Below are 144179 nucleotides of genomic sequence, written 5' to 3'. Positions count from 1 at the left end.
ATCCCTCCGGATTTATACTTCCCCTGTAGGCGAAGAGATTTATTTCCGTAGCAGGGGTTTCCAATGTGGTGTTTACAGTCCTAAGATCATTCTTACTGGCTTCGTGTACCGACCTGCTTTTAAAATAGTCCTGTCACTGTGCTAGGTGGGCAGAGCGATATTTTTATAAAAAGGCTCGAGGGACTTTTCCCAGCATGAAAGGCTAGTGCTCCATAGGGTAGTGAGTCTGCCCTATGGAGCACTAGCCTTTTCCCTTTAATTTCTACAATAGCTTTTTTAAAGCTATGGAATAAGTATCTGAATCCAAATGGAGGCTATGGCTTCCCTCAGGTTCTGTCTGGATGAGGTCAGTGTCTATGCTGATTTCTCCCCCCTTCCTTCTTTCCTTCCTTTCTCCCCAAAATTTTTCTCCTCTTCCTTCTCCCATTTTCCTTCTTACTTTTTCTTCTGGGTTCTCATCTCTTCTTTTCTCTGCTTTTTTTTTTTTTTTTTTTTTGCTGAGGAAGATTCACCCTGAGCTAACACCTGTGTCAGTCTTCCTCTATTTTGTATGTGGGTGGCTGTTACAGCATGGCTGCTGACGAGTGGTGTAGGTCCATGCCTGGGAACCAAACCCAGGCTGCTGAAGCCAAGCACGCCAAACTAGGCCATGGGGCTAGGCTCTTCTCCCTATTTTTTTTTTTAACAATGTAAATAAATTGCCTTAAAAAAAAGAAAGGTATTTTTATCCATTTTTTCTTTAAAAAAAAAAAGACATGAATTAAACAGTGAAACTATCCCTTAATATACTAATCTACTGGAAGAAAAGAAGCCAAGGCAAATGACAGAAACACAACTTTTTATTTTGTGACTCAGAGAGGACTCTCCTCCCCTTCACTTGATCTGTGGTCAGCGTTAGGCTGCCCCGTGAACGAGATGAGACAGAGCACCAAGAAGTGGAAGGAATAGAAAAGCCACGATGCCCTGGGTGGTCCAAGAGGGGGTACCACCTGGGGCCCATTGGCCATCTCGGTGACCACGGCTGTCTGTTCCCCCAAAGTGGGAGTGCAGCAGAGCAGGAGAAGACCCTGGTTAAGGAGAAACAGTACAAGGGCTCCTCTGGGAGAAATCCTGTGTGCTGGCTGCTGGTGGGATAGGCCTGTCTCCAAACATTCTCTCTCCTATCCTCCCACCCCTGCAATTTGGCCAGAAATGAGGCCTGCAATCCCGCCGTTAGAGTTTCATGAACACACATGAGCCTCCTCCGGGAGTGTGTTAGCCGCTGGTCTGGGAGGCTGAGCTCAGTGACCCAAGGCTCACAGTCTACCTCCCCACTCTTTCCAGGGAAGGGCAGGGGGTGGGAGAGGAAAGGACGCGCTTGGTGTTTTTAGAGTTGGAGCAGGCATGGGAGGGGTCGGTGGGGGGACTCTTGGGGTGGGGAGTCTAAAGCGGGCTTGGCCCCGCTGTGCCTTTCCCAGGGAGTGGAAGGAAAGCACTGTCTTTTTCTCTTTCCTTCCATTCCTGCTGTACAAAGCTGTCTGCTCTCAACATCCATAGTTTGGCTGGTTCGTCTGATTCTGTGACACTGTGGGGGAATGGTATCCGTGTGTGTGTCTTTAAATGTGTATCATTCTTATTCATGAGAATTACCTTACTAATGATATCCAAGTCTCTATGGCAAGATTGGTATTACTTTGGTGTGTCTTTAAATCCCTAGGGATACATGGTCTTGGGCCCGCTTTAGCATACAGGAGTGTGAATTGGATTCTCATGTGTAGGGTGAGTGTCTACTGTGTGCCAAGCACAGTGCCCAGCGTAGGGACTTCAACACTAGACTAGACAGGCAGGGCCTTAGAGCTTAGTCAGAACCCAGTGCTAGCAGCCAGCTCCTTGGCCTCAAACCCAACACTGCGCCCACTTCCTCTTCTGCCCTGAGGCCTCTGTGTATTTTGTAGGGCAAGACCTCCCCCAATAACCCAGGCAGCACCACTAGCACAGCCCTGGGAGGCTGTAGGACAAGGATGTGGGAATCAGGGGGCCTGGCCCTGGGTCCTCTCACTGTGATTTGTCTAAGCAGCCACTTCCCTGGGCCTTTCTGTCTGTAAAAAGCTTCTTCTGTTAAATAAACAAATAAACAAATGAGTGGGCCTGAGTCCATCTGCCCCACTCTCCCCCTTGAGCAGTTTTGAAGTTCAGAGGAACCATATCTTTGCAAACCCATAGGGGAAATAATAATGGCCTGGGAATAATTCATCTAATAAGCTTCTATTTTCTATGAAAAGCACATTGGATGCCTTCCTTGGCATTGAAGCCTTTGTTTCCTCCACCACACCCAGACTCCTTGTGGCACGGAGTTCTTGCACCTTAGAAGAGACCCAGTGTGAGAGAGAGGCACTTCTTCTTGAATCACCAACAGCCGCATTTCATCAAGGATGCCCTCCTACTATCCTTGATCTCTGCCCACGAAAATTTTGGGCAGAGATTGGAACATTGGATTAGGTGTGCCTAATCATGCTCTAGCCTTGATGATGAAGATGATACACACACAAACCCCCAAAGATAAAGATTATTTAATTGGATGAAAACATTTGTGCAGTATTTCTTTTCTGTTTTATTTCAAGGTCCTACAGCCATGGTTAATAGGGCAATTTTTGAAAAGATTTTTATTTGAGTCTGCATCCATGTGAAAGGCTTCATCCCGGCCTGTACTGGTCACTTGGATAGGCTGTGGAGTGGAAATTGGAGGAATGAATTAATAAATTAATATTCAGGGATGACGCTGAAAAGGCATGCCCCCAGGATAACGCCGATTCCAAGGCATGGTTGGGGAATCTGGTAGAGTGAACGATCCGATGAGCAGACAACGGGAGCCAGACTCCCTCCCTACCTCCTCCAGTGGCTCTTCATCATGACTTTACGGTGAGTAAGTTCCCCCTTCTCGAGAGAGTGCATTCTGCCACTGATAGAGCAAGCTGGATCCATCTTTGATTCTCAGCACAGGGCAGGTAGGCTCGGCCCCTCCATGAGGAGCTCCATTTAACAGGTGGAAACCTGAGGCTCACCGAGGTGCGTGGTGGAAGCAATGAGCCTTCTCTGGGTCCGCTGATCTTTTGTTGTTAGCGTAAACTCAAACACCCAGTACTGAAGACAGTTTCCTCTTTGTTTTAGAAGGCCTCATGTGCAGGAGATGGCAAGCCACTTCTTAAACACATGTCCTATAAATGTGTGGAGTGTCCATGGTGCTCCAGCCAGGGTGCTTGGTGCTGGCAAGACAGGGTCAGCCAGCCACCGGGTCTGTCCTGGAGAAGTCACAGTCCAGCCAGGCACACAGATATACGGACCGACAGCCTCTGTGGAAGGGGCTCAGGGGGCTGTGGAGTGGTAGCCACTGCTTTAAGTGGCAGTGAAGGTGGTGGGGTAAGAAGGTGGGCTGGACCAGCAGGTGTCTTCAGTTCCTCCCCAACTCTTCACTTACTGTCATCTGCAGCAAGTTAACCACCCTTCTGCTGGCTTCCTTCCCTCTAAATGAGGATAATGAGAATGTTTGCCTCAGAAGGTTAGGCAAATTCGATAATTTACACAATGCGCCCAGGACAGTACCTCAATGAATGGTAGTTGTCAGTCTTGTTCATTTCCTTTCACCAATCTGTGTGAGCCCTGGAACTGTAGTTGAGTCCCAAGCTAGGAAGTCAGCTCATGCTACCTGACAAGCTGCATCCATCTGCCATTCGTGAGACCATTCAGCAGATCCTCACCTGGTGCCAACTCTGAACTAAACACCGTGCTGGAGGGGATGCAGGGAGGCCTTGCCCTCCCACCCTAAGAGCCTGATGGAGCCATTCTTGACACGTGGGACCCGACTACTCAAGGGAAGCACGAAGCACGAGGCCTACGTGTTGCCCAGTGACAAAGTCCATCCTCCCAGGGAGAGGTAAAAGGAGGTTCCTTCAAACCACAAAGTGACATTTGGATTTCTATGTAATGTGGGGTGGTAACGTCTAGAGAGAGAACACCTTGCTCGGTTTCCACCAGCTTCCAAGTCACAGCAACCAGCAGGGGCCAGCTCTGGCACCCCCATGGAAGGCACATGAAAGGATAGGGGAGCCATGTCCCAAGAATGGAGGTGAGTCTGGGTTTGAGAACAGAGGTTGCTCTTCGCTCATCACTGGCAAGAAGGAAATATAGGTAATTGGTACAATTCCGACGTTGTTCTTCTAAATGAATCCAAATGAAAAATGACAATGGTTTCCAAGTTACTCCTTGGAAATAAATCGTGGGTAAATAGCACCTGCTTAAAGCCTGGAAACCCAGCTTCCTTTGGTTTATGTTTTTAAATGCTTTGACGATGTGGTTTGCTTTTCTCTCCAAGAAAGAAAAAAGAAAAAAGTAAATAAAGTCTGACAACTGAGTGAGATCCACAGTCAAGCTATTCTAAGAGCCCACAGTCACCTAGGGCACGGCAGTTGGCGATGAAGGACAGACATTCAGGACGGACGTGAGATCCATTCCCAAGGCACCAAACCCAACATCAAGACGAAGAAAACATACATTTCATAATGGGGCGGGTGTTGCCATCCTTCTGAGGGAAAATGTAAATGAGGATGTTTTTAAGGATTATTTCTACTTTGTCACCAAACTGAGACATTTGTGCTTGCTCACTGCCAAGTGAGGCTTGTTGCTGCTGTTGTTCTCTTGAAGTGATTAAGGCTCATTCCCTAGCAACAGGCAGCAGGAGAAAGAAAGCTTTGCAAGCAATGTCGCCTAATAAACACAGTGGGAACAGTGTCAACAACAAAGGCGGCTACGGAGGAAGGACATGCGAGGCAGAGCGTGTCGCCTCCCTGGCTTCTTGTCTATGCCCGTGGCTGTAGGCAGGTGGGAAGGAGGTCCTGACCATATGGGAATTCCCTTTGATTTGCTGGAATGGAAGATTTCACATTTTATTTTGCAGGCTAGCGTTGCCATTCTGGATTAGTACCGTCAGAAGTGCTTTAATGCTGTCTTGCAACTCTTTTTTCTTTATTTGTCTTTCTCAAAACCAATCCATAAAGCAAATTTGCTGATCAGCCATCCCTGGGAGCTCTGTGCGCTGGCCCAGAACCTCAGTCTGGTGTTCAAAGGAGCGGGCAGATTGGGGCCTCTCAGAATCTAGAAGCAGAGCTCCTGGGTGCTTTGGGGAGACTGAAACTCCTTCATCCCACACCTCCATGGGGACCAGCTTTCCTGGTATTCATGCACTGGTTTTGGTAACTTCTCCAATGACTGGCACAGCACAGGCAAAGAGAAGAGAGCTCTTAATAAATGAAGCCCAGGTACCTTCCGGTTTATAAAACAAGTCAAAGTTGCTATTTCCCACTAATAAGACAGAGCAGAGCAGGTAGTAGGTGGCATCATTCTCGTCCTCTGCCTGTTCCCCGGGCCCCTATGCTGCTTCCTTTTCTAGCTGCTCTGTCAGAACCCCCGGTGGGGATTTCCTCTGGCCTGGCTCTCCTGGCGTTGAACGGCAACCTACATGGGCAGACTTTATGCTACATTTTTTTATTTTTTTTTTTGACAAAATGATTAACAATGAAAGAGTTGGGTTTGGGGAGAAGCCCTTTTTACAACAAACTATGGGAAGTCATTGATGAGTAGTGCAGTTTTATAAAACTTTTTTTTCTGTAAGCTTTTGAAAACTATGTTGCTAACTGCATGTAACCCCTACATTCATCTCCCGGGGCTGGGACCCCTTGACCTCTGCAGTGTGAATTGAGGTAGAAGGGTCATAAGGAACACGGTGCCTATTTGAATGTGCATTTTTGTCATACAACATCAACGACCATTTCCCTTTCTGTTTGAGAGATCTGTGCGGTCCCAGGCATGAGGTTCTGTGGTTCAGGGGTGCTGTTGGCTGCAGAGTGGTGATTTCACTTGAGTCTGCTACGGCTTGTCTTAAGCTAAATTTGTCTTAGAGCTTAATTTCCATTCCCAACAAATTAGGCAAGATGGAAAGTGACATTTGGAAAAGAGTGAATGAGTGACTAATACATTCACCCAACATCATTCTTGTGAGAGTTAAGTGGTGGTGATTCACTTACTCGTCTCTCGATAAAATATAAAGCATTAATTCTTGACTGCTAAACAAACCGACTAAACTACTGAGCCATGTTTCTGGTAAAGATACCTGAAGGCAGACGTTTATCCAGAGTCTTTCACTGCTCCTTGATATGACTTCTATCGAGACAACTTTAATCATTTGGTGTCACTCTGGGTTTCCCTCGGCATCGACAATTTTGAGTGTTAAGTGAAGGAAAGCCCGTCTTGTCAGAATGTTCCTTCCAAGACATGTCACAGTGAAGTAGTGGGCTGAAGGGTTCAGATTCTTCTCTATTTCAGGAAACACCATGCTTATCAATAACTCGCTCCGTGCTCTGTTCACTGTGGTTTGCTTGCCTCTGTCACCATCCTTGTGTCTCGGTGTGAAAGTGGGCTTATATTCCACTTGTCACCCAGGGCTCCACTTTCTTTGTAGTAGATCTTAGGTAGGGAAGTGAGAGGACATGGAGAGGATTTGCGTTCAGTAAACAAGAGTTAAATCTTTTCAGATTTCTAGGCTGGAAATCAACAAAACAAGATGTGCTCACAGAAGTGGTTACATCCAAACTAAGTATAGACTGGAGATAAATCTGACAACCTCTGACATCTCTAAATGTCAAATCCACCGCACCTCACAGATGACATCGTACCTAATTATCGAACTCCTTTTAAAATATACTTCATGTAAATACATTTTTGTGAAACCACAAGCTGTTTCTCTCAGTTTTGTTTTCAGCTGGCTTTGATAAAGAGATTGGTTGGCATTCTACCCCTAATTAAACAGCTTTCAAGCCAACATCAATGAAAGGTTTTAGGCTCACAAATATACTACACTCTTCAAGGTCTAAAGGTATCCACAGTGCTTTTTAATTGTGCTAACAGACCCTGTCAGAGGAGAATTATTTAACTCTAACCTGAGTTTACAACCAAAATCATCCTGTTTTCGATGGTATAGAGCCAGTGTCTGATCTTTGTCAACTCACCATGTCACCAACACAGTGGCTTGGATTCATAATAACAAGAAACACAATTCATGTTTCTGTGTTCACTTAGATATGTCAGTATTTAATATATTAGAAATTTCTTATACTTGTTACATATTTAATTTTGTGACTAGAAAGCTATTTAATTTTTCTTTGTGAAAAATAGAAAATGAAATGTGAGAGGAGACCCTTGTTTCCAGGGCAAGAATTCTGAGTTTCCAGGCTTCTGTCACCCTTGTCTTGTCTGGCTTATTTTTTTTTTTTCCGCAGTAACAGTTATTTCTAGATTCTGGAAAATTATTACTTGTTTGAAAAAAAAAAAAAACCTTGGTCTTCTAATTTTACAGTTGTACCTGCCCTAACCCTTAAGGCAGATTTCTCTAAGAAAATTGTCGTCAGTTCATACGTGACAGATTGGCTTCAAGTGAAAAGCTATATCCAGTAAGTGGAGGGAAAACTCTATTTTATTTACACTTAGGAATGCCTCTAAATATAACAACGGTATTTTAAAATCTTGGTGTTAACAAATGCATTTTGTGAAAAAAAGGAAGAATAAGTTAGCTAGGTGCATGTGAAATAATTGTGCTGGAAACATTAATTTTTAATATGGAAGAACTCACATTTTGATTTATACACTTGCAAAAAAAGTGGGATTTTTTTTTTTAATGCTCTGAATGTTTCTTCAAAGAAAGCTTTTGTCCTGTGCCACTCTGATCTTAAGAAATTCCCGGGTGACAGATACAATTGAAGGTGAACTTGAATTTGTTCCGTGAGCACGGCCTTTTTAGTTGTGGTAAAAACAGAGTTAAAATGACAACGGTTCTAAAGAAAGTGCTTCAAGACCATGTCATGTTTCACTCTTTCCAGATGACTAAAATCACCATCATTTCCCAAGTCTTACGTCGGGGGAAGGGGATATGTGTGGTTTAAGAGTGACAAGTCTTAGTGAAGGTCAGGCTTTTCTGAATGTGAACGTTCGATTATGCTGGATGAGTGTAAGGGCAGATATTCTATGCTAAAATACTCATACAGAAAATGTCTTAAAGTAACAAATTCAGGTGATTACCATGGTCGTCGTATTCCCTGTCATCTTTAGTTGTAGTGTTCATTCAAGGTTTTTTTGTTTGTTTTTAAATGCTACTGTCTTCCATAAGCCAGACTACTTGCTTTGAAGTATCAGAACAGTGCCATAGTGTTGAAGGAATTGGAGCATAGAAACATAAAGTGTAAATTCTGAATCACGTGTTTTAGGTCTGGTATTAAATAGCATAACACATTGTCTTGAATAGAAGATGTTATTACATTGATATTCAAGTTTACCCTGGGCAATGCCTACCTCTCCCCAAGAATGTTTTAAACTGACCACAGATGAGTCTGTCCTTCTCAATGATTTAAAATTCCTCCTGCTAAGTTTTCTGTCAATCAAAATACATTTTCAGTGTTCTTCCTGAATTTTGTTATTTGTTTTTAGTTCCTTTCACTGTTTATTTGCTGGTCTCTGTTTTAGGAAGAAATCCACTTTCAGAAGAAATGATGACTTCTTATTCTCTGTGGGTTTTTCCTTTCTTTACTACCTAAGATTTTTCAATATGAATAGATTATGAGAATACATGTTTGTGCAAAGAACGTGGGGGAAAAGAATTAACTAATCTTTAAATTGTTTGAAATCAGGGGAATACTGGGCTGAATCTACTGGTGTTTTTCAAACTGTTTCTCAATTTAATTAGCCAAAGCACTGAGTAGTATTTCTTTCTAATATAGATGTTAAAAACAGCTTAGCTTTTCTAAATGTAAATAGTAAGGACTGATGCTCTAAGTATTGCCTGAAAAATCTAGAAATGCCTGCAGGCTGTTGTGAACAATTCTGCCTCTTTATGGAGAGTTGTTTGGGCTTTTTAGAAACTCATTAATTTGATTGTAAGCGCCTGAGTGTTATCAGGAAAAGAAGCTTTAGAAAATGGTTTCAGAATGTGTCATTTTCTCCTTGGTTTAATCTGAGATAGTGTGTGGGCATGCTGGTATTTTAAAAGGCTAAAAATGTTGTACATATTGCTGTGCCTTCAGATATGAGGTAGGATTGCAAACAGAGAAGAGTTTTCTTCAGTCTTCTGTCTGAAATTCTGCTTTTCTTCCAAGTAGTCATTCTTGCATTTTTAGCAAGGATTCTTTCACTCTCTTTTTATTTGCAATTTGTTGTTGTAATTAAGCAAAAACAAATTTTAAAAAGCCCTGTCAGCTTTCTATCGTTTTGATCTTAATATTTAATGTTTCATAAAATAAAACTCCTGTGTTTTCATTTTAACTAGTTTCATTATTTTTTTATGAAATGATTTGCGGTATAAGACTGCCATTTGGTTTCAATATTAATATATAAGATGAACTACGTGGGTGTCATTTATTTTCAGTAGTAAATAACTGCTTAACCGATTATTTTACCTTAGCATAATTCAATCGACTCCTTTAGAATTTTGCTCTGCATGTTCAAACAATATTTGATGTGTACAGTGTATGAAAAATAAAAATTACATGTTGTGTCATTAAAAGCAAGTTTCAAAGTGTCATGGTGGTCAGAATCGGGGAATGTCCTGTAGTTGGTTTCAAAATCCAATCAGTAGGTTAATCATTAATTATTCTTTTTTCCAGGAAAGACTAATTAGGTTGTTTCAGAATTTGAATTTACTAGAGTTCTTTTTTTAAATCTTTTGTGTCTGTGTGTCATTTTAGCCTTATAAAGGGGTTAACTTAGCAAGAATAGGTACCTTTTCTGTTTGTGTTGTGGCTTATTCAATTTCTCATAAACTGTATTTGGTAGCTAAAATGTTGAAAGCAGTTTGGGAACAAAATGTCTGCCTAAACCATGACAAAATTGGCCACAATTTGCCGATTGGGCTGATAACAAAAGCCAGCAACACAAAATAGGTAGAAAAACACTTTGTTCGGTGATGTGAGACCACTGAAGGTCTTTTTGCATGTTATTTTTTTCATTCTGATGTTTATGTTGTGCTGGAAGTGCGTGAAGAGAACTTTTTGCTCACCCATAGGTTTTGATTAACCATTTCATCTAGTGGATTTCTTTTAAAACTTAAGAAGGCAAGCTGCTCACCTGGCATCTGAGACACATTTGAGTTAAAACCCAGCTTTGCACACAAACCCACGTTCCATCCAGTCTCCACGTGGTTGTAAATGTCTCAAAGCTCATAATTTGATCTTTTAAAGCAGCACTTAAATTCCATTTTTTTTCAAGTCTTTAACATTAAATTACATGGCTGTTACTACATTTTTGCAAGTGTAAAACAAAAATTATAGTTTGCAGTTTAAAAAAAACTCTCTACCTGAGCATACAGTTGACAAAAATTTCAACAACTAAAAGTACACATTGGCTCTCATATTATCTTCACAGACTGTAAACAAATATTAATGTTTTACACGAGACAATCCACTTTTTTAAGTGGTGGAACGAGATAACAGCATCCTCTCTCCTCTCTGTTGTTTTGACTCCTCATGTCTTAAGCATGTATGTGATGGTCTAATTTTTTTTGTCTTAAAAATCAGATACTCCAGGGCAATAATTAAATGAGGTGTATATTTCTACTTATATAATCTTTGTTTTCACAAATAAATACAAATAACTCAAACTGAAACTTGATGGCTTTGGTGATAATAAAATAGCAGCCACGGGGAAATTTTCTTCATTTTAATGTTCTTTCACAACCCACATTCAGTTTCGGTAGGAAAATTATTAACCTTTTCAACAGTGTGCTAAAACATGGGTTCATGACAGACTCTGGAGTATGATTTGCAGGTTTTGGTTCTATTTTGAGATTTTGGTGTGCAGAGTTTTTTCTTTTTCTTTCTGTCTTTCTTTCTTTCTTTCTTTTTTTTTTTTTTTTAAGACCAATGGCTTTCTTTGACAGCGATAGTAATGACTTGAAATCCTTTTGTTGATATCTTTCCAGTGTGTACACGTTTATAGTGTTTGGATGTATTTTTTCTGATGGGGATGGAGGATGCCTGCTTCTTACCCTCCTACTGTTTGGTGCTATGAAAGAGGAAATGTTCTTTGGTCTCACTGTTTTTCCTCATGCTAATTCTTGGGTGGACATTGTGAGTCTCGTGCTCTCATTTTTAAAAATACAGTTGAGCCACAGTTCAGAGAGGACAGATGGCCCTGTGTCAGGCATCTGACTTGACTCCTGTCGGCCTCGGGTAGTCTCACATCAGTGTCCATCAAACCGAAGCAAGTTGGGCTGGTTTGGGCTTGAGCTGAAGGTCTGCACAGCCCCTGGCTGGGATGTACGGCCTGTGATGGTGGTGTCTCCCTAGCTGACTGCCCTTAGGGTTGTACTTTTGGAAGGGCGTGGGGGGAAGGTGACCATGATCTGGTAACTCCTGTGTCTTCACCTGAAACACACCAGAGGGCAGAGCGTGGGACAGGAGAGGCGGGCGCGTGGGATGATCTCGGATGGCAGTTTCCATTTTAGGTGTCTTCTTCTCCAAGTCTGGCTGGGACAGCCACACCTGCAGGGAGGGCCCTGAACGGAACGTGGTCCTACCACGCGCACGGCCCTGCGTCTGGCAAGGCTGTGCCTTGTGACTCACAGTCCCCTTCTTTGTTCTGTTCCCACCATTTGTGAGTCCCCACCCTCACCCTGTGCCCCACCCGACCTGTTCCCACCACCCCTACGAAGGGGAAAATGGAACCTGAGGAACGCTCATTTCATCTATAACAAATGTGTGCACTTCCAGTTTTGCCACTTTCAGTGTCGTCGCAGCCTGTGTTCATGTGTTTTTTTTTCTTCTTCTTCTTCTTCTCATACTTCCTGTATGAGGTTAGTTTTTTTAAAATGATAAACAAACTATTTTTTTAGCTTTTTTTCGGCCTGGTCGTATGTGGCCTCCTACCTGTCCGGTTGTGACATTTTGCTGGCACTGCCCCCCGTGCACTGTCAGATGACGGTGTGAGCCGAGCTCTCAAGCAGAGGGGGCTCTGCTCCCACCTCTCCTCCCAGGGTGGCAGTAAGGAGGCTCAGGAGGGGGAAAACATTTTCCGTTCTCTATTTGAGAGAAATGCCCATAGACATCACGGCTCAAGTGTTCTCTTCAGGCAAAGTATCCTGAGAGCAGGGGAGAGGAAGGCCACGGCGAGGGAGTGTGAGGCGGGGCTGGGAGAGGAGTGTGATGGTGAGAGCAGTCAGCGGCACGGGGTTAGTATCCCACAGTGCCCGGCCCCTGCTGTGCAGATGAGCAGCGCCCGGAGGAGGAGGGGAAGGGATGAATCGTGCCCACACGTCTCCTCAGGTCACCCCAAGAAAGACTTGCTGGCGGTCTCAAATGGCTTCTGAGTAGCTCGTTCTTTCCTCCCACAGTGAGGATCTCAGGAGACAGCCATCGGGTGAAGAGCTTGGGTGCAGTTGACTAAACTGGCCAATCTGTAGTCACTCATGGTCACTAAAGACGGAGCGCGTGGCCGCATGTCCCAGAGCATCATCATGAGCGGGTATCACTCACCGCTGGTATTCTCGGGCAGGCGTCCGAATCACCTAGATGCTGGCAAAAACAGACAATCCTGGCCCCACCACCAGAGTTTCCCATTTAGAAGGTCTGGGTGGGGCCTGAGGATTTGCATTTCTAGCAAATGCTCAGGTGACTCCCGAGGCCCACATAGAGAACCACGCTTAGGGCCATGGGTAATTAGAATACGTAAGAGCCCAGGTCTGGCGGAGCCTGTTGGTTGTCTCCATTTTTCCTCTAATGCTAAGGTTTCCTTTATATGTTCTAGCAGAACCTTAGAGGTCCAACGAGCCTTTCAGAAGGCCTCTGCCTCTCTCAGTAACTATATAGCAAGGTTACTGTAATTTTAGCCTTTCACAATGTCAACCAGACTATAGATCTGCAAAAATGTTTTTGAAGTTTAGTTCTTTGAAAAAGTGTGTTTTATCTTATGGATAGAGAAGGTGGCCAAGGAGGGGGGTGGCATGACTAGACCGGGAAATAATCCAGTGAGGGCCAGCCCTTGGGGTGCCCAGCCTTGTCTCTATTTCTACCTTTAGTACAAACGGAGGGAGGTATTTAACAGGTACCTCTCTGTACCAAAAGGTGGGCAACTTCCAGGACCCTCAGAGGGTCGAGGTCTTTGAATCACCTGTGAGCTCCTGTTCATCCCAGAGGGTGGCACAACAACATGATCAGGATGCTGGATTGGAAGGTGGGCACCACCATGTACCGGTGAGTTGTTGGATTCCACTTGCCTCCCAGGTGAGAGACTCGATGCTATAGTGCCAACCTGGGAGGGCCGATGCAATGTGGAAGGGAGAGCGCACATCGGGAGCAGTATGGGGCCTATGGGATGTGCTCAGTAAATGGTGGCTGGGTGTGTTCTCTCTCTGGGACAGGTTCGTACTCTGCTGACAGGGGTGTTGAAGAACACGGAGTCTTTCTGAACCATGTGTAGGTCTGTAATGATGCGTGGAACACTTCGCAAAAACTTGCTTTCAGGGGAGGTCCCCTCAAGGAAAGGTTCTAAGTCTGCTCAGAATTACGTGGCGTTAGCTCTAAAAATGGGACCCCCCTTCAGAAACAAGGGAAGGGGGGTCCCCTCAAGTGTAGGTTCCTCTCTCCCCTACCCTGACAGCTCTAGCGGTACAAAAACCTAATAATTTACACAAGAGACCAGTATCACTTATCCCTACAATTAATCTGTGATAAGCAATGAGCATTTTTTGAGCGTGCCTTCTAGATTTCAACTGAGAAATAAAAACAGTGGAGTCCTGAGAGCTAAATGCCTAGGTGTTGCTGAGCACACCCTATCCTCCTGGACAAAGTCTTAAAAAGTTGGCTTCCAACACCGTCAGAATCCAATGTGAGTCAACGCAAACAGGACATGAGTACCTAGCTCATGATTGTCCCAAGTGTTGACAAAGACTTCGGTGCAGAACAGGTTCAAATGTGTGTTTTGACGTGCGTGGCTGGGGGGTTTAGTTTGGCCTTTCAGCAGTGAGGTATTGGCGGTGCCACGGGTGTTACAGCACATGGAAATTTGCGGTCTTTGCTGCCTATCCTGCCCCAGGACTTACTGCCCTGGAAGGAGAGGCTTGGATTGAAACAAGGGGTAAAACACTCTGACTGGTGAACCATCTCACCTGGGGGTGGGTGTCTGAGCTACTGTTTCTCTCCTCTTCTTCGTTTCCCACGCTATGAACCTTTTCTCTCCCATTAGGAACAGAAAAGGCATGATTTTGGAGCTAGGTCGGGGAGCATCCAGAAGATTGCGGGGGGTTCATTTCAGGTCCCTGATGAGGGGCTTGTATTCATGGTGTGATATGCTGTCCCTCAGATCAGAGGGAAAGTGATATTGTGTACCCGCTGTGGGGAGGCCTAACTGGGGCCCCTTGAATGCTCAAAACCTGCAGGAACAGCACAGCTCAGCCAAGCTGGGAGCAAGAGAAAGGGAGCACCACGTGACCAGGAGCTCCTCTGGGACTGTCCCAACACGGGGCACTGCAGTCTCTACCCTCTCCCAGTGTGCGCTTGCATGTGGGAAGCCGTATGTGTGATGGGCTCTGAATTAGGGGCAAATCTTTTAAAGTTCCCGGATAGACTATCTTGGGTTTCTTCAATGATATCTAGGCAGCGAGGCCAGCGTGGGGTCCCTAGGGATTTGACTCCTCCATGCAAAAGCTCGCAGACAAGCTGGCTCTGGTCTTAGAGTGGAAAGTTGGAATTCAGAATCTAGGGACCAGGTAGGAGAGACCCAGGTCTCAGTCCCAGCAGTGTCCCTTCCAGTGTGACCTTGGGAAGATCACTGACTTCCTCCCTCTATGTGCCTGGAAAAGGAAGGTTGACCAGATGATCTGTAAGGCCCCGCCCATCTCACTCTGTGATTTGGTCAAAGTCCACAGGGCTGGATGTCCCATCCCGAAGCCTGCCTGGGCTGCCGCACTTTGGTTTTTCATCCCACTCAGAAGTGGGGTCACTGGAGAGGAGGACAGGTTCCTAAGCCACCTCTCTACTTCAGTGGTGACACTAAAGGGACCAGGTTTCCCCTTCCACCCAGGCCGGCCACTGATGCATTTCTTAGTTCCTGTTTCTCTTTGCCCACCCAGGAAGGCACTGTGTATGAAATCTTGGGCCCAGATTCCGGATTTTAAGTCACGTTAGAAAATGCTAGCTCATAGGACACAAATCAGGAAGCTGGTTTTCCCAACAGACTCATCTGGCGCTCATTCTCCCAGGATGTCACATGCCACGGATTCAGGTCCGTCATCCCTCAGAAAGCCTGGCCTTTTACTGCCACTAGCAAATTAGGCCCCTGAGAAAAAAATAAAGGCTGTAGGAGTTTGTGTGAATCAGCCTACTCCTATGGACAGGACTTGTGGGGAAAGATACTGAGGAAAAACAATACGGAATTTCAAGAAATAAATACAGACATCACGTGAGCGTAGGGACAGCAGGGACTATTAGTGTAAGAGAAGCTTTGCCTCTGTGGCTCAACAGAACTCTGCTGGCCAAGGCTAGTGGGTAAAAAGCATTCTGCTCCAGATGAGTTTGGGAAGTGCACAATAAACTAATTTAAACGGCTCTCTTTATTTCCTGACCCCTCAGGGTCTTTTGTATGCTACTGTGCATTGTGAATGCATCTCTAGGGGAAGGATGGAGCTTTTCCCAAATCATGCGTCCTCCCTCCCTTTTTACAGAGAATTTTGTGCCATTATCAAAAGTCAGGAAATGAGGAAGGGCAGGAGCGGCTGGTTTTTCTGGTGAACTCAAGGCTTCATCGTGGGCAGGTTACATGTCGAGGGGATGGCAGGGTACCCACAGAGCCCAACCCTTCTCTGACCATAACTAGTGACTGGTCAGAGAACATGGCTGGAAACAGTGGGCAGGCCTGGATTTGACCTGCCTCCCATGGCAGTGCTGTCTCCGGCCCTCTCTTCCTCCTCCGAGTGTCTGAGCAGCAGGTTTAAGCACAAAGCTGGCTGGTAGGGTTACGGTCTTTGGGGGAGGTGATGCCATCCATATTTCTGAATCGACCCGTCCCTCTTTCCGTCTTTGGAAGTATCCTTTCACTCGTTTGGGAGAATTGAGAATGAGCTTCCACAAACGGGGTGCTGCTTGGGAGCCAAACGATACTGGTCTCAAGTGGCAAAGCAGTATTTAACAGAATCATAGTCTTTGGAGCTGTTCTGAGCCCTGTGCTGTCCTCAGGGCCTTCGCTTGGTCAGAGGCCCCCCTTCTTGTCTTTCCTTCCCTCCGCCTCTCTGAGCTTGTCTGCACATGAGGCTTCGATGTACCCGGGAGGCCAACTATCCCGGGATGGGAAGAGGAGACGGGACCAGAGGTTCAGCCACCATCCTCCTCATCCATCCTCGTTGGGCTGCAATTCCACAGTGACCTCTCTCAAGAGTCTTTGGACACTTGGGGACGGGTGCTCAGGGTTCGCCTGGGCAAACACCGGGGTTGTCCTGACAGTTTCATGTGACCCTTCAGCTAGGCCAACAGGAGCATAAGGGAAGAGCCTTGGCGTGCCCCAGGAGTTCACCCTGACCCAGACGGTCAGAACCGACTTCAACTTTTCAGTACACAGGCAGTGGGCTTCTGGGAACATCTGCCTTTTCAGTCTCTTCTGGATTATTTTTAAACGGGCACCCTGCCCCCCATCACCACCCGCACTTTTTGTTGATTATCACTCTTTGAATAGATGCTGATAAATTTGATTCCCCAGCTTACCGTGGCATTTACAATCTGTCTATCCCTTTTCGGTTTCCATGTACTGGAGTGACTGTCTCTCAATGCGGTTGGCAGTGACCTGTGTTTTTCGTGCATGTTTTTGTTTCAGAATAACTGGGAGATGAAACAGGAAGCTCTATGACACACTTGATCGAAAATGACACAGACATAGAAAAATCAGGACTCCAGCGCCTCTACCTGCTGCCCGCTGCTGGAATGCAGGTGACAGGTTTGCCCTGGGACCTGATTCTAACCGCTGTGGACTCCAAGGGCCTCCGCGTTCGCTGATGATGTGTCTGCGATATTGAGGTCGTGGTCTAGGCTGGTCGGTTTCCTATTTATCTGCCAGTCTCTCTGTGTCTTCATCCCTTTTCCTTCATTAAAAGCAAAACTAAAGAAAAATGAATTGCTTGCTTATTAGCTATATTTAAACAGTAATTTAAAGGAGACCAAATAGTGTTTGAGATTAATTTCTGTAGGACCACAAGTAAGCCCTGCCATAACCACACAGATCATGATGACATCTTTAGAAGTGTGTTGAACTTGAATCTCTTATTACTCAGCCTTGTTTGCCCTGCCTTTCCTTCTACCTCTCTAGAAGACCTCTCTAGTGTCAGTATTGGCATAGTGACATTTGAGAAAAACACTGGAAGACCTTTGAAAGTCTCTTTCCACACCCACTCTGATCATGGCCTACAAACGGTGACCTCAAAATCATCACCAACCTGGAGCTTTCTACTGGAGACCTCTGTCTTCTCAGCTGTCTCTTTCCCTCCCTCCACACACCAGTCACCTATTCACTTCTTCATGCCACAAGGGTTCCTTCGGGCATACTGTTGTGCCAGGTTCTGGAGACAAGGCAGTGGGGGGGATCAACTCTGCTGGGCCTTCCCAACATCTCTAGTCTACACACGAGTGGCCGTTGCTGGGGCTTTGCTCCCAAAGTGTAAGGGAGTGTGGGCAGTTCATCACAGATAGACAGCATGGTCATTTCATTTAGATGCTTTGATTTCTTAAATCCACTCTTCAAATCTGAACCTCTGGAATTGGCAACTAAATATTCCCTAAAATGGGTAAATGTCAAAGCATTCCTTCTGTGGAGTCCCACTCTCTTCTCCAACCCTGAGTAGGACATCTTGACCCTCCCGGGGAGCTGGCCAAAGAGGCCATTAGTGCCTTCTGGCACTTCCTATCAGTCTTCACTTTTTTTGTGTGTGTGTTTGTGTGAGGAAGATTGGCTCTGAGCTAACATGTATGCCCATCTTCCTCTATTTTGTATGTGGGTCGCCACCACACATGGCTTGATGAGTGGTGCATCAGTCCGTGCCCAGGTTTCAAACCTGTGAACCCCAGGCTGGCGAAGCGGAGCACAAGAACCTAACCACTATGGCACCGGGCCGGCCCCTCAGTCTTCACTTTTAAGCTTAGCAGACATCCAAGAATAATTTAAAGTGATCTGTTGTACTTTTTCACACTTCTCAGAATTCGTTTGTCAGTAGACCATGATGATAATCTCAAAACCCCCTATGTGCATGGCGCAGTACATACTGCGATGCATATCTGGATCTCAGCCCAAATGTCCCCTATGCAGGGAGGCTCACTCTGACCACCACGTCCTGAGAAGAACCCCACCCCCACCATTTCTTTCTACCTCATGACTCTATTTTATTTTCTTCATAGAACTTACCAGTATCAACAATTATCCTGACTGTTCATTTACCAACTAGCTGTCTCCTTTTCACCTGCCCCCCAAATTTCAGCTCTATGAAGGCAGATTCTAGCCTGTCTCATTCCCCAGTCTGTCCCCAGCACCTGGCACTCAGCTCCATGGTTCTGTGTTGACTGGATCCATTATCTCATGCCTTCTCACAGCAACAGTGTGATGTTGAGCAGCCCAGCATTCTACCCACTGTTCGGTGGATGAGGAAATTGTGAATCCGTTTACCTCTGATGAGGTAAAGAGGTAAACAGAGTGGCGAAGGTGAGGACACAGGCTTTCTGCCAGGACACCGCCCAACAGAAAAGGTTGATCACGAACTATCTGCTACCTGGATAATCAGATTCTCATCTGAAACCAAGATTTGCCTTGCTAATAAATGTCCTCTGGTTAAATTTTATTTGCTTACATTCCTGGAAGATTAAAAGTAACCATGTAGTGGAGGGATGTGGCCTTTCTGGAGTACGGGGCTCTCATCCTCCCTCTACCAACTCTTGCCGAGTCACCTAACCCCTCTGGACACTACTTTCCTCAGCAGATCACTAAGACCAGACGAAATGATTCCAAAGATCCCACCCTGCCCTGAGATTCTTTTATTTTCCCCCTCTGCTGGTTCTATTTCTCTGGGTTCTAGAAGAGGAGAAGGCAGTGTAAAAGAGTATTAAAGCACAGTAGAGACAAAGCTCCAAGAGGGCAAGGAGCCCAGGCACAGTCGTGGGTTTGTGGACCTCCCCCGTGGGACCCTCACACAGACTAAGTCAGCCCCTCCGGACATAGCCCTGCTCTGGTACAAGGGGATCCCGTTGGGAAGAACATTTCCTCCCACCTGGTCACCCCTCACATGTGCTTTGAGCAGAACTAAACTGTATCCCAGAGACTAACCCACTAGGGTGTTTATGACCTGGAAAAGAGGGAAGTCATAGGCTCAGGGAGCAGCAGAAATAACTCGTACAGTGTTTGCTGCATAATTAGCTCACGAGCATGACAGGAGAAGGAGCAACAGAAAATTGAGCACGCAATTCTAGAGGGTTGGGACAGTGGTTCTGAGCCCTGCCCAGACATTAGAATTACCCAGGAGTTTTCAAAAATCCAAATGCCCGGGCTCCACCGGGACCAATCGCACGAGAATTTGGCATGGGAGGCAGACATCAGTATTTTTTAAAACTCCCCAGATGATTCTATCGTGGAGCCTAGGTTGACAACTGTTGATCTAGGGCTATATTGTCCAATATGGTAGCCACTAGCCACCTGTGTCTATTGGAAACTTAAAATGTGGCTGGAGTGACTGAGAAACTAAATTTTTAATTCCTTTTTATTTTAATTAATTTAAATGTAAATGTCCACATGTGACTTGTGGCTGCCATGTTGAACAGTGCAGATATAGAACACATGTATTATCATAGAAAATTCTACCAGACAACTCATTCCGGGGGAATTCTGACTCCTGTAACTGCCAAGTGAAATTACACTGAACCCAAAAGAAGTGTAAGGTAATTATCTCTGTCGGTTCACTTGACTAGGGCCTGTTTTCTTGCCTTTGGCCTGCAATATATTTTTCATCTACCTTTTGAGCTAGAGCTTGTGCAGAACCAAGACTGACATACTTTCAAAGCACTGCATGGTGGGATCAAAAAGAATTTAAAATACCCGCACAAGACTAAGGCCTTGACCCAACCGTATGGCGTGACTCTGGCCATTTACTCGGTTTGCATCTTCCAAGACCCAGCCCCAGAAAGGGAGCTTTCTGAATGATTATTTAATTACTGTGACCCCAGAACTTAGGACAGTGGGAAGCAGCCTTCCAGGGAGAACTTTTGGAAAAGCAGATTGCCAGAGGAGGGGTCTGGAGTTTTGAAGGAATTGAGGCTTTTGAGATGGGCTCATTGAGGCCACTCAGTAAACTCAACCAGTTTGGGGTGAGAGCTGGAGAAACAGAAGCCCAAGCTGAATCATTTTCTGCTTATCTCTCGCAGACTGTCAGATTTTTTTTTTTTCTTTTTTTGGAGGGAAAGCACCTTACGACAAATAATCATACTATTTTGAATTTCAGAGCTTTCCCTTTTTCAAAGCACTTTACCACCTCTGACTTATTTTGTCCTCACAACAAGGCCGTAACAAAAGGAGGGAAGGGGTTTTTAGTGTCTAACACCCCAAGAGAGAGCTCAATATTACAGAAAGAATTAAAAAGTAAAGGTGGAGACTCTGGAGCATTTTGTCATCTCTGGCCACCCTCAAGCCCATAGTAGCACAACTAGAGTCAAATGTGCTGAGGAGATTTTGTACTCCTACAGTGAACTGTGTTTTTAAAAGAAACATAGGACTTGACATTTGTTCTGTCTTGTTTCATCCCAGCTTTCTACCTCTTGAGAGTTGATTCTTTGAGGCCATTTTTTCCTCAGAGGTTTGTGTGATTTGCTAATTTGATAAATATGCCTCCAGTATCTCCCTCCGAGTTATTTTTAAAATGGCGAGCGGGACAGAACACGGGATAGGGCTGTATGGCTCTCCACAGAAACATTCCTGCTTCCCTCCAAAGGACATAACTGGTACAAAACCAGCCACAGACCAAGACTGTCACCTTGGAGTCCTCAACCTTCTCTATGTGTTGAGCTGCAAAGAATCACTTCAAACCAGGCTTGCCAGTGGGGAAAAGACACTGAATAGTCTGCCCAACTGAGCTCTCATGGGAGGCCTGGCCATGCCCAGCAACGGAAACAGGAGAAAAGGGAGCAGGACTGACACGATGCCATGAGTGGACCTCTTTGGGCTGGTTGTCCTACCAACCGTGAATTCTCCAGGTCCTACCAACACTGGGCCATCTTTTGTATCTTATGTACATAGGATACGATGAGAGGTTTTCAGATGCTTTACTGAAAGCAAGACACACTTTCTGGGGCATTCCCCTAATCGACTGTTCTGGTGAAGCTCGTCAAAACAGGAAATGAGGTTAGCATGGAATGACTTTCTCTTCGAGAACTCGCGTTACCTCTTAGAGACCACCACTTTCTTCCCAAATGCTTGTGGGCCTTGTCCAATGCCTCTTCTGGGTTTGCCCGGAAATTGGGGTCAGTCTGCTTTTCTGGAGTTTGTAGAACCCACGTGTTTGGAAAATAGTAGTGATATTTGCTTGTTCCCAGCCTTCCAGACCCTCTCCCTCTCCCTCCAGTATCTCTAAGATGTTTGCAAGTTGCTCAGAAGTTAGATCTGCACATACTTCAAGCACAGCAAAGACTTGGTTGAGTTAGGGGCTCTGTGCACATGCCAGGCTGAGGTGTCACATGTGGGTTCCCCACATGGGCTTCAGTAGCTCCCTCCTCGTGCTGTTTGGTTCACACGTTCCCTTTCGTCTGAGATGCCAGCAAGAGAAAACAAATCCAGTGGAGATGAAAACTTAGTGGGAAAAATCCCCTGTCCTCCCCTACTCCACGTGTGAGCATCTGGCTCAGAAATGCACTGTAATCAAAACAGCTGGGCCTGGCTTCATTCATGTGAATCCCCATGTTGGGTTCTTTGACTCAGTTATCAAAAGCAATGAGGGTTTCATAGTCTGGGCGAGCTGCAACATGCTTATCTTTGCTGAGGCTTTCTGACAAATGGCTCTACTTGAAATTTCTAGATTTAAATGTCTTCTTGTTAATACTGAAGTACTTTTGAGTCACATCTGCTTTTATCCAGTAGAAGGGAGCCAACCTGGGGAATGTCTGGCCTTGACTCACAGCTGTCCAAGGAGGACTGAGGGCTCCAAATATGAGATTTGGATGACCTTAGGAGGTCTACCTATGCATTATACTTTCACTTCTGTAATCACGGGTCTGCTTCTCTTTTTACATGACTTAGCAGGACCTCGAAAGCCATTCTGAGACCCCGGGGCTGGAATGGGGCACAGCCATTCCAGACCCTCTCCCTCAGCCTAGTGTCCCTGCCTCACTCTCTCCAGGTCTACAAGTACTGTGTTTTCAGTGTTGACTGCCTAAGTAGATGGATTAATAAATATGCACCTTTAGAATAATCCCAGCTACCATCTGTGGCTGTAGTTTGCTTCTGACACAACTTTTGGTGGTTCACAACATTATTTCCCATCCTCATAACAGGCCCCAGAAGTAGAATTATTATCCTTTTTTTTTTTTTTAAAAGAATAAGAAAACTGAGTTTTAATTTGCTCCAAATCACAAAATTGGTAATGTGATGGTGCATCCTGGATTTAAATCCAGAGTAGTCTGGCCTCACCCCATCTATCATGCTGCCTGTTTGTATTTTATAAATATGTAAAAGCAAATGCCATTTTTCCTTAAAAAGGACTGTGAATGATAAGTGACTGTTGGAAGGAAGATACCAGAGCATAACTGCAAACAGGGGGTGATTGGAAGTCAAATGATCGGGCTGAGTCCTCAGCTCCCCTTCCTGCTGCAATAGAACTGCAGGTGGGTGTGGGGGCACCTGAGCCCCCTCCACAGTGAGCACTGGCAGCCATGTTGGCCCTGTTCCCGCAAGCGGGGTGTGAGGATCCTTGGAGAAGGCCAGGATGTGGACAGACTTTGTCATCTGAAAACTGCCAGCTACTGAAAGTGCGGTTGCTGGGTCATAAAGGCAGAGGCCCCACCCTGGCCCCTTGGCACCAGAATCTTAATTTCAACAAGACCCGAGGAGACTGGTGAGCACAGCTGTTAGCTCTGCTCTCTGGGCCCCTTGAGGTCAGAGCTCTGTGGTAACACCTTTTACCTCCAAAGCCCAACATATGCCTGCCTTACGTAGGTGGTGAACAATGCTGGGAAAGTGAGTTTGGTCTTTATTCTTCTGAGGAGCTAGTTAGGGGGTGGGGAAATCGGTTTGACAGAGGCTCCTGAGGTCCCCAGACAAGCCTCCACCCCTCAGCTAACAGTGGGGCCATTGGAGAATCAATGAGGCAGAGAAGGAGAATGGGCTAAGAAACCATGAAAAGAGTTATACCAGTAGAAGGGGTTGTTGCTGCCATTTGAGGAGAAAAAGCAAAAATTAAGGGAAATATACCATCAAAGACTATTAATATTCTGCCTCCAGCCCTAACCAATTCTTCCATTATTTTTATTTTTGGAGCCTCTAGAGGCAGCAGAACACGACTCTAATTATTGTCCCGGGTCCCTATAGGTAGAGGTGATCACGTAACCCAGTTTGCCCACGAAGGTCCCATCATGCCTATTAGAAATCAATTAATGTCCATTAGTTAGTTTTGAGTCTGGCTTTTACTCAAACACGTCCTGGTTTGAACAATAAACTGTGTGGTCACTGTGTCTTTCCATCACCTTATATCTATTTTTTCATTTCCCCAAGAAGTTGCTTTACAAACACTGACTCCTTCATACACCCGTCATCTCTTTAAGAAGGAAGAGAGTTTGGCAGCTCGCCTACGGTTCTGGCAGGGTTGCCCTGGAATAAGCAGAGTCAACAATGAGGGAGTGAAAATGAGTGTGTGCAAGCATGTGTGTGTGGGGGGGTGTATATGTGGGTCTGTGGTATGGTCATGTGGGTATAGTGTGTGTGCACGTGTAGTACGTGTTGGGGTGCCTGTGTGCGTGTGGCTGGTGTGTATGTGTGGTGTGTCCATGGTGTGTGTGTGCATATGTGCCTCTGTGTGTCATGTAAGTGGTATGGTACGGTGTGTGTGGTTTGTGGGTGAATGTGAGTGTGGGAGTCGGTGGTACAAGTGCATGTGTTGTGGGTGTGTGCATGCGGGTGTGGTGTGTGGATGGGCAGGTGCAAGTGTTGCTGTGTGTGGTGCATGTGGTGTGTACATGTGTGGTGTGTATGTGGCTGGACGTGGGTATGGCACACGTGTTGTGTGGGTGTAGGTGTCCGTAGCTCATACATGTGTGTTCAGTGTGTGTATATGTGGTATGTGTGCTTTGTGTGTGGCTGAGTGTAGGTGTCTGTGGTGTCTGAGCATGTGTGTATGTGTGGGTATGAATGTGGTCTCTATGTGTGGTGGGTGTCTGTGGTTTGGGGGGGTGCCTGGGGGAGTCTATGATATGTGTGTGTGTATACCTGTGTAATGTGTGTGTATGTGTGTCTGTGGGTGTCTGTGTTGTGTGTGTGCATGTGGGTATGTGTAGTGCGTGCAACTGTGTGTCTGTGGTGTGTGTGCATGTGCATGTGAATGTGTGTGGTGTGTACAGGTATGTGTGCGTGTCTGTGGTGTATGTTTCTGTGATGTGTGTATGTATGTGTGGGGGGTGGCTGGTGTGTTTGTGTATGTGTCTATGTGTGGGCATATGGGTGTGTGCATGTGAATGTGTGGTGTGTGCTGGTGTGTATGTGTGTGTGGCTGTCTGTGGTGTATGCAGGTGGTGGCGGGTGTGTGGAATGGATGGAAGGGGTGTGCTTCTTGAACATGTGAGGGAGAGCAGATGTGCGTGCCGTTGGGGGTTGTTCACAGACCCATACAGAGCTCCAAATGGCACCATCTGAAGGGAACCCCCTCTGCCCCGCAGGAGGGGTGGACTGCTGGGCCCTCCGGGGAAGCCACTCTGAGAGGTGGCATGGATGAGTGGGGACGGGTGAGTACAGGCCCTGAACCTTCTCACCTGGAGCCCTTCAGCGCAGGACTGGGCTGTGTCCTTCACGCCCAGCTAGTGACTGGCACACAGTAGGGCCTTAGAAAGGATGTGTCCAGGGCAGAATCACCTGAGCGGAAGCCCCTACCTACCGTCGGGCTCGCTGACATAGGGGCACTCGAGACGTGTTCTGGCTCCAAGTTTCACGCCCAGTGTCCATGTTGGAGGAGAGATGGTCTCCCTCCTCCGGCTCTGTGTCTCCTCAACACTGCCTTCTGGACAGACCGCAGAGGCGGCCAGGCCCAACCAGGCTGGGGCCCTTCTCTCAGTCACAGCCAGATCCACAGTAATCTGCTGGGCTGCAAGATGCTGAGAATGGACTAGAGAAGCCCATCTGGCCCCCTTTGCCCACTGCCTCCAGGACCCCGTGCTCCGACCCTCACCTGCTGTCCCCTCTGGAAGTGCATTGCTCGTGTTAGCTAAGGGCCACCTGACTTATCTTGACCTGTCTCTTTCTGAGGCAAGAACGATCCAGGAAAGTATTTCTGAGGACATGGTCGGTGCTGGGGCCCTTCCTTTAGGGTTGGAGAAATGGAGACTCCATGAACTATAGAACTTGGTGAGGCGGGCCCCGGTTCTGGTCTGCATGGTCTCTGGCAAGTTGTCTGAGCTCTCAGAGCCTCAGATTCCAAATCCTTCACCTAGGAGAATAATGCTTCCACAGCGGCATGGGAGGGTATTTGCAGTAATGTATGAAAGCACTCAGCATAATTCCTGAAACAGAGTGCACATTCAACAAATGGCGGCTATCATCATTATTATTTTAATTAACAAAAATTGAGGTTCTATTTAAATAAATGTACCAGGAAGTAGTAGAAACATACCATCAATAAAAATACTTCAGTGGTGTCTTAATGACATAACCATAAAATATAAACTATCAAAAGGAAGAAAAGATCTAGAAAACAGGGATAACAGAGACAACAGTCTCCGGGGGAAAAAAAAGTGGCAGAGAGAGACAGAGCAGGAGAGACGTTGGGCCAGCCCGCAGAGCGCTGCTTCCTCTGCCTGCGACACGCGTGACAAAGCTCAATTTTGAATCTGGAGAGGCAGACGCCGTATAGGAACATTGATTTGCTTTAACGTAAATATTTTGATGTCTTTCTTTTCCTGAACTTTTAACCTTGCTGGTAAACAGGGTACGTACAGTAAATGAATTGTTTTTCTGAGAACTGACTTTTGAGGAAATAGGAAAAAAAAAAAGGATTTTTATTAGCTAATTGTCAGTCTTGTGCCTGATTGAAAACCTCATTATTCTGCTTCTGAACTCTGCTTCAGGAGAGTTGGCCACCAAAAAATCACCTTATTTTAATTTATGAAAAAGAACCTTTAAAATGTGTAAACACACCCATTCAAAAATAGCAAAAATTGCAAAGACAATAGAGGGAGGAAAGTCATTCTGTAGAAGGTTTCTGAGACAAGAAAAACAACCAATCCAAACTCTAGTTTGCTGTTTCTAATTAGAAACCCCCCAGACTCCGTTCCCTGTGGACTCTGGTCCTGTGCGCACCACCTTGCTCCGTTTCCATCCGTTGCGACTTCTGAGACATTGTAATGGAAGCAAAGACGGCATCTGAAGTCCTGGCGCAGAGTGAACCTTAAGACACTCTTGTAGTACCCAAGGTGCTATCTTTCGCTCTCCAGGCAGGGGCTGACAGAGCCGTCTTTGTTTACAAACACTGTCTCTGCCAGTGGATTGTGCAAGATAGTTTGTGATAAATGAGAACAATGACAGGGAACCAGCCAGAACAAGGAAGACGCGGATTCAGCACGAGCTTTTCACTTGAAAGTGTCATTTAACTTCTGCCCTGTAACTTCCTTAACTGTTAAAGGAAGATATGACTTTTTGGCTTTCAAGCCTCATGGTGGTGTTGTCAAAACACAAGATCTGTAACATGCTGTGAAACACTTGGAGGAAAAGAGAAACCGTCTCCAGGCCAAGCGAGTGGTGGAATGTCATCAACCTCGTAGCAGATGATGGCGAGTATTTTAGGGTTCATAAGACCTGACAGCGACCCAGCCTCAGAATGGCTCTCCATCTCCTCACTATTTGTACCTACAACATGTGTGTCTGTTCACCTGAATGCTGGTGGAGTCTCTCGCAAATAATGCTCCCATTGGAAGGTAAACCGAGGACATCAAGAAGAAATATCTCCTGTCTTCTAAGATATAGGGCAGTGCTGATAGGCCTTCTAAGAAAGTTTCTCCCTGCCTTCCTAAAAGAAGGAAGAAGAGGAGGAGAGGGAGGCAGAGAAGATGAAACAAATTGCCACATCTTTTTAAAAGATGAGACTGAAACAAACCACAAAGCGTGTTCAGAGAGGCAGCTTGTGGGAAGTCAATTCCTGACACTCTGGGTCCCCATTCTTCTCTCCTCTTTTTCCTTTCAGAATAAATTAAAGAATCGGCGAAAATCCAAATTGCGTGTGTGGTATCTTTATCTGGTGGACCTCATACTCCTAACCGTGTCTCATTTTTGCTTGTAAAGCACCCCTCTTCCTGTTCTCTAGGCACATTACTTCTTTAAATGTTATGAACATGCACACACACGCGTCTGCTCTGCAGAAAAACATCCCCCAAGGCTTTCCGTCTTCTGCAATTCATTTGGAGGTTTAGTTCTGGAAGGCCTGAGCTGGCCTTACGACTAGCAAACTGTTCCACACATTCCAGCAGCTCTGCAAACAGCCATGCTCCCAAAGCAAACAAGGGGAGGCAGCAGAGCAATACTAAAGGATGGAAATTTCATTCATTTTTCCGGGCTGTATCCTTTGTAGTTGACAAGAATATAAGTCAATGCAAAGTTGGTTGAGACTGCTAAGTTTGAAGACTGTGTTAATAAAATATTTTCGAGAAACTCAGTGGCCTGTGGTTAATGCTGTCTATTTCCCTCCTTGCTTCATTTTAAACTATTTAAATTGGAAAATTGTGTGCCATTTTAAGATGCACTTACAATCTTGAAAAGTCATTTTGTTGTGGTGGCACCTGTTGTCACTGCTCTTGTTGGTTGGTTGGTTCTAGTTTCTACACGGCCCCTCCTGTCTGGGCTACTAGGGAACGACTAGGCCCACGGTTCTCTAGCCAGATGATGAAACAGGAGTGTTTAAGGCAAAGACTAAACGCTGCATAGGTAGTGTTACTGAATATAGCTCCTGCGTGTGTGCACCTGGGTGCGTTTCTATCTTGAAAGTTCTTTGCAAAATTACATAAATACTTGTATGTAAGTTGTGTTGTGCTCAGGAACATGCCCCGCTATGAGAAAGGTAGATTTGAAAGTATTCCTTTCATGGGTAAATAAATCTTCCCCAATAATTAATCATTACAACTGTTAGTCATCTTCGAAACGCCTTCAGCTCTTTCTCTCCCAGGGGAAAAGGGCTCCCTCTGCTTACTGCTCTAGGGTGGCAAGCTGGGGGGGCGCTGTTTCTTTGAGTCTAACTTCATGTTTCTTGAATTTAGTTCAAACAGGGAAATTCTAGTGTTTACTGGGAAAAAAAAGTGTGTGCCTACTTTAAATTTGTTGCACTGGCTTAAATGAGAAAGCAAACACACACACGAGTCCTGGAGGCCTCTTAAAGAAAAGGTTGTGAAATTATAGTGTACACTCCAGGCAGGACTTTTGGATCCTCTATATGAGTAACACATTGGGGTGTCATTTAGATGTCTTAGCACCTGTACAGTCATGGGCCGCATAACGACGTTTCGTCAACAACGAATCACATACACAGCAGTGGCCCCATAAGATTAGTACCATATAGCCTAGGTGTGTAGTAGGCTATACCCCCTGGGTTTGTGTAAGTACGCTCTGTGATGTTCACACAACGACGAAATTGCCTAACGACGCTTTTCTCAGGATGTGTCCCCGTTGTCAAGCAAGGCACGACTATATAAATAGAACAATTTTTAGCTTGATTTATGCCAGTATTTGCGACTTTGGCATAAAATACAATCTCCTCTGATTCCCACACGGTTCCCCGCAATTCAAGGAGAAATGCATCTTTCCGTCAAACTGAGACAAGAATCTAATTATTGAAAATCTACAAGCATATTTGGTCTACAAAGCACTTCCATACACTCATCCGTGGCCCAGTGAGGCAGGTAACAGCTTCATCCCCATTTTAAGATGAGAAACGAAGACTCAGAGTGGGCAGCAACTTGCCCAAAATGACCCCCCGTTAGGAAGTGGCAAAGCTGGTACTCAAAAGTGGGCGTGTTTAACCAGATTGTTTAAAAATGTGAACTAACTTAGTTTGTGAAACAACCCTATGTGGTTGGAGTTATTGTCCCCAATGTATCACCAACCCACCAAGCCCAGGGCAAAGTTATACAACTGAAGACCAGCTCAACCAGAATAGGAGCCCATCTCTCCTGACTCCCTCCTTTCCTGCCGCCAAGGTGAGAAGATGAACCTCCTGAAGTACCTCCAGGTTCGCGCACTTCCTTGTCGCCTTGTCCAGGTGCAGGATGAATGGTCCTCGTGCCGCATCGTAAAGGAACCCCCTTCTGGAAAGAGGTTCCCTCCTGAGCGGCCCATGCCTCTCCCTTCGCTCTTCGAGACCTGAAGGCAGCGTCTGCCTGGACTGACAGAAAAGGGTGACTCTCCTTTCTCCTGTGTTTCATCACAGAAAGGAGGTGTGAAAACTTAGGAAAGGGGAGGCCTCGCTTTTCTGGAGTCACTAGCAATCAGTTCCAGGAATTGTAACCACACTGCACCCGAAAGCAAACCTCAGCATGGAACGTGGGGTCTTCCATCGGGAACTCTCGGAGTCCCCCACGAGGCAGTGCAGTGGCCAGAGGTTCCTGATCCAACCTCGGGGCCTGTGTGGGTGGCACTATAAAGTTCTGTATGTTCTATAAAGAACATCTCAGGCAAAGTGATGCCGTCCCAGTGTGCTGCAATAAACCCTTTTTTTCGCAGCCGGCTCATTCTAATCCCTCCTTCAACTGAGCTCAGGTTGCTGAAGATCAAACACAGTTATCTGCTCTTATCACCCATGAAGCCTTTTTTTTTAAGGCTCCACACACACACAGAAATCGGGAACTTGTTCACTGCGAGCTGACAATGTATTTTTGAAAAGAGAGAGGGAAAATCCCTCTTTCCCTGAAAGTTCCCATCCATTGTTGAGTAAACATCGTAAATCTATTGCCGAGAGACAGGCTGCATGTACTCAAATTACCTCCTGCTACAATTTTAGCTTCAAGTTTTAATGCCCTAAACATGAATAACGTTGTATCCCAGCACAGATCTGATTAATGAGGCGACTTTGCCAACTTCAGGGTCGGAGAGCGGCTCCCCACTCCCTTCCTTTCTTTCCTCGTGGCTTAGTAACCACTTCAGCAAATTTCCCCATTAAATATACAAGGCGACTGAGTGCAATAAAAATGAAAGGATGTGGCAGATAAACACCAGCGTCTCTCCAGGCGGACCTCGCCGGCTGACAGAGAGCAGGTCTGCTCGCGTTTGCCCCCCAGAATCCCAAATGTTCCATCGTGAATTCCAGCATGAAGGTCGCTCACACCTTGCCGTTTGCCCAGGGGTCATCTTCAGGCTGCGGGTTACAGTTATAGGACCATCTGCTTCCCGGGTGGTCATGTGGTTCATACACGGAACAGCCGGACGTGTCTTAGTTATGCGTGAGATCAATGTTCACACGCGACATTTGAGAACGGGGCTGAAGGTCACACTCAGGTGCCCCAAGTTAGCACCTAACATTCAGCCAGGAAAGAAAGGGGGTTTTGTCTTGGCCAGATATTGCCTGCCCCCAAATATGACTATGTGTCCCTCGACTAATTCCTGGATATGAACCATATCTGTTGAACACTTAATACATCTGCTGGGCACACGTAACAAGAAATGCTGAGTCCTCTGTGAGGTGGCAGAGGTGCTCTGCACACACGATCTTATTCGCTGTCCACAACAACTCTGTCCAGTTGATGACATTATCTCCACGTTTCTCACACGTCATCAAGCTGAGGCTTATGGGATGACATAACCTGCCTGGTAACGGAGCTAGAATCTGAGCCCTGTTCTGACTCCAAATTCAATATTCTTAAGCAATAAAACTTCTCTCTCCCTCCCCAGCCCTCTTCCTACTCCCATCTTCTGCATTAACACACACCCCCCCACACACACCCTTCTTTACACTTGAACTCTTGTGTGGGCCAGTAAATACCAACAACTTACCACCACACAACCTGCATTGGTCCAAATTACAGGGATTCAGAATTTAAATTTTCCATGATATTGAGGCTTGATAGGGTCAATGTTTCAGGTCAGTTTTGATTTTCTTTTAAACCAGAGTTCCGCAAACTTTTTCTCTAAAGGGCCCGTTAGTAAATATTTTAGGCTTTGCAGGCCATACGGCCTCTGTCACGATTACTCAACTTGATCCTTGTAGCACAAAAGCAGCCATAGGCAATAGGTAAAGGAGTGAGAATGGCTGTGTCTCAATAAAACTTTATTTACAAAGACAAGCAGTGGGCCAAATTTGGCCCATGGCCACAGTTTGAGACCCCATAGTTTTAAACCCAAGCCATCATTAAAAGTGTTATCAATGCCCTAGGATTTCAGACATTGGGTCTGTCTAACCTATCAGAGGCAAGAATGGGTACCAGGGCCCTGGCAGTTAGGCAGCAAAATACCATAACTGCTTAAGAAGCACTGAAACCAACATTGCTCGTACCCCGAGATGGCTAGGCCAGCAGGTCTCAAGATGTGATCTGCAGGGAGAAAGCCACAAGCATTTTGCCAGAAAAGAGTCCTCTGGACTAGTAAGTTTGGGAAATCTTGGGTTAGATAGTTAAACTGTTTTCATTACTGCAGGACTTCTCAGGGCCTTTAGTGTGCTAATGAATATTATTAATCCCTAGGACGGAAAAGTAGTTGAAGTTTCCCAAGCTTGCCAGACCTTTGCGCACAGTCCTTTGTGTAGAGAGCATGTCTGCGCACAATAGTCTTTGGGAAGACCGCTCCAGAACCCAGATCCTGAAGTTTTCATACTGTCTTACCTTTCTACCTCTTCTCCCAACTGTCCCCACTTGACGGTACTCGCCTCAGCTGTTGCCACCCACACGATAGCCCACTTCATCCTCAGACCCACACTACAGTCCAGTAGCGGACTTTGGAGGCCCTGCATCCCCATGACCCGGTGTGGGTGTGCTCAGCTTGGAAGGCGTGGGAAAGACGGGGTTGGGACGGAGGCTGGTGCATCTCTTTCCTTTGTTTCTACAACTTGCTGCTTGAAGGTCTGCTATTTATGACCTCCCAGAATGTCCTGGAAACTCACCAGTCTTCCCGGGCTCCTGGTTTGAGAGACTGAATGGAAAGCCCCGCTCCCATAAGAACACAGGCCCAGAGCTTCATGAAGCCTGAGGCGGGAGCGCTAGCCAGGGAACTTATGGACTCTGACGGGAGCATAGATACAGGACATTCACGCCTGGAAGGTCCTCATCTCCTGAGACCTTGCTGAGAAGGCAGGACTGGGAGGCACGGAGTCGCTGCTGTAGTGGAAAAACTGTCCAGTGAGAACAGTTCTGTGCAAGACCCTTAATTTTGAAGAGACTTTGGTCTGTCATCAGTAAAATGGAAATGCTGATGCCTGCCAGCCTGGGGATGGAGCCTGGGGGACTAGTGGAGGAGTGTATGAGAGAGCTTCGCAAAGAAGGCTGAGGAATTGTTTGGAGGAAGAGTCTGGGGGCATTTCAGACCTTTCTGGGTCCTTCTGAGGAGAGAGGCAAAGCTTGGGATTTAACCTAGGAGACACCCTTCTCTAAGCATACACTCTAGTCACCAGCACCCAGCCCACTCTCAAAAGCTAAGTAGTAAATAACAAACAGCCTAAAAAGCTCTACCCAGTCTGCAAAGACCCACAGCAACGGAGGGCGATGGTTGACTTGGGGAGGGACCCTCCACCAGGGCGGTGGGAGTGGGTTCTGGAGCTTTATTTATTGTGTTGTGATATTTTACAAGGAGGCTGTGCATTATTTCTCTAATTGAAAGTTGCTTTTTAAAAAAGACAAAGGGCATCAGGAAAAAAATGTAACTTTGGGTGCAGACTTGTTTCCATTTCAACAAGATGGGCGAGTTCTGTGAAAAATATCAGATTTATTGAGCTGTTATCGCCTCGTTTGGTTGTTCTCTTTTTTTTTTTCATTTTTGTGGCCCTCTGAATTTCCTAGTAATGACTACTAAGAAAACTCCTAAATCGAATCAAAACAACAGTGACATAAGCAAAACCAAAGAACCAAATCACCACCGTCACGAGTCAGACCCCCTGGGCTAGTTGTGGTTTTTGATGGGCTGTGTTTGTGTGTCTAAATGCACCTGCCGCCTTTTTTCTCTATTTCCCCAGTACCGCTGAGAATCCCGCGTGGGGCTGGACCCACATGAGAATTGGGCAGTGCATTCCCAGGAGAGCCCCATCTCTCCTTCTCCCTCTTCCGCCACCCTAGGATGAAGGACCCTTCCCAGCTGACCCTTCCCCTCCACCCAGGCCGGTGCCTGGTCCTGAAGCCAGGTTTTAGTGAAAGCCTTTTGTGGCCATCTCCCTTGTCCCGGGAACCTCAGTCTTTCAGATGAGACCCTCTGCGGGTGGGCACAGTGACACCTTTCTTATTGGGAATCAGTCCACGGGGCATACCATCCCTTGTATTTCCTGCCTAGAGAGCACAGTCCCTGTTTCCTCCTAGAATATGAGAAATTGGTTCTAATCCTTCCATCTCCGTGATCTCGCCTCCCCAGGCCCGACTTGCAAACGGGCCCAGAGAGAGCTTCCTGGCCTCCACGTGACCCAGGCAGGGAAGGTGAGTGTGGCCTCCCTCACTGCAGTGAGCCAGGCAAAGAGCAGGGCAGGTAAGAGAGAGACACGCGTGAGTCCAAATCCCAGCCCTGACCTCGACTCGCTGTGTGATCCAAAGCAACTCACCCAACCTCTCTGAGCCTCAGTTTCCCCACTTGTAAAATGAGAACAAGACCAGACCGTGCCCTGTGGGGTTGCTGTAAGGGAGAAGTGAAACAGGCCTGTGCAGAGGCCTGCGCGGTGCCCAGTGGGGGGGCTTCTGAGCGGGGCCTGACAGCCCATCAGGAAAGGCTGCTGCCCGTCCATCCCGGGGAGGCTGTGCCAGATCAGAGGGAAGCACAGGAAGCCACTTGAAAGGGACTTTGACTCATTCTGTGGTAACCGAATGTGCAGTTCAGGAAGTGCTTCACAAGAGCGAACTGGGCTCCAGCCGCCCCCTCGTCCCCCTGCCCTCTGCTCAGATTCACGGTGCGACAACACTGTTCCCAGCAGCTTTCCTGCCCAGCGTCCGCTGGTGCCCATCAGCAGTGTGCACAGCAAGACACATGCGTGTGCACTGTGAGCCCACTGAAGGTAGACCGGGGTGGGGGGCCATAGGCTCGTGGACAGACCACCCGACCGCCTGGGTTCAAATTCCACTCCACCCCTTAGGCCAGGGGCTCGGCTCTCTAAGCCTCTTTTCTTGATCTGTAAGTGGCACTCCCACGTGTCAGGCCAGCGCTGAGCACTCAACAGGCCCTGCGTCACTTACTCATCATGAACAAGCAGCTCTACAGGAAAGTACTAAACTTCTCACCATTTAAGGTTGGGGAAACTGAGGCACCTAGAGGTTATGAAATGCCAGGGCACGTGGAAGGTGAGTCTTGGAGCTGGGATTTGAATCCAGGAGTTATAGTCCAGAGACTGCCTCCTAACGGCTGGCGTCTAGAACCTGGCACACAGTAGGTCTTAGCGGTTCCTAATATGAATGGAAGAATGGCCAATTTCCACCGGCCACAGATGTGATGTTGTGGGGGTGGGAAGGAAGAGAGGTGGGGGGTATCTTCATTCCTGCTGTGGCTTCGCTGGTGGGCAGGGCAGTGGTTCTGAGTGTGGAGGAACCTCAGGGCTCTGGCTCCCTGTGGGATGCCCCCCAAGCATCCTGTACCAGCTATCCCGGGAGTAGACATGGCTATGTCCTCTGTACCCACTTAGACCCTCCAGCCCCCTGGAGCCTGGACTGAGTGCTCCTAGGGCAGAGGCAGCAGGAGCCCGTGGTGCGGTATGCAGAGGCCAGAGAACTGAGGAGTAGGTAACCTGTCAGGGAGACAGGCACCCATGGGGACCAGAAATTCAATGGGATGGGGGAGACCCCAGAGGCGGAGGCTGACCTTGCTATTAGCCCTGATCTGTCCTACTCCCTTCTGCCCATCTCCAAGCACTGGTCGTGTGGGGGTTCTCAGGGGAGAGGACGTGGGGGGACAGGAGTGAAGTGAAGTAGGAAAGTGGCGAGCGCCAGTAACAGTGTCAAGGAATTGCAGAGCTGGCTGCCCGTCCTGAGAAAAGCAGATCGCCGTCCCTCCCATGCCTCCCAGGCCTCGCAGGGAGAAGGAACTCTGTCAGTTGAGCCGAGCCCTTCGGGGAAATTGGGGCCGTCCTAGTTCCTCATTCAAGGCGCACACCCTAATTCCCAAGACAGTTAAAAGCCCCGAGTTGCCCAACTTCGTCAGTGGGAGGCTGGCCCTTCAGAAGCCGCCAGGGCCCAGTCTGTCTGGCCTCCGAGGCCGGACAGTGACCCGTTCCCTGTGTCCCGGAGCCCACGTGTCTAGGAGGAAGCTGCCATTCCGACGGCCCAGACACATCTGTCCCCCATTCGTCTTGTCAAGCTCTGATGTCTTTGGGGACTATGTTTGAAGGGCAGTTTTTACTGTTGCAACCAAAAAAGCAAAAGGAAGTAAACAATTGCAGGCCCCCTTTATTTCGGGACTCATTTTTCTGCGTCAGTGAAAGTCAGCAGGAGCCTTGACCAAATTACCTTCCTCTGCCATGAGTCGCTGAGGCATCTCGCCTCCCCCCTTCACCCCCCCATTGTGCTGAGAAACTGTGAGATAAATACATTTGGGCTGAGGCGGGAACAAAATGAGCCAGTAGGAAACGCGTTTTTACCCGGGCTTGTTGCTGCATCTTTTGAAGGATACTTGTGACCTGGCATCCCTGATGCTCTGTGATCAAAATGCCTCAGTAACAGCAGCTCCTCTGAGAAAGCAGCACCATCATTTACCTTCGAGCCTTTGGAGGCTCTGACTCTGATCTGGATGTTCCCAATATGAGCTGTTCATACAATCGATAGGCCAGTTCAGAGTCTAGGGAACTGTGCAGGGGCCCAGGTCGGCCCTGAGCGCTTTGCCCTGGCAGGCGCGTGCCAGCACACGCTCCAGCTGTCGGGGCTCACTGCTGCACTTAGAGGCTATTAGGCCAGCACAGGATTCAGAACGGCCATAAAATGCCCTCTCGCTGGAGGCCCAGGGCGGGTGAGTGGCCCACTTGGAGCTAATGAAGGATCGCAGCTTGTCCCAGGGCTCTGTGGAGCCTGGGAGGACTCTCCCATTTAGGAGGTGTTCCAGACTGGGACACCGGGAGGATGTTTCCCAGCAGGAGGCAGGGTCTGGGTTCCTGGGATGTGACAAGTCAGCCCGTTGGTCTCTCTCTCCCTTCCTGCTTTTCTCGTGCAAAGTGTTCTAGTTTCCTGTGGCTGCTGTCACATCCTTGGTGGCTGAAAACAACACAAATGTGTTCTCTGACGGTTCTGGAGGCCAGACGCCCCAAAATCAATTTCACAGGGCTGAAGTCAAAGTGTGGTTCTTTTCGGAGGCTCTAGGGGAGATTCGGCTTCCTTGATGTGCCAGTTTCTACAGACTGCCTGAATCCCCCAGTAGGACTTGGAGAAGCCTAGTTGTGCAAATGTACAGTGGAAACTTGTCAGGAGAACTGCAGTGGATCCGGGGCCACACGGCATTATTCTCGTCTCTGCAGCACCCAGCTTCTTCTGGGGCAGTGCCCCCTCCTTCCATTGTGTGATATCTTAGGGGAGAAGGTGGATCCGAATGCCACACAGGAGCTAGAGGTGCCAGCTCTTCTTCTCCCCTCTTGACGCAGCCAGGGGTAGACATGCCACCAAGCTCTGTCACTGGGATGCTCTTGCCTGAGACTTGGGAGCCTACGTTGTTCAGCTCAGCAGTGACTCCTTGGCCACATGACTCCTGCATCATGCCTGTATTTGCCCGTTCCTATTCTCTGGCCCCCCTGGCATCCCTTGGGGCCTGCCCATGCCCAGACCTGTGACCCAGCCCTCCCCGTGATTCTGGGAACTGCCATCCCCTTAGCACACAGGCCCTTTGTCGTGGAGCTCACAGATGCAAATTCTGTCGCTTGTGCTCAAGACTTGTAATACAAGGATCGTCTACTGTGTTGGATAAATGGAGGACTTGAGGATTCATTTTAGTGCCATCTTACAAATGGGCTCATGTGTCTCGGTAACCCGGTCCTGGCATCAAGGCCCTGGGTCCCGTCAATGAGGGGTGCCTGGGCGCATTGAAGGAGGGATGGTGATGGGGGAAGGGTGGCCATGGAAGACAGAGTTGGTTTCACCGATTTTTGCCCCTGGTAATCTATCGTACAGCAAGGGCACTTCTGTTACATAAGATAGCATCACTATTGCCGGAGCCCTGCTGGGGTTCAGGACACGCTATCTCAAATATGGCACCTTGGCATGTTGAATATTTTCAGCTGAAGGGGTTTGAGAAAACGGCAGAAGCAGGAAGGTCACTCTGACCTCCTCCCCCACCTCGCCCTTCTTCCCTGAAACAGGTCATAAAACCCTCACGTGAGATGTGCCCTCCCCATCGCTGGAGGAAAGGAGCAGCCTTATCTCTGAAGACAAGGAGATGCTAAGAAGAATTCTAACAAACAGGCCTGACTAAGTCTCCTCCGGTTCACTACGATTCCCTCACCCTCCTTGAAATCCTCTTCCTCCACGACGTGCTCTCTTCATCCAAGCCGGCATAAAACACGCAGGTCCAACTGGTTCTCAGGGTCTTCGTTTCCTCATGAAGGCTCCTGCGTCATGTAAAACTTACATTAAATAAATTTGTATGTTTTCCTGCTCTTAATCTGTCTTTGTCAGTTTAATTTTCAGACCCAGCCGAGGACTCCAAGGCAGTTGAGGAAAAACGTTTTCCTCCCCTATAGTCCTGTCTTTGCTCATGAAACTCCCACTTACACGGGACATGTAGGATACAGAAATGGGCGTGAGGATCAGTAGGCGCAGGCCGGAGCCTTAGTGAACACTGGCAGGGGTTTTGTTTCTGCTTCATCTCTGAAGCACCTTGACATGCAATGCATAGTTGTTGAATGAATGAATGAATGCATGGTTGTTGAATGAATGAATGAATGCATGAATGAACAAATGAATGCTGCAGTCCAAACCATCCTTCTTGCTGGTGGACTCATATGTCCATCTAGGGCTGCAGTCGTGCATCAGAGATGAATCCCTGAAACACGGCTGAAGAGCTCGGAACACTACCCATGTCCTTTTCATTTTTGTTACTATGTTTTTTCCCATCCGGAACTCACAGGGACCAGAAACAACAAAAACTCAAGTCCCCAAATTTGACTTTTACTTGAGGGTAAGAGAGCCCAGAGGAGTGAAGTGGATGTCGGTGCCGTATAATTTTTAAGCATTTTGGAATTACATAGCTCTAAATAAAACAACAACAACAAACAAAAGATGTTCTTTATCATCTGAATTGAAAGCTATGTAAATTTATAGATGGCTCATAGGTGTTAAAAAAACTTTCTAAACTCTAGTTTGTCTTGGGAACTAGCCTGGTGTCGTTGGGTACCAAGAAGAGCCAAGACAGACAGATGGCAGCTGAAATCCAACGAGGCATGGGGCAGGGTGGGATTGATACCCCAGAGAACGCAAAGTCAGGAGGACAGTCTGAAGCAGGCAGGGCGCAGATGAAGGTGTCAGCATGGGGATCGCCTTTCAAACAGAAGGCTCTAGAACAGGAGGCAGCTGCCCTGCAGCGAGGGAGAACCTCTCACCTACAATGCTCGACTTACTGACAGGGTGACCACGGCACAGGCTTCGCGGAACTGAAAAATGTCCTGAGGTGGGGGGCTTTCAGCGCTAGAACTGGGACAGTCCCAGGCAAACCGGGATGGTTGGTCACTCAAGTTCTGACCTGTCTCTGGTGTTGAAAGAACGTCTCACCTCCTTGGGGCCGCCGACATGCCCTCTCATCCACTGCTTAGGCTTGGGGGGAGGGGTGCAGAGGATGGAGGGGAGGATCACCCTACCCTTCCCTCCTGGACAGAAGCAAGGGCTTTTCCAGGATTTTGGATTCTGACGTGGAAAGTGAACGCTTAAAAGCCTTTAGGATTTCACGAGAACAGTAAGATTTTATTTTAACAGTAAATTTTGATATTCAACAAAACGCAGACATGTTTCTCAGAGTTAGGACTGAGTCAGTGTGGAAAATATTCTTTCGATAGAGGTGAAACTGCCCTGGAGGTCATTTGAATTTCAAAGGGGGAGCAGTTTATTGTAAGTGAACACAGCTCAGTGAAGCCTACTGTAGCATGTTTTATTACCAGGAGCACACCTTAGTGAAAATGAACCTCGAAATCTAGATCAGGAGTCCTTGAGGTCTCAGGCCACTATTTCTCCTTCTTTTGTTTTTTTTAAAGTACGATCTATTTTTTATTTTATTTATTCATTTTTTTTTTTGAGGGAGATTGGCCCTGAGCTAACATCAGTCGCCAATCTTCCTCCTTTTTTCATTTTTTCTCCCCAAAGCCCAAGTAGATAGTTGTATGTCATAGTTGTACATCCTTCTAATTGCTCTATGTGGGACGCAACCTCAGCGTGGCTTGATGAGCGGTGGGTAAGTCTGCGCCCAGGATCCGAACCGGTGAACCCTGGGCCACCAAAGCAGAACGCGAGAACTTAACTGATACGCCACCGAACTGGCCCTGACTATTTCCCCTTCTTTTTTCTCACCTGCTGCTCCTCTCATGGCCCATATCACATATTCAGATCCTCTAGAAATACAAGATTAGCTCAGCTGCATGCCAGAAGTGCAAAAAAATATAACTTTCATCCTTTTCTTTATATCTAAGCTTATCTTGCACTCAAGGCCCCTTTCCTATTGGTAGCAACAAATTTTATTTCACTACCTGACGATTTCTCAATTTCTACTGTTTTAAAACTTTGACTCAGTAGGGTCTAAGTTTCTATCATCACCCAAGGTTTCTTCTCCCGTCTTCCTTTCCTAGTGCCAGAATTGGATCTGTGTGCCCTGCGGCATTCAGAGAGGAGGGTCTAGCCTGGCATTCAGAGATGAAGGACCAGTCTCACAAGGAAGCAGAACTCCTCTGTCCTGGTCTTCAAGCGTTGACTTCTGACCTCACCACATTCCCCCTGCCTTAGCATCTATGTCTGTAGTTAGCTCAGTCTGTACTCACCACGGGCACAGCGCTAAGGTCTGCTGTGACTTGTGTCTATCCGCAGATTGGCTCAGAAGTAATCAGTTGTATGACTATACCACAATTTGTTTATCCATTCACCTGCTGATGGCCATTGGGGTATTTCAAATTTTGAGGTATTACGAATAAAGTTGTGAAGAACACGTACAAGTCATTTTGTGGTCAAATGGTTTTTCTCTTTTGGGAAAACACCTAGGGCAAATAGTGCTAGGTCATACTGTAAGTGTATGTTTAATTTCTAGCGCATGAGAAATGGTATCTCATCATGGTTTTAATTAGCATTTCCCTAAGTACTAATCATGTTGAGCTCAGCTAGTGCTTTTCGTGTCCTGTATGAGAAATCTTTGCCTGTCCCAAGATAGCGGAGATCTTCTATGTTTTATTCCACAGGTTTTATAGTTTAGGCTTTTACTTTTAAGTCTGTAATTGTGTTGCTTAATTTTTATTTGAAGATTTCTAGATATTTTGTTGTTGATTTCTAATACCTATGTGATCAGAGAATATACTCTGTATGATATTGTACAAATATCAGGCCAAAACAATTGGCAGTTATCTTTAAAGAAATTACAGAAGGACAAAAAGAGTAGTCTTTTATTTTACCCATATATTTACCATTTCTGGTATCTTCTTTTCAAGTTGAAGACCCGAGTTTCCATGTGGCATCATATCTCTTCAACCTGATTAACTTCCATTCCTGAAGGAGAATTCGCTCAGCTTCATTGAACTGAAAATGTCTACATTACCTTCATTTTTTGAAGGATGTATTTTACTCGATGTAGAATTTCAGCATTTATCATTTCATTATCTCATCATCCCATGGTCTCTGGCCTCATTGCTTCCAATAAAAAGTCAAGTGTGATTTATGTCAGTGGTCCACTGTATTTGTGTCATTTTCTTCTCTGGTTGCTCAAGACTTTTCTCTTTATTTTTCAGCAGTTTATGATGTGACTCTCTGTGGTGCGTGTGTGTGTGCGTGTGTGCGCACGTGAGTGTTTACCTTCCTTGGAGTTTATTGAGATTCTTGGTTTATAAGTTAAGGTTTTTCATCAAATTTAGGACATTTGCAGCCAAATTCTTTCAAGTACTTTTTCTGCCCACTGTCCCTCTTCTGAGATTCCAGTTACACATATATTTGATAATTACACAAACATTTGACCAGTTGATGTCGTACCAAATGTCACTGAAGCTGTTTCATGTTTAAAAATATTTTTCACTCTATAAGGTTTGATAATTTATATTGACTTGTCTTCTAGTTCACCGATCCTTTCTTCTGTTGCGTCCAACCTGATGTTAGGCCTATGCACTGAATTTTACATTTCTGAGTTTTGCCAGTTCTAAAACTTCCATTTGTTGTTGTTGTTCTTAATTGTTTCTGTTGCTCTGCTGAGATTCACCATCTGCTCACCCATCATGGCAATGTTTTCCTTTAAGTCTTCAAACATATTTATAATCGCTACTATAAAGTTCTTGTTTGCTAATTCTAACATCCAGGTTACTTCAGAATATGTTTCCACTGAATGATTTTTTTTATTGAATATGGGTCACATTTTTCTGATTCTTTGTGTGTCTAGTAATTTTTTTATTGTATACTGGTTTTTGTGGACAATAGCTTTAGAGAGTCTGTATTCTGTTGTCTTTCTTTGACAACAGTAGGCAGTTAATTATGGCATATCACTTTGAAGTTGTAGAAGCTTGGTTTGGCTTTAATATGGTCTGTTTAGATTTTTATGTAGTCTAAGGGAAAATCTTTAATCCTGGGACATAGTCTTTGCTCCTAGGTATGACCCCCTTAGGATTTCAGTGGAATGCCCAAGGTGTTCAACAAATTTCTGTTGGAAAAATTAGTAGGATTCAAACTCCAAATTCTGTCTCCCATTAAAGGAGTTGAAATCTCTACTCAGCAGTTGAAATCTGTACTCAGCTTTTAGAATTTTTAGCTCCTTTCTGGATTTACCCCCTCAATTTCCAACCACTCTGGCAGCCGTGAACTCTGTCCTCTGACATGTCAAGCAATAAAATTTCAGCTTTCTACCTGGAAGACTGAGGAGAGCTCTCGGAGGAAACCCATATAAATGTAGATCTCACCCAGTGCAGTTCCTTCTTTCAAAGGTCAAATTCCCTCCAGTTTCTTCCCGCTTATACTTGTTTTCCAACGCTTTCAAATAGTTGTTTTTTAAAATATTTTGTTCAGAGTTTATAATTGTCATCTGTGGGAGGATTGGTCCAGTAGGAGCTATTCCTCCATCATCAGAGTGAGAGCTTCTTCTATACCCATTTTAAGATTTTTTAATATATTGCAAAAATATCTTCCATAAAGATTGTACCAAATTACATGCTCACTGACAGTGGATGAGAGTCCTTGATATCCTGACCCTTGGAAGCCATAATTTCTTAAGCTAAATATCATGGAATGCCTGAATCTTAGAGACCACCAGATGCAATAATTTCCAGTTTAACACCACTGCATCCCAAAAGTATTCATGAAGATAGTATAGTGTTGAAGGACAATTTCTATAATTTATATGCACTATTTCCAAATATAAAATATACAGGGACCCATAACTAAAATCTTAAGTGTCATTACTTTTGGTTGGAATTACATCATATTTTTCATGTAGACATTGGTTTTCTCTCGCTAGTCAGAACTACTGCTTGATAGTTAAGTACGTTTTTGGTCACCTCAAACTGGAAAAATGCATTATTATTGATAAGCGAAACGTGGCTTTTAGGTTATAGGAGCCTTAGGGAGAAAGTGAATCAGAGGAATTGTTGGTGGCCCTAAGCGTTTTCAGTAGTGATGGGCATTTTTTACAGAGGAATTCAGAATTCATCGTTGGATCTATCTTTATCCCTATAGCTGTGTTGGCTATAGCTTTAGTCTCTTTATTTACTGAGGCCCAAAGAGATGAAAGAGCTCGCCTGGAGTCACACAGACTTGCTCTCACTGTGGGTACAGAGATCAAAACCCAAGATGAGACTTTGTTCTGAACACATGGCACGTTTTAACTGTGAAGGAGTAATTCTGGTATCTACCATGGTTCAGAGAGACAAATATAAAAGGCTAAACTTAGAGAAGAATGTTTTAGAGAGCCATCCTGGGAGCGTGTTAATGATCGGCTGGACAGTCATGTTCTTTGAAGCGCCTGTGATTCCCGCGTCATTAACCGATGAGAGGCAAGAAGGAACGATGGGAACCCAGGTGAGCAGATTTTACTTGAGCACAGACCCGTTGTATCTTGCCAACTTTTCCCTTATTTGTCTACAGTGCTCATTTCTTATATTTTGATGCTGGATTTGAACATGTGTGAGTGGATTCACATCAACCCCGTCAAGCAGATTTCCAAAGGCAAACGCTTTCCACCTTTTGTAATCAAGCAGGACACGACTGGGTAAGGTAGACACACACACGGCTTTCCTGCTTTCCTTTTACAACTTCTCCAATGTCCAGGCAGATGTTACATATTCTTGAATGTATATTTTCTGTTGTAAAACTTAGGTTTATTTCACCACATCCAGGAAAGTCAGGGTCCCCATTTGAGGGAGCGATCACGAAAGCATGGAGACTTATCAAAGCCTATTGCTTCAAAAGGACTCGATCAACCTTTGATTACCTCCATCTGGAGATAGTTGGTGCCTTTTGTAGCACATATGTGTGGGGCTGTGTGAGTGTGTGAGGGCACGAGTGTGAGTTTATGTGGTTGTGTTTGTGAGAGAACGTGTCTGAGTCCTCTCAGCCATCTCATATCTAACTGTGCTCTCAGCAGACTGATCAGCTACGCGGGCTCAAGTGAAGCCCAGCACACCCCACCGTGTCTGTGTGGAGCTTGTCTCAGGAGCCTAGGCCTCAGTTCAGACCTGCTCAGACCCCTCACAGATCAGGGGTTGGGATGACCAGATCCTTTGAGAGGCAAAGAAGCCACCACACAGCAAGGAGAAGCCAGTCCACACCTGGGGAGTGGAGAGACCTCATCCTCCGGGATGGCCATAAGCTTTTACCCCCTTCTGCTCGGGACAAACCCTCTCCCACTTGTTTTTCCATCCAGCCAGGCCAGCACTGTAGCAAAGAGGCAAGAACTAAGGGCCCCACATCCTGGCGGGGCAGCCGGGACGAATGTTCATGAAGACAGTGGGAATGGTGCTGTGACAGGACTCAGCCAGGGGGAAACAGCCCCGCAGAGACTGGCTGCAGAAGGAGGGGGCAGGAAAGGCTTCCCAGAGGAGGGGGCTGGAGGGGGGAATTCAGCCATCTTGGAGTAAATGTCCAGTACCCCCACAGGGAGCAGACGCGGCCAGCGTCCCCTCCAGTTGTGCAATGCTAATCCTGAGGGCAGGGCTGGGCTGAGATAAGCGCAGAGCAGAGCGCTGTTTCTGGCAGATAAGATGTGAGAGGGGTCTGCTCCTGTTCCAAGCCCCACAGCACTCTTAGCAAAGACAGATGACTCCAGCTGGGGGCTTCAGATCTCATCACCCTATCTGATCCTCTTTCTGGCCCCTTCACCACGCTCCTGAAGCTTGAACTGAGAGAACCTCGCTTCTTGCTTCTGCTTTGTCCTTGTCACCATTTGTGACAATTGAAGGAATTCTCTGTGTGGTGAGAAAAGGACCACAGGACCACTTAGACTTCAGGCCTGTCCATTTGGATCCGTGGGTTGTATTTTCTCTACTTTCATTTGAGCTCTTCAAATAAAAGGATTTGAGAAGCTGAATGCTTTGGACATATATATAGAAATGTGTGTGGACTCTCAAGTCAGATTGCCTAGTTTAATCCCAGCTCCAACACGTCCTAGCTGTGTGACCTAGGACAAGTTACTTAACATCTCTGGGCCTCAGTTTCCTCATCTGTAAAATAAGACAATGATAGTACCCATCTCATAGTATTGTTATTAGGATTATATTAGCTATTGTACATGAAATCCTTAAATAGTTCCTGGCATGTGGCAGTACCATGTAAGTGTGAGCCATCACTGTTTTAATAACTATTATTTTGCTTCCTTTCTTTTTGTTTGTTGCACATTTCTAATTTCTAAAAGAGATCCCAATTCTTTATTATTAAGGTGAGAGGAAAGCCTCGCTACCTCCCAACTCCCCAGTCTGCCCTGCACACATCCTCTACCTTTGCTTTTCTTGCTGGAGCCAAAGACACACGATTCTTGTCCCTGTGCCTAGGTAGGGGTGTTGAGACACAGAGCAGACATATTTACTAGACTGTGGTTTGAGCCCCTGTATTATTTTTAAGCTTATAAAGTGTCTGCATAAATTTTTTAATCATTATTATTAACCATAGTATCCATTTGTCATAATTATTTTTTTGAAAATTAATATATGCACATTGTAAAAAGCTTCAAGTACACAAAGCCCCGGACTCTTGTCTGAAGCTGATTTCCTTCCCTTGAGGTAATCCCTGCCACCAGCTTCCTGCATATCCTTCCAGGCTGGGTCTAGAAGAGCATTCATTTTTTTTTTTTTATTTTTCTTCTCTTTTTTTTTGAGGAAGATCAGCCCTGTGCTAACATCTGCCAATCCTCCTCTTTTTTGCTGAGGAAGACTGGCCCTGGGCTAACATCCGTGCCCATCTTCCTCCACTTTATATGGGACGCCGCCACAGCATGGCCTGACGAGCGGTGCGTTGGTGCGCGCCCGGGATCCGAACCGGCGAACCCCAGGCCGCCGCAGAGGAGCGCGCGCACTTAACCGCTCTGCCACCGGGCCGGCCCCCGAGCATTCATTGTTTAACGCCTTCTCTGGCTTTCCAACCGGCACCACTGGTGCAGCTGTGTAAATGAGTCTGGGTGTGCAGGCCTGAGCGGGAGTGACCTCCGGGCTAACCTGCCCACCTCTCCACGGCTGAGACCATCTGCAGGGGCCTGCAGGTCACCAGGGCTACAGACCCAACCCCCCAGGTCGTCAAGCTGCAGAGGATTATCCCGTCCCAGCTCCAGAGCTCTGTGGCTCCAGTGTGGGCAGGGCTCTGCTCCTTTTGATGTTCTGTTGGCTTCCGACAGTCGCCAGTGGTAGCTGCAGCGTCCCTTGGGGGGCCGTGCCCCTCTCCAGCTCACGGCCCTGCACACAGCCTCCCCTGAGCAGGAGCCTGCCCCCCAGTCTTCAGAGACCAGCGCCCCGGACCGGATAGCCAGCCTCACCAAAGCAGCCGAGATGGTTTCTGCTGGGCGCATTTTCTGCGCGGTGTGTTTTTCTTTCTTTGGTAGCTCATAAAATGCTCCCGCCTGTGCCGGGCCTCTCGGTCTTTAATCTTCAACCTCTGCTGGAGCTGTTCCTATTTCTTCTTAATTATGCCTCCTTTTTTTATGGCAGTTTCCTATTGAATTTTTATGACAATGTAGAGACATGGATAGACTCCAACAAAAATGAAATCTTTATGGAATACTCATTTCTCTCCTGGAGCCTCCTGACAAATGTTCCTCTGTGGATACATACACATATGCATATACACTCGGGGGGGCGGCGGGGGGAGTCCCTCTCCTCTCAGCAGGCTGAGTGGCAGGCCGCTGAGCTGGCTATTATTGCAGCCTTATGACCGCTGGGGGAGTGGTGCACAGCTCGGCCAGGGGAGCGGGGGCGACAGGAGATGGAGAAGAGGAGAAGTAAATCTTTCCCAGGTACAGTCCCTTTGCCTGGGTGTCAGCTGAATTAGCACCGCTCCCTGATCCCAGGCAATTCAGCTACGTGACTGCACATGCGTGGGGGCGACACGCTTGGTTACCCCCTGACTCAGCACCTCCTGCCCTGGCCCCCCAGCTGGGCTGAGAAGCCTTTGTCCCTGGGCCGAACACCATACATGACTGTCTGGGGTCACTGGATCCTGGCACATTTCCCTTTGGCAGGCATCACGATGTGTGGACCGGGGATGGCTTGGGGTCCGCAAATGGCTCTGTAGGGGTCAGGGACCAGGGTTGCTTTTGCAGGATGTGAGTACTTGTGCCAGGAAGGAAAGGAACAATTAATCATTTACAGATGGGCGTTGGGAACCACCAACACCATGTGACCAGCCCAGATCTCGGCACCAGGGATTTCACAGTTGTGGTCCCTTGTCCCATGGAGCTGATGTTCTTGAAGGAAGAAAGAGGCAAAAAATCCAGTAAACGTGTAAATGCATGTGATGATTTCAGATTGTGGTGAGTGCCACGGGACAAAAACAGAGAAAAGAGAGGGCTGCCGAGGGAAGGAAGGGCATCTGCCTTAGATGATGGTCAGGGAGGGCTGCCTGCTAAGACGATACTGGAGACCGGACAGGGAGATGGGACCCAGAATGTTCAGATCAGGCAAAAAGCATTCCAGGCAGAAGGACCAGCAAGTGCAAAGGCCCTGAGGCGGAATGCACTCGTGGAGTTGAGCAACACAAAGAAGGTGAATGTGGCTGGGGTGGTGTCAGCCACTGGGGGAAGAGACAGAGATAGGTTGGATCAGGTCTGGGGGCTTCGCAAGCCTTCCTAATTAACAGCTCTTCTTTCAAGTGCCACGTGAGCCCCTGGGTAGATTTAGGGAGAAGAGGCCTGACGAGAACTGATTTTCATTTTAAAGATACCATTTGACTGCCGGGTAGAGAATGGACCGTGGAAGTGTATTAAAACCAAGATGCCAAGATTTTGGAGCCTCGAGAAGGCAGCACAATGGTCCTACTTTCAAGGGGATTGGGGAGAAGGGACAAGGTGGGATTCCTTCTTCTTCAGGTTGTTTCCATCTGGACCTGTTTCCTTAAGCTGCAAGGCCTCATACAAGACTTATCCCCAGCCTAAGTTTTGAGGACAACTGAGAAGTGTCCTCCCTGTAGAGAATAAACTTTCAGGCGAGGACAAAGCACTGTAGATATTATATGTGAATTTTGTCAAGGAATGGAGCCTTCTATGTGAATGTGCTGACGGTCTATTCAGTAGGAGGAACAGCCATAAACATCCTAAGAAGGAAGGAAATGAACATATTTTATGTACCTATCACATACAGTCTCTATCCCATGTGTTAGGTCCTATAACTGCCACAGCTTCCCTGAAAAGTGCTATTAAATATGAAGTCTGGGACCAGAGAGGTTAAGTAACTTGCCCAAGACCACACAGCTACTAAGAGGCAGAGCTGGGATTTGAACTCATGTCTGCCTGATACCATTGCCCCTGCTTCTATCACTCACCACCATGGCCTCGGACAACATCCACGTGCTGAGGGGTCCGTGGTCCCCCTTATGGTTCCTTAGAGAGGATGAGGACCACAGCGAGGCTGGGGCACACTCAGGAGAACCTGTGCCTCAGGGTTCCTTCCAGACCCTTCCAGCCATCAGCCCATGAGCCCAGAGCCTGCCTGAGGCCTGGAAGCTTTCACAAAAACTTGTTGATTTCACTCATATGTGGAAGATAAACAAACACACGGATAAAGAGAACAGATTAGTGGTTACCGGAGGGGAAGGAGGTGGGGAATGGACATAAGGGGTAGAGGGGCACACATATACGGTGACGGATAAAAACTGGACTATTGGTGGTGAGCACGATGCAGTCTACACAGAAACTGATATATAATAATGTACACCTGGAATTTACACAATGTTTTAAACCATTAAGACCTCAATAAAATAATTGAAAAAAAACCCACTATGAAAAAATAAAGACAAAAAAAATGCTTGACACGGACAAAAAATTGGCTCCAAAATGTAAGAAAGCTTCAAAACCACAAGTAGAAATTCAGATCAATTAAGAATAAGTAAAACAACTGTATTTGACCTTCACTTCTTCCTTCTCCAACGCTCATCTCCACAGACCCATCTCTGACCAATATCGCCTTCCTTCTGCCTGGAAAAATTCTTGAACAGTTCCTGCCTCAGGTCACTTGGCGATGAGTGCCCTCTGTTTTTGTTTGTCCAAGAAAATCTTTATTTCGCCTTCACTTTTTTTCAATTAAACCTTTTATTTTGAGATAATTGTAAATTCATGTGTGTGGTAGGAAATAAATCAGAGAAACCCTGAGTGTCTTTACCCTGTTCCCCCCTAAAGTAATATCTTGTGGAACTAGAGTAGAACATCACAGTCGGAATATTGACACTGATACACTTTACTTATACCCATCGGTGTGTGTGTGCATGTGCATGCACGTGTGCGTGGATGCATTTAGCTCCATGCGATTTTATCCCTCGTGTGGGTTCGTGTATCCATCACCACAGTCAAGATAGTTTTATCTCCATCACCACGAGGATCTCTCACGTGGTCCTTTCATAACCACACCTCCCTCCCTCCCACTATCCCCCCTTGCTTAGCCCCTTGCACCCAACAACCTGTTCTCTGCTTTTATAATTTTGTCATTTCAAGAATATTATGAAAATGGAATTGTGGTGTGTATGCCTTTTTCGCTCAGCACAATGCTCTGGAGACTCACCCACGTTGTTGGGTGTGTCAGTAGCCAACATCCCTCTTGATTGCCGAGTGGTAGTCCATGGTGCAGATGTTCTACGGTTTGCTTGTATCACCATTCATCACTGAAGGGCAGCTGGGCTGTTTCAGTTTTTGGCAGGAAGATCAGGGAGAAAGTGGCCTAAGAGAAGATGGAGAAGAAGACTCCATCAAGAATCAAAGAGAGAGAGAGAGAGAGAGAGAGAGAGAGAGAAGGAGCCTGTACTGAGACTGCGGGTGGAGAGAATGGGAGGGGAGAGGGGAGCGGTAGAAGAGGTAGCCTCCAGGAGAAGACACAGGATGAAGAGAGAACTACCACACGTGGGAGGTTGTGAGGTGTGCAGTCATGCCCTGCAGATTCCTTATTTGCAGTAAAACCTATATTCTCAGACAAAGGAACGCTTGCTCGGTGGCCTCTTTTCTTCTTTTGGGACAAGAGGCAGCACAAACTGACGCAGATCACCTGCACACGCCCGCATGCGCACGCCGACATGCTCCCTCGTTTGCTCATGTGCACACACTTTTGCGCACACACATGGGTGTGCCTGTGCAGAGGCCAGCCCCAGTGCAGCAGTGTTGAGAGGGGCCCTGACTTCTCCTCTCCTAACACAGATGTTCTTGTAAACGTCAGGGAGTGGTCTTTTTCTAGTCTAGACTGATGCCTCATGGGGAGCAGGGGGCCAGGGGAGAGAGCCATCTATCCTTGGCATCCTGAATTAGAACTTGGAATTTACTGCCCACTAGAAATAATGCATGGAGCACGGAGCTTTAAGGTTATGTCTTTTGTGGGGTGTCATAGGACTCCCATCACCCCAAAACATTGTGTCTATGGGAAAATGGACCTTGAGTTCTACCTTGCAATTGAATTGTTATGGGTTTGGGTTTTATGTAAACTCTTCTTTTTTTTTTTTTGAAGGGAAGAGTTGATTTATTCTATCATTTTTTTTTAATTTTTTGCTTATTGCAGTAACATTGGTTTATAACATTGTATAAATTTCAGGTGTACATCATTATACTTCTATTTCTGCATAGATTACATCATGTTCACCACCCAAATACTAATTACAACCCATCACCACACACATGTGCCCAATTATCCCTTTCGCCCTCCTCCCTCCCCCCTTCCCCTCTGGTAACCACCAATCCAATCTCTGTCTCTATGTGTTTGTTTATTGTTGTTATTATCTACTACTTAATGAGGGAAATCATACGGTATTTGACCTTCTCCCTCTGACTTATTTCACTTTGCATAATACCCTCAATGTCCATCCATGTTGTCACAAATGGCTGGATTTCATCGTTTCTTATGGCTGAGTAGTATTCCATTGTGTATATATACCACAGCTTCTTGATCCATTCGTCCCTTGATGGGCACTTAGGTTGCCTCCAAGTCTTGGCTATTGTGAATAACGCTGCAATGAACACAGGGGTGCATGTATCTTTACGCATTGGTGTTTTCAAGTTCTTTGGCTAAATACCCAGCAGTGGAATAGCTGGATCATATGGTAGTTCTATCCTTGATTTTTTGAGGAATCTCCATACTGTTTTCCATAGTGGCTGCACCATATGTAAACTCTTCATAGTATCCTAGTGATATATGTTTACTGTAAAAAACTTAGGGAATAGAGAAGAAAGCAAACATAACGCACATTTTTACTGCATACATTTTTTTCTTACAAAAATATTGTCATATTGGACATACTGTTTTGTATCATACCTGGCTTTATTTGGTAATTGTGTAAGGCAGAATTCTAAATATGGCCCCCCGAGATTCTATGCCTAATCCCCAGAACCTATGAATATGATGAGCTATCATGCCTATGAATAGGTTACCTTACATGGCAAAAAGAACTTGGTAGGTTTAATTACGGTTATTAATTAGTTGATCTTAATATAGAGAAATGATGCTGGATTATCTGGTGGGCCCAAGGTAATCCCATGTGCCTTAACGGCAGAAGGGGAGGTCAGGGCAAAGAAGGATTTGATGAACATTGCTGTCTTTGAAGATGGGGCCACAAGTAAACATGGGGAGCCTCCAGGAGCTGAGAATGACCCCCGGCCGACAGCCAGCAGGGAGATGGGCATCTCAGCCCTGTAATCACAAGGAATTGAATTCTGCCAACAACTTTGAAGAACCTGAAAGCAGATCCTTCCCCAGAGCCTCCAGATAAGAGCCTAGGCTAGCTGACACCTTGATGTCAGCCTGTGAGACCTCGAGCAGACGCCCAGGTGAGCCCACCTGGACTTCCGACCTACAGAACTGTGAGAAAATAGGTAGGTGTGGTTTTAAGCTGCCAAAGTTTATAATAAATTGTTAGGCAGCATTAGAAAACAAATACAATAATAAACCACAAGCATTTTCCATGCCAGTGAACTTATTTGATATGTTTCAGTGGCTGCAGAGTATTCTATTATGTGGATGTCCTATCCTTTGATGAATGTCCTTTAATTATGGGCAATAAATCACCATTGGGTTTAACACACTCATCTGCCGACTGGGCTCCTAAGCCAAGTCCTCACATATCTCATCTCATTTACTGGGGCAAAGTGTTCTAAGAATTTCCCTCACCATTTGTGGGCCACAGCCCGAGGCGACTAGGCTCATTATTTCCGCTGTATGCCGGGTCTCGCTGACACCATGCCCTGACTTAAAACACCAGATCTACCCATGTCCTCACTCACCTTAGTAGATATGCTTTTTAATAGCAGATCCTCCAAACTTCACTTGCTGTCAGTAGCAGGGAGCTTGGAGTAGCAGGGACTAGATTTATCCTCTCACATGGAACAAACAAAAAAATGGCAAAAATATGTGAATCTACAAAAATCTACTAGAACTAATCAGCGAGTTTAGAAAGGGTGCAAGACAGAAGATCAACATAGGAAAATCACTTGCATTTCTATGTACTAGCAATGAACAATCAGAAATTGAAATAAAAAATACCATTTATAGTAACCTAAACAATAAAAAATACTTAGGAATGAATCTGACAAAGGATGTAAAGGCCTGTGTACTGAAAACAATAAAGTATTGCTGAGAGGAATTAAATAAAACCAAAGTAAACAGAAAGATATACCATGTTCTGGGTCAGAAGACTCCATATTGTTAAGAGGGTAATTTTCTCCAAATTGATGTATAGATTCAACGCATTCCCAGTCAAAAATCCTCGAAGGCTTTTGTGTTTGTAGAAATCGATAAACTGATCCTAAAATTCAAAAGAATAGGCTTGGGATAGCCAAAAGGATTTTGAAAAAGAACAATTTGGAGGGCTAACACTACCTGACTTCAGATCTTTTTATAAAGTTATTAAAAAAAACAATGTGGTATTGGCATATAGGTGGAAAAATATATTAATAGAACAAAACACACATTTCAGAAGTAGACCTACGCATATACGGACACCTGATTTTCAACAAAGATGCAAAGACAGTTCAGTAGAAAAAGGATACTCTTTCAACTGGCGCTGGAACAGTTGAATATCCACCTGCGTGAAAAATTGGACTTTGATGAATACCTCACACTACATACAAAAATTAACTCAAGATGAATCATACGCCTAATTTTGAAACCTAGAACTATATAAGTTCTACAAGAAAATATAGGAGAAAATTCTAGGCAGAAGGGGAGGTCAGAGAGACTCTGCAACTGAAACTGAAATTCTGGGTTAGGCAGACTTTTTAGATATGACAACAAAAGCATGACATATAAAAAATTTGATACGTTGGACTTCATAATATTTAAGAACTTCTGATTGGTGAGAGACATTTGTTAAGAAGATGAAAAGATAAGCCATAGACTAGGAGAACGTATTTGCAGATCACATGTCTGATAACAGACTTGAATGCAGAATATTGAAAAAAAAACTCTCAAAATCAATAAGAAGAAAACAAACAACCCAGTTTTATTTATTTTTAATTTCTTTTTGCTGAGGAAGAGTCTCCCTGAGCTACATCTGTGCCAATCTTCCTTTTTTTTTTTTGCTTGAGGAAAAGTCACCCTGAGCTAACAGCTGTGCCAATCTTCCTCTGTTTTGTATGTGGGTTGCCACCACAGCATGGCTGACGAGTGGTGTAGGTCTGCGCCCGGGATCTGAACCTGTGAACCCAGGCTGCTGAAGTGGAGCACACCAAACTTAACCACTATGCCATGGGGCCGACCCCATTTTATTTATTTATTTATAAGGAAGATAGGCCCTGAGCTAAGATCTCTGTCAATCTTTCCTCTATTTTGTATGTGGGACGCCGCCACAGCATGGCTTGATGAGTGGTGTAGGTCGGCACCCGGGATCCAAACCTGCGAACCTGGGCCACCGAAGCAGAACGTGCTGAATTTAACCACTAGGCCACCTGGCCGGCCCCCTAGTTTTATAAATGGGAAAAAGAATTGAGTATGTACTTTACCAAAGAACATGTGTGAATGGCAAATAGGCACAATATTGTTAGTAATTAGGGAAAGGCAAATTTAAACAACATTGAGATACAACTACACGCCTGTTAGAATATCTAAAATTAAAAATACTGATCATACTGAAATGTGGAAGAACTGTAACTTGGCACACTGTGGTGGGAATGTAACATGGTACATCCACTTTGGAAAACGGGCAGTTTCTTAAAAGTTAAACATACACTTATCACATGACTCAGCCATTCCATTTCTAGGTATTTACCCAAGAGAAATGAAGGCAGATGTCCACACACAGACTCTCACATGAATGCTAATAGCAGCTTGATTTTTAATGGCTCAAAACGGCAAATAATCGAAAGGTGTAGCAACAAGTAATAGATAAACAGATGGTGGCACATCCGTATGATGGAATACGACTGAGCAATAAGAAGGGACAAGCTACTGATACACGCCAGAAAATGAATGAATCTGAAAATAATGACGCTGAGCGAAAAAAGCCAGAGAAAAAAGATACAAACTATATGATTCTAGTTACATGAAATTTCAGAAAATGCGAACTGATCCACGGTGACAGAATGCAGAATAGTGGAAATATATAGTGTTAAATACATATATTAGGAAAAGCGAAAGATCTAAAATCAATCATCCAAGTTCTCGTCTTAGGAAATTTTACAATGTATGCAAATTTTTAAAAATCATTTAAGAGTCCGGGGGATTCTGAGATGGAATGCTGAATATGACAAAAGACTCTAACTGTATTACAAATGTAAGAAATGTCCTCAGTGAAGGGGTGGGCATAAGAAGTGCTGACCTAAGCAGCATTGGAAACGAGTGGAGACTGTAAGACCAAAAGCAAAAGGAGTTGTATGTAACACTGTATTCTAGTTGATAAAGTTGTTTCCCATGGGAGTGTGAGTTAATAATTCTGAAGCCAATAGTCATGAATTTCGGAATTGAAAAGTTTAGTAAATGGATGGCAGATGGTGGGAGCCAAATTTGTCACTGTTGGAGTGGGAGGTTACAGACAAGCAAAGGGGGAAGGCTGGAATGATCCATGTGGTAACGGATTAGTGTTGGAGACATCAATCAGGATTCATGTTTAGCTTAACATAGATACAGATGGATATTTGTAGATATGGGCTGGAATAAACACATATATTTCCTTGCTCTGTCAGCTACGAGGGCCTAAAAGTAATGACACTCCTGTAGCAATGAACACAGCTAGAGCCCAGATCTTAGATTTTAACATCATTCTCCAGTAAAAGGAATTAGCACTTCTTAGAGAAATGGCTGATGCTAGGATGGGCAGAGAATATACAAGATGAGCCTGGAGCATCTTATAATGCCAGAAAGTGAAAAAGTGCTCAGAAAAGCAAAGAACGCACCATGATGGAGGTGTGTCAAAGGAACATAGCAACCATTTGAAAGCCTTCTCAATGGCCAAAACTGGAATAATTTGAGCAATAAAATAAAGTAGTATTTGATTATAAATAAAACAAGTATAAGATAAATATGCATGATTCCATACTGATATATATGAATATGATAAAATTCCATACTGATAATATGAATAAATGAATGGAGGAGAATACACAAATCTCCTAGGTAGTAGAATTTCAAATAATTGATGTAGCTACTCCGCCACCAAGGAAGTGGAGCATAACTCCCCACTCCTTAAGTGTGGGCTGTGATAGTGTCTTCCTTTCAAAGAGTGCAGCCTGGAAAGGGAGAAGAAACTTTAGAGTGGAGAAACCCAACAGATGATCAAGGTCTACACCAAGAGTAATAAGTCATGTTGAATGTATGTACCCTCGATGTAATGGGACGAGAATGAAACTCTACCTCTGTGGTCTTCCTCTCCAAAACCCATAACCCCAACCTAATCATGAGAAAACAGCAGACAAATCCCAATTTAGGGACATTCTGTAAAATGCCTGAGCAGCACTACTGAAAACTGTCAAGGTCATCAAAAACAAGGAAAGTCTGAGAAACTGTCACACGAAGAGGAGCCTAAGGAGACACAACAACTTAAGGTAATTCGGTGTCCTGGATGGAATCCCAGAACAGAAGAAGGACACAGGTAAAAGCTAAGGAAATCTGAATAAAATATAGACTTTAGTTAATAATAATATATTAATATTGGTCATTAATTGTGACAAATGTACCATTCTAATATACGATATTAACAATAGGCAAAACTAAGCGTGATGTACGCAGGAACTCTTTGGACTATTTTCTCAACTTCTCTGGAAATTTAAAACTATTCTAAAATAAACAGTTCATCTTAAAAAACAAAGGCAATTCCCTTCCCCTCCCTCTTTCTCCTCGTTCTCTCCCTCTCTGCTCCTCTCTTCTCCCTCCCTTGCTCCCTTCCTTTAAGAACAACAATAACATCACACATGTCCAGTACCTTGTCACCTCCGACTCTCTTCCTGCGTCACTCTGCAGGAGCCTTGCCATGACCCTGTGCCGTGTACAGTCTACTCTAATTTACAGATAGGCGAACAGGGCCAGGGAGGTGAAGTGACCCATCCAGGTAGCAGAGTGTGAGCAGTGACCCCCGGACTCGCACTGGGCTGTCCTGGCCCCACTCCGTCACCCCGCCATGCCATTTTCCATGTGTCCCTTTGATAACCAACCATTTGGGGCACAGAGTAAGTGGTACACATACTCCAACTTGACTGGCCTTGACTTGACCTGCAGTTTGGAGGCGCCATCTTGCTGCTCCTTTTCCTTGGAAACAATCATCTCAAAAAAGGGACAACTAGGAGCTGGCAGTGGTGCTGGAATTCCTTCCTGTCCACAGAACTGCTGCTTATCTCTCTGTGACAAGCACTTGCATAGGTAATGATCTCATTCGATCAACCCCAAAAATACCATGGAAGGAAGTTATTAGCCCCAGTTTGCAGATGAGAACACTGAGGCTAGAAAGTGATTACAACTGAGCACAAACTCTTTCCCTTTTTCCTGATCACCTGTTCTCCCTGGCTCTGGCTCTGAGAGGCACCCACCTGCCTGAAATCCCAGGGAGAAGCTGTCCATTCCTCCAATGTGAGCTCCTGACACCCATCACCACCCATGGCTTGATGTGGCCTCCCTAACAGACAGATACCACCTGCTCTCTGCATGTGAATGTGCCTTAGGGAGCTTATCAAATCCCAAAGGAGAAATCCAGCCTCTGGGGAAAATATCTGCAGTGAGATGACCATCCCGTATCCTTTACCTGTCCTTCTGGACCACAGCCGAGTCCCCCAACACACCGTGTCACCTGGGAGTGTGGGCAGACGCGCTTCTGCTGAGTGGGATGAAACGTCGTAAGCGCTCTGAGGGTTGAAACTTTGAAGAGGTTGAGATCTTTGAGAGCTGAAGAACCTTTGAATCTCCCTTCAGCTCTCCTACCCCGACCACAAGCCCTTCTCTTGATGTAAAACCCGTGCTCAGATTGAAAACAATGAGGTGTACGTCTATGCCGACAAGACTGGTTTGCTTTATGCTTCCCCAGTGGTTGAAAACAGACATAGTTCTGAGATTTGCATGACACTGTAAATGGAAGACACTCCCTGTCAGTCATATCCATGGATTTGCAGCACAGAGCAGGAGACGGTGTCAGGAGACGGTGCCTCTGCTGCTTGGCATTTGGGACAGAGTCTGTGTGACCTGGTTGTTTTGGGGTGGGATCCACTTCCGGCTGCCCACGTGGAGGCCCTGTGGAGAAGATGGGACAAACGTGTTCAAACTTACTTGGAAGCATGTTAAGGTTAAACTGAAATGTCCAGGGGCCAATAGAGAGAGGGAACCTTCCAAAACAAATGTATGACATGATCTCCCACACCCTATGCTGGTTATACAGACGTCTTCATCGACATGATGAATAGCCTCATTTCAAACCAGAACATCTGGCTTCCAGGTTCTCTGCTGCCACTTAACCAGCTATGTGACCCTGGACAAGTCACATGGTGTCTTATTAAAGAAATGGACTGGATACTTTCTAAAAAATCTTCCAGCTCTAAAAGTCTATGAGTTCTTTTGTCTCTAAATTAATGAGAAATTAGCTACATTTAACACTCCTCAATACTTGTTCTAAGTTAGGAGATATCGACATCCACAGACGAGCTGACCAAATTCTGAAGTGGGAACGATTTGGGGACCAAATGAGGAAGGATTTGGGACCAAAACAGGTAACAAGAGTAAATGAACAGAAGAAATTCAGGTTGAATCAACTCTCAACAAACCTTTATTGAGTAACTTCTACCTGCAAGTCGCTAAACTGTAGAAGGGGGAAAGGACAAATCATGATTCTTTCTCTGAAAACCCTACCTTCTAATTGTTGCATTGAGTAATGCTCGGTGGAGGAAAAATAACCCAGAACTGGTATACACAATAGGATGCTGTGGGGAAACAGTAGGGCTAAAGAGAGGTATTTGGGAGGCAAATGTAGGGCGACAGGTCGAGTTCAGGTATAGAACAACAAAAGAAAGGGAGAGGGCGGTATCCGAGCATTGAGTCCAATAACATGGTTTTATTTTGTGATCCCCCTCAGTGGACCAGAGTTTAGCCCCGGGTACCACAGTGCCCAAAGCTCCATCACCAGGAGGGGTTGCCAGGATTCTGGGGCATGTTCTGTGAGAACTTCTCTAGTCCGAGAGGATCTTGGAGTCACTGGGCTACGAGGACGCTGGAGAGACAGGAATGGAGTTCCACACCACCATGGGGAGGGAGGCCGGGCCCTGAGGTCAAAGTGCCAGGAGGAATTCCTGCCAAGTGGGAGATGTTTTACATCAAGGACTACACATCCGGTCTGGGTATAAGGCAAAGTGGGCCTCCCCAACCCCACGTACACCTGTTTATTGATGCTCTGGGTGACCTTATTCCCCACCTGGGCAAGCTAACACTTTAAGCTCCAGACTGACATTTATAATTTTAGTCATGTGAATGAGTTTTCAGATCTTCTGAAAACAAGGCGGGAAAACCAGGAAGTTAGTAACCGGCTGGGTCTCTAGGTTGGTTGGAAAGCAGGCATCCTTCTACATCATAATCTGCAGAGGGTCCCTCCTGTGCCCAGAAGAGGAAGTGGGTGCTCACCTTGCTTTGGAGTCATTTTGGGAGAATTAGGCAGAATATAATTGTTGTTGAGAACAAAGCGAGGTGAGGATTTCATGAAGGAAGAGGGACCTTTCCTTCTTTTTCCTAAGGGGATGGTCTGGAGCAGAGAACTCATGGGCTGTGCATGCAATTGCGCAGTTTTACTCTTTGTTCAATAAAAAAACATAGAGTAAATGTCTGTAGAGCAGAGCTGGAAGGGGCTTCAAAGTTGATTTTAAAGGTAAACTAACCACAGACACCTATATGTCCCTCACCTTGGCCTTCTGAGCATCTGTATTAGTTTGCTAGGGCTGCCATAACAATGTACCCAAAACTGGGTGGCTTAGGACAGAAAGGTATTGTCTCACAGTTCTGGAGGCTAGAAGTCTGAGATCAAGGTGTCAGCAGGGTTGGTTCCTTCTGAGGGTGTGAGGGAGAATCTGCTCCAGGCCTCTCCTCCAGCTCCTGGTAATTTGCTGGCCATCTTTGGTATTCCTTGTACCTCTACCACCTTGATCTCTGCCCTTCATCTTCACATGGTGTCCTCTTTGTGTGCATGTCTCTGGGTCCAAATTTCCTCTTTTTATAAGGACGCCAGTCATGTCGGAGCAGGAGACCACCCTAATCCAGTGTGACTTCACCTTAACTAATTATGTCCGCGATGACCCTATTTCTAAATAAGGTCACATTCTGAAGTGCTAGGGGTGAGGAGTTTGACATGTGAGTCTTGAGGGGGACACAAGTCAATGCATAATAGCACCCTTTCTACACGGGAAGCCAAGTTTGAGGGCCCATCACGTCACAGGCAGGGAAAGGGACGAAGAGCGCTGGGGCCCTCACTGTTTGAAGCAGCCCTGGACACGCCCCTGCGGTCTGCCTGTCTGGGTTAACGGGCTGCTCTCGGAACCAGCTGTACCCACCCAGGCAAGACGTGGCCTCGCTGTGCCTCAGCTTCCTCCACTGTAAAATGGGGATGATGCCACGCCCTGCCATGCCCACCTAGAGTCAGGTGAAGCTCGAATGGAATAACAAGGCCGAGTGGCTTTGACAAGACCCATGCAGGGTGACACACGAAGTATCGTCATGACTGCTGATGATGCTCTGTGCAGCCCTGGACAGCAAGTGCTAGCTGTTGGTCTCATCTCCTCGGGGCATCCTAAGGGCCTGCTGGCAGGAACTATCTGATGACTAAAACAGATCTGGCCTGCCCCGTGCGCTGCTTTGCATGCCGTGGACGCTCGGCCAGTGCTCGCTGGCAGCCTGCCTGCTGCCTGCTGGCTTGTCTGGCTGCTCAGAGCGGAGGCTGAACCCACTTGGGTTGCATTGCTGAAGTCCTGGCCTGCTCTCCCCATTCAGTGAGGCTTAATGCAAGTAGCCTTTCGGGCCGGGTTTGGGCCTGGGGAGGTGGGGGAGGGATCCTGGCACACACCTGTGGCTTAGGTTTCTCCCCTGAGGCCCTCCCTCTCTCCAGTGGCTTTTTCCAGCACTCCTGCATCCTGCATGATTGACAGCTTACCCTTGCTTGGGAACAGAGGGTAGGAAGTGGGCTTTTCAAGCTTCCCTTGCACTTCGCCTGCCAAAGGCCCCGCCGCCGTCGTCGCATTGCCTTATTTACGCTGGCCTCCAGGCCTCTCCCCGCTGCCCTAAGAAAACAGATTACTGTCCAGAGCAAAGTCCTTGGTGCTTCCTCTCTGGAGGTGGATCAAGTTTTGAAAGAAAGGTTTCCTGCAGCCCATTACACCGGTTGGGTTTGTTTTATCTGTCTCCACCTGCGGACAGGGAATTAGTGTTGCCCAGGGCCGGGCCAGCAAAAGACTGTAAGGAAAGCAAAGCTCACGGGTGTGCGTTTGACAACACACCACGGCCTTGTTCTCCTCTGCCGGGCATTGTGTGAGAGAGGCCCAGGCCCAGATCTGAATAGGACTCTGCGTAACTTGATATGTTTTCTTTCTTTGCTGCAGTCTCTGTGTGCCAAATTTAACAATGCCCCAATCTGTGGGTTGTATATACAGTGTTGTTGCCGGAGGGTGGGGGGGTGGGACCCAGGAGGGGGAGGAGGAGTGTATCCATGTGTTTTTTTCTATCTTCCCTTTTTTTTTCTTGCCTGCTTGGCTCACAGTTTGCTGTATATAACTTTACATGACTGTCCTCAGGTCTTCGGTCGTTAACCCTTTGAAGATAACCACTATGCTTTGTGTCTCCGGGACGCGTCTTCACAGATGCCCTCCAGCGCCCCGTCTGGCAGACACTGGCGCTGTCAGAGTTAACAGCAAGCCCTTTGGAAACTTGAACTTCCCCAGAAGTGCTTGTGCAGCAATTAGCAGGGCCCTACTCAGATACGGAAAAATATCCCCCTGCTTTGCAAACAAGCAGCGAAAGGCCTCAGAGCCAAGAGTCACCTCCATGCTCGAGGCCGGCAGCAGGCACCCCCTTTCCCAACGGCTTGTCTCCTGTACCTTCCAGAAATGTGAGAAAAGGCTAAGCGTGATGTTGCAGCCAGATTCCCAGGGGAAGCGGGAATCTGCTGTCCAATTAAAACCCACCAGGCTGGGCCTCGCTCCTGAGATGCCAGAGGGGAACCAACCCAAGGGTGGAGGAAAGAGTTACTCACTGGTGGCCTGGGGTGATGGATAACCCTTCCTGGGTGAACAGAAGCCTTCCTTCACTTTGCTGGAGGGAGACGGCAGGCTGGCAAAATATTTAACTAAAAATATTTAACTAAAGGGTGGTGGCCAGAGAGAGCTCCTGGCAGAGACAGGCCCCCCTCTCCCCCCTCGAGGAGGGTTGGGCACTGTTCTTCAGGACCAGGGTCCATGGCGTCAGAGGGTGGAAGTGGGGAGCCTCAGGTCTCACTGCTCATTTCAGAAATGCTGAAGAGTACAGAGCCGTGGCTCTCCTTGCGAGGGGAAGATGTCTTGGGTCATCTTGGGCTATATTTAGAATGCAAATGTGCTGGCACAGAGAAAACTGGTCATGTGCCCTTCTCCAAGCTGCACCCTGAGCTGGGACGCCCCCGCCCCCACCCCACAGGCCTTGCTCATCCTTCACACAGCCCTGACACCCCTCCTCCTCCTCCAGGGAGCCTTCCCGGCCGATGGGAAGACCCCACGGGGTAGGGCCCAGTTTCCTCTGTTAATAAACTTCACAAGCTTGTGAGGACCATGAGGGTCCAGGGTGGCACTGTGTGCAAGGCCTGGTGCGAGCTCAGAAGTGTGTGTTTGGCCTGAAAGTGAGAGCTCTGCTGCCTTCACCCTCTCCCTGTCCCTGCTTCTCCAGGGGTGAGTGCTGGGGACAGGACGGGCACAGCAGGGATCCGTCCGGGCCTGAAGGACAGTCACGGGGTCCAGCTCACCCATTGTACCCTGGGGAGTGACATGACCACAGGCACAGCGGGCTTCAGGATGAGGATCATTCAGCCGGTCCACAATGGCACCCTGTTGACCTTCTTTTTGTAAACACCAAAATGTTTTTAAGAACCTGGAAGTTCATTGCATCACTGTGGCACTTGTGGATCTGCACATGATTTCTCAGAAAGAATAATCCAAACCCGCCCTGGCCCAGCCCAGCCCAGGCCCTACTTCCCACTTTACTGGGGACAGGGGTCAGAAGTAGCACTGTGAAACACAAACAGACGTCGTTGTGTGTTATCGCGGGGTGAAGGCGGTGATGGAAATGCAGTCATACCCTCGCTCATGGGGACTGTGGTGGGCCGGGCGCGGCGTGCGATGTTTCTAATCCTCACAACCACTCTGAGGGGCAGGAGTTACTGCGTCCTTTTTCCCAATGAGGAGCCCATGGGTTAGAAGACTTGTCCATGGACCCTTCCCTCACCCTCCTCACTCAGCTTCTCACTATGCCTTGCCGACACTACCTGTGAAATGCATCCCCTGGGTCTCCCATCCCATTGTCTCCCACCTGGCCCACAGCCCAGCCTGTGACCCGTCCAGACTCCTACTGCACACAGAAGCCAGCATGATCTTTGGGAAATGCACGCTGTGCTACAGCTTTCTCCTGCTTGGAACCTGACAGTGGCTTCCTGTTACTCTCAGAACAGAAATCAGCCTCTTCCCTGTGTACGGCCAGCACTTCCCCTACGTCATAGCTGTGGCTCACCCACTCTGCTCTGGCCCCGGCCAGCCTCAGGGCCTTTGCATATGCTGTTCTGTGCTCCCGCTTTGGACCCTGGACTCTAAGTGCATTCTGTTCTCTTCCTCAGGGAATGTCAAGGTGCTGTTCTGGCTTGTGGTGTTCTCTCGGGGAGGAAGCAGACTCTCAGGCTCCTGCTCTGTGAGGCTGGAACCACCATCCCCAAGACCCAGGCCTCACTCAGCACCCTGTAGTCCACTCCTTTGCCCCAAGTGTGAAGTGGGCTTCCAAGACATAGGGCTGGCGCTTCCTTCTCGCACAGGCGCTGATGAAGGTGATTCTTCTACCACGGACCCCTTGGCCAGAACTCAGGGCTCTGTGAGTGGGGCAAAATGGCTGCTCTTCCGTGGGGCTTTAGGACATGAACTGACACATCACGTCCTAGAGGCCTGTCCAGAGGGGAAGTGGACCACTTTTGCCTGCTTTAGACGGCCTTTCTTAAACTAAGCATTGACATGCTTCCAGCGCTTGGATTTTCCTATTTAATTATTGCATCATCTCAGAAGAAAACGCTCTCACAATTAGTGGATCTTGGGCTGGGTTGATCATCCAGTGCCTGCCCCTACACCATTTAATTTATTGCTTCAAAATAATTTGTTCCCAGTTGTCAGGCGTATTGAGATGACCTTAAACCAGTCCCCTGGGAGCAGCCTCAAGTGTGGTGCTCAGCGAAACTGGTCCTTCCAGAGGGCTTTTCTAGGGTAGCCTGGGCCAGTCGCCACTTCAAAGGGGCCCTTTAAGACAACAACTGATCTTTTGCACAGGAGGATATTTGAGGCCCCAAGAGGGCAAACAAGGCTCCCCTCCTTCAGTTTCACCCGCCTCCCCATCTGGGGTCTATACCGCTTAGAGTAGGTCCCTACTAGTGCAAAACTGAAAATTTCAAGTGAAAAAAAAACACGAGAGAGAAAAGACAAATATGCAGTAACATTGAATAGATCACTGAGGCAGCCCGTCAACCATATTTTGCCTTCCTGATTTCTTTTATAGCCCTAGTGTCACGCCTTCCTTGTCATCAATTTAACGTGTTAACATTTTTTAATTAAAATTCAATATCATCAAATAGGTTATAGAATATGAGCAACATTCTCTTTGTTCTGAAAACCCGCATGTAATGAGCTGCCATTCACAATTGTTTTCCACTGGGCTGCTTATTAAAAAAAATGATTTTCAATGAACAAAGATAGGTGCACTTTCACAGCGTGGGGTCCTTCAGGAAGGAAAACCCCACCAATCACAGCCCAGCCCCTGGGGGTACGGCGGGGAGATGTTGTCAGGTGTCAATTTTGGCTGATTGTTTCTGAGGCCATGTGACTGCTATTCTCGTGTCCTGTGGTGCATTTTATAGATTGATGTCACTTTTTAGAGATAAATTATTAGATAAATGTTTATAGACAAAGGCACGTTCACAGTGTGCTAGAGCCGAGGTGAAGAGTCTGGCAAAGTTGTAGGAAAGGAGACAGGGATGAGGTGTGGCGCCTGCTGCCTGTGACAGAGGCCTCCTGCACCGGGAGACAGGAGTCCTGATCGTCAGACCCCCAAGTCCCCGCCTGCAGAGGGAGCAAAGCCAACGCAGCCTGCCTCGCACCTCTGGCGGCACCAAAGTCCCCACGGTGGGGATCACAAACCACAGCAGGGTCTGAGCGTCTCATTTGTTTTCAATACCTGAGCCAATATGTAAAAATCTAGTGATTTCTGGCTCTCTTTACAAAAACCAGAAGATCTGGGCCCACAATGTCTGCATCCTCTCCCACCCTGCCCCCTGCCCCAGTGTCAACGTGCTAAAGCTTCGTATTAGCTGCTCACGTCTCCTCACTCCTCACGTTTCTGCTGGGCCCTGTGGGTATTCGGGTGGTGGCCTTGCCCCCTGGGACATTTACACAGGAGGAGAAATCTTTCTTCCTTTAGAGAGCCTCACTCTTTACTGTTGGTGTGGCCCCGGGGAAATCACCGCAGAGCCTGGGTTTTCTCATGTCTACGGTGGGATGACAGTGTGACCCCGCAGGGCGGTGTGAGTCCTGTAGCAGAAAGGCTCACGAGAGAGCACGGTGTCTGCATCAAGAGGCCCCAGTAACCGCTCCCGCCCTGCCGTGTGCACATCCTCAGGGGACGCTGGTGTCCTTTGGCATCTCCAAAAGTACGGAAGACGACCGGGCACTCTCTGTGAAGCAGCCTGTGCGCTGTCTTCCTCCTAAACAGCTTGTTGCAGGAGTGAAGACAGAATCACCCAGAAACAAGTGATTTCCCGCTGGGGTCTCCGCTCTGATAACAAAGGTCCCGGCCCAGGTGGGAGGCGAGGCGGGAATTATGTGCTGCAAAAAGGCTGGTGGGACATCTTGACTTTGTTTGTAACTAATCTCAAATAATTGAGATCTTTTTAATTCGCAGCAAACCCGATTCCCTCAACATCTGTGGTCACATGGCAGGAGTGTGTGTGGAGACCGAATGTGGAAGGGCTTTTTTTTCCCACCACCAAATCCACAGTTACCTCCAAGTGTAACCTTATCATATTTAACTGGTTCCACATAAACAGATCTATGTATATTTTCAGTAGTTTCAGCTGAAACCTGCTAAGAGCAGATGTGCAAATGATTGCCCGGCACGGATCCACTTGAATGTATTTTTCCATGAATAGCTTTTTCTCTCTCTCCTTCCTGGGGGGGTGGGGGAAGAACAAGAGAGTGGAGCCACCGTTCAAGTGGATATTACACACTTTTGAGTTCTCTGCAACCGGGGTTTGCTGTTTTCAAACAGCAATTTGGCACACGAGGCTGCGCACACATGGCGTGCATTTGACTGACCATGCTTTCTCTGAGACCGTGTGGCTGGGAGGATGGGCCCATAGCTCTCTCTTGCTGCTGCCTGTGTGAGGGCCAGTCTTTCCTTGCTGCTGGGGAAAGAACAGCCCCCTGACCAAAGGCTTCAGCAAGCAAGTTATTCACCTCTATGACCCTTGAGTTTTTTTACCTACAAGAAAAAAAAAAGGATATAAAAAAACTCCTACAGCTCAATGACAACAAAAAACAAATAATCCGATTTTAAAATGGCAAAGGACTTGAATAGACACTTCTCCAAAGACGATATACGAATTGCCAACAAGCACATGAAAAGATGGTTAACATCACTAATCATTAGGGAATTGCAAATCAAAACTAAAGTGAGATATCACCTCATGCCCATTAGGCAAGCTAATATTAGAAAAAACAGAAAATAACAAGTGTTGATGAGGATGTGGAGAAACTGGAACCCTCATACACTGCTGGTGGGAATGTAAAACGGTACAGCCACTCTGGAGAATAGTTTGGCAGTTTCTTAAAAAGCTAAATATACACTTACCTTATGACCCAACAATTGCAATTTTGGGTATATAACCAAAAGAATTGAAAGCAAGATCTCAAAGAGATATTTGCATAGCTGCGTTCATAGCAGCGTTATTCACAATCGCCAAAAGGTAGAAGCAACCCAAGCGTCCTCAACAGATGAGTGAATAATCTAAATGCGGTCTGTGTGTACAATGGAATATTAGTCAGCCTTAAAAAGGAAGGAGATTCTGACACATGTTACAACATGGATCACCTTGAGGACATTATGCTGAGTGAAATAAGCCACTCACAGAAAGACAAAGTCTGTATGATTCCACTTAAATGAGGTTCTTAGAGTAGTCAAATTCATAGAGACAGAAAGTAGAATGGCAGTTGCTAGAGGCCGGGGGAGGGGAGAACGGGAGTTAGTGTTTAATGGGTACAGGGTTTCAGTTTTGCAAGGTGAAAAAGTTCTGGAGATCTGTTACACAGCAACGTTCATGTACTGAACACTACTGAACGATACCCTTTAAATGATTAAGATGGTAAAAACAAAAATAGGGAGAGAAGGTCTAGTCACGATACTGATCTTGTGGATGGGTGAGCAGATTCAGTGAGATGAGGCACACTTAGCAGGACATTGGGCCTGTTGGCTGTGGAGATTATAACTAAAATAGAATGAGATGAGGTGGGTTGGTTTTTCAGGTTTGAATTTCTGTTCTCCAGAACACTCCTCTCGACACCCTCCCGTTTCCCAGCGGACAGAGGTCATCCAGCCTCCCAGGAGGTAGCCATCTCTAGGAGTGTCCCCCCCTGGGCATCGGGGCCTCTCTGTCCGTCTGTGCCTCTGGATCACAGAGCTCTGTCCCCCAGCCTAGGTTTCCCCTGTGGCTGCCACAGAGTGTGAGAGGCGCCTGTTCCGTCTTCAGTGGTCTCTGAGGAAACCGCAGGGCCCCAGCTTCCTCCAGTCTGCAGGTTTCCATCCCACTGACTTGGCCCTGGCATTGGGAGGAGGGGAAGGGGGACTTGGGGCGCAGGGATATTACGGCAGATGAGCTCAGGGAGAGCTCGGCTGGGAGAAGCAACGTCCCTTCCAGTTCTAGTTTTGCCACCACCTGGCCTTGAGGCCCTGGAGAGACCACTTCACCCCAGTGTCTCACGGGCAAAAGAAGAGTGAGGGCAGAGTTGGGCTTCATATTTTCCAAAGATTCCAGATCTTTTGGGGGCTCTGTCTTCCTGAATTCTTTCCAGCCTGGTCACCTCCACAGGGCACAGTGTCCAGGAAACTTCACACGCCTGTGTTTCTTAGTATCTAACAGGCATCCCGGGTTAAGCGTTACCACAAGCGCCTCTGTGTTTTCCCGTGAGCTGGGACCCCGTGCTGATGCGCTCTGGGCTCTGAGGGTAACGCGAGGCCTGGAGGCCTGAGACAGAGCCCTGGCAGAGCAGCCTTTGACAAGCCAGGCATTTCTGCCACCTGACAGGAGGGGACCCCCTGGCAGGGCTTGGGCTCACGTGAGCAAGGAGATGAGTAGCTGGCTTGGGAGGTGAGATCAGGTTCCTGGGGCAAAGTGGCACCACATTTGTCTTAATGAGGAGGAAAGAACAAAATCAAAGCATGCACTAACACCTCAAAGAGGTTAAATGAGCACATTTGGTTCTCAATTACGGCCCCTCCTGGCCAGGCAAGTGCCTGGTGGAGAATCCCATTATCCTAATCTAGGGGAAGACGCCAAGGGTGTCTCTCCTCGGCTGCGGATTGCAGGGAGGCTCCTGCTTCCAGGATCCTCAGCCCCTCATAGACCTCTGATCTGTTTAGGAGACCCTTCTAATGATTCATACTCATTTGTGAAAACCTTGATCTTCTCTAAGCTTTTCATATCCCTTCTGTTTTTCTTTTGCCTGATTATTTTCTTGCCTGCTCTCTTTGTTATTTTTTTTTCCCCCAGAAGTTAACAAAGGCTTTGATTTCTATAACCAATTCTGGACTTTACCAAAGCAAAAATCAATAGGCTCAAAACTTGGCTCCTTTATTCACTTGACTCAAACTGGTTTGGGGCAGCACCTTTGAGGTCCAGGTAGAAACCTCCCCAAAGGGGGTTCTTGCCTGGAATCTTGTAGCTCATCCAGGAGACCTGAAAGCCAGGGAGCAGGATGCCTCAGAAAGATTTCGGGCCAACACTGGCCCTCCCTAATAAAGAGACCAAGGTGAGACTGGTCTGACTCTCCCACTCCATCTCCCTCTTCTCCAGATTTCTTCTAGATTCCCTTCGTTTCCTCATGTTGCTACGCGCAATTCACCAGTTTTTCAGAACCTATATTCACACCCATCCACCACTCCGATTTCCAAATATTATCTTTATCAATACAGTGGTGTTTCCCTGAAATGACTGACAGCTCCATGACCTTTCTTTTCAGCCACAAATGAGAGGGGACTTAAAAGATGTACGTGTGTGCGCTTGAGTGCCGGCCTGCCTGATGCACAGAGTCCTAATGAAAAACAGCATAAATTACAGAGAATGGCAACATAATGATCACAAAAAGGTATACGAGGCATAACCCATTAGTGAGCTACATTTTGTTCAAAACTGAGATACTCAGGCAGAATAACACGCCTTTGTGCCGGAACGCATTCAGCTGTAGCAATGACTAATAATATAGCCGAGGATCTGTTCACATTTTTCCCCTTTTGTACCTATTTTCATAAGTGAATAACTCAAGCATGAAATTGTTTCAGGCTGAAAACTGGTGGTAAGAGCACAGCAAACTGTGTGGGAAACAACTTTTTGTTGTTGTTGTTACTTAATTTAGTTTGGCTGTTTTTAAGTTAGAGGAGGGGAAATGTCCATGTGAGTTTTCTCCAGCCATGTGTTTTCGTGAAGCCCAGGAAAGTCTGGGATTTTATTATACAAAGTAAATTTTTAATGACGACAGATAAGTTTCTCTTCGGACAGGTGTAGGTTTCTGTTTGGTTCAGGTTGGGATTTGGGGGGGAGGTGTTGGATGAAATTGAATCAGAACTTTGTAAACGACGTCATCCTGGACTCACCTGCCTTTCGCTAGAAAACTCCTATCCCACCAACAAGTTCGAACAGCCTGGGGAGCAAACAGCTGCCTTACACAGCAGGGGGGGTGGGGGTAGGGGTGAAGCCTATTGCTGAGTCTTAGTAAATTCCTACAGAATGGAAGGAACAGAAACAAGACGAATAATAGTAATGCTTCTCATTCCTACTGAGCGTTTTCCTGTACACAGAACCAGAGAAAGACCAAGTGGAGGGGACCAGATTTCATCCAAGTTTTTTCAAAAAATTTTCTTCCCTCTTCTTTTCTTTTGTTGGGGCAGGAGACTTTGAAAGATACAGAAAAATACAGAGAATAATAATAACAAATGTGGCCCAAGGACCCACATTCCATAATTAATAAATGTTAATATTTTGTAATGATGACTCAAACCTTTTTTTAAAGTAAAATTACTTAAACATTACTGATAAAGTTGTACCCTTTCCTTGATTTCACAGACGGGCAAGGCGAGGAGCAAGAGGGGACAGGACTTGGCTGAGATGTGCAGCCTCCGGCATCTCTCTCATCCTTGATGAACTGGATCCTTACAGGGAGGCTATCAGGCTGGTAAGTTGAGCATTATTGTCTCACTTTCCAGGTGAAAGGGTCGGGGTCCCCAGCGGAGGTGTACCAGGGCCTCCCTGTTCTGGGCCTCTGTGCTGGGCTCAGGGGACAGAGGGGAAGACAGGGCGCAGAGCACCCCAGATCCCAGCCGGAGGGAGGGGTGTAGAGAGCGCCTGCGTGGAGGTGAGACGATTCCCTGCGGCCAGGGGCCGCATCACTAGGTGTGTAATACAGAGGCAAGTCAGCACATACTTAGGGAGCCATTCCATAGAAATACGTGTGCTTCGTAGGGTATATTTTAATCAATAACTCAATCACGGATCATTGCCAAAGAAAAGCAAAATATCCTGCCACCCTGTGAGACGATGTGATGATTTTTATTTTTACTAGTAGATTGCTCTATTTATAAATCTTTGATAAGTCCCTTACTCCCCACCCCCAAAATGGCATCTGAACCTGTTGAGAGTTTAAAAAAAAAAAAAAAAGTGAAATTGGGCAAGGGATGAGAGCCGGCCTCCTGCGTTTCTCCGAGCTTCTCGGGCTACAGCGCGGGGCGCGTTGCATCAGTTGAGCCCATGTCGGAGTTGCATCATATTCAGCAAAGCCGCGTGCATTCTGAGGCCGACAGGAGCGAGCCCCGGTCCACCAGCCGGCATCTCAGAGACGGCAGACTCCAAAAATACCCAGCTCTGCAGACTCACGCCGGACCCAGGGGGCTTCTAGACCGACAGCTCAATGGGCTCCAAAAAAAAAAAAAACAAAAAACCCGGCACTTCTTTTCTGTTGATTGATTTTAGCCCCAGAGAGATTTTGCTGGTCATTTCAGAGTGCCTGCAACTCCTCGGAATTGTCTTAGGAAAAGTCAAAGCCGGCAAACCCGAGCCAGCAGCCTGGCTGTCTCCGGGTCCGGGGCTCGGACGCGCGCGCCGTGGCCACGGTCACCGCGAGCCTGCGCCCCACCTGGCGCGTCTGGCACTGAGGCCACCACGCGCCGGCTCTGCCCGGGCTGCTCGCCGCCCGCCCTTCTCCCACCCCAGCCTGGAGGCTGCCTCCCTGCGCCCATCCCCGGAGAGCACCAGGCGAAGATGAAACTTGACAGTGCAAACACTTAGGGGGGAAAACTGGGTCCATGCGCCAGAAATGAAGCACACAGCCCTGGGTGCAGAGGGTCTCACCGCCCGGCTGCGTGCGAATTACTCCCCTGGGCAATATACAGAAGGATGCTTGGGGCGAAAAGCACCTCCTCCTACTCTTGTCGCTCCCAAAGGCAGAAAAACCACAGGGTTCCTGGCGCAAGGGCTTTGGTGTTATCAGCTTTGAGCAGTTCCTTCCTGGCCTCAGCCCGAGCCCTTCCTCTGCAGTCTGAGCGACAACAGAAACGTTCACGCTCGCGCTCTGACACATACCCAGAGTCCCAGTCAGTCCTCAAAAAACTGTCTGGAGGACATTGCCCAGAGTCGTGGTGCATTCTGCCTTCCTCTCTTTCGTTTAATTGGGCACTGTGTTGCCCTTAAAGACACCTCAAACCATCGAACAGGCAAACGAACCTAAGGAGGGCTGGGCAGTCTTGAACACACCATACTAACTTCATTGTCTGCTGCCTCAAAGAAAACACCAGAAAGATTGTGTCTAAGCTAGATTCACCCAGGACTGCTTGAAGTGAAAAGCTCACTACTGCTGGAGGTGGCCTTGTGGGACACTGGAAAACTGGCTTTGCAATGGCCCTGTGAGGAGCAAATTGAGCAGGGAAGAAATTAAGACAGTGATTCCTTGAATAGGGTTGGAAAAGATTTGGTTCGCGACAGCCCCATCCTTTCTAAAAACCCTCTGGAAGTGTGTGCGAGTTCCAGTCGCTCCACATCCTCCCCAATGCTGACTGCGGTCATGTTTTTTTAATTGCAGTCATTCCAATAGGTGCATTCTGATATTTCATTGTGATTTTAATTTGCATCTCTCTGACTAATAATAACGAGCACCTTTTTACGCTTTTGTCATTCATATACATTCTTTGGGGATATGTCTGTTTAAATATTTTGCCCATTTTTTAGTTGAGCTGTTTGATTTCCTATGATTGAGTTTTGGGAGTTCTTTGTATTTTATGGATATAAGCCCCTTATTAGACATACGATTTGCAAATGTTTCTCCTAGTCTGTAGCTTGTCTTTTCAGTTTCTCAAGAATGGCTTTTGTTTTTCCTTTTGAAGAAGTCCAATTTATCATTTTTTTTCTTTTATGGATTTTTCTTTTGGCGTTGTATCTAAGAAATCTTTGCCTAGCTGAGTCATGAGGATTATCTTTTATTTTCTTCTAGAAACTGTAGATATTTCCACCTACGATGATCCATTTGAGTTAATTTTTGTATGTGGCACAAGATGTGGATCAAAGTTCACTGTTTTTGCCTATGGATATCCTACTGTTCCCTTAACATTTATTGGAAAGACTATCATTTCTTCACTGCATTGCTTTGCACCTTTGTCAAAAATCAGTTGTCTATGTATGACTGGGTCTATTTTTGGGCTCTTGATTCTGAAGTTCCATTGATGTTTGTGCTTATCTTTACTCCACTGTCCTGATTACTGTAGCTTTATAATAAGTCTTGAAATCAAGCAATGTTAGTTCACCAACTTTGTTTTTCTTTTGCAAAGTCATTTTGAATATTTTAGGTCATTTGCATTTTCATGTGACTTTCAGAGTCAGCTTGTCAATTTCTACAAAAAAAAAACCCTGCTGAGAGTTTGATCAGAATTGCTTTGAATCTATAGATCAATTTGGTGAGAACTGACACCTTAAAAATATTGAGCCTCCTGACCCATGAACACAGTATCTCTCTATCTATTTAGATTCTCTTTCATTTCTCTCAGCAATATTTTGTAATTTTCAATGTATATATCTTGTTCCTCTTTTGTCAGATTCACTCTAAATATTTTATATTTTTTGATACTATTGTAAATGGTATTTTTAAAATTTCAATTTCCAATTGTTCATTGCAAGTATGCAGAAATACAGTTGATTTTTGAAAATTAATCTTGTATCTAGTATCTTTACTAAAGTTACTTTTTCAGTTCTAGTAGCTTTTTGGTTCTATAGGATTTTCTACACAGACTCATGTCGTCTGCAACTAAGGACGTCTTTACTGCTCTATTTCCAGTCTGGGACTCTTCTATTTCTGTTTCTTGCCATGTTGCACTGGGTAGAATCTTCAGTACAATGTGCAATAGAATCTGTGAGAGTTTCTGATGTTAGTGGAAAGTATTCAGTCTTTCACTGTTAAGAATGATGTTAGCTATAAGTTTTTAGTAGATGCCCCTCCTAAAAGGTAGTGAGGAGGAAGTTCCCATCTGTTTTAAGTTTGCTGAGAGTTTTTATCAGTAATATTTGTTGGATGTTATCAGATGATTTTTTTGCATCTATTGAGACTTACCACAGTTTACCAGTGTCATCATTTTACAGGTTTGAGTGACATGCAGAACAGTTATCTCTCTTTACATCCATTTACCCTCCTTGTTTATAATATAATTGTCTTAAATATTTCTTCTACATACATTTAGAATCACATTAGACAGTGTTACAGTTTTGGCCTCAACCATTAACATAATTTAGAAAACTCAAAAGGAAAAGGAAAGTTTATTGCATTTACCAATATTACCAATATTTTTGCTTATTGTGTTCTTTCTTCCTTACTGATGTTCGAATAGTCATTCTTTTATTGTTTCCTTTCTGTTTAGAAAACTTCTTTTAGCCACTCTTGTATGCTATATCTGCTGGTGACAAATAGTTTTTTTTTTTTCCTGAGAATGCCTTGATTTCCCTTTTATTTCTAAAGGATCTTTTCACTAGAAAGGGCCTTTCAGCTGGATACAGGATTCTGGGTTGGCAGTTCTTTTCTTTCAGCACTTGAAAGCGCTCTGGCCTCCATGGTTTCTCATGAAAATTTGCTATCATTCGAATTTTTTTTCCCCTATGGGTAAAGTGTCATTTCTCACTGTTTTCAGTATATATTTTTTTCTCTTTGTTTTTCAGAAGTTTGACTCTGCTGTGTCTTGATATGGGTTTCTTCTGTTTGAGGTTTTCTCAGCTTCTTAAATCTGTGGGTTTATGTTTTTTGCCCATTTCGGGAAATTTTAAGCCATTACTTAATTGAGTACTTCTTCAGTTCTGCTGTCTTTTCCTCTCCTTCCAGAACTCCAATGTCACGGAAGTTAGATTTTTTATTATAGCCCCTCAGGTCCCTGAGGCTCTGTTCTTTTTTTTTCAGCCCATTTTCTTCTCTCTGTTGTTCAGATTGGATATTCAATATTGTCCTATCTTCTAGCGCACTGTGTCCCCTCTATTCTGCTTTTGAGTGCCTCTATTGAGGTGGATTTTGTTGTTGTTGTTGTTGTTTTGGTTACTGTATTTTTCAGTGCTAAAATTTCCCTTTGGTTCTTCTTTATGTTTTATCTTTCTGGGACTTCCTATTTTTTCATTTGTTTCAAGAGTATTTGTCATTATTCTTTGAAGCATTTTTATGGTGGTTGCTTTAAAATGTTTGTCAGATAATTCTAACATCTCTGTCATCTTGGTGTTAGCATTTGTTAACTGGTTATTTTCATTCAGTTTGAGATCACCCTGGTTCTTGGTCTGATGTACAATTTTCTACTGAAACCTTGACATTTTGGGTATTCTGTTATGAGACACTGGATCTTATTTTAATCTTCTGTTATAACTGGCTTCCTCTGATACTGTTTCAGAAGGGGAGGGCGGGGTGGGAGTGAGCTGCCTCATTACTACCAGGTGGGAGTAGAAGCCCAGGTTCCCCGCCTGGCCTCTGTTGACACCTGAGGAGGAGGTCTCCTTCTTCCTGCTATGTAGGGGTAGAAGTTCCAGCTCCCCATCAGGCCTCCACTGACAGCTCCCTCATGTGGAGGCATCAGAGCACTTTGATGCTCTTTCCCACGTGGCCTGGTTACCACTGAGAGGTAGAGAGAGTCCTGACTCCGCCTAGGCCTCTTCTGAACCACCCTACTGGGGAAGGGAAGAGAGCCTCATTACTGCCGGGTGAGGGTGAAGTCCAGCCTCCCCAGATGGTCTCCACTGATGCTGTGGGGGCGCTTGTTACCACTGGGCGGGGATGAAAATCTCAGCAACCGGCTCAGCCTTCTCAGACACCACCCTGGGGTGGAAGGTGGGTCGGTTGGTTGGGGCGCCTGGTTACAGGCTGGTGAGGGTAGATGTCTAGGCTCCCCACTTAGCCTTTGCTACAAAATTCCCTCATCCTCCTTCCCAGGAAATCCCTGTCCCCAACCACCCTCCAAAGGCAAACATTGTTTTTTTGTGTGTGTGAGGAAGACCAGCCCTGAGCTAACTTCCGATGCCAATCCTCCTCTTTTTGCTGAGGAAGATTGGCCCTGGGCTAACATCCGTGCCCATCCTCCTCTACTTTATATGTGGCGCAGCCACAGTATGGCTTGACAAGCAGTGAGTCAGTGCGCCCCTGGGATCCGAACCTGGGAATCCCCGGCTGCCAGAAGCAGAGTTTGTGCTCTTAACCGCTGCGCCACTGGGCTGGACCCCATTGTTTTGTTTTTTAACATCCTGGATTAGTTTTATTTGTTCTAGAATGTCATATGAATGGAAGCATACATCGTGTACTCTTTGGTGTCCTGCTCCCTTCTTTCGGCATAATGTTTTTGAGATTTATTCATGTTTTGTAAGCCATTCCTTTCTATTGCTGAGTTGTATTCCATTGCATGGATATACCACAGCTTGTTGATCCATTCTCCTATGGATGGACACCTGATCTGTTTCCAGGTTTTGGCTATTATGGATAAAGCAAAGGAAAGCCATTTTAATCTGGAGACTTTTTTTTAATGGTCTGAATAAACCATCTGAACATGAGGTTTAGTGGTAATAATGTTTGAAATGTCAGTTACAGCTCTGACATGCTGAGTTTGTAATTTTCTGAAATGATATAAAGAATCATTCCTTCATCCATTCATTTGTTCATTTAACCACTATTTAGTGAGCCTGTTCTCTGTGCCAGGAATCATTCTAGGCTCTGGGTTTCAGCAAGGAAGAGGGCAGACACGGATCTCTGCCTGGTACAGCTGACATTCTAGTTGGGGAGAAAGATTATAAACCAAACGAGACATAGACATCTAATATTGGTTAGCAATGCATGCTATGAAGGGAAAATAAAGCCGAGTAAATGGATAGAGGCTGACAGGTGGCCCAGGGGTAGGCAGGTACTGTTTTAACTCTGGAGGTCAAGGGAGGCACCTTGGAGGAAGTCAGAGGAGGATCCTTGGAGAAGATGAGTTTTGAAAAAGACACAGGGATCTTTTTTAAAAGTATGTGTCTTTAAAGCTCCTTCGTTCCTGAGAACTCATGCATTTCAGAAATGACTTCCCCATCCTCCCTAAAGGGTGGAAGACCCAAGGCCTGGAGAGGAAGCAGTTGGCCAAGATGGCACGGGAACTCCCCAGCAGCAGGGCTGAGAGTGGAGGTCTGTGCCCACTGCCCAGGTGTTGGTCGGCAGATCTTCTCCTTCGCTTCCTGAAGCGGGAACTTCAGTCCTGTCATGACCCTGGGCTTCCCTAACCCCTCCCCACTTCTGCAGGTGTTTCCCCCCAGGAAATGCTAGCACTGAGTTAGAACGCCGCGACCAGGCTATGGAGTCTTGGGGTTCCTGGTTTGTGTGTCCTTCAGCAAGCCCTCTCCTGATAGTGGAGGATTCTTAAAGTTAGACGTTGGGGAAGGAGTGGAACTTGGTGGCGGGACATCCACCCACATGTCCTCCTCGCCTTATCACATTTGTCACCACACACACCCTCAGCAGAGCTGCCGCTCACATGCAAACACCAGCCTGGGAGCTCTTTATGTTTTATCTCCTTTAACAATTACACCCGCCCTGTGGGCGAGCAGCAGCACAGGGCTGTCTGTTCTTACAGATGGGGGACTGGAGACAGAGAAGTTGAGTAATTTGCCCAAGGTTAGTGTGAGACTCAAGTAGAATTCTAAGCCGGGTCTGTCTGATCCTAACATCCTTGCTTTTAGCTGCCATGGGTGTTTTTTTCCCAATTCTTTATTTCTTTATTTTTAAATTATTTTATTGAGGTCATAATGGTTTATAACTGTGTAATTTCAGGTGTACCTTATTATATATCAGTTTCTGTATAGATTGCATTGTGCTCATCGCAAATAGTCTAATTTTTACCTGTCACCATATATACGTGCCCCCCTACCCCTTTCGCCAACGCCCCCACACCTGTCCCCTCTGGTGACCACTAATCTGTTCTCTCTGTCTGTGTGTTTGTTTATCTTCCACATAAGAGTGAAATCATGTGGTGTTTGTCTTTCTCTGTCTGGCTTATTTCGCTTAACATAATACACTCAAGGTCCATCCATGTTGTCACAAATGGGACGATTTTTTCTTTTTTTATGGCTGAGTAATATGCCATTGTATATGTACATACCACATCTTCTTTATCCATTCATCGGTCATTGGGCACTTGGGTTTCTTCCATGTCTTGGCTATTGTGAATAATGCTGCAACGAACACAGGCGTGCATAAGTCTCTTTGAATTGTTGATTTCAAGTTCTTTGGATAAATACCCAGTAGTGGGCTAGCTGGATTGTATGGTATTCCTATTTTTAATTTTTTGAGAAATCTCCATACTGTTTTCCATAGTGGCTGCACCAGTTTGCACTCCCACCAGCAGTGTATGAGGGTGCCTTTTTCTCCACATCCTCTCCAACATTTGTTATTTTTTGTCTTGGTAATTATACTCATTCTAACAGGTGTAAGGTAATACCTCATCATACTTTTGATTTGCCTTTCCCTAATGATTAGTGATGTTGAACATCTTTTCATGTGCCTGTTGGCCATCTGTACCTCTTCTTTGGAAAAATGTCTGTTCATATCCTCTGCCCACTTTTTGATTGGGTTGTTTGTTTTTCTGTTGTTGAGTTGTATGAGTTCTTTATATATTTTGGAGATTAATCCCTCATTGGAAATATGATTTGCAAATATTTCCTCACAGTTGGTGGGTTGTGTTTTCATTTTGTTCCTGGTTTCCTTTGCCTTGCAGGGGCTTTTCAGTCTGACGTAGTCCCATTTGTTTTTTCTTTTGTTTCCCATGACTGAGTAGACATGGTATTCGAAAAGATGCTGCTAAGATCCATGTCAAAGAGTGTACTGCCTATATTTTCTTCTAGGAGTTTTATGGTTTCAGGTCTTACCTTCAAATCTTTATTCCATTTGGAGTTAATTTTTGTGTATGGCGTAAGACAATGGTCTCCTTTCATTCTTTTCCATGTGGCTGACCAGTTTTCCCAACACCACTTATTGAAGAGACTTTCCTTTCTCCACTGTATGTTCTTGACTCCTTTGTCGAAGATTAGCTGTCCACAGATGTGTGGTTTTATTTCTGGGCTTTCAATTCTGTTCCATTGATCTTTGTGTCTGTTTTTGTGCCAGTACCATGCAGTTTTGGTTACTATAGCTTTGTAGTATATTTTGAAGTCAGGGATTGTGATGCCTCCAGCTTTGTTTTTTTCCTCAGGATTGCTTTTGCTATTCGGGTCTTTTGTTGTTCCGTATAAATTTTGGGATTCTTTGTTCTATTTCTGCGAAGAATGTCATTGGGATTCTGATTGGGATTGCATTGAATCTGTAGATTGCTTTATGTAATATGGACATTTTAAATATGTTTATTCTTCCAATCCATGTGCATGGAATATCTTTCCATTTCTTTATGTCATCATCGATTTGTTTCAATAATGTCTTTTTTTTTTTTGAGGAAGATTGGCCCTGTGCTAAGATCTGTTGCCAATCATCCTCTTTTTTTTCTTTTTTCTCCCCAAAGCCCCAGTACATAGTTGTGTATCATAGTTGTAGAGTTGTAGCTCTTCTATGTGGGATGCTGCCTCAGCATAGCTTGATGAGCAGTGATTAGGTCCATGGCCAGGATCTGAACCAGCAAACCCAGGCTGCCAATGTGGAATGTGTGAGCTTAACCACTACACCACCATGCTGACCCCTCAATAATGTCTTATAGTTTTTTCATCTCCTTGGTTAAATTTATTCTTAGATATTTTATTCTTTTTGTTGCAATTGTAAATGGGATTGTATTCTTGAGTTCTCTTTCTGCTGGGTCATTATTACAGTATAGAAATGCAACTGAGTTTTGTAAGTTGATTTTGTACCCTGCAACTTTGCTATAGTTGTTGACTATTTCTAATAGTTTTCTGATGGATTCTTTAGGGTTTTCTATATACAGAATCATGTCATCTGCAAACGGTGAGATTTTCACTTCTTCCTTTCCAATTCAGATACCTTTTATTTCTTTTTCTTACCTAATTGCTCTGGCCAAAACCTCCAGTACTATGTTGAATAAGAGTGGTGAGAGTGGGCACCCTTGTCTTGTTCCCGTTCTCAGAGAGATGGCTTTCAGTTTTTCACCATTGAGTATGATGTTGGCTGTGGGTTTGTCATATGTGGCCTTTGTTATGCGGATGTACTTTCCTTCTATACCCATTTTATTGAGAGTTTTTGTCATAAATCGATTTGGATCTTAACAAATGCTTTCTCTGCATCTATTGAGATGATGCTACTGAACAACCATTGGATCAATGAACAAATCAAAGAAGACATCAAAAAATGTCTGGAGACAAATGAAAATGAAAATACCTCATACTAACTCTTATGGGATGCAGCAAAAGTGGTTCTAAGAGGGAAATTCATAGTAATACAGGCCCACTTCAACAAATAAGAAAAATTTCAAATAAGTAATTTTAAACTATACCTAACAGAACTAGAAAAAGAAGAACAAACAAAGCCCAAAGTCAGCAGAAGGAGGGAAGTAATAAAAATTAGAGCAGAAATAAATGAAATAGAAACCAAAAAAACAGTAGAAAGGATCAATGAAACTAAGCACTGGTTCTTTGAGAAGATAAACAAAATTGACAAACCCTTAGCCAGACTCACCAAGAAAAAAAGAGAGAATGCTTGGATAAATAAAATTATAAATGAAAGAGGAGAAATTACAATGGATACCACAGGAATACAAAGGATTATAAGAAAATACTGTGAAAAACTATATGCCAACAAATTGGATAACCTAGAAGAAATGGATACATTCTTTGACTCATACAACCTCCCCAAACTGAATCAAGAAGAAATAGAGAATCTGAATAGACCAATCATAAGTAAAGAGGTTGAAAGAATAATCAAAAACTTCCCAAAAAACAAAAGTCCATGACCAGATGGATTCTCTGGAGAATTCTACCAAACATTCAAAGAAGATTTAATATCTATCTTTCTCAAACTGTTCCAAAATATTGAGGAAGATGGAATGCTTTCTCACTCATTCTATGAGGCCAACGTCACCCTGATTCCAAAACTAGACAAGGACAACACAAGGGAGGAAAATTGCAGGCCAATGTTGCTGATAAACATAGATGCAAAGATCCTCCACAAAATATTGGCAAACCAAATACAGCAATACATTAAAAGGATCATACACCATGATCAAGTGGGATTTATACCAGGGACGCAGGGATGGTTCAACATCCACAAATCAATCAATGTGATACACCACATTAACAAAATGAGGAATAAAAATCACGTAATCATCTCAATAGATTAGCTGCCGTGTTTTATTGTTTACTCAATTCTGAATAGAGATACTGAGTGTCCCTTGGGGATATGAGTTTGCAGAGACCAGAAGGAAGGATCTAGGAAAAGGCTATAGAATGTTTCCAGGAGAGGAGTGGGGTGGCGATGGACCTGCATGGTTCTGAGAGAAGCCTTCATGGATGTCTATGTGTAAGGGAGAGAACAGCAGAGTATGATGGGAAGGAGCTGGGATTCTGGAATTGGAAAAGCCTAGGTTCAAACCCAGGCTCCACCACTAATCCCAGTAATGGTGGGAGTTTGAGCAAGTTGTTTTAAGTCCCCCAAGCTTCCATTTCCACATCTGTAAATGGGGTAATAATGGTGTCTCCCTGAGACACCATTGGGTGTCTGCCGGGACACCTGCTGGGTGGGGACAATGGAAGGCTGTCCTTGGAAGGCTGCTGGGGGGGAAATGAGGTGACGCATGTAAAGTGCTGAGGCAGTGCCAGGCTCACAGTAAATGCCCAGTAAATGCTGGCTGTTGTTTTTATTTGCTCAGAAAAGTGGCCGGCACTACAGAGCCAGAAACGTCAGATGAGGGAAGGACAATGATGCATTACAGGGCAAGAGCAGCCCAGAGCTTATCCAGGAGTGGAGGGCCCTAACAGAGCCCGGGACCCCATAGGAGGATATTTACAGGGACCTGGGTTTCCTGCAGCCATGGGATTGAGTGACCTCTGGGGTGCCTTCCAACCCGGAGAGGTCATCTCAATTCTTCGCTAAGGTAGCAGCAGTGGCTCCAGCAGGGGAGGGCTAGAAGCAGCGTCCGTGGGCTCTCAGACACTCTGGCTGTTGCCTTTGGGGATGTGTTTATCCACCCCAAAGGGAGAAGGAGGATTGAGAAAGGAGGGGAGTGGGAGGACTGGGCCTGACAAACACTGGCCTGTTGGCTCCGGTGTGCTTGCCATGGATGCCAGGCCTGGGCCAGCATCACGGCAGGTTACGGTGCACTACATACTCACTGCACCAAGGAGATGGATTTTGCAAACTTATTATAAACAGATTACATTTCTTATCCTAATGTGGGTGTTGGCTACCTGCCCATGAATTTTAGCCTCCAGGAGAAAAACAATTGCTTAAGCTGAGTGTTCAGTACTTTTACTTTCCATACACTACTCGGGGCTCCTTCCAGTTCCCCTTCACCCCCAAAACACACACACACACACACACACACATGCGCAACCACACACGTCTTCATATGGACATGCCAGTTGTGCCCATTGACACCCTTTCTGCTGGCTGCCGGTGCTCTATCTACCCACATGTGTATTTTGGGAGTGCAGTACCTGCTACTACGATTGTGGCAATATTTTGGCTTTTCAGGAAAAGTCCTCTGCGTGCCACCATACTTATTCACATTTAACAAACTCGCTCTGGTTTCTGCTTCCAAACTCTTCTTTGCCCTCAGGTAAATACTTTAATAGTCCACTTTGTTGGCTAGTATGTCCAACGTGCCTTTTACATGGGGAGAGGGAGGCCCAGGGGAGGGAGATGGTTTTCCTGAGGTCCCCAGCAGGTTTGTGGCAGAGGTTCTGTGGACCCACAAGCCACGACACCGTTGTGGAGAGACCCTTTCAGCCACCTTGACAGTCTCCTGGAGGCTGGCAGTCCAAAGCCCAGAGCTGACCGGAAATGATTGCTGGGGACTCAGATCAGCCAGCCAGACAGGGGACCCCCAGGGCAGTGGGACCCGTGCTCATTCCCATCAGCCTGTGAGTGACTTCATGGGAGAAACTCAGGTATGGGTTCACACCACTGCCCCCTCCTTGCCTCCCAATCCCGTCAGGCTCCCCTCCTGCCCCTGTCCATGTTCGTGGTCCCTCCCGGCTCTCTCCTGCTCTGTCTCTGTCTCTCTCTCTTTCTTCCTTTCAGAAATGCCTCCCTCATCTCGTCCTTAACCTAGCAAGCTGTGCTTGCTGCCCAGTGTGAGCCTACAGAATCCTTTCCTCCTGAGCCAGGGAAGTGGGCACAAAAGGAATGCCCAGGCTGGGCGCCTGGGGGCCCAACATCAAAGGCGTAGGTAACAACTCTGTTTCCCATCTCTGACAGGTCAGCCGCAGGTCTCGCCGGGCCGCCCCTCTGCCCAAGGAAACAGCCCTGTTTGCCACTCCCGGCACCCAGATGATTTGATCTCGCACGGCAGGTGGCCAATTTCTCTGGGCCTTTCCTTGTGCAAAAAGTCTGACAAGCGGGCCAGCTTTGGACGGGGATTCTAGTCAGACCACGGAGCAGATGTGTGCAGCTGTGGGGGATGCCTGCATCTGCCTGGCCACGTGGACGTGGTGCACATACATGCACACACACACAGTGCACACACATGCACAATCACAGCACATGTGCACACATGCATGCACACAGGTGCACACTCACATGTGTACACACACACACACACACACACACACACACACACGAGGTGGGCTCATTCACAGAGGAGTCGCTCCAGGCCTCTCACTCAGCTCTTTGTTAGCTCGTCTGAAAACAGCCTTTGCCTGGCCGTTCATGAGAGGAACCAGTCTCTGCTCAGGTTCACGCAGGCCGGGGCCACCCTCTGCTCGGACCTGCCTGACAGCCAGCCTCTTGTCGGGTCTAAGTGTGGGCCTAGGGGAGACATGAATCCTTCCAGAGGAGCTAAGACAGCCTTCAGCACCTGCGTCCAGAGAACTCACTCCCAACATAGGCCGGCAGTCAACCAGGCCCTTGAGTGCCAAGATGACACTCGTCAATCACAGAGGGACAGCTGGGAGCTTGCTCCTGCCAACCCTCTCTGTGAAACGAGGAATGATTCTGTTCTCCACTCCTTGGCCCCTGTTCCAGGAGCCAAGGAGCGGAGTGCCAAGCAGAGCCCACGGGGGGCTCAGCGCGAGGTTGTCACCCACAACTGCTGTGGTTCGAAAGACAGACTCTGAGGCCAGAAACTTGAGCGTGAGGAACCTGACAGAGCGCAAGGCCACCGTGCATGCTGTGTCACTGGCAGAGGCAGTGGGGCCCCGCGATGGGCTCACCCCCTCTCGGGGTCCAGTGTCTTCAAGAGTTTCTCTTTAACTGGGGTGGGGTGAGAAGAGCAAATTGTGGGGTTTGACGTTAAACCTTCCCCGAGGAGAAGTAAATTTAGGTGGCCTGGAGCTGCGAAGGGTGCCCTGGTCATAAACTCGTTCACCGGCCACGAACACCCCTGAATGCTTCAGGGGCCCCAGCAACGGTAACATTTTAGTTATTTAAAATTTAAAACACGTTCTCCTCTGCCTACCTCCAAAAGGAGTTTGAGAGGCCACGAGATGCATCATTCACACGTGCTAATTGACACCCCATTAGATGAAAACTTCAGAGCAGAGGAGTGTGTGCGAGCAGGCCCCAGGCGTGAGGTGACAGCTACAAGGGAGCGTGGAACGTGCCCCCACGTGGCAGACAGCTGAGGCAGCGGACCGGCCACCTCATGGTCTTCGCGTCGCAGACACCGGACCAAGCACTGGTGACCCGACCAGGAGACGAGGATGGTGTCCACCCACCTGGGCACTCAGCTACTCACCTGCTGCATCTGGCTGCCCCTGGGGAGAAGGAAGTCCACAGGTATCTTACTTTTTAAATTTTAGAAGTATTTTTAATAGATAACCCTTGCACACGGTACAAAATGTAAAAGATCCACCAGTGGGTGGAGAAGCATCTCCCTCTCACCCCTGTCCTCCAGGGTCCCCAGCAGCAACCACCATTATCAGATGCCTGGAGATCCTTTCAGGGCTATTCTTTGCATACACAAGCTGTAACTTTATTTTATTATGTAAAGGGCAGCAGACTATGCCACTGTTTATTTGATCAGTTGCAGAGTGTTAGACTTTTGGGTTATGTCCAGTCTTTGGCAAATACAAGCAAAGCCACCTAAATATCCATATAATTGCACCCACAGCACACACACGTGTGAGAGTATCTGTCAACGATTCTCAGGCAGAGTTCCCAGGGATCAGTACATTTGCAGTTTTGAGAGATATTGCCAAATTGGCCCTCCATCAAAATTGTGCTAGTCTACAAACAACTAGGATGAGCAAGGGCACCTGTTTCCAAACATCTTTTTGAATGCGGCACGGGATCAAAATTTGACAGTCTGAAAAATGTACCTTGGTGTAAACGTATGTATGTATGTATGTATTTATTTATTTATTTATTTACTTACTTACTTACTTATTTATTTTTGTGAGGAAGATCAGTCCTGAGCTAACATCCATGCTAATCCTCCTCTTTTTGCTGAGGAAGACTGGCCCTGAGCTAACATCTGTTGCCCATCTTCCTCCACTTTTTGCCCCCTTTTTCTCCCCAAAGCCCCAGTGGATAGTTCTATGTCATAGTTGCACCTTGGTGTAAATTTAAATTGCATTCCCCGTTTCATGGATGATGTTGAGCGTTTGTTCAAATGCTTAAGGGCTATTTGTGTTCCCGTTCCTGTGTCTTGTCAGTTCACATCCTTTGCCCATCTTTCTATTTGATTCTTGGTCTTTTACTGATTTATAGGAGTCTTTATATATTAGGGATATTTACACTTTGTCTGTGATATTAATTAAAACAGTTGTTCCCAGTTTCACATTTCCCTTTTGAGTTTGTTTGTAGTAGATTTGGCCATGCAGAAAATACTTGATTTTTATGTAGTCATTTTTTTTTTGCTGAGGAAAATTGGCCCTGGGCTAACATCTGTGCCCATCTTCCTTTACTTTATATGTGGGACGCTGCCACAGCATGGCTTGATAAGCGGTGTGTAAGTCTGCACCCAGGATCCAAACCCGCAAACCCCGGGCCGCTGAAGTGGAGCATGAGAACTTAGCCACTATGCCACCAGGCCAGCCCCTATGTAGTCATTTTTATCAATTTTTTCCCCTTTTTGGTTTTATATTTTGTGTTTATGTTAATAAAGGCATTCCTCCCCCTGAAGTGAAAAAATAATAATTATTTTCTTTTAGTACTTTTATGGTTTCTTTTTTTTTTTTGCATTTAAATATCTGATCTCTGTAGATTTATTTGAATATATAATTGAAGTATGGATTCAACTTTAGTTTTTCAGATGGCTGCCCTGTTGTCCCAATGCAATTTCCTGAATGACCCATCTTTCCCCACTGATCTGAATGCCGCCTGTATCCTCACACAGAGGCCTGGGTTGCACTTGGCTCTCTCTGGGCCTTCCACTCTGAGGAGTAGAGGTACTCCTCTGCAAATGAGCAGCGCATAATGCAAAGGCTCAGAACCCCAGACCGGAAACATCCCCTAAGGCCTTCATTTTTATCTATGGTTTAAAATACAGAGAAAAATGCTCCTCACTTTAGAAAATATAACCTTTTCTTACATACAGTAAGAAAATATAACCTGTTTGCTTAACTTCCCAGTCGATCACATTCTAAACCTTCCTCCATCATCCCCCTTCCCTTGTAGACAGGCCGCCAGTGGTTTGAAGGTCAGCTTTCGAGCTACCTGCCCTGTATAAATAGTCCCAACGTTTGGGCTGTGAGAGAAAGAACCTAACTCAGGGTGACTGGGGAAGAAATGTATTGCTCAACACCTGAAGAGTCCAGGACTGGCTTGACTCAGTGACACCAACAGCACTGGGTCCCGGTCACTCTCTGTCTGCTCCGCCTCCCTCCGTGCTGGCTCCCTCTCAGAGAGTCTTCCCCTAGGGGTGGCTGTGAGTTGCCTGCCAGCAGCTCAGCTCGCAGCATGTTCTCTCAGCAGCCCAGGTGACAGACGTCCTGGGAATGGCATCACGGGACCAGCTGCCCATCCTGGACTGGTCACTGGGCCTGGGACACGGAATGTGCCGGTTAGCGGTTCTGGGTCATTGTCCACCTCTGGATCAGGCAGCCCACCTGAATGGTGTAGGCTGGGCATGGAAGGATTCTGGTGCCAGAGAAAGGGGATTGGTTCCTGGGCAGTGGATACAGCAGGTGCCCCCACGCCCTGCTCTTCTCCTGACCTCCTCACGTTCATTCTCCTCTCCTGGCAGTGCAAGCTGCAGCTCTGCCCTTGCTGAACTGGCCACCCCGGTCAAGTGGCCTGACTTCTCTGAGCCTGAAACAAGGATACCGAGAGGACCTTCTGCACGGGGCTGTTGTGGGGAGTAACTGAAATAATATACCGCAAGTACCTGGCACTGGTGCCCAGCAACTCCCTGCTTGTTTGCTCAACCAGGTTAAAGGGCTCTGATGGCAGCGTCCCAGGACAGAAAGGCCCCTCCCTCCGCAGCTCCAGGTGTGACTCAGCACAGTAAAAAATGGCAGGCGAAAGGCAGACAGCAAGAGCAAAGAGGCAAATTATGGCTCCATGAGACACCTTGACGCCCCAGGGACAACCCGTCACAGGCTGCAGCTGCTCTGGGAAAAAAAAATTAGGTCTCTGCTGCCCTGGCTGGAGGAGCTGCAAACTGAGACCAGACCCTTTGAACATGAACTCCTCTCACCCTGCCCAGCCTCTGCGACAGTTCTCATTGAAAATAATCCATACTGAGAAGTCTTGATTGCGTGTGTCTCTGAATGCAAAGGCACCTGTGTTTGCAATTTTTTTCTGGTTAATATTTTACCAGTGACTCTCTCTTATGCCATTACCCTGTTTCTATTCTCCCGTTTACTTAGCCAGAGAATCCTAATTTTATCCAGAGTGGTAATGTGCCCAAGATGACATTTTCCAGGCTCCTTTGCAGTTCGCTGTGGCCATGTGACTAATTCTAGCCAATGAGATACAAGCAGAAGTATGGGACTTCTAGGAAGGTAAATTAAAAGGAGCTGACTCGGTAGTGGAGATATTCCCTTTCTCTTTCTTTGGGACATGGATATGAGCGCAGGAGCTCCTGCAGCTTTCTTGTGACTTTGAGAGTAGAAGCCAGTGGTAGGATGGTGGAACAGAAAGACAAGAAGAAACAAGCTCTGAACGACTTTTCTATGGGTATATAAACACTTATGTTTATGCTTCTATCTTTCGGAGTATTTTGCTAAATGCAGCTAAATGCAATCCTAACCTAAAACATATGATCCTTCTCTTAGCAGCCCTTGGCTGATCTTTACCCTCTGGGGAAGAGTAGAAATGTGTATGTGCCAGTGTCCCAAGAATCTTGGCCTCTTCAGGACCTGAGAAGTGTTCCCATAATTTTTGGACCCCATGGGGGTCTTCAAGAGATGTGTTCTTGTCCCCACTGGGCTACTTCCATCCAATGAAAAAAAAAAGACACTTTCTCTTTGTTCTAGTGAAGAATTTAAGACTCATTGATCTACATTATCAAATCTTGCAAATCATGTGGTTTATTTCTCAATGCTGGACTCTGTTTGGTAAAACTAAACCACAATCATTTTACTAGATCTTTAAAAAAAACTTTTGTTAAATAGTAACTTACACCAAATGTCTAATTCTGTCTGTACTAGTTTACAGTTGACAGATCACTTTCTGTGTATTATCCCCACAGACACACAGAGAGAACTCACCAACACTCAGTAACTCAGTGAGCAGTGGGATCTGCCCCGATCCCAGACAGGGAATGGGATGGCTGTACCAGAACCTGGGCTCAGTCACTCCACGGTCATCAGACCGTCCCTGCCCTGGGACAGACCAGCCGATGGGGACAAAATTTTACAGAAATCCTTTCTCGAGTGATTCATCATTCTAGAATAAAGTATTGAAAATACCATCTTGACAATAAGGAGAAAGCAGATTTTTATCTTCCTTAAGCTGCTTGTCAGAGGTGACCAAAGGCAGAGACACAATCAAGTCTCCTTCTAAACTAGAATGTGAACCTTTTCATCAGTGTTTTGCCAGTTAGAAATGTGTGGTGCAAAGAACAGAAAACTCAACTCAAACTGGCTTCAACAACAGAGGGAAAGTACAGTCCCAGGAAACTGAAAAACCCAGCAGGAGCTCTGATCTCGGACAGGACATGATCTCGCATCCCTGAGGCCCGGCTCGCACCCTCTCCCCACATTGTCGAGGGCAAGACGGTGGCTCTCCGCTTCCTCTCCAGTGCTCAGCTCCTCAGTCCTCGTCCCGCACGAGCCGGGAGGGCCTCTCCTGCGGGCTCCTGCAGAAGAGAGAGGGTTTCTGTCTCCCAGGAAATCTCAGCACATGGTCCCTCAGGCCTCACGTCAGGGCAGAGAAACAAGCTAATTGGCTTAAGCCGATGAGGGCCTACTCCCCAAATACGGGGTAAGGGGAACCCACCCAACCAGCATACGTGGTGCTGCTAAACGGGGGCTTCCCAAAGGAAATTTAGGGACTTAGACTTTGGAGTGGGGAATGGATATCGGCGCCATATTTGCCCACCTCCAATATTTACCTCAACAGTCACGTTGACTGTCATGGCCGGTTATACATAATCCTGATTGATGATTAACTGGCTCCCATTTGGAAACCTATGACACAGACTCCTCTCCTGGGGTTAGGTCTGATCTGTGTCATTGCGTTACCCTCTTCTTTTTAACCCAGCTTTTACAGAGCTAGTCCACTGATAAATTATTTAAATTTTACTGAACTATGAGGAAGCAACTTCTGGGCTAATTTCGTCTCTGCTATAATCACAGAGCGGCAGGGTGGAAGGTCTCAGAAATGAATCCAAGGTCATTTTTCTATGTAAGGTAGAATGTTCCTGAGGATAATGTTAACCCCCCACTTCCACATCCTTAGTCTGTTGATGGTTACACTGGCTCCTCCTCTTTGTCCCGTTATTAATCATTTTACAGGTTTTCATCTTAAAGAGAAAAAAAAGACAGAAAGAAGTTATCAAATCCAAACCCCATGCAGAGCAGGAGACCTCTCCATGGAACGAAGAAGAGGTGGGGCCGTGCCTGCTCTCCTGGGCCAAGATGCCCACCAGCCACAGGGAGAGTCTCCCCGAGGGCCCGAGAGTGGCCGCAGGTTTCTCAGGACAGAGAGTCCCAATCTCCTTCCCTGGATGGTACAGTCATTGAGAGGCAAGTGACGTGCTGTTCCAGAGGGCAGAACTAGGACACACCCCGATACGACATCAAATATGTACAGACAGATGTCACAGCCCCCACAGAACCTTATCTCCTGCAGACCACACATAGTCATCTTCGCCAACTGTTTCATGTAATTCGAGGTTTCCAGCCATCCAAACATGCCAATCGACATTCTTAGAACACAATATAGGATATTTTGCTTTGTTTTGACTTTGTTTAGTCTCAATACCATTTTTCACACTTTTTTGTCCTTATAGCTTTTGTTTTTTCTAAAAAGAAAAAAAAAAAATCACCTGTAAGCCCATCACCTAAAGAGAATCACTAGGAAAAACAAAATTTTTTTTCTGTGTATAAAAAAGTATGTGTGTCTTTTCAGTACTGGGATCATAACAGCTACAGCAGTTTTCGTTAAGTAGCCTTTTACAATAAGCTTAACATCTGCAATATTTCATCTTGTAAACATATGGTGATTTATTTAGCCACATCTGCTTGCTCACCCCTAATTAGAAAAAAGTCCCTTGAAGTGTCACCAGTGGGGTAAATGACAGCCTTGTTAGACAGGAATTATGATCATCTCCAGTTTACGGTGCAGAAAGTTAAACAAACGATTCAAGACGCCCAGCTAGCGAGTGCCATCAGCACCCCCACCTACGTTGTCGCCTTTGTCCCTGGACCCCGTGTATATATGGTCATCATTTTTTGGCATCTTGAAAGAGAAATGTTAGCTTATGGTCTTTATTTGCATTTATTTGGATGTTTGCGAGTTTGAGCATCTTTTCATTTCCTCCACACCATTTTGCATTTATTTTCCTCCAAAATGCCTTTTCATGTTATTTGCCTATTTTTCTGTTAGTGTGTGTGTTTCAAACAGACACAGAGGTTTTACCGCTCTGTGGTAAACCACAAAGGTTTTGCTGCTCTGTGGCTCCTTGTTACTGGAATATTCTGGAATTCTTACTCCATGCTAGTATGTGATTTACAAAGCAGCAACAGTGAGGTGCACCAGGACGAGGGTTCCATTTCTCTAATGTCTGTTCCCCTGATGTCCCTGAAACGAGGTGATGTTGGAGACACGCCTTGCAGTGTGTCCAGCTGAGAGAAGAAAGCAGCCGTCCGTGTTGGGACATTAGCTCACCCTCGGCTCAGGGGCTCTGGCCGGGTCAGACTCTGAAACCTGGTGCTCTCTCCTTGACCTCGATGCTCAGTCCCATGAAGCCCGCTGGCTCCTGCATTAGCCCAGGAATACCTCGCTTGTATCTGTGTGTTTAGCTGGGACCTTGCCCTATGACGAACTGAATAAAGTGTCTACAAACATAAAAAAAAAGCTTTTGTGTTTAAAACTGGAGAACATATATAACAGATGGTGGGTTATTCACATACACACTATCTGTCGTATATGTTCCTCAGTTTTCTCTTGCCCTTTAATTTTGTTATGGTGATTTAGGACTGAGAAATTTTACATTTTTTGTGTCTTAGCAATATTTTCCCCTGTGATATTTTCCTCTGTGACTGTTCCCATTAATCTTATCATTAGGAAGTTTTCTTCCCTCCCAGGTGCAGATAAGTGTTCCTTTCTATTTTTGTTTAGTTGTACAATGTTGATTTTTAGCACTCACGTCCATTACTAATTGCCATTAACCTGCGACAACAAAATCACCAGATTTTCTTTTGTTCTGTGAGGCTACAACTTTCAGAGAAAACATCTCCTCCAGCTGCTATAACATGTGCATGTAACACTTCTACACAACTGTATCCATCAAGTAGATATTATTTGGTCTTTGGCTTTTCATCTTGTGGCATAATTTCCATTTATATCCCCAGGTGTCAGAATATTCTGACTGACTCCTAATTCTCAGCCTTCAGAGCTGTATGTTGCTTGCTGGTCACTCTGTTTCCTCAGCAATTTCACACCCTATTGTTGGACATTTGGGTTATTTCCCAGATCTCATTTTCACGTAGGCAGCTGACAAAGTAGGCCTGTTCTTCTGTGTTACATTTTTAATTCTCAGTGTTTCTGTTGACAGATACTCTGACTCAATTTTTATGGGGGGTGTTGTTGGTTTGGCCTCCTGTTCCACCAGGGTGAAATGAGTTTGAGTCATTCATGATTTGGTTATTTATTGCATTTATTGTCCCTTTCAGCTTCTGGTCGTTAGAATCCCCCACACAGTTGACACGCAGATTGACATCTTTGTTCAAGCCTTTGAAAACCATGTCTACAGATGAGGAAACTGCAGCTTGGAGCGGTGGAGTGATTTTTACCAAAGTCACAAGACCATTAGGGGGAGCCGAGGTGGGGCTCCAGGTCTGTGCCTCCAAAGTCAGGGCCCTGGGGCAGCACAGAGATGGCCAGCAGGGGGGCAAGAGTCTAATGATGACAACAGCACTAATCGTGGCCGGCACTGTGCTGTGTGCTTAGCACACCCCAACCCAGTCCTGCCAATGACACCATGGGGTGGGCCCTGTCATTATTCCCATTGTACAGGCAAAGGAGGAAGTCGCAGCTCCAAGAGAGGAAGCGACCTGCCTAAGGCGTGCAGGGAGCAGGTGATGGGGCAGAATTTGCATCAGTCCCCAGCGCTGATAGTCTTGGCCACGGTGCTGCTCTGATTCCTGCCCATCAGCAGCATCAAAGGACACTCCAAGGACACCATGAGGGCTGGGCTGCGGAAGGACACAGCTCCTGGCACGGATCTAGGAACTCCCCTTAACAAGGCTTCAAAGTGTTCATCATTCTGTTTGGGCACTGTTTTCCAATTGGCTAGGAATCCGTCTTACCTTGTTTTCACCCGGTCCACATTCCTTCATTTCAAAAACAAGAATATCCCGAAAGACTCTGTCACCTGCTTTGCTGACATTATGTAGGTATACAGTGCTTACCAGATGCACCTGTTGAATCACAAAAGATGCCTGGTTGCTTTGGGGGACTAGGATCCCTGGTGTCCCCTATGTTCTTTGTGAAATATTTTCAATCCACATGGTCAATAATTCTAGAATATTCCCCCAGGGATTGCCATCAAGCAATCTATTCATTTACAATTTTTGGAAATGGACAGTTTGCCCAGGGGTCGGAATCCCGTTGTTTAATCACTGTGCTTCTTTGAGGTCAACTGAGAGCGTCCATCCTTGCCAGGGCTGAAGACTAACTCATTTAGCGTATCCGGTGCAATCTTACTGTCTTCTCACCGGGCCAGGTTCTACTTTTTTGAAGAACGTTCTGAAGAACTTTCTGGGGAAGGTAAATTGAAATTGCAGGCTCTGACTCCTTTTTGGCCAGTCTTGACATTTTAGCATCTTCTCCACGCAGAGCCCTACCCTTTTCTTGTTCCACCTTCCTTGTAGCTTTAAAACCCCTTATGAAATCGTGGCCCTTTGGTGGCCACTGCTTATTCTGGGTGTTAGCCGTCCCCGTGCTGTTCTCACAAGTGCAGTCCCCTCATGCGTATTCTCCTTGATTCTGTGCCCCCTTCCACGTCTTGGGCATGCGTTTCTAAAACTCTGAGATCACCCATGACCGCCCTGTGTGGCCACATTGTTTTTTTTCTAGTTATTTCTTCTCTTTTTGTCTCTCACTAGGATTGTTCACTGTTAGATAATTTGGTGTTTGGCAGAATTTGGTGTTTCCCCTGCAATCTCTTTCTTCACTTCGATCTGTGTGCCTCAGACCCTCGAGGCCCCAGTCCTTCAGGTTAAGATGGTGTGGCACTAGGAAATTTTGCCCGATCTTTCCATGCATCGGTTTCTTCATTTCAGATTGGGCTTGATGATAGCATTAACCTCCTAGACTTGTTATGAAGGAAGTAGTGCATGGTTGTGATCAATATTAGTATTATTATTAACCTATTATTGAAACCCTTTGTGGTTACAGGTGATAGAAACCTGACTCAAACTGGCTTAAACACAAAAAGAGAATCTATTGGTTCAGAGATTTTTCCCCAAGGGCTCGCCACCAAGCAAAGTCCACAGGTAGACCAGTCTTCAGGCACTGCTGGGTTCAGAGCTCTGTTAATGTCCCAAAGACTCAGGTCTCTCCATCTGGCTCTGCTGCTGCTCCACAGGGAAGCAAGATGGTGGTGGCAGCAACAGGCCCCCATCCCTCACAGCCCCCAGCCCGAAGAACGATGGTGAGGAGTAGAACCACAGAGCTTGGGCGTGGCTCCTATCCTTGGGAACTGGCACCATGCCCAGAAAAGGGGGAGCCAAACCCTGAATTTGGGAGGTTTGCTTTCCCAAAGAGGAGAGCTCAAGAGCCTTCTGGACTGAGTGATTTCACTGACATCCCTGGGCACCTCCCCCACTCTGCTGCTGATGGCAGCTCGACCTTTAAATGCAGCTCTTTTCCAGCAAGACAGACCCCACTGGAGTGGAGAAAGATGACCCTGAGCCCCGCCCACAGGTCCCTCCTTCGCCTGGTCCAGACGTTCCTGGCCTTGACTCCTGTCTCTGACATCCGCTCCTCCTGTCTGTGCTCCACTCAGCTCAGTCCTGATGGCTGGTAATTAATTGACTTGTCTTTACCCTTTGACCCCACCCGTGCCTCCCAGATGGGTTTTCCACACCTGGTAATTGACCCTGGAGTCACCCAACTCTGTCAGGCGGGCCTGCTGGATCAGATTTTGTGTTTGCTCGTTACTTCTCTGAAATGGACTCTTGACCTGTCCGAGTACAGGTCTGGTCACTCACTGTGGTTATGATGTCACATTTCTGTCACATGCGGTTCTGGGCATCATTCTTTTAGTGGCCTAGAGTCCATGTCCCCTTCCTTTGCTCAACTCAATGTCCCTTTGTGGCCTGGCCTCCTCTGTTGTGCTGTCTCGGGGGATCCAGGTGCTGTGACCCTGCATGGAAGTGGAAAGATGTCCACAGTATTGTTCGCAGCGCCCCTTCCCTGCCCCAGAGCAGTCCTGAGCTGCGCTGAGTTGAGCAGCCCCAGAAGGGGCGACAGCAGCCCGTTCATTCCTCACAGAGGCACCTGACAGTTGAAACGTTTCTGTCCTGGGCTGAACCGCTTCTCCAGCCCAGAATGCAGCTTTCCTGTAGACTCCATGAGCCTCTCCGTAGCTTCCAGTCCGTTCCCCTTGTTGCTGGAGTCAGCAAGAGTCGTTTCTTTTGCTTTCAAGAACCCGAGCTAACCTTCTTGTGCTGTGTTTCATCTTTTCTGGTTTTATAGATTTATCTGGGCTTTTTTTTTTTTTTTTGTCCTCTCTCTGAAGTTTCCGTTGAAACTCTTTCTGGTCACACTGGCAAGTGTCCTGCTGCAAGTTCTTCTCGGCTTATGGTTAGTACATCCTGCTTCCTGCCAGGACCCCGCTGTTCTGGGGTGGATCTGGGCTGCGGTCCAGGAGACACAATTCCCCACTCTGACACCATCTCCATGCCCACATGTTCCCTCCGTACACTTCCTCTCCCCTTTCACTTCCAAAGTCACGAACCTCCAGTGAAAGAAGGAATGAAAACACCACCTGTAACACCACGTCCTTCTGTTTCCTCGCCAAAACTTCAAAGTAAATAGAAATATATTGGATTTAGACTCATAGGCTCATAGACTATCACACGTGGAAGAAAACTTAGAAACCATCACAGGTCTTTACTTGAGTGCCGTCTCTGATCGACTGGTTGTGGGTGACTGGGTTTCGCATCTGGGCACAGCAGGAAAGGCGCTGTGGGAGATTCGCAATGCCTGCACAGATGTGGTAAGGGAGAGGAACGGCACATGAGCGGATTATTTGTCCTCCTCCAACAACCTGCTCTGCATTTTACAAATGAGGAAACTGAGTCACATACATATCGAGTTGTCTAAAGCTACACAGGAAGCCAGGGCAGATTTGGGGATAGAATCTAGCTTGTCAGTCCTTTCATAGCAATGACAATGACTTCTCTTTCACGCTGGAGTTCAGTCTCATATGAACTCACCGAAGTCCCCTTGCTGACTGCCTGGTGTGGACTCTATACTCAGCCACTTCTGTGCGTTGCGGCATGATCCTGCTGGTGCCTGTGGGATGGGGAGTAATACTCTTGGAGAATTCTCAGAATCCCAGTCCTGATGCCCTGGGGTGACAGAGTGGTGTAGAACCCAGGAAAAGCGGTCTTGGGTGCTGGCCCTGGAGCTCCAGGGTGTGGAGGGCACCCTGGGAGCTCACCCATTAGTTGGGACTTTTTATCAATCTGCGGTTGGAAAACATCAGAAACTGCTGTCCCAAATGGAACATACTCCACTTCATTCCAAGTGGGGAGAAAACCTATAGCCCGGTGAACCTCCCCAAAATGCTGTAGCTCATCACACTTGAGATGGGAGGCTGGGTCCAAATGCAGACCTGGCGTGACTCAGTAGAGCTTGCTGCAGGACAGTAGGGGCGAAACGTCTTCATCCTTCCTGAGAGACGGCTCCTTATTTCTAAATCCATCCTGTTTGACTGTCAAGGTTGGAACCTTCATAAAAGGCGAAATGCACACAAAGAATTAGCAGGGGAGCACGCTCTCGGATGGATGGTGAGAACCTTGCAAAGCGGGCAGCTTCAGGGAGTGGGGTGGCTGCCCGCAAACATTCACTCAGCAAGCCCCTGGGAGAGGGGCCTTCCTTCTGAGCCAGGAACACCAGAGTGGGGTTTCCCCAAAAGGAATAGAGAACTGCTGCTTTTAGGGGAGGGAGTTCCAGTTCCTATGGACTGGGACCCATTCTCGGCATAGTCCTCAGTGGCCCTAGTAATGGGACAGCATCCTGTTTTATTAAGAGCCTGTTGCTGGCAGGGAAAGCTGTGTGCCTGCTGTGTGGGCAGGGGCCCAGTATCGCTGCCGGCAATTCTAAGCCGGTGCTTCGAGCTGACAACAAACTGGGAAAGAACACGCCTGTTTTTTAGCTGATGAAGCAATACTTTTTCTTTTTTTTGTCTTTTCTTTTTTTAACAGTTTTCTCGCCTGGTTCCACTGTGTACATTTTGCGTGTGCGAGCCTGCGTGTGACGTTCTCTGCCCGGCTGCAAGCTGCAGTTGGGCTTTCCCCGGGCTGAGCCCACCAACACTGGCTCCCCCTTCTCCCCCTGGCCCCTCACCTCCCCCTCTGCCCACCCTTGCCTCTCTGGCCTTCCCAGCCCCCAGCCCCCTGGTAGACACTAGGAGCAAAGGGAGGCCCAGACTGTGGCCTGAGGTTAGTTACAGGGTGGGGGTGGGGAGGGAAGAGAAATCGCTTTGTTTATCTTTGGAGTCTGGAGACTACCAAATTCATCCCTTTCCAAGGAAGCCTTCATTTGTAAGTTTCCAAAAGTATAAAATAGAAGGAGATTCACTTCAAAAGAAACGAGGAGAAAAGATATTTTCTTTGTGAGCAGATTTGTTTATTATTATTATTATTTTATTTCTTAACTTTAGGTTGTTCAAGGTAGACAAAGGCAGTCGCTTTTTTTCATATTTTTATTACATTCTTGCTTTCATCGTCTTTTGCCTTATGAGCGAAGAGGGCAAATAATATTTTAAGAGACTGATATAAGATGTTCTTGGCTCTGCTCTTTTTACACTGTCGATGGGAAGTAGAGGTTTTGTGTAAACTCTTATAATCGCATTTTCTGCTGAAGTTATAGATGACTCTGGGAGTCTTCTGTTCATGTTGTAAATTAAAATCACTCAAATTGTTCCACTTTTACAAATTAAAAAAAAATTAAATGTGCTTCAACACAAATTTTTAAAATAATTTTAAAAAATGACAAAAGCAGATTTAACAAGCTGGTTGGTTGTCTGTACATGATTTCTCTGGGTCTTTTGAAAATTTGGAGTGAACAGGGCCCCTATCAAATGTAACATGTTCATTTATTGGCTTCCTTTTAACCCTGCACTCAAACAATATAACTTTTCATGTAGTGCCAGAAAATGGTATAAGTTTTGAAAAAATTTTTTTAAAGATAGAGTCAGTGGCGATAACAGGATTTCAGAAAAAAACATAAAATGTACTTGAAAATATGTTACTTCACATGTGAACATTCGATTTCATCTGAAGGATATAAATATTCAATTTTTAAAGCTTCTATTATTAACCACATTATGTGAATCACTGTACTGATGTAAGCCTGAACTCACAAGTTTTCCTACATATTTTAATATTTTACGCATTTGTTTTATAGGAGTTTTCGAAATCTTGGCAAGAGGTAATATATGGCACAAAAAAAGAGTGACATAAATCCTGTTAAATTCAGTCTACTTTTTCCTAAACTGTGTCTTTAAGGTAAAATATATTCAACAAATTGGATTTTTTTTGTCTCCACTCTCTGGTTACTTAAGAGAAACCAGAGGATTATCTTTACAGTGGGGGAACGGGTCTAGAATGCAGTATTTTTTTTTTAGGAGGGTCCAGGCTCTATTAGTTGGCCCAGTGTTCTGTCTATCGTGTCTTTCCTGGTAAATTTAAAACATTAACTGCAAGTTTTAATATTGAGCTTTCCCATGAGTCACTGGGCCGAGAGCCCATCCTATATTGTCAGGCAAGGTTCCAAGATGAGAAACCAGTAAAACACAGATATCAGAAGTCTTTACCAGTGCAGCTAAATGTTTGTAATTAAGAAAGCTCCAGAAACTTCCACGGTATTCTGTTTCTAGATAAACGTAGTCGTGGCCTTTCAGCGCCAAACGAAAACCCATTCATTCAAGGCCCTGGGTGAGGAATGGGAGGAGCTCAAAGAAAACCATTTTCTGTCTTACAGACAACTATTTACATTACTAGTCAACTTTTGGTCCAGGAAAGAAGTGCTGGCCTGTTTAGGTTTTCAAAAGGAATTCAGTATCCTGTTGCCTAAACACAGAGCAGGCTCAGAAAAATGTGACTATTGAATGATGCAATCGATCCTTTCCAAGAAAGCAGAGGGCGGAGTTTTGATACTAGGAAGCTCCATTGATAGATTTTTTTTTTCTGCTTTCTGGAAAATCAACCAGGAAAGAAAATATGTCTGAAACATTTAAAATGTAGGCTGTCCTGGCTTCTGGCTCTGGAGCAAGATGGCATAGACTTTCTTTTCCCTACCCCATTTCTCTAAATACAACTAAATACCCCGGAAACTATTCAACAGACAATAATAAAAGAACTTCGAAAGCTGGAAAAAAAGAAGTTGAACTGGCAAGAAACCTCCAGACTCGAGAAACAACAATTTTTTGAGTTCTCTGAGTTTTTTTTTTTTATTATCCGTGTACCCTGAAATGGGGCACAAGAGAGGCTTGTCACCTGGAATCACCAAACTGCACAAAAACCCAGAAAACACAACCCAAGAATATCCTGCTCACTCTGGCCAAAGTCCAGGAAAGGGGAAACCCAACAGACACCCAGTAAGAAGCTCCAGCCCCCACTTTATAGCCCAGGGTCCTTGCAGACAATCTGATCTGCTGGCGGCAGCAGAGGCCCAGGCAGTTCAGGCCCCTGGTCCACAACTGAGTCACAGAGCCGGTGGCCTGATCTACTCACAGCAGTAGTAAAGCCCTGTGTCTCTCTGGCTTCTACCCAGGAGCATGAGGAGACCCAGACCTACCAGCTTCGTCCCCACCCCCAAATGTTGCCCAGCGACAGAGTCTCTGAACAGAATCACGTGAACATAATCATCACTCAATTTGTGGTTAGTGCCATCCAGTTGATTCTGACTCCTAGCGACCCTGTGTACAGCAGAGTGGAACACTGCCTGGTCTTTGTGTGCCATCCTCTCATGTTTTGGAGCTATTCATAGGGTTTTCATAGTCAATTTTTGAGAAGTGGGTGGCCAGCTCCTTCTTCCTAGTCTGTCTTAGTCTGGAAGCTCCACTGAAACCTGTCCACCATGGGTGACCCTGCTGGTGTTAGAAATACCGGAGGCATAGCTTTCAGCGTCACAGCCACATGCAGCCGCCACAGTGTGACAACCGACAGACGGTTGGTGTGGTTCCCTGATGGGGAAATAAACCTGGGCTGAGGTAGTGAGAGCACCGAATCTTAACCGCTAGACCACCAGGGCTGGCTAAGAAAACAATATAAAGCAATATACTAAAAAACATAATTAAATCAAAATGGAACTCCAAATAATGTTCAAGTAACCCACAGGAAGTCAATTAAAAAACCCAGAAGAATGAGAAACAGAAAGAACAACAGAAAACAAATAATAAAATGCCAGACCTAGCCCTAATAGATCAATAATTACCTTACATGTAAATGGGCTAAATACACCAATTGAAAGTTTAGAGATTGACAGAGTGGATTAAAAAACATGACCCCACTATAGGTTGTTTACCAGAAACTCACTTCAAATTTAATGACATAGGTAGACTGAAAGCAAAAGAAAGGAAAAAGATAAACCATGCAAGCATTAATCAAAAGGAAGCGTGAGTGGCTATGTTAATATCAGACAAAGCAGACTTCAGAGCAAAGAAAGTTACTATGGGCAAAAAGGGAAATTATATAATGACAAGAAAGGATTAATCCACTAAAACGATGTAGCTATCCTATGAACCAAACAACAAAGTTTCATAATATGTGAAGCAAAAACTAAGACAGCTGAAAAAAGAATTAGACAAGTCCACAATTGTGATTAGGAGCTTAAATTCCCACCCCTACCCTCCCACTCAGGACCTCTAGGACTGCTAAAAAGAAAATCAGCAAGAATATAGAACTCAACAACACCATCAACTGAAAGGATCTAATTGACATTTATAGAATGCTCTGTCCAACAATAGCAGAATATACCTTTTTTTCAAAGGACCGTGGAACATTCACCAAAATAAACCACATCCTAGGTTATAAAATTTAGCACATTTGAAAGAATTGAAATCACACAGAGTAGGTTGTCTGACCATAATGGAATCAAACTAGAAATCAAAACAAAAAGTCAACAGGGAGATCTCCAAACACTTGAGAACTAAAAAATAAACTCCTAAATAATTCATGAGTCAAAGAATTGATCTCAAAGGAAGTTTTAAAAACACAAAGAACTGAATTAAAATAAACATATTAAAATTGTGAGATGCAGCTAAAGCAAGGCTGAAAGGGAAATTTATGGCACTAAATACTTACATTAGAAAAGAGGAAATACCTCAAATCATTAATCTAAGTTCTTACTTCAAGAAATTAAAAATAGAAGAACAAAATAAATTCGAAGCAAACAGCAGAAAGGAAATAATAAAGAGAAGAAATCAATAAAATTGAAAGCTGGAAAACAATAGGAAAAAATAATTGAAACAGAAAGAGAGTTCTTTAAAAAATATAAATAAAATTAATAACCTCTAGCAAGATTGGCAAAGATAAAAAGAAGTCACAAATCACCAGTATCAGGAATGAAACAGAAGATACCACAATAAATTCTGTAGCCATTGAAAAAAGATAAGAAAATACTACAAGCAGCTTTATACTCATAAATTCAACAACTTGGAAGAAATGGGCCACTTCCTCAAAAACCACAAACTACCAAAACTCAGCCAAGATAAAATAGATGATTTATTCAGTTCTATAACTATTGAAGAAATTGAGTTTGTAATTAAAATGCTCCCCAAAAAGAAATCTTTAGACCCAGATAATTTCACTGGAAAATTTTACCACTCAAAGAATAATTAATGCCAATTCTACACAACCTCGTCCAGAAAACAGAAGAGGATAAACCACTTCCCAGTGCTATATATGAGGCCATCATTACTCTGATACTAAAACCAATTAAAGACAGTACAAAAACAAATAAACTAAAGACCAATATCTCTCATGAACTTAGATGCAAAAATTATCAGCCAAATTTAACTAATCCAATCCAACAATGTTTAAAAGGAATAAGACACCACAGCCAAGAAGGATTTATGCCAAGTATGCAAGACTGATTCAATATTTGAAAATCAACCAATATAATCTACCATATTGACAAGCTAAAGAAGAAAAACCCTATGATCATATCAACTGATGCAGAAAAATCATTTGACAAAACTCAACACCCATTAATGATGGGAAAAAACCTCTCTATAGGAAAAAACTAGGAATAGAGGGGAACTGCTCCAACCTCGTGAAAAACATCTACTAAATCCTGCATCAAACGTTGTATTTAGTTGTGAAAGACTGAATGCGTTCCCTCTAAGATCCGCAACAAAGTAAAGATGTCTGCTTTTGCCATTCTTATTCAATACAGTACTACAAGTTCTAGCCACTGTACTAAGGCAGGAAATAGAAGTAAAAGTCATAAAGATTGAAAAAGAAGAAATAAAACTCTCTCTTGTTGCAGGCAACATGATTGTCTACATGGAAAATCCCAAGGACCCTATGAAAAATAGGTTGTCTTCCTTCCACTGGTTGCATTGACAGGCAAGTACTTCCAGCTGTTCTTAGGGGTTTGCTGCATAGACAACAACACAGGGGCTGAGAGCATAGCCTGGGCGTGGTAGACCAGGTGGACGCTTCAGCTCTGCCATGCCCAGCTGGGTGCCCCTGGGCACCTTCCTTGATCTCTCTGAACTTTGGTCCCCTCATCTGAAATGGGATTTATGATAGAATCCAGAGCCTAGAGTGGTTGTGATATTAAATCAGAGCAAGTATATAGACCATTGATCACTGTAGTTGCCGCAGGTACTGCTGCTCTATGTGCTATCTGCTATGCTGTCCCCAGGCACTGTCACTGGAGCCAAGAGACCTGAATTCTTCTGTTCAGTGGTCCTGTGACTTGTCAACTCACCCAACCCTTCTGAGCCTCAATGATTCATTTATAAAGTGGGGACAATAACTCCTCTCTTATAGGATTCTTGTTAAGACCGATGAAACAACACACAAAAGTGCTTTGAGCACTCTGTGAATATAATATTAATAATAATCCTAGAATTTATTGAGCAGTTCCTACTGTCAGCACCATGGGTGGCTTTTTACCTTTTACTTAGTCCACGTAACCATGAGTTAGTCTCATTCATGTAGATTAGGAAACTAAGGCCCCAAGAGGTAATTTGCGCAAAGACACAGCTTGTAAGCAACAAAATCCAGATTTGGACTCCCAGATCTGGCTGTGTTCTCATGCTTTCCAGAGAAAGGAAGCTGGTGAGGGCAGGAATAGCTTGACATAGGGGCTCACATTTACTGGCAAGGTGGAGGTAATCCGCTGTGGGAGGCTCAGAGCGCAGTCTGTGACAGGCAGTGGGGGAGCCGAGAGTCATCCTTGGCAGTGGCAAATGCCTCCAAACTAACAAACTGAGAAACAAGGTTCCCTTTGATAGGACACCAGGTGGGATGTTACTCAGCGTCATCCCTCCATTTCCTTGAAGGATCCACTGATTAGGCTGAGGCAAACTACGTGCTCAGGTCTAAAAATAGCTCTATCACTTCAGTCTGGACTGAAGTCATTCTTTCAGGTGCAGAAAAGGAAAGCTTGACTGTGCGTCATGGACTTAAAATAGGAGTGGGGTCAGAGGGCCAGCTGGGGCTCATGGGTGCCAAGTGGGCAGTCTCTCAGCTGGTATTTCCTAATATTTCCTGCCTTGGACAGCAGGTTCCTGCCTCCTTTTCTGAGTTGAGAAGTGGTGAAAATGTATGTTTAAAAGGTTACTTGCTTTGCTTTCTCTCTTCTCCACGTGTCTTCTTTTCATCCGTAATCTGCATTCATCTTTACTGGCTGTTCATGCATTGTCCTGCAATATACTAGTTACAGAAATTAAAACAGGCAACTCTGTCTCTTTATCCCTAGCTCTCCACGATGGATCCATGAAGTCTTCTTTGACTATTTCTGCCCAGAGCACAACAAGGAAGCCACTAGTTGGATAATTCTCATGATCCCATGGCACGGTTGAAGGGATGGGCTGACCATACACTGGGGTGCTCTATGAAAAAATGTCTCCTTTGTGAAGGAGGGTGGACTAGAGTCTAAGATCCTACCAATTCTAAGAGTCTGTGATTTATTTCCTTTTTATAGCCTGGCTAAATTTAGGCCAATGAATTGTATTCAAAATGAACTCATCACTGATTCATTCAATGAATTCTTTCATTCCAAACTTATTGAAAGGACTTCTGGTCCAAATGAAATAGCATAAACTTGTTTGTCTCATCTCTCTTCTTGGCTGGGTACAATGATAAACTCTGGAAATAAAGCAAGAGGCAAACAAATGGAAACTGCAAAAGGTGGAAAGAGAAAGGGGAACTAGTTAGGGATCCTGGGACTGGAGGAACAACATGGCAGTAAGGTGTCTTACTACCTCTGCATCCAACAGGAGAAGGTGATCAGGCCTGGCACTTCCTGAAGCCCAACCTGGCACCAGAAGACAGCCAACATAGATTCATTCTTGCCCCTTCCTGGTGGGCCTGAGATTCTCCTCCCTCGCTGACAGACACCTAGGGTGATAGCGTGGTGCCAACAAAGGGAATTACACCATAAAAAGCAGCCCAGCCTTGGAAGAAGGTTCGGATTCCAGGTGTGGACCTACACACCGCTTATCAAGCCATGCTGTGGCAGGCGTCCCACATATAAAGTGGAGGAAGATGGGCACGGATGTTAGCCCAGGGCCAGTCTTCCTTAGCAAAGAAGAGGAAGATTGGCAACAGATGTTAGCTCAGGGCTAATCTTCCTCACACACGCACAAACAATACACTTCATTCTAAGAACCAGGAAAATAAATGAGTACAGACAACGAGCTGACACTAACATTGAGATAAAGCAGATGGTGGAAGCATCTGACTAAGACTTTAAAGCAGCCATCATAAACATACTTCAGAAAGCAATTACAAATTCTCTTGAAACAAACAGAAGAATAGAAAAATCTCAACAAAGAAATAGAAATAGAAATAAATAGGAATAAAATAGAAATAGAACCTATAAAAAATAACCAAATGGAAATTATAGAACTAAAAAACACGATCACAGAAATAAAAAACTCACTAGATGGGCTCAATAGTAGAATGGAAATGACAGAAGGCAGAATCAGTGAAATTGAGGAATGAGCAATAGAAATCTCCCAGCCTGAATAAGAGAGAGAAAATGGACTGAAAAAATTCTCTGCCGTGAGTGATAACTTTGATTCAGAAATGAGTAGCGTCAACCACACTGCAGAGGGGTTGTTGAATCAATTTAAGAGGACTAATTAAATAGTTACAAATAATTGGAAAATAAAAAAATGTAAATAATATCATTTACAGTAGTACCAAAAATACAGAGAGTACATGGGCCACAGAGGACCTTTACGGTGGTGAAAATACTCTGTATGGCACTGTAATGGTGGATACGTGTCATCATGCATTTGTGCAAACCCATAGATGTACAACGCTGACAGCGAACCCTAATGTAAACTATGGACTTTGAGTGATTATGATGTGTCAATGTCAGTTCATCAGTTGTAACAAATGTACCACTCTGGTGGGAGATGCTGATCATGGGGGAGGCTCTGCATGTGTCGGGGCAGGGGATATATGGGAAATCTCTGTACCTTCCTCTCTGGTTTGCTGTGAACCTAAACCTGCTCTAAAAAAGTCTTTAAAAAATACAGAGAAATAAATCTAAAGAAATTTAATTGAAAACTCTATGATTGTTATTGAGAGAAATTAAAAGAATCCTAGACAAATATTTATGGAATGAAAGACAGTACTTTTAAAGTCAATTCTTTCCAAATTGATCTATAGAGCCAGCACAATTTCAATACAAATTCTAGTAGAATTTTGTTTATTTTATTTTTAGAATAAACTTTATTCTATAATTTATTTGGAAAATTAAAGAACCAAAACAATCTTGAATAAGGTTTGTCAAGACTTATTCTGAAGCTTTAGTAAACAAGACAATGAGAGATTTGTATAAGCATAGACAAATAGACCAATAGAACAGGCAAGAGAGTCATAGAAAACAGACCACACATATTCAGTCATTTGATTTGTGATAAAAGGACACCGCAGTGCAGTGAGGACAGAATGGATGGATGGTTTTTTCACAAACTCTGCTGGGTCAATTGGATATTCATATTTTAAAAAATGAACCTTGACCCTTCCTCACACCAGACACAAAAATCAAATCAGGTAGATCGTAGATCTAAATGTGAAAGGTAAAATAATAAAATTTCTAAGAGATAAGAGAATAATTTCATGATCTTGGACGTGAAAAAATGTTCTCCAATATAATACAAAAGGCACTAAACACAAAGGAAAAGATTGATAAATTGGAATTCATTAAAACTAAGAACTTCTGTTTATCAAAAGACACCATTAAGAGAGTGAAATGCAAGCCATAGGGTGGGAGAAGATATTTGCAAATCATAAACCTGATAAAGGACTTGTATCCAGAAAATATTTAAAATTTTCATAAATCTTTAATAACCCAATAGAAAAAATAGGCAAAAGACTTGAACAGGCCCTTCACAAAAGAGGTTATACAATTGACCAGTATATGTGAGCAGGGGAGTGCGAACTAAAATCACAGACAGATGCCACTGCACACCCACCAGAGTGGCTAAAAACGAACAGACTAATAATATTAATTGCTAGTGAGGATGTGGGGCCACTGCAGCTGCCATCCACTGGCTGATAGGGGTGTAAATTGGTGCAATCACTTTGGAAAGTTCTTTGACAGCATTATATGTCCTATGACCCAGCAATTCCACTCCTCGGTACCCACCCAACTGAAACACATTCATCTGTGCACCGAAGATGTACAAAAATGCTTGTGACTATCTAGGTATAGTAAGCAAAGACTGGAAACAACCCAAATTTCCATCAACAGTGGAATGGATGGATATATTGTGGTGTACTTAAGCAATGAAATTGAACAATCTAATGCAACACAAAGTAACAGAACTGAAATCGTCATGTTCAGCAAAAGAAGGCTGACAACCGAGAGTGTCCACCCAATGGTTCCATTTACGTGAAGTTCAAGAACAGACGAAGCTCACCAGTGGGGATAGGAGTCAGGTGGTAGCTATTTGGGGGATGTGACCAGAAGGAGGCACAAGGGGGGCTGCCGGGGTGCCTATAATGTCTCGTTTCTTGATTGTCAGTGATGTCACACGTTCGTCTATTTCGTGGAAATTCGTCAAGCTCTTTTGCTTATCATTTGTGCACTTTTCTCTATGTATGTTTTATTTGGATAAGAAGTTTACTTGAAAGAATATCCTTGGGTTTGCAAAGTTAAAAAGAGCCGCAAAATCCTCATGGCCTCACAAAGAGTATTTTATAGGATGTTTAAAAACTTTGGCAACCAAGAACGCCATTCTGTCACTCTGAACTAATAAGGAAAAAAATTAATTCAAAAAGTAAGGGGGTTCACAAATGGCGGACTTGTAGACTGTCTACACCGAGCAGCCTGACAGCTTCCTTCTAAAGACAGGCCGGTGTTCCTTTCTGCAGAGCGGCCTGGTCACCTGTCAGCCCACCTACTTCATTGAGCTCAAGGAGCTGGGTTACCCCCAACTCTGGGCCTCTCAGCCCTCACACTGTCCTCCCAGCTGCTCGCCTGATGCCGTGACCAGCAACAAGGGAGGCTGGGCCGCAGTCAGCCCTCCCTCTCTCAGTGTACAGCTCACCCGTGACCCATTTTTTTCTCCCACGCTGATGCCCCTGACGTATAGAATTGGGGACAGAATTCTTTGGAAATTTCGTCTTTCTCTGAAAACATCCCGAGAGCTTTTGCTGAGATACTAAAGATCCCAAGGAGGCTTTGCTGAGATACGTGGTGATATCATCCAGGCGTTTTTGATGAGAAGAGGGGCTCTAATCTGGAAGGTGTATCTGCTGAGAGAAAGGGCCCTTAGACACAAAAGGGCTGGTTTATTTCATTCAGAGACGCTTGGGGCTCTCCAGTCCCTTAGTCCTGCCAACTGATGGGGTGAGAGGAGTTGCTATAACCAGCTAGATGTGTCTTTCAAACCACCTCTGTGCGCCCGTCTTCTCCCCTCCCCAGCAGGTTGCTGAAGCTGTGTTAGAGCGAGTGGGGCCTTTGAGAACACCGGGCGTAGCCACCTGGTTTGCCAAGGAGGACACCGAGGTCAGGAGGGAAAGGGACTTGCAACACAGGTCTGCTGGGACACCTGGCAGTGACCCCACATCAGCGATTTGAGGACAAACCAAGGTCTTGTTGCTCCAAAATTAGCTGTCACCTCCTCCCCTTGGTTCCTTTTCTTTGCTTCCTACCATCAGAGTCAGGTTCCAAAAGCCTCCCTAGGAGGGCGGGAGAGCTGTCTACGCTCCTGCTAGGAGCCAACGGGCCGCAGGCTGTCTTCATTCGGGGTGGGCTGGAGGAGAGAGGCAGCTGTGAGGACAGGCAATCCCCAAAAAACCCAAGTTCTTGACGGGGCTTGCAGAGGGAGGCAGGGAAGAATAAGGAGCTGGGCCTCTGGAGGCGTAACTTCTGGGTTCAAATCCCACCTCCACTTCATAACCTCTAACCCATCAAGGCCTCAGTTTCCCTACCCATGAAGCAAGGATGACAGGAGTATCCACTTTGTCGGGTTGCTATAAGCAATGAATAGCGTGTGACGTGCTTAGAGTAATGTCTATGCCACTGAGGCACTGCAGGTGGTGAGGGTAGATGACCATCCTAAAAGGCAAGGGGCCCTTCTCCTCATATCTTAGGTGGGGAAAAAGAGGCAGAGACAGCTTTTGGCACTTGCCCGTGGAGGTAGAGCTTGTCTATTGCCCAAGCTAACCACTGTACTACCTGGTCTCAGTGAAACCCTGCCCTCTCGGTAGGACCAACTAGGCAGGGCAGTGACCACATGATGTGGTCAGAGACAGGAAAGGGAGGTCTGATGAGTGGAGCCCTGATTGGGGCTGGGAAAGCTGCCAAACGCAGACCAATATCACCTCCTGGGTGATTCTAACCAGCACCCCGCCTTGGGGGCCAGCATCTCTGTAGGATGGGCAGGGACAGCCTGAGGTGCTCTGAAAACCTGGAAAGTCTTCCCCCTGGACAACATTCCCTCCTGGGATCTGTCAGTAGGTGGCTGAATAGTCCTCTGTTAGAGAGTCATTTCTTTGGCGTGGCATTTGGTCCTCTGTTAAAAGGCAGAGCCCTCGTTGGCAGAGGAGAAGACTAATTAGCCTTGATTCCTAACTCTGTGAGTTGCACGCTAGCAGGTTTTAAAGAAGGTAGGGGAGAAAGCAGTAAGCATGCCTCGTATCTGAAAGGAAATAGCAATGACAACAGTTTACAGAGACCATCCAGTTTTCTGGGCTGCCCCAATTTCAGATGTGCCGGGCTTGGATGTTTCCTCACATTTGACACAATGCCTCCTCTCCTATGTCTCCTGTGAACCCCTGAACAGTCCTGGGAAGCAGAGGTCATCCCCATTTCACAGAGGGGGAAACGAGAGGACCACCCCTTACCCACGGGTCCAGAAAGCAGAGCAGTCAACGCTGGGACGTGAGGGGTGCTTTCTATCTCACCTCTGCTTGTGTCCTGGGGGAGGGGGACAGGCCTGAGGGAAGGCGAGGGGCCACTCATAATTACATAAGAGCCTGTGGGAGGGGCGCCCAGGTGCTTCCTCTGCACTTGCCGGGCTGGGAATCCCGGAGTGGACGGCTCCTCCCTCCTCTCCCAGCATTGACATCTGTGAAGGCCCAAGGCTCCCCCGATGCCCACCCTTGTCCTGTTTGCCACGAATTCTTTTCCTGACTCAAGGACGGACGTGTTTAAGCCCCACGCCCTTGAGAGTGGAAAATGTCTACTCACTTTCTCATCCTGCCTCCACGGGTGTCTGGACATCAGCTCCTCTAGGGAAGGCCCTGGGGGCCCAGATTGCTGTGGGGACTCACTCGGGGCCTGCGGGCCTCCAGGACAGTGTGGACAGGCCCTGAGGACATCTGAAGGCCTCACAAGAGATCGTGACAATCAAACTCTGTATTGAAGAGTTAGTTTTCAAAAGGGAGAATTCCTGCCAGTCATAAATTATCCTTCTCTGATGCTGGTGATTTTTCTGTTGTTGTTAGAGATGATTATTTGCATACGGGAATGAGAGGTGGCCCCTCTGTTCTTTCTCTGCTGGCTGAGAAGCAGGAAATCTGCTAGCTCCGGGGTCACCTCGCATCAGCAGGAGTGAAAAACATCCAGTTTCTCCTTAGTTCTCAATCCTTTCTCTGGCAGCATTACTTTTCTCCTTCTTTCATTTCTTATCATTTCTTTTCATCTTCCTTCCCATTCTCCTCCTCATTCCTCACACAAGAACGTTGATTTAATTTTGAATGTTCTCTTCTGGGCAAGAGTTGGCTTGGTCCAGACCAAGTGGAAATAAATGTGATTAGATCTGTTCTAGGCTGAGAGGGACTAAGACAAAGATCGGTGCCAGATATTGTTGTAATGGTGAAATTTGGGGGCAGAGGGCACCAGGAAGGGACAGACTAGGTTCACAGGAGATGTGCCATTTGCTCTCATTGGCATGTGCGGCACAGAACAAGGCAGCGACGTGATGGTCCAACATTCTCCAGAAAAGTGCTTCTCAGACTGTGGTTCCTGGCAGTGCCAGCATCCCCTGAGAACTTGTTAGAAATGCAGATTCTCTGGTTCCATCCCAGACCCGCTGAATCAGATACTCTGGGTGTGGGGTCTGGGAATCTGTTTTCACAGGCTCTAGGTGATTCTGATGCATCTTAAAGTTTGACAACCATTACTTCTGGTGCGTGGATGTCTCGCTTACTGTCATTAAGTAAAAGAATGAAGATTGGGAGCTGGACATAGGGGCCCCCAGATGTCTGAGGAAGGCTGAGTAGGAAGCAAGGGGGAGAACAGAGGAGAAGGGAGAGGTGAGCATTCACAGGGGGGGAGACTGCTGTACTCCCTAAGGACTTGCAGTGGTTAGGGGGCAGCCCGATGCAAAGGAGACTGAACTGGGGTGTTAGGAAAACGGATGAATTTAATTCAAAGAAGAATCCTTGCTCCCAAGTATGATTTTTGCACTATCTAAATAAAATAACAAAATAACTCTGCTGGGTTCTATAGCAAATGCTGAGTGAAGTGACCACTTCCTTCTTAAATTATTTCTGATAAATCAAGAAAATTGTTTCTTCAAAAACTTATGGAGCTTTCAAATATCCAGCAAACTGCAGAGAGTAATATAACAAATATGTTTAATAGTGACAGCATCTAACACTCAGTAAATGATAACATTTTAGGATATTGGCTTCAGATCTTTCTAAAGAAGATCCAGCTTGATTTCTTCTCTTCCTCCGTTGTTTAGTGGGTTTTACACATTAACACGAGTGGAGTCGCTCTGCAATTCTCTTTCTTCTCTCCGTGTTGTTCAGCCTCATCTTTGTTGCCTCCATGGGCGCGGTTCATTCTCACTGCCGGGTGGTAGGTCTCCATCACACGGACCCTTCTCATCCTGACGGGCATTTCAGTGAATATCCTGGTCAATGTTCCCATGTACTCACATAGGAGAGTAAACACGGGAAGTGGGAAATTACCTTTAAATATATCAAAGGAGAGGTTTTCTTTTTCCAGTTTAAATGCAAAGGTCTCCAGATGCACAGCTGGGTCTAGATTACCAGTTTTCCAAGAAAGGATTTCTCTGTCCATGAACTCGTTCTTTTCTTCCTTGACTCATTCAGCCAACCATTGTTGAGCAGCCACCCTGGGTCGCGCACTGTGCTGGGTCCTGGGAACCCATGTGAGCCGAGTTCTAGAGGTCTGTGGAGACTGTAGAGCCAGGGATGCCTGGATGTCCTGCTTGTGTGTCGATGGCAGGGTGGGGGCCGCCCAGATGTTCTTGCCTCATGGAGACTGCAGAGTAGGGACCACCCAAATATTTTGGCCTCAGCAACTCCAACCTCCACCACAGTCTATCCACCTGTTTGTAGTTTACCTAAAACTTGAGCTGCTCCACTCAAAAAGGACCCCCTGAAAGGGGCCCAAATGTTAGAACTAACCAGCTCCCTGGACTCGGAGGCCCCAGCCTCCCCCTGGTGCTGGACCCCGGACCCCGCCTGCTGGCTGCTCTGAACTGAACTATTGATTCTGTCCAATTGGAGGCTCATATTCAGTAAAGCCAGGGTGTTTTCATGCATTGAGTGTTTTTCAGAGTGCACTATTGCCAGACTCTGAGGGGCACTAGGGATACATCAGTGACTCAGACTGACTTAGTCTCTGCCCAGGGGAAGACCCACAAGAGGACCACCATAGTGCAGTGATGGGGTGGTGGAGGACAGGGCTGTGGGCACAGTGAGTAGGCCCTAACCCGGTCTGGGAGAGAAGAGAGAAGCCCCCAGGCTGGGATGGGAAGGATGACGGAGAGAGGCTGGGATGGGAAGGATGACGGAGAGAGGCTGGGATGGGAAGGATGAGGGAGTGGACAGGCTGTGATGGGAAGGATGAGGGAGTAGACAGGCTGTGATGGGAAGGATGAGGGAGTAGACAGGCTGTGATGGGAAGGATGAGGGAGTAGACAGGCTGGGATGAGAAGGATGTGGGAGTAGACGGGCTGTGATGGCAAGGATGTGGGAGTAGACAGGCTGGGATGGGAAGGATGAGGGAGTAGACGGGCTATGATGGGAAGGATGAGGGAGTAGACAGGCTGTGATGGGAAGGATGAGGGAGTAGACAGGCTGGGATGAGAAGGATGTGGGAGTAGACAGGCTGTGATGGGAAGGATGACGGAGTGGACAGGCTGGGATGGGAAGGATGAGGAAGTGGACAGGCTGGGATGGGAAGGATGTGGGAGTGGACAGGCTGTGATGGGAAGGATGTGGGAGTAACCAGGCTGGGATGGGAAGGATGAGGAAGTGGACAGGCTGGGATGGGAAGGATGTGGGAGTAGACAGGCTGGGATGGGAAGGATGTGGGAGTAGACAGGCTGTGATGGAAAGAATGTGGGAGTAGACAGGCTGTGATGGGAAGAATGTGGGAGTAGACGGGCTGGGATGGGAAGGATGAGGAAGTGGACAGGCTGGGATGGGAAGGATGTGGGAGTAGACGGGCTGGGATGGGAAGGATGAGGAAGTGGACAGGCTGTGATGGGAAGGATGTGGGAGTAGACGGGCTGTGATGGGAAGGATGTGGGAGTAGACGGGCTGGGATGGGAAGGATGAGGAAGTGGACAGGCTGGGATGGGAAGGATGTGGGAGTAGACGGGCTGTGATGGGAAGGATGTGGGAGTAGACGGGCTGGGATGGGAAGGATGTGGGAGTAGACGGGCTGGGATGGGAAGGATGTGGGAGTAGACGGGCTGGGATGAGAAGGATGAGGAAGTGGACGGGCTGTGATGGGAAGGATGAGGGAGTAGACAGGCTGTGATGGGAAGGATGAGGGAGTAGACAGGCTGTGATGGGAAGGATGAGGGAGTAGACAGGCTGGGATGAGAAGGATGTGGGAGTAGACGGGCTGTGATGGCAAGGATGTGGGAGTAGACAGGCTGGGATGGGAAGGATGAGGGAGTAGACGGGCTATGATGGGAAGGATGAGGGAGTAGACAGGCTGTGATGGGAAGGATGAGGGAGTAGACAGGCTGGGATGAGAAGGATGTGGGAGTAGACAGGCTGTGATGGGAAGGATGACGGAGTGGACAGGCTGGGATGGGAAGGATGAGGAAGTGGACAGGCTGGGATGGGAAGGATGTGGGAGTGGACAGGCTGTGATGGGAAGGATGTGGGAGTAACCAGGCTGGGATGGGAAGGATGAGGAAGTGGACAGGCTGGGATGGGAAGGATGTGGGAGTAGACAGGCTGGGATGGGAAGGATGTGGGAGTAGACAGGCTGTGATGGAAAGAATGTGGGAGTAGACAGGCTGTGATGGGAAGAATGTGGGAGTAGACGGGCTGGGATGGGAAGGATGAGGAAGTGGACAGGCTGGGATGGGAAGGATGTGGGAGTAGACGGGCTGGGATGGGAAGGATGAGGAAGTGGACAGGCTGTGATGGGAAGGATGTGGGAGTAGACGGGCTGTGATGGGAAGGATGTGGGAGTAGACGGGCTGGGATGGGAAGGATGAGGAAGTGGACAGGCTGGGATGGGAAGGATGTGGGAGTAGACGGGCTGTGATGGGAAGGATGTGGGAGTAGACTGGCTGGGATGGGAAGGATGTGGGAGTAGACGGGCTGGGATGGGAAGGATGTGGGAGTAGACGGGCTGGGATGAGAAGGATGAGGAAGTGGACGGGCTGTGATGGGAAGGATGAGGGAGTAGACAGGCTGTGATGGGAAGGATGAGGGAGTAGACAGGCTGTGATGGGAAGGATGAGGGAGTAGACAGGCTGGGATGAGAAGGATGTGGGAGTAGACGGGCTGTGATGGCAAGGATGTGGGAGTAGACAGGCTGGGATGGGAAGGATGAGGGAGTAGACGGGCTATGATGGGAAGGATGAGGGAGTAGACAGGCTGTGATGGGAAGGATGAGGGAGTAGACAGGCTGGGATGAGAAGGATGTGGGAGTAGACAGGCTGTGATGGGAAGGATGACGGAGTGGACAGGCTGGGATGGGAAGGATGAGGAAGTGGACAGGCTGGGATGGGAAGGATGTGGGAGTGGACAGGCTGTGATGGGAAGGATGTGGGAGTAACCAGGCTGGGATGGGAAGGATGAGGAAGTGGACAGGCTGGGATGGGAAGGATGTGGGAGTAGACAGGCTGGGATGGGAAGGATGTGGGAGTAGACAGGCTGTGATGGAAAGAATGTGGGAGTAGACAGGCTGTGATGGGAAGAATGTGGGAGTAGACGGGCTGGGATGGGAAGGATGAGGAAGTGGACAGGCTGGGATGGGAAGGATGTGGGAGTAGACGGGCTGGGATGGGAAGGATGAGGAAGTGGACAGGCTGTGATGGGAAGGATGTGGGAGTAGACGGGCTGTGATGGGAAGGATGTGGGAGTAGACGGGCTGGGATGGGAAGGATGAGGAAGTGGACAGGCTGGGATGGGAAGGATGTGGGAGTAGACGGGCTGTGATGGGAAGGATGTGGGAGTAGACGGGCTGGGATGGGAAGGATGTGGGAGTAGACGGGCTGGGATGAGAAGGATGAGGAAGTGGACGGGCTGTGATGGGAAGGATGTGGGAGTAGACGGGCTGTGATGGGAATGATGTGGGAGTAGACGGGCTGGGATGGGAAGGATGTGGGAGTAGACGGGCTGGGATGGGAAGGATGTGGGAGTAGACGGGCTGGGATGGGAAGGATGTGGGAGTAGACGGGCTGGGATGGGAAGGATGAGGAAGTGGACAGGCTGGGATGGGAAGGATGTGGGAGTAGACGGGCTGGGATGGGAAGGATGAGGAAGTGGACAGGCTGTGATGGGAAGGATGTGGGAGTAGACGGGCTGTGATGGGAAGGATGTGGGAGTAGACGGGCTGGGATGGGAAGGATGAGGAAGTGGACAGGCTGGGATGGGAAGGATGTGGGAGTAGACGGGCTGTGATGGGAAGGATGTGGGAGTAGACGGGCTGGGATGGGAAGGATGTGGGAGTAGACGGGCTGGGATGGGAAGGATGTGGGAGTAGACGGGCTGGGATGAGAAGGATGAGGAAGTGGACGGGCTGTGATGGGAAGGATGTGGGAGTAGACGGGCTGTGATGGGAAGGATGTGGGAGTAGACGGGCTGGGATGGGAAGGATGTGGGAGTAGACGGGCTGGGATGGGAAGGATGTGGGAGTAGACGGGCTGTGATGGGAAGGATGTGGGAGTAGACGGGCTGGGATGGGAAGGATGAGGGAGTAGACAGGCTGCGATGGGAAGGATGAGGGAGTGGACAGGCTGTGATGGAAAGGATGAGGGAGTAGACAGGCTGTGATGGGAAGGATGAGGGAGTGGACAGGCTGTGATGGGAAGGATGAGGGAGTAGACATGCTGGGATGGTTGATTTTCTGTGTCCACTTGACCCAGCAAAGGGATGCCCAGAGAGCTGGTAAAACAGTATCTCTGGGTGTGTCTGTTGGCTGTTTCTGGAAGAGATTAGCATTTGAGTTGGTAGACTCGGTACCGTAGAGCAGATGGCCTGGCCCCCACCCCCCAGTGTGAGTGGGCATTATCCACCCCCCACATTGGGCACCCTAATAGAACAGAAAGGCAGAGCAAGGATGAGTTCACTCTCTGTCTGCTTGAGTGAGGCATCCATCTTCTGTGCTCAGACATCACTCCTGGTTCCTGGCCTTTTGAACTAAGATCGGGACTCACACCACCAGCCCCCGATTCTCAGGCCTTTGGACTTGGAGTGAGTTACACCACCAACTTCACTGGTTCTCCAGCTGGCAGACGACAGATCATGGGACTCTTCAGTCTCTGTAACCATGTGATCCAATTCCTGTAATACACCTCCTCTTACATATATCTATATGTCCTTTGAGTTCTGTTTCTCTGGAGAGCCCTGATACACAGGCCAAGGTGGAGAGAAATGAGTCCCAGCTTGAAGAGAAAGCCACAGCAAAAGAAAGCTTGGCCTCTGCAAGGATCTGAAATAAATTCAGGGTCAGGGACCAAAGGAATGAGGGCAAAAGTGTCCTGGAGGAGGTAGGCCTGATCCCAAGCTCTGTCCCCGATTTGGGACAGAAGTGTCCCGGGAAAGGCAGAGAAGCCCAGAAGGAGTAGGAGCCAATTCTCACCCATCTCCTGTGCTTGGCGTCCTCTCTTGGGTGGGGTGATGGCATACAGGGGCCCACGCTGGACTGCCTCTTTGCTGGGCTGCCTCTTGCACCTTTCGATTCTCTCCAGCCTCTGATGAGTGCCGGGGGCAGCGCTGTGGGGCACCACTGGCTCTCAGGCCGAGAGAGCCAGTGCTCAGCAAATGTGTGTTCCCACCCCTGATTATTTGTAAGGCCGCTTCAGACACTGGCGCCTTTGGCAACCAGACCCGGAGCTGTCCTTCTGCGTGGCTGACAGTGGGCCGATTGGCAGGTGCCATGACAGAGGCCCAGGGCTGCAGACAATGGTGGCTTTAATCCCGTGAGCAGGTTAGATGCCAAGTCTGGAATTAAAGGATGACTCTTGACCCAAAAATCCAGTGAGACAGTGTGACGCGTGAAGGCCTCAAAGGCCTTGCTGTCTGTCCCCACTTGTATCTGATCGTGCTAGTGGAGGCTACAGGCTCAGGTTGTAAACTTTGCATTTCATCTGAAGCACTTTTTTTGGCTATATTAGCAGCTCCAATGCCATACTTACACTTACTATAAAATGATTTTTACATCTCTATTTTCCTAGGGGTGTGTATACGAGTAAGAAAAGATAGGGTGGTCTTCATGTCTGGACATAAGGCGAAGCTTCAACCATGACTGTACGATGCTCTGCTAAATAAAATAATCAAGGCTTACAGGAGGCAGCCTTTCTCCCCAGGAAACAAGAGCCCTTGGTCTGCAGCGGGGCTTGGTGAAAGGCTGGGCTGCCACACTCAAAGGAATAGTTCCCTGCTGACTGCACGTTTCTGTCTTGTTTATTGTTCTGTTTAGAAGTCTGGGAGACAGAAGGAAGTTGTAGAAATACCTCCCAACTCTCGGCTCTAGGGCCCCGTGAAGGGAATGGTGAGGGGAATCTGTCAGCCGTCATTGCAAACCCCACCTCGACCCGGTGGGGTGAAGCCCTATCCAAAGGTGGAATGAGAACCTCCTCCTGGGTGGCTGTGCTCACTGACACGTTGATTTGACAGTTGCTGACTTTCCTCATTGCCAAGATCCCCTTCCTCCACCTGTGAGACCAAAATTTCCTCTTCCTCGCCTTCCCTGGGTGCTGCCCCAGCTGGGGGGCAAAATGGGAGCTGACAGAGGAGGAGGGAAGAAGCTTGGCCCACTGGCGAGGAGCCTCTACAGGCTTTGAGGATTGTCTTCCAGGGAAAATGCCTTCTCTTGCTTTGGAAAGCTCCTATTTCATGAGGTGGAGAGGGCCAGGGATTGCTCTGGATGGCGATGTGACCCCAACGCCAGAGTCTGGGGAGTGCAGGACCCCAGATCCAATCAGTGGGGGGGACTCTGCAGAGGGTGTGAAAGCTAGGAGGGCCTCCGGGAGCTGGCGAGAGGAGGGCAGGGCAGGTGACCAGCCTTCCCGCACAGTTCCCTGGCTCACACTCAACTCGTGGTGAGCACACAGGGACGCACGCCCAGGAATAAAGTGGACAAAGGGCAGTAGGAAGGGGACGAAAAGGGGGCTGTGACTGCATCAGTAATCAGCACACGGGTGGCTCTGAACTTCCCGGTAAGGAAAGGAAGACAGTGCTACGCAGCTCTTATTGTCTAGGAAAAGAAAATGTACCGATTCTTCGGGGAACTTTTCTTCCTGGCAACAAATTCTTGGAAGAATTTATGTGACAGGACACTCCAGGGGAACATCCTTGGGTTGGGAAGGAGGCTGCCTAGTCCGGAGGGCCTTGGACATTCCAGCCATACGGAGGGAGGAAGGCCAGGCGGCTGGTCCAACGGGATCAGGGGAGGCAGGTTGATCAGAGGGTGTCCCTGGGAGTGAGGGAGGGAGCTGGGGAGACGCCCCCAGGGATTAGAGGTGGAGGCCAGGGGCACTTCACCGTCTATGATGTCCTTCCTCAGTGGGACGGCCTGTGCCTATCCTTAGGGACAACAGTGTAGGGGTGGTCAGGAAGACAGAGGCTTGCTCCCTGGCCTGGGCCAGCTGGAGGAGGAGAATCTTAAGGGTTAGAATAAGTGGTCAGCATTTCACCAAAGCCAGGAAAGCATCCCTGGGCCTCTAGGAGAAAGGAAGGAGCCTGGGGAGCCCGTGAGGTGTAAGGACTGCCACTCTTGGGCCTCGCCAGGCTCTGGGTCCTAGGGAGGGTCAAGGCTGAAAAAGGGGACCATGAAGAGAAGAAGGAAAGAAGAGAGAGGGAGAGGTGGAAGATCGGGGAGAGGAAGTATGGGAGAGGAGAGGGGAGAGGGGAGGAGGAGGCAGAAAGAAATGGAAAGCTGGAGGCATAGAGAGCAGGACAGGAGGCAAGGTGGAGGCTGTGATCAGGACTTCTGGTGTTTCTGTGTCTGGCTTAGAGCCATTGGATAGGGCCTCATAAAATAAAAGCTTACCACCAAAAGGGGGCATGGAAAGTGGACCCAGTAGAAAGCCTCAGGCGCTGGCTTCTGTGACACCAGTAGTCTAGGGATGTTCAATTTTAAGATGCTGTGCTGGCAGATTGAGGGAGGGCCAGAGCGTTTGGGGGAAATATTCCATAAAGGTGTCTGTGAAGGAATTTCCTGGGGACATAGATCTGGGCGGAGAGAGACTTGTAGAAGCCGTGGGTGATTCTGGCCCATGGACCTCCCATCATGCCCTAAACAAGCCCACCACAAGTGCGATAAAGTCACACCAGCATGAGAGGAGGAGGGGAGAGAAATATCAGCAGACCAAAGGGTTAAATAAGCGACTGGGAGACAGAGGGTGTGAGGATTTATCTGTCTGATGAATCAGAGAGGAAGTGTAGTGCCTCAGGCGGCACCCCCGGCCCCCCAAGACGGCGATGAGGCTCCCACAGGGATGCTCCCACCTGCCTGGGAGGTCTGAGGACAGACAGGAGACGGGTCTTCCTGGCTTCTCTGCTGCCCGACTTCTCCACCACTGGTGCGGCTCAAGCGTGCTCCCCCAGGGATCTCCCAGGAGGGGCTGGCTCTGAGGTCCCCTCTGAGCCTCCTGCCTGGGCACTGGATGGGTTGGGGGGAGCTCAGCCTGCGCAGCCCGAGGCGAGCCCACCTTCCACCCCCAAGCTCACATCTCCAGAGCGGGATCAGCCCCCTGCACCAGGGAGAGTATAGGAAATCCACTCCAGCTGCCTCCACAGAGCCTTCACCCCACTGGGACCGCACAACCCAGCTGCCCAGGACTTGAGAGGACTCAGCACCCCAGAAGAAGCAAAGATGCTTCGGGGAACAGAAGAGCATCTTAAAAGATGCTTAATTTGACTCCTTCGAGATTTCAGGAAGATGCTCTATCCAAAAACCAACTCAACCAACCAACCAAACTCATGAGTCAACATCACTGCAGACATTAAAAGACTAGATACCTTGATCACATTTTGAGTAGGTTGTGAAATCTCTCACCCGGGTCTTCCCCATTCTCCTGTGCCCTCCTCCCTTCTGTACCGAATTTAGAGCAAACTGTAAATTTGGAAGTTGATTTAAATCTTTAAATATACAAACCACTGTTTATTACTTTAGCATGAGTAAGAAATTAACTTTTCTACATTTTGATTTTTAAAGTTTTATAGAAAATTAAAGGTTTTATCCGAAAAAAAGGATCAAGTTCTACTCGAAATAACATTTTATAGAAGCTTCTGAATTTTCACCACACACAGCGCCGCAGATTTGGGGTTTGCTGTTGGTTTCCAGAGCTGAGCATTGTCCTTGAAGCAGCCATGACTCAGCTAATTCGAAATAAACCTGACTGAGAGTTTTCCTCCTCAGAGATTCAGAACTCACCCCTGGCACACGCCCTGTGACACTGCGTCACCTCCGTAACATCTGCCCGGTGACGTCCCCATTTTACTGACTCATGGGGGAACCACAGGCTGCAAATGGCCAAAGAGCTCATACATATGGGGTGGGCTGCACGTCACCTGCAGTGTGACTCAGCAGCCAGCAGATGCCATCACAGAAGAGCAAAGAAAACAAAAGGGCAGTTTGTCCATGAGAAAACATGATGACGCTCATTTTATGGTTTGGGCGGTCTGTTGCTGGTCAGGTGTCAATTGTCGTGCTCTCCAATCAAGTTGGTCAAAATGGGAACAGTTGTTTCTCTGGGCAGGCAGAGACCAAGGCTGGTCTGGAAAAGGCGGGAGCAGCTACATGTTCTTGAGTGCTTGGCCAGGGCCCCGGGCGCTGTGTGGGGGCCTCCTCTGCCCACAGAAGACCTTCCTCCGTGTGGGCGTTGAGTGGCATCGTGCTCCGGTCTGCTCCCACTCGCCTCAGTTCCTCCTGCCACAAAAGCCAGGGTCCCTTGAGACTGGGCAAAAAGGGAAGTCTCAGCCAGGAAACTAACCGAAAGTTTTGTGCCCGTTCTCAGGTCTTCCCGTGACTCTGCTTTGCCAACAGTCCTGCTACCTGCTTTGGAAGCAGCACACGGGTGAGTGAACGGGGAGCCCGCCATCCCAGGCCCATCGTAAGGCAGAGCTGGGAGCAGCGGGTGCTGGAGATTTTGCGTGATCCCTTTTCCAGCAAACTCCGCCTGTGTGTCATCAACACAGTTAGAGGACCGTTTGGCACAGCTTATCTTTGGAATACACACCCAACAGAGAGTCAGCATGATCGTCATGCCCACATGATTGATGTGGCAGCCTAGTCCTCGGAGGGTCACCTTCTGAGAACAGGAGGGTCCTCGGCCTTTAAGGAGGGATAGGGAGCCACGTCTAGCCACTCAGGACATCTGTTATGTGCCAGGCCCGTCGGGCCCCTCTGGGTCCAAAGCTGCTCTGGAGAGTGCCTGTTCTGGAGGGAGAGCCCAGGAAGGGCGAGGCTGGTGCTCTCAGTGAGCCCCTGGAAGAGGCTCCAGGCTCAGGGGCTGGTCATTGTCATCAAGACTGGGGAATCAAGACCTGCCAGGAGTAAGCTCTTGCACTGAGCTCTGAAAGTCGACTCTGAAGCTTCCCAGTGTGAATTATTTTTCTTCTGTCCCTGTCTCAAAGTCTGGGTTTCTCCACCTGGTCCTTCAGCAGCCAGGAACTCAGCACTGTTCTCTGATATCTAAAGTCTCTTGCTGTCTGTCCCACCTGGGTCTCCCTCCTTTGCACCACCTCCACCTCTCACTCTACAGTTTACATCTCGTGTCTCCTCACTGGGAGAACTTGCCTTCGTGTTCTTAGTTTTTTGTTTGTTTGGTTTTTTTGTAGTATAAATAGTATATTTGCTCCTAAGACATGAAAAGACCAGAAAAGTAACATGAATTGCTTTCATAAAAGTAAAGTGAATTGTTAAGAAGCAGGCACATTAACAAACAGAAAAGAACATGCCAACATTATTGTCTATTTGCAGATTAATAAATAAGCAATTATTTTAACATATGCCCGTCAATACTGAGCTTTGGGAGACAGCTGCTCATGGTCAAGGACCAATTATTCATGCTGTGTAGAAGGAAAGTGCTTAGTTATTGGGCTCATGACCTCTGAGAATCGAATGAAAGTGACTATTTCCTGAAAAACGCACTAAGATAAAAACATAACACAAATGCACGATTTTAGGACAATGAAGGCATCTTGAATCTAGTTAAGAGCCCCCGAAGCATCAACCTCTGGCCCACATCACGTAGTAATTCCCCACGTCCACAGTGAGCTCTCTAACAAGTGCAAAATGAGCCCTCTGATCAGTCCCTCATTAGAAAGGATTTCTCTTGATGCTGACCTACTTTTTTGAGAATCTAATGAAAGCCATGGACTTTTCATAAAATGCACATGTCCTAATACATCTAAAATTTAGTGTTCATTTTTAGAAGTTTCAGATTCCTCCTGAAGCCTGTTCATGAAAATTCGACTCTGCTTTCTGAGGACATTCCATTAATTGTGAGTCTAGGCACCCTCCTCCCCTGATGCCCCAATTCAGGTGGTTTCTCCTCCATGGGATCTCCCCTAAACCCCCAGCTGGAAATCCTCTCTGCTTCTCTGGCTTTTCTCATTCACTCTGTGGCTCCTGACCCTGTGACCCCCAGGGATCATGGCCATGGGTTCCCAGTACTTCTTCCATGGCAGCTGGAGACATGGTCAACATTCCACTTTTGAATGGGGCTCATGGGATGAGGTTTATTGTTCTCTTTTTCACTACACTGGGTCTCTCCCAGCCAAATGCTAAAGCAGGCCGAGCAGCACACAACTTGGTTGGATCTAAGTTTGCTTATTGGATCAGAAACAAAACAGAACTGGGAGAATGGCAACTGATAAAACTCTGTGTGAGGAGACACCAAAAAGAGTGAGAATTTTTAATCTGTGAAGATGGTGGCTGAGAGGGCATGTATATAATATCAAAGAAATCATGAAGGCTAACAATAGCACATCCTGGGATTTGCTTACCAAAATTGAAAATACTGAAATTAGGGGGGCTTGCAAAAATTGAAAGAGATAGCATCATCCATTGGCTTTAAGTCTAATTTATGTAGTGGATAAAGGAAACATATGGCTCTCATTATCCTGAGAGGTTATGTAAGTCATAGACACAAATAGGTTCAAGAAAGGTTTAGAGATTGCTGAAAGAAAATAAAGAAGACCTAAGTAAATGGAAAGACATCCCGCGCTCTTGGGTAAGGAAGACTTAATACTGTTAAGATGTCCATACTAACCAAAGCAATCTACACATTCAGTGCAGTCCTTATCAGTTTCAACAGCCTTTTTTTACAGAAATGGAAAAGGCTATTCTCAAATCCGTATAGAATCTCAAAGGGCCCCAAATATCCAAGACAATCTTGAAAAAGAAAAACAAAGGCAGAAAACTGACATTTCCAGATTTCAAAACTTACTACAAAGCTACAGTAATCCAAACAGTATGGTACTGGCATAAGGATAGACATATAGATCAATGGAATAGAATTGAGAGTCCAGAAATAAACCCACACATCCATGGCCGATTGATTTTTAACAAGAGTGCCAAGTTCGATCAGTGGGGAAAGAAGTCTCTTCAATGAACGGTGCTGGGACAACTGGATTTCCACATGCAAAAGAATAAAGTTGAACCTTTACCTTATACCATATACAAAAATTAATTCAAAATGGATCAATGACCTTAATATGAAAGCTAAAACCATAAAACTCTTAGAAGAAAACATAGGAGTAAATCTTCATGATGTCATATTTGGCAACGGATTCTTACATTTGACACCAAAGGCAAAAGCAACAAAAGAAAAAATAGATAAACTGGACTTCATCAAAATTAAAATCTTTTGTGCATCAAAGGACATTATCAAGAAAGTACAAATACAATCTATAGAATGGGAGAAAATATTTGCAAATCATATAACTGGTAAGGATTTAATATCTAGAATATATTAACTACTCCTACAACTCAACAACAAAAGACAGACAACTCAATTAAAAAATGTGCAAAGGATTTGAATAGACATTTCTCCAAAGAAGATATACAACTGGCTAAAAAGCACGTCAAAAGATGTTCAAGAGCTAGCCCTGATGGCCTAGTGGTTCAAGTCCCGCGCGTTCCGCTTCAGCGGCCCTAGTTTTGTTCCTGGGGGCAAAACCACACCACTCTTCTGTCAGTAGCCATAGAGTGGCGGTGGTTCACATAGAAGAACTAGAAGGACTTGCAACTATGATATACAACTATGTGCTGAGGCCTTGGGGAGGAAAAAAAAAGAGAGAGGAAGATTGGCAACAGATGTTACCTCAGGTGAATCTTTCCCAGCAAAAAAAAAAGAGATGTTCAACATCATTAATTATTAGGAAAATTCATATCAAAACCACAATGACATACTACTTCACATCCATTAAGATGGCAGTGATAATAATAACAAAAACAGAAAATAACAAGTGTTGGAGAAGATGTGGAAAATTGTACACGGCTGATGGAAATGTAAAATGGTGCAGCTGCTGTGGAAAACAGTTTGGTGGTTCCTCAAAAAGTTAAACATAGAATTACTCTATGACTTAGCAATTCCACTCCTAGGAATATACTCAAAATAATTGAAAACAGGGACTCAGACAGATACTTGGACGCCAGTGTTCATTGCAGCATTATTCACAACAGATAAAGGTGGAAATAATCCACAAGTCTGTCAACAGATGACTAGATAAACAAAACGTGGTATATCCATGCAATGGAATATTATTCAGCCTTAAAAAGGAATGAAGTACTGATACATTCTACAACATAGATGAAGTTGAAAACATTGTGCTAATTCAAATGAGCCAGATACAAGAGGACAAATATCATATGAGGTACCTAGAATAGGAAAATTCATAAAGACAGAAAGTAGAATTGTAGTTACCAGGGGCTAGGGGAGGGGTAGAATGGGGAATTATTGCTTAATGGGCACAAGAGTTTCTGTTTGAGGTGGTGAAAAAGTTTTGGAAATACATAGTGGTGATGGTTGCACAACATTGTGAATGTACTTAATGTGTGGCTTATAGGATGATACTTTCATCTAGGTCACTGAGAACATGTTGGGATGAACCACTGGCCTTTGCAGGCCACCGATAGTCCCAGAGCTTCATCCCTCAGCAGTTTAAGTGATAGGATTCGAGACTGAAGGAACGCCTCAGCCACAGAGGCACCCGTGGGATCCACAAGACTAGGGTGAGGGTGAGCGTTCAGTTCCTCGGGGAGCTGTCCTCGGATGCCAACAGATGTGGGAACTGTAGAGATTCCTCAGGCAAAATAGAATGGCCGTGTGCCTTTCTGCCAAATGCAGAGCTTCTGGTCACTGGTGAGCTTTGGAGCATCAGATGTCTCCTAGGTAGGCAGAGTGCCTGAGGCATAAAATAGTCACTCTTTTAGAGGAATAACAACAACAACGATAACTACATTCTGTTAGTTTGCTGGTAAGAGAGAGACGCGCGCACACACACACACACACACACACACACACACACACACACAGGCTGTCCCAAAAGAGAGAGACATCAGTTACAGATATTAGCAATGACTACCCTCTCCAAAATGAACAAGCCATTCGACACGCGCGCAGGCCAGAACTTCTCAACTGTTCCTCGGATGGCACTTATACCCAGGCTACTGTCATGGACTCCAGAGAGTTTTAAGGGAGCTCACTGTAGACTAGGCAGTGTCCCCTGGCAGCATCAGTTAGGATTCCATCATTTTGAGAAAGAGATTCCAGCTAGCTCAGACAAAAGAACGCAGTGGAAGGTGATGAGGGGCTCAGGGATTTTGGGAGGGGGTCCCAGGCTGCTCCAGAGGGCTGGGAAAGCAGGAAGCACAACCTTGCCTCATGGAGGAGGCTGTCTCTCCTGGGTCCCAGCTGGACCTGCTGACCCTCTGTCCCTACTTCACTCATTGCAGTTGTCACCCTGGGTGAGGGCCTCCAAGCCACATACCCCTCAGTGAGGGGCCCAGGGCCAGGAGAGAAAGGATTTTGCTTCCTAGACTTCCATGGTGGAGGGTGGCAACTAAGGTTATTCTCCCAAACACCATGGGGGGATGTCATCCCCCAAAGGAGACTGGGGGCCAACAGGAAGCAGGAATGGGTGAGGCACAGTCAAAAACCCAATACATATAATAAATCATGCCTCTCCCGGATAAATATCTGAATCCCACTGGACTGAGAATCAAGGGTCTTGCGAAGCTTTATGAATATTTCCTCTCTAGGAAACTTAGGGTATGTTTGTGCATCTGGAGTAGCTGGTGCCTGATGGAAAATTCGTGAGTTTTTAACTTTGGCAGAACAGCCGAAACTCCCTCTTCTTTCCCACAAAAAGATGACGACCTCACTGAAAAGTCTTGGCAGCTGCGGCCTCAGGTCCCCCCCCCCCCCCCCGACTGAGGCCAAGCAGGAGGCTGCTCTAGGCATGTCAGTGGGAGGAGGGGTGATGCTCCCCCAGGGCAAACGCACGAGGGACCTCCCTGGGCAGAGACTGTGGAAGTCTGGTGATGTCACCCTCTTCTCCTTGTGCAGCTGATCCTCGGGACATAGAAATGACTCTTCTGGAATGAGAGTGACAAGTGCAACCTGTTCCTGGTCTCAGCAACCTGAACATTTGTGCTGGTGCGAGGTCAAATATGGGGCAGGAAGCCAAGAGAGGGGTCAGGGCCCGGCTGGCAGAGCGCCTGGGGTCCTGCTGGGGGTGGTGTGGGGAGCAGTAAGGTTGCAACAGCAAGGGCTGAGGTCAGTCACACAAGGCAGGTTCCAGAGGAGCGGTCAGGCCAGGCCGGTGATAGGAGAGGGAAAGGAAATAGGTCGACTCCATGCCAGGCTCTTCACCCTTGGAAACGTGCCAACTGACAGTCCCCATTCAGCACGGGAAAGTCAGCAGAGCACTCACCTTCCCCAAGGCGGGGCATGCCGCCTGTGAGCGGCAGAGCCAGGGTCTGAACCCCAGGCCCCCTCGGTCAGATGGAACCAGCAAAGAGGATACGAACGGAGACAGGTGGGGATATAGGGGCGGTGTTGAGACACAAAGGGAGGACGGACTTGCTCATATCAGGGAGAGGCCTCCCTGGGAATTAGGAATTGAGGGCTGGGTGTTGCTACCCCAGGGAGAATGGCATTAGCTATCTGAGTTTCTGTCTCTCCCTTTCCTATCTCCTCCTGCAACGGCTGGCTGACATCCCATTCCAAGTGACATTTGAACTTTGACCCCATGATGTGAGCAAGGTTTCACCTCAGTGAAATTTGTGGAGGTGACTGGAATTCAAGGCCAGTTCACAGCTAGAGGAGCACACACCCAGCAGGAAAGTGGCTGTCACAGTGCTATCCCCTGGGGAGGAGACTTTGTGCACGTGGGGAATGGGTTTCTTAAAGGGCCCCAAGTGCCTGCTGCTGGATGCCACTGCTGCCCTGCAGTCCTCCCCAGGGACATTCCCCTGCCCCCCAGCTCTGCTCCTCTGGTTGGTGGAGGCCAGCAGGAAAGGCCGGGCAGAAGGTCTGAGGAAGGTGCCCTGTGACTCGTCCTGCTGACCCCCTGCCGTCACCTGACTCAGGCGTAAGGCCATCCTGATCTTGTCGTCTGGAAAGCATTCGCTGCAATCTTCAGAGAACATTTTACCCAGGTCTCCAGCCTGCCCTGGACACACGTTTTCTTTCTTGCACTGATGTTCCCTTTTCCCCTGATATTTGAAATCACGCAAAGACAAAGCCAGATCAGATTATACCAACAACTATAAAAGTTCAATCCATATTTCCTCTTTTGCCTTTCAAGCCACTATCTAAAACAAGAACTGTATTAGAACAAAAATGTTGGTACAGTAGCTACTAATAAGAGTGCTGCTCATATCCTGTCCTGGGGACCATGCAGAACTCGTCCCAGGACTGTCTCAGGAGTCTCTTCATGACCTTACAAAGAAGGTTCAGTTACTGGTCCCATTTAACAGTTGAGGAAACTGAGGCTCGGAAGCGGAGGTGAGTAGCCCAGGGTCACACAGCTGAAAACAGCAGCAGAGAGAAATGAACCCCCAATGCTGGACCCCAGCCATGCTCCATTTCACTTGGATGCAATGCTACCCCTGCCTCCACCCCCAACCCCAGTGGTCTCTCTAATTAGAAAAGACTTTTCAAGGGAGAATAATCAATATTATTGGGGATATACTTAACCGTCGGTATCCTAGTATTGTAGCCTAGTATTCCCAAAGCTCCCAGCCTTGCAACCCAGCGCTCCGTTGGCATTAGATAAATGCACGTGGCAGCTAGTGCCTTCAATACAATCCTCAAAAGAGGATTAGGATTAGTTTATCTGATTCCCAATTGGCTAATTGGTTAAAAATTGTGAACACCGAATATTTCTTAGCTGTGTTTTTGTTGAGCAGTCCTATTTGGAGTGGGATGGGGGGAAGGAGAACATTTAGAGAGTTGATGTGAAAACCCAGTGCTACATTGTCAACTTCAGGATGAATAATAAAGAAATCTCGTGGGGAGGAAGCCACTTCTGATATTGGTTGATGTTGCAAGCGGAGCATTACCCATGTTAACATCGGGAAAGTGTCCGGCTATCCTCAGGGTTGAGGGCACTGCCTAAAACCCAGAGCTGCTGGGTGTGGCCCATCTTTGGCTTTAACCACCAGTTAAACTCAGCTCATTCAGAACAGCCTGCCTTACTGGTCAAGGGAAGCAGACTCCACATGTCCGGGCAGAGAGACCCTTCCCTGCGTGTCCAGGACCCCTCACGTTTGCACTTAGCTGGCAGCCACACTCCATTTGGGTGGTCAGCTCTTCTGAACAAGCCCAGTCTCTAACCATACCCAAACCAGGTCAGACTTGGGGATTCAAGTTTCCACATTTTTGTGCTACTGGCAAAGTTAAGTAATAATAATAATGAACATAAAACAACCAACCAGCATCAAAAGACCTCGGTGTGAGCTATGCTAATCGTAGCAGCTGAAAGGAAACAGGCCTTTGATAACCTGGGGGTGGGGAGGATAATGCATTGAGCACTAGGCCTCAGGGGACAGACCCTGGTTATCGTCAGAGTTACTGTAGTTTGAGATCCAGCAGTGACCTCAGGAGCTCCTCCAAGTGTGGCCCAGAGGACCCACACTCAGGGCCCCACGCCCACTTTGGTGGCCCCCAGGCCTCCCTGGGGTGGGACTGGGCATTCCAACACGGCTGCTCTGCTGGGGAGCGCACCCCAGGCCTAACTGCTCACTGGGGCCGGCAGGGCAAGGCCCTCTGCTTGGGGCAAGCAGGAGGGAGGCCAGGCAGGCCGCGTGTGAATCCCCCCGACACTGGCTCAGGTGGAAAATGGAAGGCATTCTTCAGGGCTCCCCTGCATGTCCCATCACTTCTGTTAAAACCCACACCTGGCTGCTGCCCCTCACAGTGGCTACAACCCCGGGGGACGCTGGGAAGACCCTAGCACACCCTCCTCTGACCTTGTGAAGGTGGGCGCGGCTGCCCCCACCCCTACCCGGAATGCCTTCCTGTCCCAAAGTGTCCCAGTGCCCACTCCATGGCCTTCATCACACACCGCCCCGGGGACCCGAAGTAGAAAGCTGACTTTTTCCCCTGCTTGGGTGCAGTTGGGATAATTTTTAATACCTTCCTTTTTGCTCTTCATCGACTTCAAATATATATCAAGATGTCCTGAGGCAAAAGAACCGATTTTCCTCTCTGATGAGAAGGAATGCTCTTGGCCTGACGCCTCACTCATTTTGAAATACTGACATTCACGGGGAAAATCACTCAAGCTCTCTTGTTACTTCCTGTGCCTAATTAAGTGGCTCTGCAGGTGACTCAACCCTTTTATTTTTCAGAATGACATCAGACTTATTTTCCATTTTAATAGCGTGGTTACTTCATTGATTTTTTAAAATCCAATTTCACTTTCTAGTGCAATTTTTTATGGGTTTTTTTCTCTCCACTCCAGGAAATGGTAACTTCCATAAGGGCTAAACTCCTACTGCTTCAAACGCTTCGATTGTTTTTGAGTCCAGCGTCCAAAATCAGAATTTGAAGAAGGAATTAGAGGTGTAATCCTTACTTACTAACTCCCTAACTAATTTCATAAAGCCTTGGGGTTTTTAATATGATTACCCATCTGGTGCTATTCCTGAGGGTCTTTGCATCCTGGAGGTGGCTTCTGGGTCCCCGCAAGAAGCGACATCTGTAGAAGCCACATCTGGCTCTCAGATCCCTTCTTGCCCACAGGAGTCTCTCCACTCCCATCACTTTCCTCTATCAACTCCAAGAGGATGATCCCAACCTCATAAGCTTATTTTGAGTCTATTTAATATTTATCAGGAGGGTGTGTAACATTTATTAATCTGGAGGTTAACTGTCATTGCTGTTTGGTAAATCCTGTTGTTTGAGGGGAGATTACTCAACATAACACAGTTTGGACTCACAGCCTTATGGAAAAGCAGATACCAATGTTTCCCATGGCGTGTGACATTTATTTATTGTTTGTTTATTTGTTTATCTTTTGTTCGGAGTTTTGTTTGGTGCTTGGGTGAGCTGGGTGGATTTCATTTTCTGCCCCTGCTGAGGGATTTTCCTCCATTTAATCTTCACGCTCTGCTTCAGTCTCCCAAAAGGAACCCTCCTGGTGAGGGCAGGGAGGGCACTCATTCCCTGCTCCTTCCTCAGAATTAGCATCAGAGAAACGTGGCACAGACCCGTGAACAGCCGCCCACAGGGCCCCGGCTTCTCTCCCAACAGGAAGAGGCCCAGACGTGAGCAGAAGGTGAATTCTGGGCTGCCGGAGCTCTTCTTCTGGACCCTCAGTTACAACCAGAGAACTCCCCAGGCCTGGGCGCACTGCAGGCCTTCAGTGACACATTTCTTTTTAAATCCAGGAGGCATCAAGGATAGAATGCATTCAGTAGGCACTCATTAAATGTTAATTTTCTTCCTTCTTTAATATTTGCATAATGATAATCTTAGGAAATTAATTGGCTGTACAACCAGAAGAATCACACTTTATGATGATTTTCCCCATAAGAAAGCTGCTGTCTACCTTCTTGCTCTTAGAATGTCCTGCTCCCTCTAAAGAACTGAGGAGACTCATTCTAAGCTAACGTCCCATTTGAAGCAAAGCTGCATCATGATGAAATATGTCATGGGCTGTCCCTTCAAAAAGGTCTTTCTAACCCATCAACTGTGATCAAAAATTGTACCAGGCGTGGGTGGTGCAGGTGGGAACAAAGAAATATGAGCTGGGTCCCTGCACCCCAGTTGCTGACAGTCACCCAGAAAGACAACTAGCCCAGAGAGACACTCGTGACAAGAACCAATGGACGGTGGTGGCAGGGTGAGACAGGAGCCCAGGCTTTAGGAAATGGGTTGGATTGTCCCTTAAACCTCGAGATAAGATCACCCCAAGTTGCCATGGGTTTTCAGAGCTTTCCACAACCCAGCTCCAAGCTTCTTCTTCCACTGTTTGGTGGTCTCCCCATATTGCCCGGGTCCTCAGACCCAGAGACAAGCCCTAGATGTCACTGATGTCACGAAAACTCAGTCTCCAAAGACACTTGTGTATGTAACAGACTTTACTGAATGTGGATGGGAGCCTGGCTCATAGAAGTGTTCCATAAATATTTATCAGAGGAACTATTCGAAGGACCCCAAATTGAACATTAGACTAGACATCTTTGTTCCTACAAGTCTCCAGCTGCCCCCTGAGGCTCTCACTTCATACTGCATCACTGCCCTCCCTGCCAGCACTACAGAGGGACCCAACTTTGCTCCTCACAGGTCCAATTAATCCCTACACGCTTCTCATCCTGCCTGCCAGGACTGATACACTCAGTCATCCCATTCCTCCACCCCAAATGCTCTGGGGGTCTCCGTGTGTGGGATGACCTCTGCCCCGACACCCCCCATCACCAGCAGATGAGGAGGATGGATAAGTGGCTGGATGGGAAGGAGGTGGGGGTTTCTCAGGACACGAGCTGCCTCACTCTGCCCCCGGGGGCCTTATCACCGGGTTTCTCTGCTGGAGTTGATGTTCTGGCACAGCGAGCTGCCTCTTGGCCCAGTTCCCAGGACACCAGGGAATGGGTCGTTATCAGGGGAGCTGAAGCCAGACGCTCTGCCTCATCTGACCTTCTCCTGGGGCCTGTGTCTGATGGCTGTGTTGCCCTTTCATCAAACAGCTGGGTGTGTGCTTGCTGCTCATTTTCTCAGATCTGCACAATATATTGTTTAGAGATCGCACATGAGTAGTAAACCTTATAAAGAAAAGCAAGGGAATGGCTAACGTAAAAGTCGGGAGGGTCGTTACCTCTGGCGGAGGCCAGGAGGAAGACACCGTGAGGGACCTTAGGACTCTCCTGTAAGATGTTATCATTGGTTTTAACCTTGGGTGTGGATACTCAAATGTTCCTCTTATGATTATTCTTTAAACCACTAGGACACATTTCATGCGTGCGTTCTGTATATGTGATACATTTCATAAAGTGTGTGGTATATTTCACAATAAAAACGACTTTTAAGAAGAGTTCAGCCGTGACCACTTCTCCCTGGCCATTTCCCCAGGGCCAGCCAGGCCGAGTGTGCGTCTGGGAAGGACCCACATCTGCCACTGCTGCCGCCTTCCCTGCCTTCCTGTCCTGGATTCCATAACCTGTGGCCACTGTCAGATGGCAACATTCTGGACAACCCTGCTGTCTACTCCCTCCCCACCTGTTCAGAGCAACGTGGAAACTATACAAAAGAATATGTTGCTGAGAGCGGTGCTTCCGAGCTTGGAATCCACCACCATCGTGAGTTCTCTCGCATGATGGTGAGTCTGTTCAGGAAGGCGCGGACACTTTCTGATGCAGGGCGTTTATTACTCCGCACACAGGGGACCGAGTGACAACAGAGAGGCTGAGCTGGCCTCCTCAGCTCCATCCCTCCTGTTCTTCTTACCCGCTTTCCCTGGCTCAGTTTAACTCTCCCCCATGACCTAGACCTTTGTTGCTCTTGTACCCCAACTCCCAGGTCATCTCTCCACCACCGTTCGGCTGCGCCTTCCTCAGATTATCCATCTCGTGGGGCTCCCTGCTCAGGTCCCACTCTGGCCTCGCCTTTGCCCTGCATGTTGACTTGGTGAACTCTCCTTGACAGTCTGTGGAGTCTTCTCTGCAAACAGCTCATGCCGAGGAAAGGTCTTGGTCAATGCATGTCCAACCCACCACCTCCAGCTTCACACAGCAGGCCGTGGGGCTGGTGCCAAGAGGACTTCATGGCCCTTTGGACCCTGAAGCTGCTATTGATCCCACTGACTAGACATACGCTTTCCCTTTGAAGTGTTTGTCTGCAAAGTAGACGTATTGAACCAAAACTAACATGTGTGCTCTTGGGAGGGGTGCCCATGAACATTTGGTGGTTGCAGGAAATGCTTGATTTGGCGAAGGTTAGAGGACCTTCTAACCGGAATAGCTCTCCTATGTGTCCGCAGGTCCATAATGAGGATCCAACTCAGTGAGGACAGGGCAGGGCTATTGGTTCAGACTTGCTCTCCCAGACAATCCTTAGCCCTTCCTCCACGCGAGGCAGCTCAGGTTGAACACTTCAGACGGGCCTGGATGCACACGCCCTCCCCCTGCCACTGCCTTGCTGTGTGCTCATGGCCAGGTTGCTCAGACTGTCTGAGCCTTAGTTTGCTCAAGCATTGGACGGGAGTGATAATCTCTGCTTCACAGGATTGACAGGGGCTTCAATGAGTTCTTGAGGTAACCCCAAGTGCAGGCATGGTACTTGGTTGGCCCTCAGTACTTTCTAGCTCCTTTCTCCTTCCCTCCACTTTCTTTCTTTGCTTCAGAGAGTATTTACCTCTGCAAGTAACATTAGGTTACTCAGAGAACAGCCAGTTCTCCCCCATTCACTGTCCAGACACTGTCCAGTGTCTCCCCCATTCCCAGGAACCAGGTAGTCCCTAGTCCAGGACCCATTCCAGCCCCTCACCCAGTGACCCCAGTGGCCTCTCAGGGGATGCCTCTGTCTGAGGAAGCCCTACCCCAGGGAAGCACTCTACCCGGCATCCCCGCCTCATGCAAAGAACCCGACTGAGGTCTGAAACCACAGCAGGTGAGAGCTAGGGGCCCACGGAGCCTGAACGCTTCATTTTGCAGAGGCAGAAACAGACCAGAGAGGGCAGCAGATCTGCCCAGGGTTGCCCAGCTTGTCAGCGTTGGAACCCAGGACAGAATCCACATAGCTCAACATTTTTGCCGCACTGCCCTGTACTTTCCTTGCAGATATCCCTACAGTTGGTTTTTGGTTACTTTCCTTGGGAAGCATATTGAAGCAATGAAAGACTTCATAGGGATCTCCTAAGACAAGGCAGGTAAATTGTAGAACCTTAGTTACAAAATAAAATGCCACACTGTGAAGAGAAGACTGGAGAGCCTGCTAGCAACAAAGCAGAGGCAGCCTGTCAAAGCGCTGGTGAGGGCTTGCTCTGCTGGTGCCATGCTCACTGCGCACCATGGCAGTGCACAGATGGAACGTGGGCCTCTGTGGCCCAGGTTTTCTTCCCCACCAAGAAAGAGCCAGAGATTTCGTTATTTGGTCATGGCTTTGTACAAAGCTTGAGAAGGGAGGAAAGGTTCGCTCTCCTGGAATGGTCTTCAGGTAGACAGAATTTATGCAGGAATAACTTCCCAAAGTGCCAGTGCTCAGGGCCAGCAGGCCAGGCTGCGTCCGTCCTGTCTGTCGGCAGTTGGGGGGCGGCTGCCCCCAAGGCTCTGACTGCTGAGAAGGACTGGTCCCGCGCTGCTGCTCCTTTGCTCCCTCGGCCTTTGGGATCTGGTACATCCTTCCTGGACTCTGGAACTCATCCCTCAGAGTGACCTCCACAGCCAGAGAGGCCACCTAGCCAAAGCAGGCCACCATTTGGGGAGGCCAGCCTCCTCCAGGGAAGCTGGACATGGAGAGAGTCACGTGAGTTTAGGCTCACACGGATGCTGCCCTACCCTGGGCTGCACAGGTGCCACATCCCGCCCCTGGCACCGTGCCTGGCGCACAGTAGGGCTGTTTCTCTTTGAATGGCTGGGTGAGCGTACGTCAGAGCTGGAAGGCACTGGACGCTTGCGTGGACATACGAGGCTGAGAGAGCAACAGTGAGGTGCCTGAGGTCACACGGCTTGTTAGGGACAGTGCTCGAAGCATTTCAGGAGGGATTCAGCATTCAGTCAACACGTATTTATTGACCATGTACTGTGTGCCAGGCACTGTGTTGGAGCTAAAGGTACACCCAAGAATAAAATAGCCCATTCTTCGCCCTTCTAGAGCATTCAGTCTATTCTGGCAGACAGATGTTGAACAAATAAATAGAAATTAAATTGTGTACATTGCTAAGAGAAAGTGTGCCCAGGTCAGGGGAGGGTTCTCCCAGGAGGTGGTGTTCAAGGACAACTAATGTTGGCCATATAGGGAAGTGAGAAGAGTGTCTCTGGTGAGAGAACAGCTTGTGCAAAGGCCCTGAGGAGGCCTGCACACCTGGAGCACGGGGGAAGGGCAGGGTGGTAAGAGGCAAGGCAGAAAAGTTAGGGACCATGTCACCAAGGGTCCCAGAGGCTGGGAAGGAGTTTGGGTTTTATGTGATTCGTATCAGGACATCCCCGAAGGGTCTGATGATGGGGTAACACGGTCTGACTTGCATTTGGTAAAAGACACCTGGGCAACTGTGCTGACTGGGGGGACAGAGGGGAACTGGCAGATCAATAGGAGATGCTTGCAGAGGCAGGTGACAGGTGGCGTCCTGTTTGACCAAACAGATTGGTGAGTGTGACAAGCTACTGGCCTCTCTGGATTCAGTTTCCTCCGTGTGACAGGGGACACTCATTCCTCACAGCACTGTCATGGGAGGTGTGTGTTTGTAAGGGGCCCGCACCCTGCCTGGCACTGAGGGAACACTGCCGATCTTCCCACGAGACCCTCCCAGTGCTTTCAGTAGGAATGACTGAGGACCCAGGAACCACAATCAGTTTTCCTTTTTGTTTCAAGATGGAGGGAAGTTCTTAATTCTAATGTGGCCGGAGTACCAGGCTCTTGCCCCTTGGGTTGTGCTTTTTGTGTCTTGCTTAAGAAGTCCTTCCCTCCCCACCAGGAGGTCACGAAGATATTTCTCTTACGGTTGGAAAGTGTCATTTTTATGTTTAGGTCTGTCATCCCTCTGGAATTGGTGTCTGACTGTGTGTGAAGCCCAGCTCCCCGCTGCTTGGCTGTGTGCCTTGGAGCAAACTGGGCCCCCGTGTCCCCACCTGACAGATGAGAAGGAGGCTCAGGTCATCCCAGGGCTTCTTCCTAGGCTGCAGCTGTGAGCCTTCGGTCGTCCTTGCTCGAGCCCGCGAGCAGCATGATGCTCCAGTGAGCGTGATGATGAGATCGTTCCACAGATTTCCACGTGCTTTGCAAAAACGCAGCCACGTTGACACGGTATTGGCTGCCCTCCCACCTCTCTGCTCTTTTCTCCTCTAGAAACAAAACAAGCACTTCAGGGCAGGTTTCCCAAGGCCCACTTCCTGGTCAGAATTTTGCTTTTAAATCATTCCTCTTTGACATTTTAGTTTTCACGATATGGCATGTACCAGGCCAAGGATGGGAAGAGAAGCCTCAGCAACTAGGATTGTTGTTAACACCACACAACCAACTATACTGGCGTTTCTGGAAACTCCAACCTGCAGGAGGATTAAATCTGTCTGTTAAACTCTTTCAAACTTGCACTGACGGAGGCTCTGTGAGGTGCCACGTCTTTCGAGTTAGTAACCCTCCGGGTGGAAACACGTTTCTGGAAGTGAGTGGCTGGTGATAAAAACAAACATACACAAAAATAAAAACCCAGTCTTCAGTTTTCACCCTGATTGTTGTAACAAAACTGAGAGTGGAAGACTCTGTCAGGCCAACCTGCCGGGGGTGACCCAGCGCAGTGCTAATGGCACCGGGGAAGAGTCAAGGAAGACTCCACTGTGGAGGGAGGGCCTAACGGAGAGGAGCCGATGTTCACAGTGGTCCCGGGGGTGGTGCAGTTGAGGACACTCAGCCCAAGCTCATCTAAGGAAAAATGTGTGCATATGATCAAGATACGGGGGCATGAGGGGTGGTGTCTTATGGGACTCAAGGGTCAAGAAGGAAACTGGGAGGAAGTCTGGAAAGAAAGCCTTTACCTATTGGGTCCCAGGTCCTGCCAAGGCAGAGACCAGCTGGTCTCTCTCTCCCAGTGGAAAGTTCCTCTGGAGAGGTACTCTGATTGGCTTAAATCCTGTGATGGTTAAAGTTTTGTCAATGGACTGGGCCACGGGGTGCCCAGATGTTTGGTCAAACGCTATTCTGCATAGGGTGTTTCTGCAGGGGTGTTTTTGAATGAGTTTAACATTTAAATGCATAGAGTGAATAAAACAGATTGCCCTTCCTAATGTGGGTGGGCCTCATCCAATCAGTTGAAGGCCTGAATAGAACAAAAAGGCTGACCTTCTCTGGAGGAAGAGGGAACTCCTCCTCTCGACTGCCCTGAGGTGGGCAGGTTTTTTCCAGCCTTCAGACTCGAGCTGAAACATTGGCTCTTCCTGGGTCTTGAGCCTGCTGGCTTTCGCGCTGAAACTTACACCATCAACTCTCCTGGGGCTCAGGCTTTCAGACTCAGACTGGAATGACACCTTCAGCTCTCCTGGGTCTCCAGTTTGCTAACTGCAGTTCCTGAGCTGCAGGTCTCAGCCTCCATAGTCACTTGAGCTGACTCCTTAAAATAAATCACTTTGTGTGTGTGTGTGTGTGTGTGTGTGTGTGTATCCTATTGGTTCTGTTTTTCTGGAAAACCTGACAAATACAAGTTCCCATGGAACACATGTGGCTACCTGAGGCCCACCTCTGTGATGGGGGAGGCAGTTCCCAGACAAGGGGACATCGTGAGCTGACCAGACACCCAAAGGAGTCTACAGTGGCCATTTCATACCACAAGGAGCAGGAGATCCCCTCCTCTGTGCTCCAGGAGCATGTTGCCTGTACATCCATGTAATGATGTGTGTGTGTATGTGTGTGTGCGTGTGTCCAGTCTCCGCATTTCGCAAGGCCAGTGATTCAGCCCTTGGACAGTCTTTAAGCCTTTGTATGTCGAGGCCTAGCCCAGGGCTGGCACGTGGACGATGCTCAAGTGTGGCTTTTGAATTAATCGGGACTGGATGGCAGTCAGCACACGGATCTGGGGGATCCCGAGCCACCCTGACTAGTGGTGACGGAAGGGGCTTGCACTCCCCTACTTCCCTCCCCCAGGACACACGCAGAGGCCGCCCCATCTGCCCTTGCTTTAAGCGAAAGAATTACCGTGTCCCCAGGGCCTCCAGGCAGGGTCTGCAGGGTCAGGAGGGGGCTGCCAACACGACAGCACAAGACTCCAGGGCAGGCTTCCTCCGAGCCCAGCATCCCTGCACGTTGTTGCTATTTTCAAATGGCTTTAAAAGCTGTAGAAACCAAGGGGCCATGCCAGGACTGTGATGTTCTCTTTCACGCGGGATGAGTAACACCGGCCAAACCCCAGGGCAGCCTCCATCAGCCGTGGGCGTCCCCCGCGAGCCACTGCCCGTCTCACACGTCCCTGGGTTGCAGCATTCTCTCTGCTCCCTTATTGCTAGAACTCCTTGTTCAGGGCCCAGAACCATCCTAACCACAGTAAGGGGAGGTGTCAGCAGGAAACGAGCACAGGACACTCAGCGCCCCTCGGAAGGCAGCGACAGTGGGCCCTGCTCCAGGCCCCAGTGAGCCCCTGGCCGGGTGCCCGTCACTATGGGGCCCTCCCTGGTTCTGTTTCCTCTTAATGGAAGTCTGTCTCCTTCTCCTGTCAGCATGTGTCCTCTTTCAGTGAACCCCTTAATGATATCCACTGTGGTGTGGACCCTGGCGGAACCCAGGTCGTGCATTTGCTGTCCCGGATCTGACGGTTCTGGATGTCCTTGGACTTCGTCCACCAGTCGCACAGCCATAGAACTTTAAAGCCTGAAGATCATCCGGTGATGTCTGAGCTCCTCCCTTGACAAAGGTAGAAAGTTCTAGAGGCACACACACAGGGCCAGCATTGAGGGGGCCAGAGACACTCGGAGCGTCCCCACATCTCCTTGCCAGGGTATTTCCCCCCCATGGAGCTGCCTCTTGCTAACAGGCACCATTCGTCCTCATGCCCCTTCTCGGCACTGACGTGAGTAATGTGCTCAGGCACGTGCTCACACTGTCTGTACAGGGGTGAATGTGTCCCCCAAAATCCACGTCCACCCGGAACCTCAGAATTCGACCTTATTTAGTAATAGGGTCTTTGCAGGTATAACTAGTTACGATGAAGCCACATTAAAGTAGAGTGGGCCCTAATTCAATGATGGTGTCCTTATGAGAAGAGAACACAGAGATCCGGGGAGACACACACACACAGAAGGCCACGTGAAGACAGAAGCAGAGACTGGAGTGATGCAGCCACAAGCCAGGGACTGCTGGCCACCACAAGAAGCTAGAAAAGGCAAACAAGGATCCTCCTTCAGGGCCTACAGAGAGAGCACAGCCTTGCTGACTCTTATACAGACTTCTAGCCTCCAGAACTGGGAGAGAATAAATTTGTTGTTATTAGTCACTCAGTTTTTGGTTATTTATATGACAGCCCTAGGAAACCAACCAGGCACTCACACACAGCCAGCCTACATTTCATGGGTGCTTCCTTGTTACTTTTCTCCTTTCGATCTGCATATTTCCTCCCTACAAACCTCCCCCAACTGCCCTGAGAGGAGGTTAGTGGCCAGGAGACTCTCACAATGGCCTCTAGTGACCAGCTTAAAATCCGCTAGCTGATCACTGAAGACTAGTGTCAGGATTCGTTTCCATTTTTGCATATAAACTTCTTCTCTTATTCACATCGCAACTGTGGCATTTCCCAGAGCCTGGTGGATGTGGTGATTGGCAAGATGGTGGCAGGGGGTGTATGCATGATTTTATAAATTTTAAGGAGATTTGGAAAAAGTGTAACTTGCACACCAAATCCATTATTTCCTGGATGTTAATTGCTTAAGAAAAGGCTAAGTAAAAATTGAGTTAAAGTTGATCTGAAAAGAAATAGTAAGTCAGTGTGGTACCCGGCAGCACATGAATTGCTGAAATTGGGCAGCACCAGAGTGGAGGAAACAGCTTTGTTTTGGGGTCTGCCAATTCTGTGTTCAAATTCTGTTTTTCCTACTGGTGCTGGGACCCAGCGGCAATTGTTGAATCCCTGAACCTCAGATGTCTCTTCTGTATAATCGGATCATGAGGCCTAAATTGGAGGCTTTCCCTGAAGGATTAGGAGAAAGGGTGAATGAGAATGAGCCTAGCATGGTGCCTGGTACATGGGGATGCTCAGCAAATGAGGCGTCCCTCCATGGGCTCTGCTGTAATCCCGTGAAGGCCCTCCTGCAGTGCCCACCAGGGCTCTTGTTGGTGGTCCATGCCACTCCTGTCCGTCTTCTCCCAGAACTTTGTCTGGATCATGGGAAGTGACAGGCTTGTCCTGGTTGGAAGGCTGAGACCTTGTCCGGTTGCCTGGGCAACTAAAGAAAGACATGTGGGCACCTCGTGATGAATGACAGCTCTACTTAGGCCCTTACTCCTGGGTCACCTTCAGACCTGGAGGCATCACGCTGAAACCAGCCTTCACTGTTGGAGCTTTGGGATAAATGCATCTTGGGTCACCCTGGCAGTGAGCAGGGCAGAGGGATGCCTGTTGCACTATGAGATTGTACTGGAGCATGCTTTCTGGAAAGTTCTGGAAAGAAGGCAGGTAGACCTCTTTCCTAGACACCACAGGAAAGATCCTCCTCCAGACATCTGCCCATGAGGAAGGTCTTGTTGAGAGGCCCAAGTGCAGTGTCCACAGGGCCACCAGCTTGCCCTTGGTGCAGTAATACTTGGTCGCTCCATCCCAGAGCCAGGCTCCTTTACCATGTGCCAGGCATTGTTTTAAATATTTTAAACATTACAAGTATTTATAATCTCATATATATTTATATATAAAATCTCATTTATATTTATGTATACCTATACACTCGTATATAATTCATTTATGTTTATGTCTATAATTTCATATATACACGTAAGTGTGCGTATATATAAGTCTATTTAGATACATGAAACCTCATTTAATCCTTAGTCAACCCTGGGAGGGGGGCACTATTTTCACCCTCATTTTACAGATGAGGAAACAGGCCCAGAGAGCTGAGGCCCAAGGCCACGTGGCCAGTTAGAGGAGCCGGGAGTGTAGCTCAGATGTGTGGCCCCGGGTTTGTGATGTAGCCCCACCATAACCCCCCTCTGTTTTGGGCTGAGGAGGGTCGATTGATGGGGGCCTCTCCTGAGACCCCGCTATGACACCCACCCCAAACATGCAGGGGAAGAGCCTGCTGGCACTGGGCCACGTGTGTGACTTCAGTCCCTCTCGCCCCACGGGAAGCATGGCGCAAACGTACCCGCCCTGGGCCTGAGCCTGGGGCTGGGCCAGGGCAAAGAGGGAGATGCACCAGGCCTCCAGAGGTCCTGGCTGCCCCTCGGTGACAAGCAGTGTGCATTTGTGCACCAGCAAGTCTGGAAGGGTAGCCAGTGGCCATGAGGCTTAAAGTGGGAATGGCTCCATAAGGACTGATCCCATGACCCTCAGCTCATCACCAAGGTGCTTCTGCAAAGATGGGCCCTTGTGTAAATCAAGAACCAGCCAAACCCTTGGAGAGAGCGGGTCTGTGGGTAGCCTGGGAGGGGTGGGGGTGTCCCCAAGTGCTTCAAGTGGAGTCTCCCTCTTCCCAGAGCCCCTGGAGGGAGGAAGGAGGCCGCGAGCAGGACCTGGCCAGGTGTGGGCACGTTCTTCCTGCAGCACCAGCCTGGCTGGCCGGCAGCAGGCACCGCACGCGCGCGCGGCCCTCACAGCACAAGCGAGCTAGTGGCCACTTGTGAGCTGCGCATCTGGAGTGGGGCTGGGGGGGTGGGTTTCCGGCTGGTTTATGGAGAGCCTGCTTCTCCTTAAGGCACCTATCTGTTACCTTTCTGCTGTGCCAGCACATCAGATTTCTGGTTTTAAGTATTTATTTTCTGGTTCTGGCTTCTGGCCTGCGTCTCTAGTCACAGGAGGAACCAGAGCACGGGGCTTCTAGAGACGTGTGCCTGGCAGCACTCAGGAAAACAAATTACAGCCTAGGAGGCGGCTGCTTTTGCTTGTAAGCCTGCTCCTGCGGATGCACAGCTGACGCCAGGGGACAGTCCCATGGCACTGCCTCCCCCTGAATACCATGCTGTAAACGTTTGCGGGTTTTGTGCTGCTTTTACAAAAACCTTCTATTTTAAAGGGGCCTTCTAAGGGTACTGTACTTAGAAGACATTTTTCTTTGTTCCCTATCATGTATGGCAAGATACACCACAGGCAGTGATCCTGCCTTTCCTTCTCCGGTATTTGAGTCACCCCCTCGTTCTTATCCAGAAAGACCCTTGGCCTGGAAGATGCCCGTCTTGTTATGTGCTGAGAAGGACGGAGATGGGCTTGAAGACGGAGCTGGGGGGGGCCCTTCTCCGCCCTCCCCAAGGCCAGGCCCACTCACAGAGCAGGGCAGAGGAGCCTGAAGACTCTCACCCTGCGGCTGTGAAGGGGCTGGCTGTTGTCTGTGGCCATAAAGATACCAGGGGGCTCCACACAGCCCAGTTTACAGAGGCCCCGATCGACACTGGCCATCTTTCCTGAATGGCTGTGTGCCAAGCAGGCTCTTGCAGGCTGGCATGGGCAGACGTGGAGCGAGCACAGGCCCTGCTGGCCCCAAGCCCAGCTCAGACCCCAACTAGGTTGCACACCCATGGGGGACACAGCTTCATGCCTCTGGGTCCCCGTTTCCACATCTATAAAATGGGCTAATGGTGCCAATCCTGGCAAGATGGTTGGGAGATTGAGAAAATGCATGTGTGATGGGGCTTAGCACAGACAGAAGGGGGCTGTCAGCTCCACAGCTTTCTCTCTGCAAAGCGTGCACTGCGGTCAGCTTGAGCCACGTTCATCAACATCTGTTCACCGGAGCCAATTTTCAGGTCTGAAACATGGTCCTTATCCTGCCAACCTAACAGCCCTGATAGCGCAGAACAGCCCAACACCCTGTGATTTTGGAGGAGAGAGGCAGGCTGGGCTCGAGCTAAGGACATGGGTGTGGGCGCCCGCCAGCAACAAGCCCAAGGCTTCCAGAACTGACCCAGAGAGAGGGGCCCCACCCTCCTCTCACCACTGCCATACACCTAAGTGTACACATGCACAGGTACACATTCACACATGTGCACACACGTACACAGACACACACATTTTCACACACATACACAGACATGCCCATCCACGTACACATGTATTCCCAGACATACATTCACACATGTTCACACATATATTCACACACATACACAGGCATGAACATTCACATGTGTACACACAGATACATATGTACACATATGCATAGACACACATTCACACACACATACAGAAACTCAGACTCATGTACAGGCATACGCACATTCACACATGTATACATATACACAGACACACATGCACACACACGTGTACACAGAGACACATGTTCACACACATACATATATACAGATGCAGACACTCAGACACATACGCACATATACAGGCACGCACATACACTCACTCACACCATCAGCAGGGTCTGGCCAATACACAGGATTGGCCTTACGAACAGAGAAACAGACCTTTGTCCATCATCCCCTCGTGTTCCCCTTGGGCACCAAGGGGCGTGGCCAAAGGCAGCCTCAGAACTGCAGGATCCCCAGCAAGTGATTTCCCAGTGAGGGGCTCAGTGAGGGGGGACTGCCCAAATGTCCCTGGTGGCATCAGGCCCCTTGTGCACACAGGATACACTGCAGCACATCCTCTGGCCATGCACACCTCTCTATGTGGAAGCCACCGTCCTCCCCTATTTCCCTGTAACTTACCTGCCGCCTCTGGCCACAGGACGATCCTGACTCAGGCTGGTGTTCCTGGAGCCTCCTTGTCCCGGCTGAAGGACCTGGCACGAGGGGCTGTCACTGAAGGCTGGGGCCAAGAGAAGGGACCTGTGATGGACCCTGTGGCCCAAAGGAAAGAACAACAAAATATTGAGTCCAAGTCATCCATTGGCCAGTTCCAGCATGGAACTTGTCATGGGCAGTCTTCTCCTGAGCCACCAGCCTCCGGGCCCCAGCTGTGGGAGCCAGTGGACAGTCCCTCTGGGAGGCTACAGCAGGTGAGGTGACAGTGCCCACCCCTGCTGTCACACAAGCTGCTGTGCAAGGCAGATTTCCAGTGAGGAAAGGTCACTAGCCCCTTCTAGGCCGAGGGTGCTCTGTTCTGCACCCCCCATGCCAGGTCCCACAGCCAGGAGAACAAGGCACCAGGATA

This window comes from Diceros bicornis, chromosome 40 (genome assembly GCF_020826845.1).
Source record: "Diceros bicornis minor isolate mBicDic1 chromosome 40, mDicBic1.mat.cur, whole genome shotgun sequence".
NCBI lineage: Eukaryota > Metazoa > Chordata > Mammalia > Perissodactyla > Rhinocerotidae > Diceros > Diceros bicornis.
Note: the sequence above shows the minus strand (reverse complement) of the source record.